The 144,179-nt window shown below is 39.5% G+C and overlaps 3 protein-coding genes and 1 pseudogene across 4 annotated transcripts in view; 2 read left to right on the top strand and 2 right to left on the bottom strand.

Annotated features, from left to right (window-relative positions):
* The window catches only part of KDM3A (lysine demethylase 3A), a 56,784-nt gene extending 16,700 nt beyond the window's left edge, over nucleotides 1-40,084 (top strand). Inside the window, exons 9-26 of one of the 2 annotated variants that reach the window (XM_021697758.1) lie at nucleotides 3,933-4,096; nucleotides 5,991-6,508; nucleotides 13,478-13,682; nucleotides 17,262-17,433; nucleotides 20,701-20,848; nucleotides 20,989-21,084; nucleotides 21,472-21,599; nucleotides 23,600-23,795; nucleotides 25,732-25,904; nucleotides 26,284-26,520; nucleotides 27,784-27,955; nucleotides 30,441-30,528; nucleotides 31,193-31,323; nucleotides 36,265-36,384; nucleotides 36,464-36,603; nucleotides 38,016-38,192; nucleotides 38,276-38,410; nucleotides 39,365-40,084. In XM_021697758.1, coding sequence (XP_021553433.1) covers nucleotides 3,933-4,096; nucleotides 5,991-6,508; nucleotides 13,478-13,682; nucleotides 17,262-17,433; nucleotides 20,701-20,848; nucleotides 20,989-21,084; nucleotides 21,472-21,599; nucleotides 23,600-23,795; nucleotides 25,732-25,904; nucleotides 26,284-26,520; nucleotides 27,784-27,955; nucleotides 30,441-30,528; nucleotides 31,193-31,323; nucleotides 36,265-36,384; nucleotides 36,464-36,603; nucleotides 38,016-38,192; nucleotides 38,276-38,410; nucleotides 39,365-39,445 — 3,081 coding nt within the window. In that variant the 3' untranslated portion in view covers nucleotides 39,446-40,084. Of the gene's footprint in view, nucleotides 1-3,932; nucleotides 4,097-5,990; nucleotides 6,509-13,477; nucleotides 13,683-17,261; nucleotides 17,477-20,695; nucleotides 20,849-20,988; nucleotides 21,085-21,471; nucleotides 21,600-23,599; nucleotides 23,796-25,731; nucleotides 25,905-26,283; nucleotides 26,521-27,783; nucleotides 27,956-30,440; nucleotides 30,529-31,192; nucleotides 31,324-36,264; nucleotides 36,385-36,463; nucleotides 36,604-38,015; nucleotides 38,193-38,275; nucleotides 38,411-39,364 lie in introns of both variants that reach the window. The other variant, XM_021697757.1, reaches the window with a different exon arrangement.
* LOC110587553 (nucleoside diphosphate kinase 6-like) lies at nucleotides 11,819-12,554 on the bottom strand. The gene is given in 3 exon segments (XM_044918980.1): nucleotides 11,819-12,376; nucleotides 12,378-12,420; nucleotides 12,499-12,554. Coding segments are annotated over 2 exon segments (561 nt in total). The 5' UTR covers nucleotides 12,414-12,420; nucleotides 12,499-12,554; the 3' UTR covers nucleotides 11,819-11,851.
* Nucleotides 40,085-72,224: 32,140 nt separating the features above from the next.
* Nucleotides 72,225-134,559, bottom strand: LOC110587566 (charged multivesicular body protein 3). Its single transcript, XM_021697779.1, has 6 exons — nucleotides 134,382-134,559; nucleotides 110,138-110,198; nucleotides 91,571-91,750; nucleotides 77,346-77,467; nucleotides 74,575-74,689; nucleotides 72,225-73,452 (listed from the first exon to the last, which is right to left on the bottom strand). The coding sequence occupies exons 1-6, from the start codon at nucleotides 134,424-134,426 to the stop codon at nucleotides 73,307-73,309; spliced, it is 669 nt and encodes a 222-aa protein (XP_021553454.1). The 5' UTR covers nucleotides 134,427-134,559; the 3' UTR covers nucleotides 72,225-73,306.
* On the top strand, nucleotides 111,187-111,843 carry LOC123326001 (annotated as a pseudogene).
* Nucleotides 134,560-144,179: the final 9,620 nt, after the last annotated feature.

Genomic DNA, 144,179 nt, shown 5'->3' with positions numbered 1-144,179 from the left:
TGTTGGACTGGCGTGGAGTTTACTTTTAGGGTGGTCTTTGGAAGACAGGTGTTTGGGACTAGGTAGTCAAGACTCTTGATTGCCTTGGTGAATACTTTTGCGTAGAATCAACCTGTTTGCCAGTAACGTCTGGTTCCTTGAAGGTCTTCTCTGCCTAGCAGACTATTCCTCAGAGTTAGGACATTGCTTGGTTAATTGAGAGAGTCTGCTGAGTAGTGTGAGCCAGCAGTGTCCTTTTTAGAATACCGTCATACACTCAATTATATTATCTCCGTCTGCTGGCAGGGAGGAACTATTGCCATGACTGGTATAGAAGACCTTCAGGGAAAACTCTTCAGGTAAGAAGAAGCCTTGACCCTTGTCAAGTCAGAGGCCAGGGCAGCGGTGTGCACGTGAAGATGGGTTTTGGAATTGGAGCCCTATCCCTGTTGAGCTAACCCTTAGAAATTTCTAGAGTGATATATTTTATTCCTAAAAGGAAAAGCATCCTGAGTTATGCTGTTTGTAACACATGGTGACCATACTGAGAAAATTTTTGTATTTCTCTGCTTTGAGTCCGTTAATCTATATGCCAGGCACTGTGGCAGAGCGCAGCCCTATAAAAAGTATGCTTCATTATTCTCATTTTACAGTTGAGGAAACTGAACTCAGAGAGCTTAAATAATGTGCTAGGAAGTGTCAGAGACCAAATTCCAACCAAGGTCTGCCCAGTGCTCTTAACCACTGTGCTGGTGTTACCACTCCTCTCCAAATCTTTTCCTTGGTGTGGTGAGTCACCATTGTAAAAACAGCAGATTCCTACTTCCTTCCCTCTGTCCTTCTGTCCGTCTTTCCAATGAATATTTATTGAGTATGAAATATATCCTAGACACATTAGTGAACATTACTGCCTGGCTCTTAAGGGTAACTCATAGGACTAACATAGCTATTTTGAAATAACTGAGTGCTAACAGCATTCATTCATTCATTCATGTATTCCACCAGTCTTATTTGAGCATCTGCTATGTGCCTTGCTTTATAAGGTTTAACAGTGGACACAAGAGTAGGGTCTGCCCAAAGGAGTGTGCAATTCATTGTGAGGAGACTGACAATAAGAAAGTAATTTATAAAATAGCATAAGTACAGTATCCTAGTGCGATGACAGTTATAAACATAGTAATATGATAAAGAGTAAGGGGGTGCCTTGTGGGGCACTGCTTTGGAAAGAGTAATCAGAGATTCTGAGGAGGTGACAATAGAGCAGATTTTTTTTTTTTTAAAGATTTATTTATTTGACAGAGACAGCTAGAGCAGGGACACAAGCAGGGGGAGCAGGAGAGGGAGAAGCAAGCTTCCCGCCAAGCAGGGAGCCCAATGCGAGGCTCAATCCCAGGACCCTGGGATCATGACCTGAGCCGAAGGCAGATGCTTAACTACTGAGCCACCCAGGCGCCCCAATAGAGCAGATTTGAAGAGTGAAGGGATAGAACTAGCCAGCCACATGAAAACTATCCAGAGAGGGAATAACAAGTACGAAGGTGCAGGCAAGAAAAAGTTTAGACCATCTGAAGACCTGAAAGGAAGCCGATGTAGTGGAAGCTCTGTGAACAAGTAGAATAACACGAGTGGAGAGGGTTGGCGACCAGACCACATAGAATTCTTGTAGGCAGTGAAGTGCCATGATCTGATTGATTGACATATATATGTATTTTTTTTTCTTTTAAGATTTTATTTATTTATTTGACAGAGAGCATAAGCAGGGGGAGTGGCAGGCAGAGGGAGAGGGAGAAGCAGGTTCTCTGCTGAGCAGGGAGCCTGATGTGTGGGACTCGATACCAGGACCCTAGGATCATGACCTGAGCTAAAGGCAGACGCTTAACCAACTGAGCCCCTTAGGTGCCCTGATTGATTTATGTTTTATAAAGATTGCTCTGTGGTAGAATAAAATTCTCAATAAAATTGAGTAGGAGGCAGAACATTTAGGCAAAAAATGGAAGTCAGGCCAGTTAGGAGACACCTGATAGTCTAGGGGGAAATTGGTCGTAGTGGTGGCATGGAAAGAAGGCTAGATTCCATAAATATTTTATTTTTTATTTAATTTTTTTTTTTTTTAATATTTGTCAGAAAGAGAGAGAGAGAGGGAGCATAAGCAGGGAGCCCGATGCGGGACTTGATCCCAGGACCCTGGGATCATGACCTGAGCTGAAGGCAGATGCTTAACTGACTGAGCCACCCAGGCGTTCCTCCATAAATATTTTAGAAATAGAGGCAGGACTTACTGGTTCATTGATTGGATATAGGAGATGAGATGAAGGGGTTTTTGACTACAGCACAGTGGCTTTCATGGAGAAAAAAAATTTATTCAATCAAAATTTCTTAAGTGGGTTACACTCAGGAAAGTAATTTAAGAAAAGGTAATATATGTATTAGTGCATCAATTCTATACAATTTGGAACAAGGAAGGATGATGCTTGGTGAAAGTGAGCCTCGAGTAAGCATTTTGAAATGACTTGGCAATTCAACTTTGGGAGGGTAGTGTTTTATAGGTGATTACCAGAATTCTAAAACAGAGTCAAAAAGGACTTTAGGACTAAACTTCTCTAATTACCTCAGCTTAAGGATTACGAAACTGAGTGCCAGAAAGTTGAAGTTGACCCATCCCAAGGATATTCTTAGAATAACCAAAGTCTCCCCCTCAAAAAAATTTTTCTGGGGAACACTAGGTTAATATTTAACCAAAATTGAGTTGACTAAAATAATATACAATCTGATAGTTTTGTATTTTAAAATAGTTTGAAAGTATGCCAAAACTTTGATAGTGATTAAGTAAATTCTTATTTTTCAGATAATTCTATTTAGCATACATTAGGCACTCTTTTCAAGGCTGCCAGAGTTAAATGTCTGAGAAAAAGATTCATGAATGGACTACATGTAAATACACTCAGAATTGTGAAATTTTAAAAACTTGCTAAGTGTTAAGGTCAGGTTCTACCTCAAATTTTAGAAACTAATTCCTAGAGGATGAAGAAACTTTGAAGATTCTTCAAGTGTAGATTTGGTAGTAAGATAAATGTAAAGGTCATTGTGTGTAAAGGTCACTGTGGAATGAAAGAGTTGCAACTGGGAAGGGCACGGGACTTGACCTATAAGTGTGTCAAAGAGGCTGGGGAAAAGGGGGAATGATTTCCCCTTGTTTAGCCGGACACTGCCCATGTGGAGTTGAGTTTAATCCCTTCCTTTTTTTACCCTGATGAGAAGTTTACTTTTGTGGAAAGTGTAAATTGGGAAGAAGTGGGGTCCATTATTTATATTTTTGTGAAGATAAAACTACCTGAAAAGAGAACGTGTCCCAGCTCCCATAGGCTTGTCATGACTTGATATTTTTTGTAGCTTGGGGTGGCCTTCGTGACTTGAAGAGCCATATAAGAGCAAGAACCGTGTTCTCAACCTTTTTTGCGTTGTAAAGGCTTCTCTTGGTACCCAGTAGGCACCACTGCCTACAGGAGTCTTACGTGGTCTGGTCTCCTGCCAGCCAATGCAGTGAGTGTGTGGTAGGCACTCAAGTAATGCTAAACTGAATGCGTGTGAAGCTGCTACCGTCTGAAGACCATCGTTGAAAACTCACTTTTGTGCATTGTATTATTAAAGTAATTGCCACATGGCTGCATTTTCCTGACATAATGATTCAGAGGTCTGTAAAAGATCAACTGGTGATCTTTTATAGGAAGACTCAAATTTTGTGAAAAGCTGGCGTGATTTATTTAACAGCCTGTGGATAGAAGTCCTTAATTTTGTGATTTATCACTCGTTTTACTGTCCTGTTCTTTTTATTTGGAGATGGTATTGTGCTTATTTAGTTCTAAACCAAGCAAATAAATTTGAATCTTGCTAGGGCTTCATAATCCCCAACTAGGAACTTTCCTTTTAATAGCTGTTGGTTTGGTGTCTTTTAGGCCTCTCCCAGTATGTGTCCTGTACAGTCTGTTCCCACAACAGTTTTTAAGGAGATACTGCTCGGCTGTACTGCAGCAACTCCACCTAGTAAGGACCCAAGGCAGCAGAGCACTCCCCAGGCTGCCAATTCTCCACCTAATCTTGGAGCAAAAATTCCTCAAGGGTAAGTAAAGCTGTTAAAGGTGTTCATTTGTAATAGGAGGAAAAATGATTTTAGCCATGGTTCATCGTGTGTGAGCTTATCTTTGCTCAAGTGGCAAGAATTAACCTGCATTTGGTGTTTCATAGAGAGAGCGTTAGTATAGCTATGTTTGATGTAATGACCAGCCATTCATCACATCTCAGGTTGTCCAGGGAGGTTTTTCATTAGAGTTTTCAAATTGGTCACTTGCCTTCAGAGGTAAAAAGGGTGATAGGCATACAGAACAATGTGGAAAACATTTAAAAAAATGAAGGAGATGTGAGAAAAGAGCAACTTTCTTGACTTGATAAAGTGAGAAGAGTCCATTGAAATACTATAGATAGTTGTAGAATAAATGTCTGCTTTAAGGAAAAGGGAGCACGTTGGTTGTATGTAGAAGACTGAGGTCAATGGGAGTGTGGAGAACCCAGAGACATGGTGATAGTGAGTGGTTCTTATCAGCCCAGATCTGAACTATAGGTGAGAAACGTGGCTGCGGAGAAAATAAGTCATGGAAATGAGGATGCAGTCGTAGGAGGAATAGGTTGCTAATTTGTAGGTGAAGAAAATGAGTAAGAAATGTGAAGTGTAACCAGAGATTTAAAGTGGCTACAAGGTTACAGAGACAAGACTTTTAAGGGAAGACTCTCTCTTAGAAGGGGTGGTGGCCTGTGCAGGCAGTTGATAAAAGCTTAAGATACAGGTCAGAGAGACAGTGGTATAGAAAGGTGGGCTTGGGGCACCTGGGTGGCTCAGTCGGTTAAGCATCTGCCTTTGGCTCAGGTCATGATCCTGGAATCCTGGGATCGAGCCCCACATTGGGCTCCCTGCTCAGTGGGGAGTCTGCTTCTCCTTCTGCCCTTCCCCCTGCTCATGCCCCCTCTCCCTCTCTCTCTTTCTCAAATAAATAAATAAAATCTTAAAAAAAAGGTGGGTTTGGAAGAGCGCTGCAGTAAGAGGGGAGAGTGGCTGAGCACATTGGTTCATTGGGAAGAAAGTGGGCTGTCCGAGATGAGCTTGGAAGGTGGCCACAGAGCAGTTAGACGAAAGGAGGAGCAATCTTCAGAGTAGAAGGAGGGAATAATAAGAAGTACAGTGTTACCCAAGTCTAATGTGAGTATTTAAATGAAGAAATTCTTGGGGTGCCCTAGCTGGATCAGTCGGTGGGGCATGTGATTCTTGATCTCAGGATTGTTAGTTCAAGCCCCAAGTTGGGCATAGAGCTTACTTAAAAAAAGTTGTTTTTTTCTTCTCAAGGATGAAATCCCTTATTAGAGACATGGGAAGAAAAGTTTAATAGGAAAAAAGAACTTTGTGTTTTGCTGGGGAAGCAACTTTAGGATGAATTTCAGAGAAACAAAAGTTCTTTAAGGATACCGCCTTTTAGGGTAGAGGATGGGAGATCATTCTATGAACAAGCAAGTAATCAATTGGCTCTTCAGTTGCTTTGGGTCCTGATCAGACAAGAATGGAATTACCCAGTGTCAGGGCTGGTTCCATGTTGTTCCATGTAGCCGGACCGGGTTTCGTGCTGCTGGTGGTTTTGGTTCCATATGATACCCAGTTTATTTTGAGGGAAAGCTAAGGTTCATTATGCTGTAATGTATAGAACTAACTTGAAGTAGTGAAGGATTTATAAGAACATACAGATAGGATTTAGGGTTATATTTTCCTGAGTGTTTAAGATGTTTTTGCAGAGCCATTGACTGATTATTTTTAACTCCAGCTCACAGAAACCTATCCTACGTTCTCTCATAACATAAGGATTTTTTTCTCTTTCATACTGGTTGCCTTAGGGTACCAAACAATTGTTTTTGAAAGGTAGAGGAGAGGTAGAAGAGACCTAGATGCTAGTTTTTCATATTCTTTGTTTCAGATGTTATAAACAGATTTTACCAGAAGAACTTTCTTCCTGTCTCAATACAAAGCCTGAAATACTGAGAACAAAACCAGACGTTGTCTGCAAAGTAGGATTGCTGTCTTCAAAGTTCTCTCAGATTGGAACGGGAGACTTAAAACCCCTTAGTGAACCAAAAGGTAGCTGTACCCAGCTGAAGACCAACACTGATAAGGAAAACAAATTGGAATCTGTTTCTCAATCATCGACTGGCCTTCCTAGGAAGTGCTTACCTACAAAGCCTTCTACAGCAGAACTGGAAATTGCCAGTACTCCTGAACTGCAGAAGCACCTAGAATATGCACCTTCTACATCTGATGTCCTTTCAAATAAGCCAGAAGAGAAAGTAGGTGTCAATAGTAATAGCCCTAATAGTTGTGTGGAAAAGAAGATAGAACCTTCAACTTTAGGATGCCAGTCACAGAATTTGAAGGAATCTTCAGTAAAAATAGATAATGAAAGCTGTTGTACAAGAAGCAACAATAAAATCCAGAATGGTGAGTGTTTGTACATGTCTTTATTGGTAGAAGGTAAGAGATGGTAGTGGGTACATACATATTTTCTTACCTTATGAGAAAATAATATGAAAATGGCTCTAGAAAAAGTTCATACGGGGCACCTGGGTGGCTCAGTTGGTTAAGCAGTCAACTCTTGATTTCGGCACAGGTCATGATCTTGGGGTCCTGGGATTGAGTCCCATGTTGGGCTCCTTGCTCAGTGGGGAGTCTGCTTGAGGATTCTTTCTCTCCCTTCCTCTCTTCCTCTCCCCCCCTCCCTCTCTTCCTCTCCCCTACCCCTCCCCTGGCTTGCGCACACTTGCGTGTGTGCACGCACTCTCATAAATAAATAAATCTTTAAAAAAAAAGGAAAAGAAAAATTCCATACAATTGGAAAAGTTCAAAGGAGAAAGTAACATCCCAAAACCTCCTCAGAAATGATTACCGTTAATATCTTGGTGTACCTAGTCCCACGTATATTAGAAGTACAGACAAACTATTACACAAATGGGTTTATACCAACAGTTTTATCCTGTGAATTAGTGTAGGTGTCTATCAACATTTTAAAGGCTGCAAGGATTCCATTATGTATGCATTTATCAGATGACTTAATTGGTTCCTATTAGATGGGTAATTAGGTAGTTCCCAGTTTCTGGTTGTAAGCAAATAATTTTGAAACAAAATGTAAAGTAATCTGATGATTATTTCATCTTCAGCTTATCACTGATTTTTGTGTGATGGGTGGGTCAGTCGGTTAAGCATCCAACTCTTGATTTTGGCCCAGGTCATGATCTCTCAGGGTTGTGAGATCGCTCTCCATTCAGGCTCTGCACTGGGCATTGGAGCCTGCCTGGGATTCTCCCTCTCCCTCTGCCCTTCCCCACTCCCATTCCCTCCCTCACTCTTAAAAAAAAAAAAAAAAAGAGATGGAAGAGATGATTGATACTTTATGCTCACGCAAGTAGTTCAGAGCTGCAATTTTCTTTTTCCTTTTTTTTTTTTTTTTTTAAAGACAGAGAATTATACCACCACCTCTAGATAAAAGGACTTTTGGTTAAAGATTTTAACGACAGACTGGAACACCAGGCAGAGTTTCTTTGCCTAAGGGGAAGTCCTACTGCATTCACAATTTAAAAACTGTGTACAAGCGTACCTCATTTTATTGTGTTTTGCTTTATTGCACTTTGCAGATAACTGCATTTTTTTTTTTTTAACAGATTGAAGGTTTGTGGTATCCCTGTGTCAAGCAAGTCTCTTGACACCATTTTCCCAACAATATTTGCTCACTTGTAGTCTCTTTGTGACATTTTGGTAATTCTTGTAATATTTCAAGCCCTTTCATTATCATTATATTATGGTGATTTGTGGTCAGTGACCTTTATGTTACTGTTGTAATTATTTTGGGGTGCCACAGACCGCACCCATCTAAAATGAGACTTAGTTGATAAATGTTGCATTGTTCTGACTGCTCCACCAACCAGCCATTTCCTCATCTCTCTCCCTCTCCTCCGGCCTGCGTATTCCCTGAGACACAAAAATACTGAAATTAGGCCAGGTAATAACCCCACAGTGGCTTCTAAGTGTTCACGTGAAAGGAAGAGTTGCACGTCTCTCACTTTGAATCAAAAGCTAGAAATGATTAGGCTTAGTGAGGAAGGCATGTTGAAAGCCAAGATAAACCTAGGCCTGTCACGCCAGACAGTTAGCCAAGCTGTGAATCCAAAATAAAAATTCTGGAAGGAAATTAAAGAGTACTACTCCAGTGAACACGTGAATGATAAGAAATTGGAACCACCTTACTGCTGATACGGAGACAGTTTTAGCAGTCTGGATGGCAGAGCAAACCAGCTCCAACATCCTTAAGCCAAAGCCTAGCCCAGAGCAGGGCCATTACTTTCTTCAATTCTATGAAGGCTGAGAGGTGTGAGGAAGCTGCAGAAAAGTTTGAAGCTATCAGAGGTTGGTTCATGAGGCTTAAGGAAGGAAGCACCTCCATAACATAAAAGTGCAAGGTGAAGCAGTGAGTGATGGAGAAGCTGCAGCAAGTTAGCCAAAGATCTAGCTCAGATTATTCATGAAGGTGGCTACACTACACGACAGATTGGAGGAAGATGCCAGCTCAGACTTTCATAGCTAGGGAGGAGAAATCAGCGCCTGGCTTCAAAGCTTCAAAGAACAGGCTGATTCTCTTATTAGGGGCTAATGCAGCTGGTGACTTTAAGGTGAAGCCGTGCTCATTTACCATTCTGAAAACCGTAAGGCCTTTAGGTTATGCTAAATCCACGCTGCCTGTGCTCCATAAATAGAACAACAAAGCCTGGATGATAGCACATTTGCTTACAACATGGTTTACTGACTATTTTAAGCCCACTGTTGAGGCCTACTGCTCAGGAAAAAAAAATGCCTTTCAAAGTATTACTGCTCACTGACAATGTACCTTTCCACCCAAGAACTCTGATGGAGATACACAAGATTAATGTTTTCATGTCAGCTAACAGCACCCATTCTGCAGCCCATGGATCAAGGAATAATTTTGACTTTCAAATCTTATACGTTTTCTAAGACTATAGCTACCATAGATAATGTTTTTTCAATGGATCCAGGCTGTTGCACACTTAATAGATTGCAGTGTAGTATAAATACAATGTTTACATGCATTGGGAAACCAAATACTCATTTGATTTGCTTTACTGTGATACTCGCTTTATTGAAGTGGTCTGGAACCACATACCTGCTGTGTCCCCAAGGTATGCCTGTACTCTAGAGAAAATGCTACATTGTATTTCATACTGCTTCTGTTAAGTTTGAGGATGCATTACACTGATGGTAGTTAACACAAGTTCTCCTGTTAGAATTAGTAGAACTAAATGGCTTCGGTATGTCAAAAGGTTCAGAGCTATTACAGTTTAAAAATACCTTTGATAATTGTCAGCTGTGTGGGAAAATTAGCATGGATTTTGATAGCTTTTAAAAAAAACTTAATACAAAACACTATGCACTTTGATAAGTAGGAAACGAAATGTATGCACAATTAGCTTTTACCTCAGGCCTCTGAAGCTAGAGAGAAAATGGATGGATTTGACTGTTGGTCTTTGGATGCAGAGTTAAAGGAGTAGGAAAACCTGTCTTTGCCTAGTAATAACTTCTAGCCCAGCTTCTACATTCTTGGGCTTAAGTTGTGATAGGGCTGTTAATTTGCATAAAATTAATTGCATAAGATTATACTGTTTCTCTTGAATTATATAACTCCCCAAAGAAAGTGAATATTCATAACCATATTTCTGTTCTATTTTTTTTTTTTCTTTTTGAGTCATCAGGCCTTACATTCAGATAGTTTTTGGAGGCAAATTAATGTTGTGTAAAGAAACAGTAAAAATTCTGTATCGATAAGCACATTATAGGTCTATAAATGAGTTACGGAGTCTCGCTTTGTCTCTTTATGTGTTGTACAACTGTACACCAGCTAAAGTGATTTTTAGAGAAATGAAAAACCTAATTAAATGTCCTGGTGCATGCTGTCTACTGGGACGTCTGGTTGAAGAGCGAGAGAGTGTGATCAGGATCTCTGCGCTGTGTCCACTGGTACTGCTTGTGGGTATGGAAAGACTCGACTGGAAGCTATTTTGTCCCCTGCATCCCTCTCCAGTTTGGGGCTAGAAAACAAAAGCAGGCTGAGTCGAAGAACAGCTGTCTTTTTTCTGTTAGGTAAATGTGTGACTCCTTAGAAGTTGGCATATCTTTTTTCTCTTGGCTCTCCTCCAAATTTGTGAGAATCATTGATTGGGTCAACTATTGCTCTCCTCGCTAAAGAGCTAGATTTAGGTAGTTCAGCTTGCTTATTTATAGGTATTTCCTCTTGTAAGTGAGGGCAGAACAGATAACCTTTGGACTCTTTGCCCATGGTCTGTGAAAACCTGGTCCAACCTGGAGGGTGATGTTTATTTCAGTATCTGAGTGATAAAATTACATCCTTGAACTATTGATCACTTTTATTTTCTGTTCTTGCTGTACCTTTTCTTTCACTATAACTGAATAAGAATGCTTAAGGGATCACGGCCTGACAGCCAGCATCCATTTAGCATTTTGCAGTGTGCTCTGGCTCTACTTTAAAAGAGAGGTAAGATGGGATGCCTGGGTGGCTCAGTCTAGGATTTGCCTTCAGCTCAGGTCATGAACCCAGGGTCCTGGGATCGAGTCCCGCATTGAGCTCCCTGCTCAGTGGGGAGCCTGCTTCTCCCTCTGCCTGCTGCCTCCCCTGCTTGTGCTCTCTCAATCTCTCTTTCTCTCTGACAAATAAATAAATCTTTAAAAAAATAAGAGAGGTAAGATTAGAATACCGCTCAGGTCATTATTAAAGATGCTTATTTTATTTAAAGCCTTCTTTGCTTTGAGATCTTTCACTTTTCCTCCACAACTACTAACCTCTCCCAACTGTCTCTCAACTGGTTCCCCAAAAGTTGTTTCTTGGGTTTTGTTTTTGTTTTTTGTTTGTTTGCCAAATAATCTACATCCTTGCTCCCTTGGACCCTGAGGGAAGGTCTTTTTTGTTGCTTTCTTTTTTTTAATTTATTATTTTTTATTTTATTTTATTTTATTTATTTATTCGACAGAAAGAGACACAGCGAGAGACGGAACACAAGCAGGGGGAGTGGGAGAGGGAGAAGCAGGCTTCCCGCGGAGGGGCTCGATCCCAGGACCCTGGGATCCTGACCTGAGCCGAAGGCAGATGCTTAACGACTGAGCCACCCAGGCGCCCCTTTTAATTTATTTTAGAGAAAGAGAGAGAGAGCAGGGGGAGGGGCAAAGCGAGAAAGAGAGAATCTAAGCAGACTCTGCACTGAGCATGGAGCTTGACGGCACGACCCAATCATGACCTGAGCCGAAATCAAGAGTCGATGCTTAACCGACTGAGCCACCCAGGCACCCCTGGGACAGGTTTAATTACTTCACTTAAGGAGAGAGAGAAAGCACCTAGAGTAGTGCTGCTAGCCTTGAGGATTTAGTAGAACACTGACTTTTATTGAGGAAGACAGGCCACATGGTGCGTATTAGAGAGTCACTGCATTTTTCAGGCAAGTCAATTAGGCAAATTCCTTGAAAAAGATGAATAGTTCTCAGAGAAAAGAGGAGCCATTATTCATCTGAATCACCCATGAACATTCTGGAAAAGAGGTAGATAGAGAACTAGATTCTAGAGCAGCTGGCAGTGAGGAGCTAGATCCTCAGGTGGGTGTGGTGCCCAGCAGAGATGGCGCCATGATCCCCAGGCATCCCTGGTCCCAGGAGGTCTCTTGAGAAAAGGCTGGGCAATGCCACCAGTCTTCACAGACCAACAGGCTTGCATCAGGCTGGTTCTGGGCCTCCTGGTCCGGCTGCACAGTGGATGCCTCCCTCTGGACTGTAGCGCACAGGGCCACAGCGCAACAGGGGCTCCTCTTCCTCATACCAGCGCTCTTCGCTGAAGTCAGGGAAGAAGGCTGCAATCTCTCTACTGGCTGAAACCACAGAGTCAGAGCCATGGGTTGTGTTGCAGGTATCAGTGAGGCCGAAACTTCCACGAATTGAATCTGGGGCCACATGACGTGCTCGAAACACTCTGGTGGGTCCCATCAGTGTCCTCCAGAGCTGGATGGCATCCTTGTGGGCGAGGATGTAGGCTCGGATTGGCCCGCTGGCCATGAACTCCACCAGCCGCTGATAGAAAAAACGCCCTTCATGCTCTTGGTAAAACTTCTGGCATTCTTCTTTTCTCCACAGAAGTTCTCTCATTCGTACAATAAGGAACTTGTTGCTCAGAATCTGCTGATGAACAGCCTCCAGAATCAGGGGGTGAGCAACAGCATCAGGCTTGATCAGGGCCAGAGTAAGCTTGCGGAGCCTGAGGGCTCCGCAAGATTGAGGTCATCTCACTCCCCTCTCCTTGCTGCCCCTCATTTCTCCGGGCCTGCAGCCGCGCGACTCCTGGCCCTCGTACCAGGACCTAAGCGTACCCCAGATTCAGGGCTGGTCGGGCCCCCGCCCGGCCGGAGTTCTGCTCTGGATTCACCTGGTCCTCCACCGTGGAGCTTTTTTGTTGCTTTCATATGAAATACTCCTCAAGGCTCCTGGCTATATAAATAAATAAATAAATAAATCTATTTATAAATAGATTCATTTCTGTGTTATTTGGGTTGATGCAATTGATGCAAAGATCACTCTTCCTGTCAAAACTCTACTTTTTCTCCCCTTTTTCTTTAGAAACTGTGTTAACATTTCCTTTGAAGTTCTCCTGCCCATTACACGTTAAGACTTAAAACATGCCTTTACTTAAAATCATAATCCTATCTTTAGTCACTCCCTTCATCCTGAATGGAACATATGTGTGAAGGAAATTGAAGAAGTATCAAGGGTCAAGTGACACTTCTTGGAAACATTTAGAAGATAGTTCTTATTTTATAGACCCAGGGGCCTGCGTGGGAAAACTATTTGGCTGTTACTATATTTAGAATGGTTAGCTTTTGCACAGTGCTCTAGAAAACACACTTGTGTGCTTTGAAACACAGTCTTTGAAAAGTGACAGAATTGACTTGCACACGGATCTCTGTTGAGGTGAATCTATCTCTGGGCATTGTTAATGTTGCAATGAGTTTAAGTATCTGATTTGGAAGTCTTCCTAAAATAGTTTTTTATCTAGGGTTGTGAATAGAAGTACATGCTACCTCGGAATTATGAGTCTAGTTGTTGAATTTGGGGTTTTAAGTTGCCTTGCCAAAAGGATATTACCAAATGAGAATTATTCTATAAAGCTAGTAAAGCTTTCCAATTATTCTGTTGGTTGTTTTATGTTAAGCCAGTTTTAGAAATTACAGTTGAATCAGTATTTAAGGAGTTCTCCCTTTAGGAAAGCTGGCCTTCGGAAAAGAATTCAGTCAAATGTTGGGGTGACTTAAAAATTTGAGGTATCATTTCTTTAATCTTCTGTTTTCCTAGCCCCCTCCCGGAAGTCGGTTTTGACAGACCCAGCCAAGCTCAGGAAGCTGCAGCAGAGCGGTGAGGCCTTTGTGCAGGATGACTCCTGTGTCAACATTGTCGCCCAGCTGCCCAAGTGCAGGGAGTGTCGCTTGGACAGCCTCCGCAAGGATAAGGAGCAGCAGAAAGACTCGCCTGTGTTTTGTCGCTTCTTTCACTTCAGGAGGTGAGGCATTCGGGGAAAAGCTCAAGTAATCTGGGCCCCATAGCATACTTTTCCCCCCTCCTTTTCTATCAACAGTAAATCTAGAACTTACAGAGGGTGAGGATTGCATCTTTAATCTCTGGCTTTGAATGTCTAGATCTTATCCCATGTTATTTCCTTCTCAATCTCCCTTTCAGTTTGTTTTTAAAGGAGAGAAGCCTAAACATACAACCTTCTCTTCTTAAAACTAATAAATATTATAAAAAATGCTGAAATTTCTAAAAAAACACAAAAAATGAAAAAAAAACCAACCACCCCTACAAATAAACACTTAACTTTTCAGTGCATTTTAGTGTTTGTATGGTCATAAAATATATTCAAGCATACCTATTTGGGTATATAGTATATACTGTGTGGAATCTTACTTTCTCAGTACATAGTAGGAACCCCTTGGTCATGGTAGCTTTTTTCTGCAAAAACTTTGATTACCTAGGTAGGAACCCATAATAGTATTTGAAAGTTCACTTAACCAATTTTCTTACTGGTGTTAAGATTATTTTGTGGGGGGCGCCTGGGTGGCTCAGTTGGTTAAGCGACTGCCTTCGGCTCAGGTCTTGATCCTGGAGTCCCTGGATCGAGTCCCGCATCGGGCTCCCTCCTCGGCAGGGAGTCTGCTTCTCCCTCTGCCCCTCCCCCCTCTCATGTGCTCTCTCTCATTCTCTCTCTCTGAAATAAATAAATAAAATCTTTAAAAAAAAAAAAAGATTATTTTGTGGGGTTTGTCACTAAAAATAATACACGATTATCCTATCCCCATCTCTCATTGTTGACTTTGGAAGGATTACTGGAAGTGGCATTACCAGGTCAGAAGCCTTGTGTGTTTTAAGGCGTTGATATATATGTTCTGCCAAATTGCCCTACAGGAAGCTTGCACCTGTGGCCAGGCCCTCAGGCAGCATTCCTGTTGAAGCATTCCTGTCTCTGTGTACTTTTGCCAGCAGAAAGAGGCATATGTTTTTTTAAAAAATCTTTCCTAATTTTATAGGCAAAAACTTTCATTTTTATACTGTATTTTGTTAAGTCAAATTTTCTCTAAATTCTTCTATCCTTAGTGAAGACAAAAGCTGTTTCTTCTTTTTTGTTGTCATCTACTTTTTGATAAATGAGCAGTGTTATTCTGGGTTTAGGTTAACTTTAAGTATGTTTCACTTTCTCAGAAATGTAGATACTTTCAGGCTCGACTAGTCCTAATCATAAACACAAGTGTTGACCTGAATTTCTTCCTATTCACCTCCACCCCTTTAGTTTTATCAAGATTAAAGAGTTGCTGAAGAACTGAATTAAATGCACAGGTATTTTAGGTCATTGATTATATCAGTTCTGGTAACTTCTAGATTTGGGCTTATTTTAATGAACTCTATAGAGTCTTTTAGATGGTAGCTTGCCCCATTCGTTCCTGAGTAAATTGCAAATGTACCATGATGAAGTATGTGTCTAGTATTTAGAACTGTAATAATTGGTAGCATGTTAGCGTAGCCTTATGTTAACATAGCTTGAATAACACGTGGCCCAGAGTAAGTTCTTAATAAAGGTTAGTTCCACTTCCTCTCCGGAGAATTTTTTACACAGGTAGATGTGTTAAGATGCATATGCCATGGGTTCTGACATACGTTTTGAAGAGAGCACAAAATGTTACGCTTTGTACAGATCTATGTATTCCTGTTACACACTTAGCCTCATTATGGTTCCTTTGCTCTGAAAGGTATAAGTGGACTGGAGGGGAGAGATTGTTTGATTTTGGTTTTAAGTGGCAGAGGCCTTTTGAGGAGGAGACAATTAGTTTTTTCTTTTGAATATTACTAGAGCTTTTTTTTAAACCCCTATTTTGTAACCATCTAGAAATCACTGATTTTATGACTTAGCTGTTTTCCCATTTTTGACTTCTTTGAAGAGGAAAGTGCCTTTGCTTAATGTTGCATAGTAGAAGCCAGTCTAGTGGAAATTAGAACAAATTCATTTCTTGGGTAAAAAGAATGTCATAATTTAGGGGCGCCTGGGTGGCTCAGTCGTTAAGCGTCTGCCTTCGGCTCAGGTCATGATCCCAGGGTCCTGGGATTGATCCCCGCATCAGGCTCCCTGCTCTGCGGGAAGCCTGCTTCTACCTCTCCTACTCCTCCTGCTTGTGTTCCCTCTCTTGCTGTGTCTCTCTCTGTCAAATAAATAAATAAAATCTTTAAAAAAAAAAAAAAAAGAATGTAATAATTTAAAGAATAGAGCCTTTTTTTTTCCCCCCTGATGTTTAAAGAGAAGATTAAGGCTGTCATTATTAGCCTCCTCCCCAAGTTTGTTTCTTAATTACACTCTCCTGCAGATAAAATAGGAGGGTTAGGGTCTCAGTACTAAAGCCCAGTTGCCAAAGCCTATTTGCCATCTCCCCCTTTGAAATAGCTTTCAAATTTGTTTTTTAGTATTAAAACTGTCTCTTAATTTGGGCTGTCGATTAAAAATTTTCATCTCTCCTTTGGACCGCTTGAAATTAATTCTCATCTGTTAAGCAACTCCCAGTGTCCTTCCAGTTCATTCTACACTCTTCTGGACAAATGGTTTTTCTAAAATACAACTTTAGGTGTATCTCATGGGCTCGAAGACTTGGTAGCTGGCCAGTGACCAATGGAGAAATCAAGATCCCTGCATTTTTCTTTCTTTTGTATGAAATACTGTTTCCTTGACATGCTTCTCTTAGCTAATGTCTACCTTTTCTGGTAAGGCCAATCTTAATCACTATCTCTACCATGAAGTCTTAATATTAGTCCTACTAAACTCATAGTCAGTACTTCCTCCTCGGGCTCCTATAAGATTTAATGATTGTTACGATATCCTACCTACTTCACTGTGTATTTTATGTCTACTTCTGTGTCTCCAACTAGATTGACATATGTCATTTCGAATGAATTTTGAAAAAATTCAAAACTAATATGTAGCTTAGGAAAAACAGGTGTCAAAGATATTGAAAGAGAATCTTGAGAAAGTATTCTGCCTTTTTGCTCCACTTCAGGTACTTAGGTCCGTCTTAACACTGCCTCTCATTCCAGAAGCTTACACAATAATTTGCAGCTAGGATTCATATAGGTGCTGACTTCCTCATGGATCTACGTGGTCATGGCTTCAGTGACTGTCTAGGGTTAGCCTTCCTTTGCTGAGCATTATTCTTGAAGGAGTGGTTGTATTCTAATCTGATCAGATTATCTATCACCTTCTGTTGTTTTCCGTTTTCTGTGGTGACTTGTGATTGTCCTTGCTGTTAAGTCCCAAGTCTGGAAGGTTCAACAGCTGCCTTTGGAGGCGGTATGATTAGATCTTGGTTGAAGTGCAAAACACCTCTCCCCTGCCTCCCTCCCCATGTCCTCCGAGGGAAAACTTGGAAATTTTTAAATCTTTTAAATCTTTCCCCTGACATTGCCAAGTAACAATTGGCTATAATTAGCCATTGAGATTATAGAAAACTGGGAAGGAATTCGTTGATCTTAAATAGTAACTACAAGATGTAAATCCAATTTCGTGTGTGTGTGTAACACAGTTTTTTTCCTCCACTTCCTCTAGGTTACAGTTCAACAAACATGGTGTATTGCGGGTAGAAGGCTTCTTAACACCAAACAAGTACGACAGTGAAGCAATTGGCTTATGGTTGCCTTTAACCAAAAATGTTGTGGGGACTGATTTGGACACTGCGAAGTATATCCTGGCCAACATTGGAGACCACTTCTGTCAAATGGTGATTTCTGAAAAGGAAGCTATGTCAACTATTGAGCCACACAGTAAGAGCATCTCTTAGGGGGTAGGATTTTTGAGTCCAACTTGATTTTGTTCCTAAATGACACCTAAGTTCTAATTGTATGGGTTTCATTTTCACCCAGAAGTTTGGATGACTTTGGTATAATGAAGTTGTATTTTCCCTTTTATAACTGCCTGTTGGTTTCATCAGAGTCGGTCACCTATCTCTGGGGTTTATTTTGGGGCAGGTATCAAAGGAGTGAAACTCCTTTTTTTAAAGAAAGGTGAAGGTGAGGTAATGGTAGAATTTGCACAGCCTTTATCAGCAGTGTGGACTCATCAAAAGGGGATGAGGCCTCAGGTTGGGTTATTTTTAAGACAAAGGTTCATAATCAGGAATGCATTTCAAAGAAAATAAGAACGGACAGGCTCTGTTCTATACCTACTAAATCAGAATCTGGGGGGCTGGGTCCCAGGCATGAGAATGGGCATAAGCTCAGGTGAAAAGGATTCTGTTAGAGTCAAGGTTTTAACAGGATACTTGGAGGTTCCAGCTGGGTGAATGCCGATGTCTTCTCCTCTTTAAGAGCACTCTAACAGTGATCTGGCAGCCCAGTAAACCACAGGGATCACTGTGAGTGACACATGAGAACCGTATGATATCTGGGAGAACAGCACACCTCTGTTTTTTATGCCTCTGTAGAAGTGAGGTATCCAGCCAGAAGCACCCAGGAGCAGCTGTTTTTAAAGTCTCACGCTTCCTTCCATCATTTTATCTTTCCCAAATGATTGAAACTTAAAAGTGAAGCCTTTCATTTCTTGTAGATATCTTTTCAGACTTTGCATAACCAAATATGTTTCGATACAAGCATCCGCACATACCAGTCTTGAGAAATTCGGTTGTAGGTACCAGAAACTAATTGAAGCTAGCTTCACAAAAATAATTTATTGGATAAGTATGGATACTGTTAAATTTCCAAGTCCATGGAATGGGAACTGAGGCATTCTGAGGAGCAGGAATTCAGAGCTAGAAAGAGAATGGGATCGTGAGCTCTGGGGTGCAGCCAAAGTCATGAGCCAGAGTACTCGGCCAAAGTAAATCACTGTAGAATCACTCCATTCTGTTGGAGTAGTAGAGACTCTTAAAAATCAAGGATCTTATTGAAGTTGTTTTTCTGTAATCTTCTATTTAGGATGAGTGGCACTGGTTTCTAATTTTAGTAGAGATAAAGAGTTTCCTAATTACATACATTTAAGTAAAAGTAGTGAGGTTAAAGAAAAATTCTTAAGTAACTGATCTAGAGGTTATTTAGGTAGGTATATAAATGACTGGAATGTGGAAACACTTCTTTGAAATATATTAGTAACTTTACTCCTGAATTAGCAGGACTTGTTAAAAGCAACTGATGTTTTTTTCTTTGCTCAAGACAAGTCATCTGAATAATGGTACAGAAAAAGGTACAGATGGGGCGCCTGGGTGGCTCAGTTGGTTAAGCGACCGCCTTCGGCTCAGGTCTTGATCCTGGAGTCCCTGGATTGAGTCCCGCATCGGGCTCCCTGCTCGGCAGGGAGTCTGCTTCTCCCTCTGCCCCTCCCCCCTCTCATGTGCTTGCTCTCTCTCATTCTCTCTCTCTCAAATAAATTAATTAATTTAAAAAAAAAATCTTAAAAAAAAAGAAAAAGGTACAGATAGCTGTCATTTAAGAGTATAATTAAGAAACTCTGTTCTTGAGGGTTTAAATAGGATTAACTTTTCCTTCTTGCCTTTTTGATTATCCTGTTCCTCTCTTTCCTCTGTGACAAGCTGGTCAGTTGAAGAGAGGAACTCACTGTGAATGGTATTGACAAATGCACCATAAGATGTTCCTAGAGGGCTTACCCTCTGATCCTAATATTAGGAAGCAGGTGTCAACCTTTATACATTCGTCCTGTCTTTTCAATGACAAATAATCATTAAATGGGTGGCTAAGAGATCTAAATACTCTCTAATAAAATAGTCTAATCCAAGTGACCAAGGAAAAGTTCATAAAACCTCATTTATAAAATGCCTAAAGCTCTGTGTATTGTACGCTGAGTTATTACATTATAATGAAATGGCAGAAGTTCATTTAGCAGTTGGATTAATTTGGTAAAAACTGAAGTTGATCATTTCTGTTTTGATCAGTTGGAAGAAGGAATGAATAAACCACAAATTGGATTAGGAAAAAGGTATTTTCCATAAAACAAGAATGTGACAGTATTGATCCAGTCTTGTTCGAGAGAGAGGAAAAGAGCTTTCTGGTTAACAAACATTGGGCTTTTCTGTGACCTAGGAAAATGTCTTCGCTTTGCACATACTCCTTGAAGCTTTCTGATACCTGATTTGGCATTCCTCCATACTGGGGGAAGGGGTATGATGTCTTACCCAGTCCTGGAAGGCCCCTCCCTCTAGTTATCAGGGCTTGGCCACTGCTACAGAAGATACCAGTTTGTAGAATCTTGGATTATGCCTCAACCTATTGGTTATTTGGTTAGTGTGAGTCAATCCTGGATGCCTGCATCACTACTGACACTAAAAAAAATCAAGTTTCTGACTCTGGTCCATGAAGAAACCAACTTTGTACTATTGTCAAGTTAATGTGCTGCTCCCTCCAGGTTCCCTAACCCCCTGGAGTTCTTCATAGGCTGTGTGTGAGTGGATTCAGGGCCTGTGTGAATAATCTGACAATCTATGTTGGCTTTGTGTATCTGAGTCATTTTTTTTCCTTTGGAGAAAGCATGGTCCATGCTGTCTTCAGATTCTGAAAAGGGCTCATGATCTGAAAGGTGAAAGAACCACTGCTGTGTAATACCTGTATCTGAACTGCAACGTCTGTAATTACTGCTGCTTTTTTCATTGATTTATTCTGCAGTACTTAGTATGTACCATCACTGTGCAGAGTGGGTGGGGACTAGGCTCAGCCCTTCAAGCAGGGATTCTGCTTGTACAGAGCTTCATTTCCTAGGGAGAGGTAAAACCACACCTGACTGCATACAGTGTGAAGAAGCCTGAGTCTGAAGTACAAATACAAGTTGATGAGAGTGCTGAAGGAATCCAGGAGAGCTTCATGGTGGAGGTGGAAAGGTTGGGAAGGGGGGGCATTTGAGATGGTCTTTGAAGGCTGAACAGAGTTGATGGGAACTCCAAGAAGAGGGAGGAATGACATCAGTTTCCCTCCCCTTTCATGTTTTATTTCAAAAACCCTCTCCTCCCCCAAGACTAAGTGATTTATTGATTTTTGTAGGACAGGTTGCTTGGAAGCGAGCTGTCAAAGGTGTTCGGGAAATGTGTGATGTGTGTGACACCACCATCTTCAACCTGCACTGGGTGTGTCCTAGGTGTGGGTTTGGAGTGTGTGTGGATTGCTACCGGATGAAGAGGAAGAATTGCCAACAAGGTGAGAAATGACTTGATTCTCCTCCAAGCCCCTCTTACACTCTTAAATTAAGCTTTTTATTGATTTGTGGTAAATGGATTTCTGAAATATTTGGGGCCAGAGTCCATGAGGAGCAGTTACTATAAATCATTTATTTGCAGGTGCTTCCTACAAGACTTTCTCTTGGCTAAGATGTGTGAAGAGTCAGATACATGAACCAGAGAACCTAATGCCTACGCAAATCATTCCTGGGAAAGGTATTTCGTGTGGTGCATTGATTTTCTTTCCCCCTTGTTTTGGTTAGCTTATAGGGTCTGGTCGTTTGGTTTTATTTTATATAGTATAATTACTTGATAACTTATTTTAGTATGTACCATAAATTGTTCAAAGATATATTAAGTCATGCCCCAAAAACTTTTTGATTAAGGTCTTGTGAATAGTTTTGTAGAAGGAAGGAAAATGATGCATTTGCGGGGGAAGGCATACTTAGGAAGAAAAGGAGAGAATCTAAGCACCATGTTGCTTAAAAAAAAAAAAAAAAAAGGAAAGTAATTCTGTTGGAAATACCAGTTTCTGCTTTGTAATGTTGAGGTTGAAAGTACCTAATACCCTTGTTGAGATGTTTGTCTCTGCCCTTTTTTTAGCCCTCTATGATGTTGGAGACATTGTTCATTCTGTGAGAGCAAAATGGGGAATAAAAGCAAATTGTCCCTGTTCAAACAGGCAATTCAAACTCTTTTCAAAGCCAGCCTCAAAGGAAGACATAAAGCAGGTATACTATTTATGCTAGATTCACCATCCTTGAGATTGTTGTCTGTCTTTTCAAACAACCCAAGGATTTCTGTAGTATATTTGAAAGGAACATGGGGACAGTGTTCAGTGGAAATAGACAACTTCTACATTTTATGTGACACTTCATGGACCCATTCTCACTTTTCACATTTTTGTGGACCTCATCTGTAGCCTCTTTTAGTAGGTTTTAATTTTTGTTCCTTGAAAAAGCAAAAAGTCTTCTATTTTAGTTTACTTAATGAGTTGCGGTTAAATTTTATGTGGGTTTTTAAAAAACTTCTCATGTTTTACAGAGTTAAGATAATCTTTTAAAATTATTGAGTATATATTATCTATATAAGATATATATTTGGGGGCGCCTGGGTGGCTCAGTCATTAAGCGTCTGCCTTTGGCTCAGGTCATGATCCCGGGGTCCTGGGATCGAGCCCCGCATCGGGCTCCCTGCTCGGCAGGAATCCCACTTCTCCCTCTCCCACTCCGCTGCCTGTGTTCCTGCTCTCTCTCTCTCTCTCTCTCTGTCAAATAAATAAATAAAATCTTTAAAAATATATTTATATTTGAAGGGTTAAAGGAAATAATATTGAAATGAACTTTAAATACCCCTCGCTCACCATAAAAAATGTTCATTTCCATGGTGCTCATGTGCCTCTTCCTGGTAGCTTCCCTTCACCTCCACCATCACGTCTGCCCTGCTCTCTCTCCCTTCTTCCCCTTCACCCCACTGTCTTCTCCCATGTTGTATTTGATAGCAGAATTCCACATTTTCATAAAGCTGTGGTGTGAAAGGCAGTAGAGGTAGAAGAGCTGTGCTTTTTAGACTCAGAACTGAATTTGAATTCTTCTGCCATTTTCTAGTTGCATGACATCAGCTGATTTACATATGCTTCTGCATCCTCATCAGTAACAGAGGAATTGGGGCACCTGGGTGGCTCAGTTGGTTAAGTGTCCGGCTCTTGATCTCAGCAGCTCAGGTCTTGATCTCAGGGTCATGGGTTCCAGCCCTACACTGGACTCTGCGCTAGGCATGGAGCCTCCTTTAAAAAAAAATAAGTAACAGAGGAATAATAAACAATACTGATAATTGAATATCACAGAAATCCATCACACATAAAAGAAAGGCTGGGACCACAGCAGAAATTTGACTGTTTTTCCTTCTTATGTTTGTATAAACTCATCAGCTAAGTCAAGGCAGTTAAGTAACACAAAAATAAGTGGGGTGCCCTGTCTAGTTTTTTAAATGTTTGAGTTCTTTTAAGAGCTGTTCATCTCATTTTTAAAGCCTACTATGCTATGCTAAAACAAAAGAACGTTGTTTTTCTCTGCATCTCATTTCCTTCTGAAATCATAGCTGTACCTTTCCTACCCTGCCTCACTTACTCACTCACTCACTCATTCATTCAGCAACCATGTTGTGAGTGCTTATTCAGGATACTGTGAATTCACAGGGGAGATAGGCACAAACTGGTCCTTTTAAAGCAACATGATAGGGGCGCCTGGGTGGCTCAGTCGTTAAGCGGCTGCCTTCGGCTCAGGTCATGATCCCAGGGTCCTGGGTTCAAGCCCCGCATCGGGCTCCCTGCTCCGCGGGAAGCCTGCTTCTCCCTCTCCCACTCCCCCTGCTTATGTTCCCTCTCTCACTCTGTCTCTCTCTGTCAAATAAATAAATAAAGCAACATGATAGGTGGAGTGATAGAAATATGTATGAGCAGGAAATGGTTGATTAAGGGTTAGGGAGGGATATCTTGCTGTATTTTGTTTTCACCAGTAATACTTAAAAGCTGAAAAAAAATTAAAATCTCTTCTACTTTAATAGTTTTGCTCCATTAGTATAAGATTACTGCAATTGTGATGTCCAGGGCTGTTAGGTGGTTTTGTTTGGGATATTTCTCTCTTACTGGTGAGCTGTTAGGGGAGAAGATAAGGAAAAGGAAATGTAATGTTTCAGCTTGTGGAAAATTCTCTTTTTAAATTCAACACAGACTTCTTTCGCTGGGGAAAAACCTACTCTTGGTGCCGTGTTCCAGCAGAATCCCTTGGTGTTGGAGCCAGTGCCTGTGGCTGGGGAAGCCGCTTCCAAGCCAGCCAGTAGCATGAAGCCTGCTTGTCCAGCCAGCACGTCTCCCTTAAACTGGCTGGCAGACCTGACCAGTGGGAATGTCAACAAGGAAAACAAGGGTGAGGGTTTCCTGCTTTCCTGTGGGTTCCTGAGAACTTGAGTCCATTCTCGGAGGGGATTGGCAGCCTCAGTTGCTGTGAGGACAGTGTGATTAGAAGTGTGTGGAATGGAAAGGAGTGGTTCCCTGTAGTCACCAGGGAGACCTGACCGAAATTCAAGTATTTTTAAAATGTAGCCCCAAGGGGTACTTGGGTGGCTCTGTTGGTTAAGCATCCAACTCTTAACTTCAGCTCACTTCTTGATCTCAGGGTTGTGAGTTCAAGCCCCGTCTTGGACTCCACACTGAGTGTGGAGCCTACGTTAAAAAAAAAAAGAAAAGAAAAATGCAGTCCCAAAAGGGAGAACTTCTGCTGACAGTAGGACTTTAGGCTGAGACTTGTTTGTTTTAATAAATGATTTCTACTTTTCTGTCCTTACCCTCTTGTTCCTGTTTTGTCTAATTGGAATGTTCTGGCTTCAGTTTTATTTTTCTCATTTGTGCTGTTGTCTTAGGATACTGATGACAGTATAAAGAATACAGGCTTTAGAGTCAGGTAGTTAAATTAGAATTTATGTGATTCTGCTTTTTTAGCTATGTTATAAGAAAGAAAAATTGGAGGTTAATTTCTTTCATGCAAAGATCCTAAACAAAGTTTCAGTACTCTAGATAAAGGAATTCTACAGTATGACCAAGCAGGGCTTCAGAAGAAAAGTCATGTGCCAAGACACAGAAAGTAGTAAAATTCAATACCTATTCACGATTTAAAAAAAAAATAACTTTTAAATTAGGAACAAAAGGGAACATCCTCAGTCTAATGAGTTTCTACAATAAAACTGACAGCAAACATCATAATGATTGATTTTTTTTTTTAATTGGTTGAGTATTTTTAACAGTGTGCCTCTATTCAGCAATAAGAGGATACCTGCCATCACTATTTTATTAAACATTGTACTGGAAGTCCTGGCTATTGCAGTAAGGCAAACAAAAAAAGATGTTAGGATTGGAAAGAAAGTGATAAAGCTGTTGATATTTTAGACAATCTCATTATACCTGTGAAAAATCTAAAATATCTGTATTTAGGGGCGCCTGGGTGGCTCAGTTGGTTAAGCGACTGCCTTCGGCTCAGGTCATGATCCTAGAGTCCTGGGATCGAGTCCCACATCGGGCTCCCTGCTCAGCAGGGAGTCTGCTTCTCCCTCTGACCCTCCCCACTCTCATGCTCTCTCTATCTCATTCTCTCTCTCAAATAAATAAATAAAATCTTTAAAAAAAAATAAAAATAAATAAAAAAATAAAATATCTGTATTTAATAAACAGATCAATCAAGTTTGCTAGTTACAATGTTAATTTATAAAAATTTTATATACCAGGAGCAAACAAATAGAAAATGGAAGTTTAAAAAATACCATTTGCACCATATGATTTCATGCATGTGGAATCTAAAAAAACAAATGAATAAAAAAATCAGACCTATGATTGCCAAAGGGGGGGTGTGGGATGGAGGGGTGGGTGAAGGGGAGTGGGAGATGCTTCCAGTTATGGAATGAAGGTGACATGGGAATAAAAGGCACAGCAATAGGGATTACAGTCCATGGTCTTGTAACAGTGTCCTATGGTGACAGATGGGAGCTACACTTGAGTGAGCACAGTATAACAGAGAAGTTGAATCACGATGTTGTATACCTGAAACTAAAGGAACATTGTCAGCTATACTGGGGGGAAAAAATTAAAACAAAAAAAACAATATCACCTTGAATGTTGGGTACTTACTGTTTTAATACCAGTGGAAAATCCTTGTCTAAATCAGTGATTTCATTAGGATTTATCCTTTTAAGTTTTTTGGTTCTGAAGTAAATGAAAACCAAGTTCCAAAGTAATTCTACTAATAGAAGACAAGTAAGGGATTTGCCTTTCAGAATGCTTTTCCATCCGGATGTTTTTGGTTTTGTTTCTAGAAAAACAACCGACGATGCCAATTCTAAAGAATGAAATCAAATGCCTTCCACCCCTCCCCCCTTTGAGCAAATCCAGCACAGTCCTCCACACCTTTAACAGCACAATTTTAACACCTGTAAGCAACAACAATTCTGGTTTCCTCCGAAATCTCTTGAATTCCTCTACAGGAAAGGTATACATTTGCCTTATTGTTTGTATTCTGTCTTGTAAAAATGAATAGAGTCAGAACAGGAAGAGACTAGAGAAATTGAAACTGACAGTAGAAAGAAGATATGAATCTTAGGCTTTCCACCTAGGTGCAGAAGGTTTCATTGGCAGGTGGGCTTCACAGGGTTATAGTACCGAGCTGGGCCATTTTTTCGTTAAACTTTTTCTGTACCTACTTCTGTGAGTTGTAATGTCAAGTGGGGGAAGGGAATTTACCTATTTGTCTTAGGGCCCTGACTTGGACTCTTCTGGATATTTGATCTTTATCCTAGCATTATAGGAATGGGTTTTTTTGATGGTAGGCAATGACCTATTTAAAGACTTGTGTTCTTTCTCAAATTCAGACAGAAAATGGACTGAAGAATACACCAAAAATCCTTGATGACATCTTTGCCTCTTTGGTGCAAAATAAAACTTCCTCTGATTTATCTAAGAGGCCTCAAGGACTGACTATTAAGCCCAGCATTCTGGGCTTTGACACTCCTCACTATTGGCTGTGTGATAATCGCTTGCTCTGCCTCCAGGATCCCAACAACAAGAGCAACTGGAATGTGTTTAGGGAGTGCTGGAAACAAGGGCAGGTAAGAGGGGCCTCTGCTCCCCCAATCCAGTTCAGAGCCCCTTTCTCAGTTCTTTTAGTAGGCTTCTGACAGTCCTGCCCCCCACCCCACCACCCTTCATTTGTAAGTGGTATATACCTTATTTGCTCTTTTTGTACTTTATCGTTTAGGGTGAATATATAATTAAGGCACTGTAGCTCTGAGTTATTTTTTACAGCAGACATTCCTGAGCTCTCTTCCATTGAGGTTTTGACTGCTTCTAAACCAGTCATCTTTGGGTTTTTGATGAATGCTTTCTGGGCTATGTGATTCTTGGGTGATAAACCTCAACAGGAGGAGTGCGAGCAAGACTAAGAGGCTGATGGGCCTTGGGGGATTAGACAGAATACAATCAAAATCACGTGTCCCTCTTCCCTGAATTAAAACGCTTATGCTGAAGGCAATTTTAGGTGTGCCAGAGCCATGTGGTGTCCTCTTGGAGCTGGTGTGTGGTCTCCCAGGGGCCTGCATTGTTCCAGCTTACATTTTGGTTGATGGTTTGGGAGATGCATGACTTTGTGGACCTGCTCCTCTGCTTTCTTGTTTTGGTTTTTGTATTCTGGATCTTTGGCTTCTCTTTGGAGCCAAATGGAGTCCTCACTAAAGGGGACACTATGTTCTTGGACAAGGCCAGGACTTGGGGAATTGCCAAATAGAGAAATGTATGTATTTAACCAAAAAAAAGTTCCTGCCTTTTTTTTCAGCCCTGTATAACTAATAAGATTTGCTCATGATGACAACGACAGGCTGAGTATGATCCACCAGCCAAGTTTTGTTTGGATTCCATGTTTAAAAAAATTGAACTTCTCAATATTTTAGTTAGGCTGTTGCACATAAAGATTGGAATGCTTGGCTTGGCAACCGCAGGTCCATGTTCCTGCCTGGCAGCAACAGGCTGGAGACCAATGGCAGCACCCCTTTTGGACAGGACACTCCTACCACCTTTGTCTCTCCTTTACATTCCCTGCCTGGTCCTGAGACTTGCTGTTGGTATTCTGTGAGTAATGGCCTCTGAGTCATAAGATGGGATCCTTGCTTCTGGAAGCTTACTAATGTAGTTTGAGAGCAAGGAGCACATGAAAACAAGAAGTGGTATGGCAGCTCAGAGCACTAAGCTGTCACCTCGGGATCTGCCACTGAGGACCAGCCACAGAGAAACAAACAAGCAGCAGTTTGAAAAGGGGCTGCCACTGGTTTGGGGACAGACCTGGAGGAGTTCAAACTAAAGTCTTCATTCTCTTTTAGCCAGTGATGGTGTCAGGAGTGCATCATAAATTGAACACTGACCTTTGGAAACCTGAATCCTTCAGGAAAGAGTTTGGAAATCAGGAAGTCGACCTAGTTAACTGTAGGACCAATGAAATCATCACAGGAGCCACAGTAGGAGACTTCTGGGATGGATTTGAAGATGTTCCAAGTATGTATTAAAGCCCTTTTAAGGGAGTTAGAATGTGGAAGGAGGGCACAGGAGTAGCAAGAGTCTGAAGCCCCTCAGTGGCAACAACAGCATTGTCCATGATCTTGGAGTTTAAAATTCGTGTCTTATCTCTTCTTCCCCTTTCTTTTTAAAAGTTACGCTTTCAAACCAAGGCAACATTCACTTTGTAGTTCCTTAGTGAGGTTTTGGTCATCTGTACCCCAGGTGGCTCCACGTCTGTCCCATGACAGAAATTCTGTGCTTTCACTTGTGCCCAGGGGGAGGGGAGCACAAAGCCGGGGCCTCTGACTCAAGGCTGGTGGTTTTATGTGTGTCTCACCCTCATACATCCTTTTTGCTTTTAAAAATTTTAACTACTGTTTAACAAGATAAGTAGACCTGAAGATGCCAGGGAATGTGAATGCATTTAACACGGGGTATCCTGGTCACTGCTTACTGCATCTGGGCTAGGGGCCATTGAGGCAGTAAGAAGGTTTGTGTGTCTAGTGCTGAGGCTTGGCCCTTTCTGTGTATTGGCCAGTCAGTAAATTGTTTCCAGGAACATCGAGTTCATGATGGGCCCTGGGGATTCACATCAGCACAGGCCCCCATCCCCACTGGAGGGTTTGGCCAGTTCATTCATCAGACTCTCCGTAATTCAGATTCACTCATTCATCACTCTCATTTTTTTAGACACACACCTTTTAATCTATTGCTTTCTTATTCCATTTTACCCACATTTATAGATTATAGCTCATACTTTCAACAAACTTTATAACAAAGTTGTAGCTGACTTTTTTTTTTTTGACAGAGAAAGAGACAGCTAGAGAGGGAACACAAGCAGGGGGAGTGGGAGAGGGAGAAGCAGGCTTCCCGCCGAGCAGGGAGCCCGATGCGGGGCTCGATCCCAGGACCCTGGAATCATGACCCGAGCCGAAGGCAGGTGCCTAACGACTGAGCCACCCAGGCGCCCCGTAGCTGACTTTTTAATACAAGGCATGATGGGGTTTTCCACAAGTAGATGCTGAGAATGGAGTTTCAGACAGAAGACAGTTACTTAGGGATCAGCATCTGTGAAACAGAGGAGAGAGCAGGAAAAGGAGTCAGCCACAGTGCAGACTCAACAAAGCCTCGGCCAGTCTTGCAGGGAGTTCTGAAACACATACTGCCCTTCGTTGTCTCAGGTTGGGCTAAAGTTAGAAATGTCAGGGCCTTTGTCCCCCTGCCTCCCTCAGTCCCTAGATACTGGTGCCCCGGGAAGGGACCTGACCTGGCAAGGCAGTGCTGTGCAGCTGACCCTAAACTCTGTGTCTGGGCAACAAGTCTTTTGAAGCTTTCCAGTGAGGCCTGAGTTCAAATCCTGTCTCTTAATATGTCCTTGTTGTATATAGGAGCTTGGTAACTTAATTTTCCTGGGACTCAAACTTCCTCATGCTGGCAGATGGTGAAAACAGCTCCAAGTCAACTATAGCTTGCCCGTTCTATACTGATGATTCTGTTGCACACACCCCCAACACACCACCCACACTAACATACTGCTGGTATTCTGAACATACCCTGTTACCCTGTATTTTTCTGTTTCCTCCTGGAGTGTGCACTTATTTAAACTAGGTTATGGGACAGTACTTGGTTGACTACAAAACATTATACAGATGTTAGTCCTCAAGAGTACCAGGTCTGAAGTCAAACCTGGGTTCCAGTCCCAATTCTGCCACTTAGTAGCTGGATGACCTTGGGTGTGTTTGTCACTTTCCTCGTCCCCAAATGGGACTATTAAATGGTGTCTAATTTCATTGAGATATTGGGTTTAGTTGTAAGGATTAAATGGTTAAGACACTTGGCAGAGACTGGAGCACAGCAAGAAATGAAGTAATAGTTGTCATTGCTGTTGATCATAATTACCAACATCTTTTTCGATTAGAGTTCCTTGGTTCTTGGTTCCTTGCCATTACCTGCAACGGGTAACAGTTCTGACTGAACTACGTGGTGCTATTGGCCCTACTTGTCCCTGGACAGAACGACAGGTGGTTTCAGTCTCTTTGAACAAAACAAGTCATTTTTATTTCATGGTAGCCTTAGAAAACCTGGGCTACTAAACATCTGTGACCTCTTACTGTTAAAGTTCATTGCTGTTTATTAGTTAAGGAGCTGCTCACTTCTTTCAGAACACTGTATAGAAGGAAGATACTGGATCTGAGACAGGCAACTGTCAAAACACCAACTATGTGTAATGGGCAAAGGGGGTGGCTGAAATCTCAAAGAATGAGCCACAATTTTAAGAAGCATCTAGAAAAGATTAGTTGGTAATTTTTATTTTGCTACCCCCGTGCTGCCTCCTGGGTACGAATGGATTTCTTGGCAATGTAAAAATAAAACAGTTGGCAGTTGGCAGGAGGGCAATATTAAAGAAAATAATATTTGTGTACTAGGTGGTCTGTTTCTGAGTTATGAATAGTAAAATTCAGTAATTCTGGTTACCTTTCAGACCGCTTGAAAAATGAAAAAGAACCAATGGTGTTGAAACTTAAGGACTGGCCACCAGGAGAGGATTTTAGAGATATGATGCCTTCTAGGTATGATTATTGGCAGGGGGGAGGGATGATTCTGTCCTTGACTTGGTAGGATAAATTCTTCTTGAGGTGGTGAGAAAAGTTTTCAAAAGGGAAAGATGAAATATGGAATAGTTTTACTGGTGCTGATACTATATTTTTAGACTACAGTCTTTGGATATGTGTGTTTTAAATGAGATAAAGAGGTTACTGACTTTGAGATTTGGCTGACTGATGGAATCTTCACACATTTCCACTGTAGTGCTTGGCCAGAGAGAGGCCACATGAGCTGTGCAGCCTCTGACTTGGAGGCAGTATTGGGATTGGACCTCTCAGGGTTCAGTGTAACGATATTGCATTAGATAGCAAGACAGCTGAATTGGTAGATCCATTTTCCTAATTTGAGCTTGAACCTTGGAAAGGATCCTTAGAACTAATGAATAGTAGTACATTCCTGAGTGTCACTTCTTATCAGGAAGTTACTGACGTATTTCAGATCATTTTGATAAAGATGCATGCTGTGGGAGAGAAAGAAGATATCTTTGTTCATAACTACTATAATTCTACTCTTAAATATTGTTCAAGGAAAGCTTTCTCCATTTTTACAAGCACAGATATTTTTATTTGTTCCTTTTGGTAAGAAGGAACAAAACAGATCACACAATGATGGTTGGTTCTCTTGTCCTAGGTTTGATGATCTGATGGCCAATATTCCACTGCCTGAGTACACACGGAGAGATGGCAAACTAAATTTGGCCTCCAGGCTGCCAAACTACTTTGTGAGGCCAGATCTTGGTCCCAAGATGTATAATGCTTACGGTGAGGAAGAAATGGCTAACTTGAAAAAATTTTAATGGGAATAGAGCATGTCAGAATGTTTGGAAAATTGCTTTTGGGGGAGTTGGAGATGGAAGACCTCTGTAGTCCTAACACTTCACACAGCAGTGGGCTTCAGTTTCGCATACTTCCTTTCATTCCTTTTCATGTGTAGGTGTATTTCCTTTTCATAGTTGCAGTTATAGGGCGCGTGTGATTTTTTATTTTTCTCTTTTCTACATCTTATGTTCTATCGTAAAATCTTTGTGTTGTTTAATAGTTTTTAGTGTGATAATTTTTTAGTGGTTGTATGGTACATCATTAAATTAATCTAATTTTGTTACTCATTATTTTTAAAAATTTTTATTATTTTTTTATTGTTGAAATTTCAGGTAGTTAACATATAGTGAGTGCTATGTGTTTCGGGAATAGAATCCAGTGATTCGTCACTTACATATAACACCCGGCACTCATCATAACAAGTGCCCTCCTTAATACCTACAACCCATCTATCCCATCCGCCACCCACCTCTCTCCAACACCGTTTGTTTTTTCCTCTGTAGTTAAAAGCCTCATGATTTGTTTCCCTCTTTTTCTTCCCCTGCCATATGTTCAAGCATTTGTTTCTTAAATTCCACATATGAGATCATGTGGTATTTGTCTTTGTCTGACTTTGTTTCACCTAGCAAAACACCCTCTAGCTCCATCCATGTCATTGCAAATGGCAGGATTTCATTTTTTTGATGGCTGAATAATATTCCATTGTATATATATACCACGTCTTTTTTTTTTTTTAAAGATTTTATTTATTTATTCGACAGAGAGAGACATAGCAAGAGAGGGAACACAAGCAGGGGGAGTGTGGGAGGGAGAAGCAGGCCCTTCATGGAGCAGGGAGCCCGATGCGGGGCTCGATCCCAGGACCCTGGGATCATGACCTGAGCCGAAGGCAGACGCTTAACGACTGAGCCACCCAGGCGCCCCACCACATCTTCTTTATCCATTCATCTGTTGATGGACATCTGGGCTCTTTCCATAGTTTGGCTATTGTGGACATTGCTGCTATAAAATTCGGATGTATGTGCCCCTCCGAATCACTATGTTTGTATCCTTTGGATACATATCCAGTAGTACAATTGATGGGTCACAAGGCAACTCTATTTTTCACTTTTTGAGATACCTCCATACTGTGTTCCAGAGTGGCTGCACCAGCCTGCATTCCCACTAACAGTGCAAGAGGGTTCCCCTTTCTCCGCATCCTCGCCAACACCTGTTGTTTCCTCTGTTGCCAACCTTAGTGATTCTGACAAGTGTGAGATCGTATCTCATCATGGTTTTGATTTGTTGTTACTCATTTTAAAGTCAGTCCGCTAGCTGGTTTTAACATCTGCCACACTTAAATACCCCTGTGTTGGGGGTAGTAGTTTGTTACTTAAGTTAGTATCAGAAGCACTCTCTGAATTGGATTTTCATTGTTTAGACATGACTCAGTAAACTACCCAACACGGAGGATTGCACAGGATAGAGAATGATTTCCTCGGAATGATTTCCAGAGTTGTCTTTTATCATTATTGCTGTGACCTTGACCAGTTTTCTGTTGGGTCTTTATTTAGATCTTGATTATAGTTGGCTGTTTTGAAGGAATTGTTTACTGATTGATTGTTGAATGAAGTTTCAGTTGTTTGGATCATTTACTGACTTTGCTTTAGTCTTTTATACTATTTGGACCCCATTTTTCCAGTCCTCTAGAATTACTTCTTTGATTTTATTCCGTCTCCCATAATTACTCTGACGCCCAGTCTCTCAGACCTGAGGGTGGCAGCCCTCCTGAAGAAAGGACAGAACCCTTTGGTATCTTTGCTGTGTTCTCCAGAGACTGTTGGGGGATGAGAGGAGCAAGGGCTTGCATCTCAGCCCCACAGTTTTTCTGTTATGGTGTCAGTCCGGGTATCCACCTGGAATGGGGTCAGGGAACATTTCGAGAAGGGAGTTTATACTGGGAAGCTCCCACAGCCTAGATGCCCGAGAGCATTCTGCCAGGGTAGGGTGAGAAATGGTCTGTGAGAGGGAGGACACAGCAGGCGAAGTCCCCCAGCCTATTCCCTTTACTTTTCAGGTCTCAGTTTAGAGAGCCCTGCACACGCTGTGGGGCTGCTGAGTTTCCTTCCCTCAAGCCCTTTGGAGCAGCTAGTTGGTTGGGGTCTCGGGATGTATGCTGCTCCCAGCGGAGATTTGCGATGAACCTATGTGAATGAAAGTATTTTTCCACTAAAGTAAATGGTGTAGTGTTGCATAGTGATTATCCATGCCTTGTAGGCTTCATGAAGCTCTATGGGGTAGAAGTGGTTACCTGAGAAGTTTCAGAATAAATTGCTTGGTTTAAATAGCTTGGTAGCATAGACACCAACAGATAGATGGCAGTGTTACTCTGTACAAGCTTTACCTCCGACAGAATTGTTCCCATCCGGAGTCAGCAGTTAGGGATTGAAAATAATGAAAATGTGTTCATTTTCAAACATCTTACACCTTATCATAAACAGTAAAGAGCAATCATTTTGAAAGGTTGGATGATTGATTGAGCTGGGACTCCTCAGGCAGAGTAGTGTGAAAAGGCTCTTTAGAGAGAGAGAGTCCGCATCTCTCCATCCCCCGTACCACCACCAGTTTTCCCCCTGGGGGCCAGGACTTCAGGACGGTGGCAGGGACAGTGACCTGCTCAGGATGTATGAGGGGCAGTCAGTAGCAGGTCTGGGACTAGGACGTTGGGTCTCCTGACTTCCAGGCTGGTTCTGCTGCTCTCCCTGCAACCCCAGTGCTGTCACCCAGTAGTCCCTGTTGTGTCAGCTCGTGTACTCTTCGTAACTGTCCGTGGTGTTATGTTCCAGGAATTTCTACATTCTGGGAATCCTTTCCCTGGGAGCTTTATGTTTTTATAATCTTGCTTCCATTTAGGCTCAGGCTCTCTTCATTCAGAGACCGTTTTATCAGCTTGCAGTGGCCCGTAGCTGCCTGTGGATGAGTGTGGGGCTGATAGCTGGGTAGGTGTCGCTTCCTTCCTTGTTTGGCACAACTCTTTTCCTCCGTTTGGCACTGGCCAAGGAGCAGGCAGCCTGACAGAGCTCTGAGACCTGTTCGCCCTTCCCTCCTCTTCTCCCATCACATGTCTTCCTTCCTCCCGCAGGGTTGCCTGCTGTCCTGCAGTTTGTACGTTTGTAACGCCGCTGTATGTATTTGTATTCCCACAGAATATTCTTTCAGTTTTAACCTGTGTTTGAGCTTTATATAAATAGAATCAGACTTTTGGATAATCATCCATGCTATCATTTATAACTGTCCATTTCATTCATTTTCTTTCTATTCTGTTAATTGCTTTTTCTTCTTACATTTTAACTTTTTTTACTTTGTATTACAGAAAGAGTTTCCAAATGCACTCAGAACTTGAAAGTCTAATACAGTGACTCCCCATGTACTTACCTCCCAGTTATAGCAGCTATCAATTTTTTGCCATGATTTCATTATTCCCTCCCGTTCTGTTTTTCCTTTACCATTTTAAAGCAAATCTTGGGGCGCCTGGGTGGCTCAGTTGGTTAAGCGGCTGTCTTCGGCTCAAGTCATGATCCCAGGGTTCTGGGATCAAGTCCCGCATCAGGCTCCTTGTTCAGCAGGGAGCCTGCTTCTCCCCTGCCTGCCGTTCCCCCTGCTTGTGCTTGCTGTCTCTCTCTCTCTGTGTCAAGTAAATAAGTAAAATAAAAACAACAACAACAAAAAATAAAGCAAATCTCCTTTGATAACTTCTTTAAAGCCTATCCTTTGATTTTGCCTAAATATTTAAATGTTCAGCCCTCTCCTAGGGCTGATAGTTCAGCTAAATGGAAAGAAAGGAAATCGCTACAGTACAGGGCTCTTAGGGCTACTGTCCCAGGGTGAAGTTATAGGGTGTCCTCTCCTGTGTCGAGCTGCTCCTCAAACTGCAAGGCTCTGGCAAGCCGGAGGGAAGTCCCTTGGCCTCCTCCAAACAAAACAGAGCTGTTTCAGGGGCTGGTGGGTTAGCAGACAGCCTCTGCCTGCCCCCTATGAGCCATGCTTCTCTCTGCTGCCCATTCAAGGGTCTTCACATCAGGGCGGGCCGTCCACGGTGAACACAGGGCTCGGTGAGCCTCAGCGTGACTGCCGAGAAGGCGAGTCTTTTTCTGGGGGTAAGAGATGAAAGTTTCAGACTATGAGCACCAACCAGGACTTCATGCTGTGGCTCACTACCCCCACTCCCCACTTTTCTTTCTTTCTTTCTTTCTTTTTTTTTTTTTTTACAGTTGAAGGAACCAAGGAATGCGTTGGGCAGTGTTCTGTCTTGTTCTAAGTGTATAGCCATTTGAGGTCCCAGCTTTATGTGTATCTGAGGGGGCTTTCTGTTAGACTCCCCATCTTGAGTGGGTCCTGGGCCTTTTGTTTTGCCCCAGAGTACTCTAGGCTGTGACAACCAAAGCTTGAGAACTGGTCGAGCACATGTCCTTTTGGCAAATTCCAGCTCTAGGAGCCATTTTACCATTCCCGAGTCCTGCTTTCTTGTTTTTTGGCTTAGGAGTATTTCTTCTTCTCTCGCCAGCACATTGTTTCATTAAAAAAATTTTTTTCAATAATTTCATCCTGGACTTTTAGTTGCTCTTCACAGGAGGGTCTTTCAGGGACCTACTTTGCCTATCATCATAAACAAGTCCTAGTGGTAGGACTTGGTTTTTTTATTTTTATAATTAAATATTTGATGAGATTATTTTCTTTCAGAGTTGAAAGGTTAACATAACTTAATATTAAATATTGTTCTCTTACTTCTACATGATTATATAAGAGGCAGCTTTTAAATCTCGTGACCAGGTATCTCACAGGGAGTGGGAGAGACAGTGGCAGCCTTCATCATCTCCGTAAATTTAAGGTGTTTTCTGTTGACAGGATTAATTACTCCAGAAGACAGGAAATACGGAACCACAAATCTTCACTTAGACGTATCTGATGCAGCTAATGTCATGGTGTATGTGGGAATTCCCAAAGGACAGTGTGACCAAGAAGAAGGTAGGGTGCTAAGTGTAGAAGTGAGGCTTACTCTCTGAGTTGGAGACTGGGGTCTGATATTTGCTTTCTCTTGCTCTAGAAGTCCTTAAAACCATCCAAGATGGAGATTCTGATGAACTCACAATAAAGCGATTTATTGAAGGAAAAGAGAAGCCAGGAGCCCTCTGGCACATATATGCTGCAAAGGACACAGAGAAAATACGAGAATTCCTTAAAAAGGTGTGCTTTCTATCCTATGGCTTGTGAAGAGAGGCGTGGAGAATAGCACTGTTAGAAATTACTCCATGTTGAGAACTGACTGGCTACTGGGCAATAATCATAACCTCAGAAGTTTAATCTTTGCATATCAGATTGACTAGGCTGAAGCTGTTCGCTGAGGAACAAAGATTTCAAAATGATCAGGCTCACACCTCCTCTGAAAAGAGGAGGCCTTGTGTTATGACTGTGTTTTACATTATAGTGCATTTGGAGATTTTTGTGCTCTCCCTTCAGGTCCGAACCATTCCTCTGATTGTTTAGCATCTATTTGTTTTTATTGCCTTAAAAATCTAAGTACCTCAGAAGTTCATGTGTAATTCCTTGGCTCTTGATACCTGTGTTCTGAGTGAGTTACTTAGGTCCCTGTGGGTTTTGTCCACCCTCATTTAGTAGTAGGTCAGGAAAGCCTCAGGCATTACTTGTGGCCCTTAGCTTGCAAAGGGCCATTGGAAAGGGATACGGGGGCTTTTTTTTTTTTTTTTTTGAAGATTTTATTTATTTATTTGACAGAGACACAGCAAGAGAGGGAACACAAGCAGGGGGAGGGAGAAGCAGGCTTCCCGCCGAGCAAGGTGCCTGATGCGGGGCTCGATCCCAGGACCCTGGGATCATGACCTGAGCCGGAGGCAGACACTGAACGACTGAGCCACCCAGGTGCCCCAGGATACAGGGGCTTTTAAGATTCCAAGTTTCCAGTGGTTGTCAGGTTGTTCAGCAAGGGCTGTGTGTGGAAGTTCTAGGCAGCTGGAAAGATGGGTGCATCCAGTATCTGTGGCTGATACTCTTCAGTTCATAAGGATTAGATGTGAACACCCCTAGCCTGTTTCCTGGTGCCAAGTAGGTCCTTAACCAGCATTGGTTTGAATCAAGCTGTTTCTGACTTAGGATCATTTGACTCTTCCAAAACCTGCTGGTCTCCATACTGCTGCCAAATACTGTGTCTAGAATAAACCGATTTAATTTATAGCTGTCTTTGGGACTGCTCTGTAACTCGGGTTGTTAAATGAATATAGATTTTTAATAACGGCAGTACAACAGTCTGTTTCTAAGGAACTCGAGCCTACTTAAACATTCAAAAGTCTAGACCAAAATATTGTCCAAACACAGTATCTAGAAAAATATGCAGACTGCCAGTCAGAGATTATTGGAAATGACAGAAGGAAAACCACATTTTCTTTCAGTTTTCTCTTGGTTCTTTCAGTTAATGTCTTTGAGTATCACCTGTCTCTTTCTGCCAGGGGGGTACCTGTTAAGGAAGGCCTGACATCTACTGACTGTCCACACTATTCGGGGGCCTGGGAGTGGGGTGGGGGAATGCCCTCATTGTGCCTCAATGTGTTGCTCAGTTTCATAATATTTCAAATGTGTTCTAGGTATCAGAAGAGCAAGGTCAAGAAAACCCAGCAGACCATGATCCCATTCATGATCAGAGCTGGTATTTAGACCGATCACTAAGAAAGCGTCTTCATCAAGAGTATGGAGTTCAAGGCTGGGCTATTGTACAGTTTCTTGGGGATGTGGTATTTATTCCAGCAGGAGCTCCACATCAGGCAAGAAACATTATTTTATTCTTTATTCTCTTTACACTGAGAACTTTTGCATATGTGTTACTGATATAACTTGTGTTTTCCAGGTTCATAACTTATATAGCTGTATTAAAGTGGCTGAAGATTTTGTTTCTCCAGAGCATGTTAAACACTGTTTCTGGCTTACTCAGGAATTCCGTTATCTGTCACAGACTCATACCAATCATGAAGATAAATTACAGGTAAAAATAGCACTGATTCTTGGCATTCTCTTTCTCTGGCTTCATGGCCCATTACTGACCTAAAGAGAGTCAGTGAACTTGGCCATGTCACAGTTGGTACAGTGAGTTGATAAACTGGCTTCATGTTTAGTTTCACTGTCTACTTAGGCCAAGGAGGAATGAACATAGAGGAAGTCTCACCTTGGTTTGTTATTGTTTATACTCCAAAGGATTATGCCCCAAGAGAAAGACTTTAGTACTGAAAATGAATAGATCTTTGAGGGGCCTGGGTGGTGCAGTCGGTCGAGTGTCCAACTCTTGGTTTCAGTTCAGGTCATGATCTCAGGGTCGTGAGATTGAGCCCAATCTACACTGAGTGCAGAGTTGGCTTGGGAATCCCTCTCTCCCTCCCCCTCTACCTATCCCGCTTATGCTTGAGTGCACATGGTTTCTCTCTCTCAAATCTTTAAAAAAGAAAGAAAGAAAGAGAATAAATAGATCTGACTTCTGATCCTGGCTCAACTGCCAGACATTGGTCTTGAACAAAGACTTTTAGTGCTGTGTTCTCATCCTTGAGTAGAGCAGCACAGAATGTCTGGGATCCAAAGAAGATCTCTGAGAGTGGGTTTAAAGATGCTTTCAGTAGTGAATTATGTAACATAGTTTCATGTTTGGAAAACTAGGGGAACATAAAAGTTTTGAAAAATTGTACCTTGGGGCTTGCCTCTCCCTGTACTCACCAGGCTCAGGTTTATGGGACAGCAAAACCTGTGGAAGGGGGAAAAGGAGGCATGGGTTTAAAATGTGTTAGACATACTAGCCTAAAGGAGTCTAGGTGCCTTTTAAGTACCGACATTTTGAATACCAAGTTTTAACTGAGAGAATGGTAGTAAAACTGGCAGGGGAAATGTTTGGTCTTAGTGACAGATTTTAGATATAGTGGTAAACTGACCATAATTTCTCCCGTTCTTTTAGGTGAAGAATGTTATCTACCATGCAGTGAAAGATGCAGTTGCTATGCTGAAAGCCAGTGAATCCAGTTTTGGCAAACCCTAGGGGTCCCAGAGACTCCTTAACCCCTGTACATTGGAAGTGAATTCCTGGCAGCTGATCAAACTCTTCAGGCAGGATTCCTGTGGACTTTGAGATTCATGTTACCTCAGCTTCTTTTTTAAACTGTACCCAACTGGTAAGGGTACTCTGTCTAATGTATATTTCTAGTGTTTACACACACTAAATGTGTATATGTAGGAACTATTTACAGAACATGCATCCTTAAACTGTGACTTTTCACCTAGTGCAGAACTTCTACCATATTCTGTAAAAACAAAACCTCTTATCTGCTCTGGAACAATACCTGCAGTTACTCCCCAGCTGTGGGGTTGGACAGCTTAGTCAGAATGGGTTTATAACTATTAGGAATCACTGCGCAGTTTATTTGGTTGTATTTTGTTTTGTGTGTGTCGGAGTACCCTCTCCCTCAGCCTGTAGGGCTCAGGTGAGCAACGGAGGAAGTGACAGCTAATGATGCAGTTCCTGCTGTGTTGCATTAAGACTGGCATTATATAGCAGAAATCAACTACTGTACAATTCTTGGGTTTAACCATCTTTATTTAGTTCAATGGAGTTTTAATTTAAATGAAGCTTTGCTAATTTTAAGTGTTAAGCATTTTGCATTAAAGTATTCATATAATATTTTGACTCCACTTATTGGCATTGTTATCCTCCGGTTGTAGGTTCAACAGACTTCTCAAATGTTACAAGTGTAAGAGGTTGCTGCAGGAGCTCATCTTAAAAGCAAAGAAATTAGATGCTGTAGTGATTTGTGGTTATTATAATGCTAACATGGAAATAAGTTTCTTCCCAGCCAAGTGGAAACCTTGTCACACCTCTACAAAGAAACATCACCAATTAGCTAAATTCAGAGTGGAAGTTAACAACAACAACAAAAAACAAATAGTGACTGGTTAAATGGTTCTTCTAAAAAGGTATTTCAGAGCGATCAAAATACATTGTTTTCTGGCCTTTCATAAAGTAAGTTTACAAAGGAAAAGGAAATTACTAGAAGTTTTAGAATAGTAGTATCTAAAATAGTCCTTTCTGATGGAAGAAATTCATCAAGAAGCCACCTTTCTGTATCTCCCTGATTCTCTTAGACAGCTATCGTTATACTAAATAAAAGGAATGAAGTTGAAATCAAGTAGTAGAGACAAGGCCTAGAGCCTGGGTTTTTTCCTATGTGCTCAGGTAGGAGGTCAAAGATCCCTGCCTAATGCCAGCCCCCTCTTCAAGCCAAAACCTGTAAAACATAAATTTCCTGGAAAAAATAAGTAGACATATCTGCTCATATCAGTGGGAAACATCTTCCCTGGGAATTTATCAGAAGCTCCTTTATACAGGTTTGGCTCTCAAATTGGCACTGCTACTTAGAAATCTCCCTCAGCTGAAATAGGAAAACTTGGATCCTCTGTAGAGGAAATCAGCTTCAAGCCAGGCCTCAAGGGAGTGACAGTTCCAAGACTGTTATTCACAGTCAAATAGATTGTAACAACAAATATGAAAACTGAAAGCCACCATGAACAAGAGTCAGCCAGGACCTTCAGATTGCCATATTAAACCTGCAGAGGTTTACAGACTGAAATGATCCTGTGTTATTTTATATTCTGAAATGTTTTCTCTGTTAAAAGAAATGAGAGTATAGGGAAAAAAAAAAAAAAGAAAAAAAAAAAGAAATGAGAGTATAGGAATATGAAGAATGTGATTTCCAGAAATGACAAGATACAGAAGAAATGAGACATGTTTAAAATTAGAAACTTAGCAGATGAGTTAAACAACAAAAAAAGCTCTTCTGTGAACTGCGAGATTGGTAAAAATACAGAATACAGCATTGAACAACAGGATTCTATAAAGAGGTGTTAACTGATAAGCAGAATGCCAAAAAATACAGATTTGGTAATCAGGGGCTGAAAAGAGGGATGGGGGGTGGGGGATGCTGTCCAGAGACAGAGTTTCCCGGTACTCGTGAAGTCATCAGATTGGAGAAGCCCATCTAAATCAAGCAAAGTAAACAAAAAATCCACATATAATAATAAATTAAAAGAAAGGCAGCCAGAGTGGGGAAAACATGATCCTCAAAGAAGTGACAGACTAACAGGTGACTTATCCACGTCAACAGTGCAGGTCAGAAGAAAGTAAACGCTTTTCTCACTGTGCTGAAGACCAGAGCCTGAAACAGCAACACAGACACAGCCAAATTCTTTCCCTGTTCTTTATGGAAACTTTCAGACAAAAACCAGAGTTTATTTTCAGGCCCTTACTGAAGGAAATTTTAAGGATATCCTTAGGAAAGAAAACCCACAGCATGCAAGAAAAAATGGAGGACAAGGGAAATTACAAACTCCTGGATACTTTTAAGCAATAATGGCATTAAACAATATTTTTAGAAGTCAGGATAATTTTTCTTAAAAAGTTAAACAGAATTATGATCCAGCAACTCCACACCTAGGTTTACTCAAAAGGATTGAAAGCAAGGATTCAGATACCTACATGCATGTTCATAGCAGCGTTATTCACAAGACCCAGCCCAAGAGTTCATCACAGATGAAGGGATAAACAAGATGTGGCATATACATACAATGGAGCATTTTTCGGTCTTAGAAACAAAGGAAATTCTGGCATGTGCTACAACATGGATGAATAAGACCCAAGAGGATAAATACATGATTCCACTTATATGAGAAATAATCATAATCTTAGACAAATTTCATAGAGACAAAGTAGAATGGTGTTGCCAGGGCTGGGAGGAAGGGGTAATGGGAATTCCTGTTTAATGGGTACAGAGTGTATCTGTCTGGGATGAAGTTCTGGAGATGGATGGTGGTGATGGTTGCACAACATTGTAAATGTACTTAATACCACTGAATTGTACACTTAAAAATGGTTAAAATGCTCAATTTTTTATTACGTATATTTTACCAAAATAAAAATCAACTCCCAAGTAGGGAAAACCTTTGGAGTTGAATGAGAAAATGACATTTTTGTTTTTTAAAAACTGATTAGAAAGTCAGGAAAGAAGGAACAAATGGGACTTTTCTGAATATTCCAAATACAAGATAAAGATGGTTCGACTGTAATAAAAGACTTGACTGTTTGCTGCTTATGAAAGATACGGTTTGACTGTAGGTTAAAAGTACAGAAAAAATTATACCATGTAAACACTAGTCATATGAAAGTAAGTAGGGCTATATTGATTCCAATTTTAAGATTTTAAGATGAAGAGTATTACCAAAGAGAAAGTGTTTTTTGTTTGGTTTTTAGAAAAAATTTTTTTCTTTTAGAAATTTTTTTAATTTGCTTATAGTTGACACAATGTTACATCAGTTTCAGGTGTACAACATGATGATCGGACAACTCTATACATTATATGTGCTCACCACAAGTGTAGCTGTATCTGTCACCATACAGTGCTATTAACAGTATCATTGACTACATTCCCTATGTTATCCCTTTTATTCCTGTGACTTAATCATTCTAAGCTTGGAAGCCTGTATCTCCCCCTCTCCTTCACCCATTTTGCCCATCCCCCACCTCCCTCTCCTCTGATGATCATCAGTTTATTCTCTGTATTTATAGGTCTGGTTCTTTTTGTTTTATTCATTTGTTTTTTAGATTCCACATATGCGTGAAGTCGTAAGGTATTTGTCTTGAGAGAAAAAGTTTCAGCAATCATAAAAGGGTCAACTCAGTGGGAAGATATTGGGTACACACCTAATAGCAGAGCTTCAAAATAAAATGAAGCAAAATTTGACAGAATTAAAGGGGAAAAGAGTTGGTGATTCTCCCTCTTTCTGTAGTTGCTAGAATCAGACATAAAACCAGTGTAAGTACAAAATAATTGAACCTATCAACCAAATCAACATTTATTAGAACACTAAAGCCAGTGCTATAAATAACACATTTCTTTCAAGTGCATGTTGATTCTTCACCCAGGAAGACCATACACTGTAAATAGATTTCAAAGGACTATGTAAATTGAAATTGTATAGAGTATGTTCTTAATGTGGTGATAATGGAATTTAACTAAAAATCAGTAAAAAGATTTACTTTTTTAATCAGCAAAATTCCCAAATGCTGAGAAAATAGGCAGCTTACTTCTAAGTAACCCATTGATCAAAGAAGAAATCAGAATAGAGATTAAATATTTGGAACTGAATAATAAAAATACAACACTTAAAAAATAGTGGGATTCAGTCACAGCAGTGCTTAGGGAGGAATGTATAGTTTTCAGTGTATATATTAGAAAAAGAAGGCTTAAATTACACATAAGTAATATAGAATATTTTGGAGATTTTTGCATCTCTGTTAATGGAAGGGTATTGGTCTAAATTTTGAAATGTCCTTGTAATGTCAGGTTATGATATCAAAGTTGTGATCATCTAAAACAAGTTGGGAAATGTTTTTATCTACTCCCCCCCCCAAAAAATATATGTAGTTGGCCCTTGAACAACAACAGCCTTTGAACTGCACATGCCCACTTACACATGGGTTTATTTCAATAATTATATTGGAAAATTTTTTGGAGATTTGCAACAATTTTAAAAACTCAGATAAACCCTGTAGACTAGAAATATAAAAAAAATTAAAAAGGTCTGTCATAAATGCATAAAATATATGTAGGTACTAGTCTATTTTTTCATTTATTACTATAAAATATACACAAATCTATTATGAAAAGTTAAAACTGAGGCACATAAACACAGACTGTACATGCTGCCATTCCCAGTCAAGAAAAGTAAACATAAAGATGCAATCTGAAACTAACTGCACAAAATTAGTTGTAGGTATTGTACTACTTTAATAATTTTGTAACTGCCTCTTGCTGTTGAGGTGAGCTCACCTAAAACACCACATGACACTGGTCTTCTCTGCATGAGCAGTTCATGTCTTCAGTAAACTGTATATTGTATTACAAAGTGCTCTCGGAGTTGTCACGTATTTTTGTGTTTAGCGCAATACCATAAACAGTAACACCAGGGGACCCATATGAAGTGCCACTAATGATGTTGGAGGTGCTCCCAAGAAGCAAAGTCATGACATTACAAGGAAAAGTTGAATTGCTTGCTATGTACTGTAGACTGAGATCTGCAGATGCCCACCATTTCAAGATAAACGACTCAAGCTTAGGGACTGTTGTTAAAAGAGAAAAGGAAAGGAAATTCATGAAGTCATGGTTGTGCTACACCAGCTTGTGCAAAACATTTTTTGTGAAATACCTTTTTAGCTTATTGAAAATAAGCATTTATGTGGGTGTAGGATTGCTGTAAGAAAGGCATACCTATAGACTAATACCATTTGACGACAAAAGGAAGCAAAAGGAAGGCAAAGGATTTAAAGCTGGAGACTTTAGTGCCAGCAAAGGATGGTTTTAGTTTTAGAAGGGTTTGGCCTTAAAAATTCTAGAGGGGAGGGGGGTGGGGGATGAGTTAGCCTAGTGATGGGTATTAAGGAGGGCACGTTCTGCATGGAGCACTGGGTGTTACACGCAAACAATGAATCATGGAACACTACATCAAAAACTAATGATGTATGGTGATTAACACAACATAATAAAATTTAAAAAATATATATCAAGATAAAAGCAGTTTCTACTGACCAAGAGGCAGTAGAGGATTCCCAGGAGTCATTGAGAAGATCATTGAGAGAGGATATCTGCCTGAGCAGGTTTTTAGTGTAGACCAATGGCACTATTCTGGGGGAAAAGTCACAAAGGACATTTATTAGGAAGAGAAGGACCAGGATTTAAGGCAGGAAGGGATAGATAGGCTAACTCTACTGTTACGTGGAAATGTGGTTGGATTTCTGATCAGGACTGCCCTTACCTTTAAAGCTCCTAACATCCAAGCATTGAAGGGAAAAGATAAATACCAACTGCCAGTCTTTTGGTTGTACAAGAAGGTCTGGACCAATGAGAACCCTTTTTCTGGATTGGTTAATTCATACTTTGCCCCTGAAGTCAGGAAGTACCTTGCCATCAAGGGACTGGGTTTTCAAGTTCTTTTGATACTGGGCAATGCCCCTGGCCTCTCAGAACTCTGCAAGTTTAACACTGAAGGCACTGAAGTGTCTACTTGCCCCCAAACCCAACGTCTCTAATTCAGCCTGTAGATCAGGGAGGTATAGACATTTATGGCTTATTACACATGGCACTCTATGAAAAGGATTGTCAATGCTATGGAAGAGAACCCTGATCGAACATCATAAAGTCTGGAAGGATTACACCATTGAAGATACCATCGTTGTTACCGAAAAAGCTGTGAAAGCCATCAAGCCTGAAATAATGACTTCTTGCTGGAGTAAACTGTTCAGATGTTGTACATGCCTTAATGGGATTTATGACAGCCAATCAAGGAAATTATAAAAGAGATTGTGAATATGGCAAACATGGTAGGGGTTGAAGGGTGTCAAGATAAGGGTGTTGGAGAAATTCAAGAGCTAATAGACCCTGCATCAGAGAAATTATTGAAGACTTGATAGGAATTAACAGTGCCAGACATTGAGGAAAAAGATGCAGACAAAGCAATGCCAGAAAACAAATTGACATCAGACAATTTGCCGGAAGGGTTCTGATTATTCAAGACTAATTTTGCCGCCTTCTGTGACATGGACCCTTTGATGATACAGGCACTGGAACTAAAGCAAATGGGGAAAGAAGGATTGGTACCAAAGAGAAACATACAGAGAAATGAAATAAGTTAGACATTGTGATGTATACCCATAAAGTCACTCTGAGTGTGCCTGCCTCCCCTGCCTCCCCTTCCCCCTCGTCCCCCTCTGCTCCCCCTGAGACAGCAACAGCACCTCCTCTTCCTCCTCCTCAGACAACTCAGCATGAAGATGAAGATGAAGACATTTATGATGATCCACTTCACTTCGTCAATAGTAAGTAATCATGCCACACAGTTAATAAGCTTATCTGTTGTGTCTGTGTCTGTATTCGAGAATATAATAACCTCATGGCAAGAATGGTATTAGGCGTTCTTGAATCATCATCATCAAATACGCATTGCGTAGAACGTCACGTGTAAGACTTGTATGGAAGTGGACAGCCTCTCCTTACATAGGCATAAGGTGAGTAATATTTAATATGAAATTAATGTGTTAGTTTTTTTACTGTTCTATAACTGCTTTCAAAGACTTACATTACTGTATAGTGTGCTTGTAATTTGAGAAACTGTGTATCAGCCCATCATCACAGGTAAATGGTTTTAATGTAACATTCCCAATACTATGAATATGACTATAATACTCTGTCATGAAAATTTTATAGTGATTCCTTCATTAGTGCGTAAGCTAGGGTATTGTGAGGCATTTGTATCAATTACACTAAGTGACCATAAAGCAATCATATTGCTGCTTCATTATCAATGCATGAATTGTTATACTTGTAAATATATATGAATTTTTCACAGCGTTTCATTTTTTATATCTAAAGTTAGTAATATGTATAACATTTACAGTGTTGTGTATCATATGAAAGAATATTGATGTAAGTACTGACAAATGATCCCATCTTGTAAACAGATGACAAGTTTACAGTATCCATAAATACTGTATGGTACTGTAAGTGTATTTTCTCTTAATGATCTTGACATTTTCTTTTCTCTTACTTTATTCTAAGAATGTAGTATAGAATACAAATAACATACAAATCTGTATTAATCAACTGTTTACATTATCATAAGGCTTCTAGTCAACAGTAAGCTATTAAGTTTTTGGAGAGTTGAAAGTTATATGCAGATTTTTGACTGCTTGGGAGGTCAGCACTCCTAACCTCTGTGTTATACAAGAGTCAACTGTACTAGTAATATTTCTTTCTTGAATATTTAGTAGAAGCACTTCATTAGTGAAAATATGGGGTAGGAAGACTTTTTAACTATGGATTCAATTTAACAGATCTAGGACTATTCAGGTTTCATATTTTATATTTTTAGTGTTTTATTTTAGCTACTGGCTTGTCATATATGGCTTTTATTGTGTTGAGGTATATTCTCCGTATACACACTTGGTTGAGAGTTTTTAATCATACATAGGTGTTGAATTTTATCACATGCTTTTTCTGCATCTATTGACATAATCATCTGATTTTTAAGCTTCATTTTGTTAATGTGGTGTATCATGTCAATTTGCAGAGGTTGAATCACCCTTGTACCCTTAGGATAAATCCCATTTGATCATGGTGTATGATCCTTTTAATGTACTGTTGAATTCGGTTTGCTAATATTTTTAAGATTTTATTTGTTTATTTGAGAGAGCTCAGGCACAAGCAGAGGGAATGGCAGAGGGAGAGGGAGAAGCAGGCCCCCACTGAGCAGGGAGCCTGACGCTGGGCTCGATCCCAGGACCCTGCGATCATGACCTGAGCTGAAGACAGACGTTTAACCAACTGAGCCACCCAGGTGCCCTGGTTTGCTAATACTTTATTGAGATTTTTGCAACTATGATCACCAGGAATATTGGCCTGTAATTTTCTGTGGTGTCTTGTCTGTTTTTGATATCAATGTAATGATGGCCTTGTAAAATAAGTTTGGAAGCCCTCCTCTTCTATTTTTTTGGAAGAGTTCGGAAAGGATAGTGTCTCCAAAGGATAATCCTTTGGAAAGGATTATTAATTCTTCTTTGAATATTTGGTAGAATTCACCAGGGAACCCATCTGGTCCTGGACTTGGTGGTGTTGGGTGGTTTTTGATTATTAATTCAATGTCCTTACTAGTATTCAGTCTGTTTTGATTTCGTGATGTCTATTTCTCCATGATTCAGTCTTGGTAGGTTGTATGTTTCTAGGAATTTATCCATTCTAGGTTGTAAAATTTGTTGGTGAATAGTTGTTCATGGTAGTCTCTTATGATCCTTTGCATTTCTGTGGTATCAGTTGTAACATTTTCTCTTTTATTTTGGATTTTTATTTATTTGAGTCTTCTCTTTTTACTTGGTGAGTTTAGCTAAAGAAAGGTTTATCAATTTTGTTTGTTTTTTGAAAGAACCAGCTCTTAGTTTCATTGATTTTGCTCTATTGTCTTTTTAGTCTTTATTTCATTGATTTCCACTCATCTTTATTATTTCCTTCCTTCTACTAACTTTGGGCTTTATTTGTTGTTCTTTTTCTAGTTCCTTAAGGTATAAAGGTAATGTTATGTTGTTTGAGATTTTTCTTGTTTCTTGATGTAGGCATTTATTGCCATGAAATTCCCTCTTAGAACTGCTTTTGCTGCATCCCATAAGTTCTGGTAGGATTTATTTCCATTTTCATTTGTCTCAGTTATTTTTTGATTTATCTTTTGATTTCTTCTTTGACACATTGTTCATAGCATGTTGTTTAATCTCCACATTTGTGAATTTTCTAGTTTTTTTCTTACAGTCGATTTCTAGTTTCATACGATTGTCACTGGAAAAGAAGCTTATGATTTCAATCATCTTAAATTTATTAAGCCTTGTGACCTGACATATCTATTCTGGACAAGTTCCATGTACACTGAGATGAATGTGTATTCTTTTGCTTTTGGGTGGAAAGTTTCTGGTATATATCTGTTAAGTCCATCTGGTCTAATGTGTTGTTGAACACTGATGTGTTCCTTATTGATTTTTTTTGTCTGGATGATATATCTTTTGGTGTAAGTTGGGTATTAAGGTCCCCTTCTACTATTGTATTGCTGCCTATTTCTCCCTTGAGATCTGTTAATATTTGCTTTATATATCTAGGTGCTCCTGTGTTGAGTGCATAAATATTTACGAATGTATATCCTCTTGTTGGATTGACCCCTTTATCAATATGTAATGCCCTTTTTGTCTCTTATTACAGTATTTTTATTGTGTAATATATAATTATTAATATAATATATATTATATCTATGTGTGTATTACATATAGATATATTTAAAGGGTAATATGACTATGTGCGGTTTATCCCATGGGTGCAAGACTAGTTTAATGTTTGAAAATCAGTGCATTAGCAGAAGAAAGCGGAAAAACTGTATTGTCAGTAGATCAGAAAAAGCTTTTGATAAAATTCAGCCTTTTTTGATAAAAATTCTCAGTAAACTAGATATGATAAAGGGCATTTATTAAAGACTACAGCTAAAATGATACATAATGATAAAATATTTTGCACTTTCTCCCAAGGGCAGGAATAAATCAGTTATATTCTCATTCTAACCGTATACACTCAGTATTGTACTAGAGATCCTAATCAGTTCAATGAGGGAAGAAAAATATTTGAAAGTAAGAAGTAAAATTGTCTTTATTCACAGATGGCATGACTGTGTACACAAAAAATCCAAAAGAAACTATAAACTACAATAAATTAATTTAGAAAGTCATGATAACAATATATAAAAATCAGTTGTATTTCCAAATATTAACAATAAACAAGTTTAAGATGAAATTTTTTTTTTTTTTAAAGATTTTATTTATTCATTTGAGACACAGAAAGAGAGAGAGCATGAGCAGTGGGAGAGGCAGAAGCAGGCTTCCCACTGAGCCAGGAGCCCAATGTGGGGCTTGATCCCAGGACCCCAGGATCATGACCTGAGCCAAAGGCAGATGCCCAACCATCTGAGCCACCCAGGCACCCCTAAGATGAAGTTTTTAAATGACATTTACAATAGCAGCAAAAGAAAAGTAAAATTCCTCAGAAGAAATATAATGAGACATGCCAGATTTTTACATTGAAGACTATAAGTATGACTAAAATTAGAGACTTACGTAGAAGGAAAAGTATACCATGCTCCTGGGTTAGAAGACTCAGTGTTGTTCAGATGTCAGTTTCTCCCAACATTGTTAGAAGACAACATTTTCTGGTTCTCTCATGTTTCTGCATACACTGTGAGTGAGGCACTGACTGCCTTTGGCACTATCTTCTCAAAGCTGTTTGACAGTAAACAGCCTTATGAGAGAGACTGCATCCCTCTGGAAGAAAACTGCCCATTATAAAAGATTTGGATACCCTAAGCTCAGTATCCCTCTCCTATTAAACAAAACAAAACAAAACAAAACAAAAACAAAAAAAACCCTCTGTATATGGAGGTATCATCTGGCCCTCTTGACATCACTGTGGGAATTGGGACTTGCACTGCCCCCCCGCCAAAAAAGTGAATATTGAGTCTCAAATCCTTTACTAGCATCCATGAAAATGTGACAGCCTTACTTGTTAGTGTGTACATAGGGTAAGATGCTTGTAGAATGCAGCTGAATAATTACACAGAAGGAAAATATGTCACTTTAAAAGCACTTACTAGAAAACAAAAAGGACAGTAAAAAAGAAGAGTCAAACATTTAACTCAATAAACTAGAAAAATAAGGTAATCTCACAGTACACAAAAGGAAGAGGTTAATACAAGCAGAAGTTAAGAAATAGAACGAACGACAAAATTGAAGGTGAATTTGAGAAAAATTAGTAAAATAGACAAACTTCTGTCAAGACTGATGAAAAAGTACAAGTGAACAATATTAAGAATGAAAATGAAAATATAACTACAAATATGGAGATTTAAAAAAATCTTAAGTGAATTATTGTTAATATTTTAATTTAAAACAAATGAAATAGTATTCTAAAAAAATTACCAAAATTGACTCTGAAAATCTGGATAAATAGTATTAAAATAACAGAATGGTTATTTAAAAATTTTGCACCATCTATATGCCCAAAAGGCAGCAGGCACAGAGAGTTTTACAAGTGAGTTTGTACCAAGCTTAAAAAACAATCCGTATTTTATGTAAAATAGCCTAGAGGATAGAAAATGGAGAACACTACTTAGTGGATTTTATAAGGCTAGTATACCTGATACCAAAATCTGACAAGAGTGGTAAAAGAAAAGGAAATTACAGGCCAATATTACTTATAAACATCCTGGAAAAAATCCTAGATAAATTATTGGCAAGTTCAAACGTAGCATGTATAAAAAATGGTGTGTCATTACCAAAAAAAAAAAAGATTAAGGAATAAAAGTCTAGTTTAACATCAGAATATTTAGATATTAATTTACCACATTTAACAGAAGAAGGCAAAAATCCATGTGATCATCTCAAATACACAAAAAAAAATTTAGTAAAATTCAACATAGATTTATATTTAATTGTACAATTGAGTGGCATTCACAGATCTCTGTAACCAGCACCATTTTCTATTTCCAAAATATTTCATCACCCCAAATAGAAACTCTGTACCCATTAAGCAATAACCCTTTTCTCCCTTACCTCCAGCCCTTGGTAGCCTCTAATCAATTTCTTTTTTTTTTTTTTTTTTAAAGATTTTTATTTATCTGACAGAGACACAGCGAGAGAGGGAACACAAGCAGGGGGGAGTTGGAGAGGGAGAAGCAGGCTTCCCACTGAGCAGGGAGGCTGATGCGGGGCTCGATCCCAGGACCCTGGGATCATGACCTGAGCCGAAGGCAGACGCTAAACGACTGAGCCACCCAGGCACACCAACCCTCTAATCAATTTCTATCTATGAATTTATATGTTTTAGATATTTCTTATAAATGGAACCATATAATATCTATGCTTTTGTGTGTAGCTTATTTTACTTCAGCATAATGCTTTCAAGATGCATCCATATTGTAACATGTTTCCAAACTTCATACTTTTATATAGTTGAATAATCCTTTGCATAACAGTTGTTTCCACCTTTTGGCTATTGTGAATAATGCTGCTGTGAACACTTTTGTACAAGTATCTGAGTCTGTGTTCTCAATCCTTTGGAGACTATAACCTGTGAGTGGAATTTCTGAATCAAATGGTAATTATATATTCACCTTATTGAGGTACCACCAAACTGTTTTCAACAGTGGCAGTACCATTTTATGTTCCCACCAGCAGTACATGATGGTTCTTTTTTTTTTTTTTTTTTATCACCAACATGTGCTATTTTCCATTTTCTCAAAGTGTAGCCATCTTCATAGGTGTAAAATGTCCTCTCATTGTTCGATTTGCTCCTCCCTAATGATGTTGAGTATATTTTTGTGTGCATATTGGCCACTTGAATATCTTCTTTGGAGAAATGTCTACTTAGGTCCGTTGCCCATTTTTTAACTGGGTTGTCTTTTTGTGGTTATGAGTTCTTTATGTATTCTGGATATTAAACCATTAACAATTAAGACATGCCATTTGCATATATTTTCTCCCATTCTGTGGGTTGTCTTTTCATTGTCTTGCTAGTGTCCTTTGATGCAAACAGAAGAATAGGTCTGACTTACCTATTTCTTACTTTTTTGGCTGTGCTTTTGCTGTTATATTTAGGAAAACATTGCCAAATTCAGGGTCATAAGATTTGCTCTTATGTTTTCTTCTAGGAATTTTATAGTTTAACTCTTAATTTAGGTTTGATCTATTTTGAGTAAAGTAAGGTTCAAAGTTCATTCTTTTGCATATAGATATTTCAGTTTTCTAGCACCATTTGTTGAAGAGATTGTTCTTTCCCCATTGAATGGTCTTGACACCCCATTCAGAAAACAGTTGACCATAGATGTGAGGGTTTACTACTAAGCTTCCAGTATATTCTTTTTTTTTTTGTTTTAATTTTTTTTTATTCTTATGTTAATCCCCATACATTACATCATTAGTTTTAGATGAAGTGTTCCATGATTCATTGTTTGTGCATAACACCCAGTGCTCCATGCAGAATGTGCCCTTCTCAATACCCACCACCAGGCTAACCCATCCTCCCACCCCCCTCCCCTCTAGAACCCTCAGTTTGTTTTTCAGAGTCCATCGTCTCTCATGGTTCATCTACCCCTCTGATTTCCCCCACATCATTCTTCCCCTCCCGCTACCTTCTTCTTCTTCTTCTTCTTTTTTTTCCTTAACATATATTGCATTATTTGTTTCAGAGGTACAGATCTGAGATTCAACAGTCTTGCACAATTCACAGCGCTTACCAGAGCACATACCCTCCCCAGTGTCTATCACCCAGTCACCCCATCCCTCCCACCCCACCCCCCACTCCAGCAACCCTCAGTTTGTTTCCTGCAATTAAGAATTCCTCATATCAGTGAGATCATATGATACATGTCTTTCTCTGTTTGACTTATTTCACTCAACATAATACCCTCCAGTTCCATCCACGTCGTTGCAAATGGCAAGATCTCATTCCTTTTGATGGCTGCATAATATTCCATTGTATATATATACCACATCTTCTTTATCCATTCATCTGTTGATGGACATCTTGCCTCTTTCCACAGTTTGGCTATTGTGGACATTGCTGCTATAAACATCGCGGTGCACGTACCCCTTCAGATCCCTACTTTTGTATCTTTGGGGTAAATACCCAGTAGTGCAATTGCTGGATCATATGGTAGTTCTATTTTCAACTTTTTGAGGAACCTCCATACTGTTTTCCAGAGTGGCTGCACCAGCTTGCATTCCCACCAACAGTGTAGGAGGGTTCCCCTTTCTCCGCATCCCCGCCAACATCTGTCGTTTCCTGACTTGTTAATTTTAGCCATTCTGACTGGTGTGAGGTGGTATCTCATTGAGGTTTTGATTTGGATTTCCCTGATGCCGAGCGATATTGAGCACTTTTTCATATGTCTGTTGGCCATTTGGATGTCTTCTTTGGAAAAATGTCTGTTCATGTCTTCTGCCCATTTCTTGATTGGATTCTTTGTTCTTTGGGTGTTGAGTTTGATGAGTTCTTTATAGATTTTGGATACTAGCCCTTTATCTGATATGTCATTTGCAAATATCTTCTCCCATTCTGTTGGTTGTCTTTTGGTTTTGTTGACTGTTTCCTTTGCTTTGCAAAAGCTTTTTATCTTGATGAAGTCCCAATAGTTCATTTTTGCCCTTGCTTCCCTTGCCTTTGGCGATGTTTCTAGGAAGAAGTTGCTTCGGCTGAGGTCGAAGAGGTTGCTGCCCGTGTTCTCCTTTAGGATTTTGATGGACTCCTGTCTCACATTGAGGTCTTTCAACCATTTGGAGTCTATTTTTGTGTGTGGTGTAAGGAAATGGTCCAGTTTCATTCTTCTGCATGTGGCTATCCAATTTTCCCAACACCATTTGTTGAAGAGACTGTCTTTATTCCATTGGACATCCTTTCCTGCTTTGTCAAAGATGAGTTGACCATAGAGTTGAGGGTCCATTTCTGGGCTCTCTATTCTGTTCCATTGATCTATGTGTCTGTTTTTGTGCCAGTACCATGCTGTCTTGATGATGACAGCTTTGTAATAGAGCTGGAAGTCCGGAATTGTGATGCCGCCGGCTTTGCTTTTCTTTTTCAACATTCCTCTGGCTATGCGGGGTCTTTTCTGGTTCCATACAAATTTTAGGATTATTTGTTCCATTTCTTTGAAAAAAGTGGATGGTATTTTGATGGGGATTGCATTGAATGTGTAGATTGCTCTAGGTAGCATTGACATCTTCACAATATTTGTTCTTCCAATCCATGAGCATGGAACGTTTTTCCATTTCTTTGTGTCTTCCTCAATTTCTTTCATGAGGATTTTATAGTTTTCTGAGTACAGATCCTTTGTCTCTTTGGTTAGATTTATTCCTAGGTATCTTATGGTTTTGGGTGCAATTGTAAATGGGATCGACTCCTTAATTTCTCTTTCTTCTGTCTTGTTGTTGGTGTATAGGAATGCCACTGACTTCTGTGCATTGATTTTATATCCTGCCACTTTACTGAATTCCTGTATGAGTTCTAGCAGTTTTGGGGTGGAGTCTTTTGGGTTTTCCACATAAAGTATCATATCATCTGCAAAGAGTGAGAGTTTGACTTCTTCTTTGCCAATTTGGATGCCTTTGATTTCTTTTTGTTGTCTGATTGCTGTGGCTAGGACTTCCAATACTATGTTGAATAGCAGTGGTGATAGTGGACATCCCTGCCGCGTTCCTGACCTTAGGGGGAAAGCTCTCAGTTTATCCCCATTGAGAATGATATTCGCTGTAGGTTTTTCATAGATGGCTTTTATGATATTGAGGTATGTACCCTCTATCCCTATACTCTGAAGAGTTTTGATCAAGAAAGGATGCTGTACTTTGTCAAAAGCTTTTTCTGCATCTATTGAGAGGATCATATGATTCTTGTTCTTTCTTTTGTTAATGTATTGTATCACATTGATTGATTTGCGGATGTTGAACCAACCTTGCAGCCCAGGGATAAATCCCACTTGGTCATGGTGAATAATCCTTTTAATGTACTGTTGGATCCTATTGGCTAGTATTTTGGTGAGAATTTTTGCATCCATGTTCATCAAAGATATTGGTCTGTAATTCTCCTTTTTGATGGGGTCTTTGTTTGGTTTTGGGATCAAGGTAATGCTGGCCTCATAAAATGAGTTTGGAAGTTTTCCTTCCATTTCTATTTTTTGGAACAGTTTCAGAAGAATAGGTATTAATTCTTCTTTAAATGTTTGGTAGAATTCCCCTGGGAAGCCATCTGGCCCTGGGCTTTTGTTTTTTGGGAGATTTTTGATGACTGTTTCAATTTCCTTAGTGGTTATAGGTCTGTTCAGGTTTTCTATTTCATCCTGGTTCAGTTTTGGTAGTTGATACATCTCTAGGAATGCATCCATTTCTTCCAGGTTATCTAATTTGCTGGCATAGAGTTGCTCATAATATGTTCTTATAATTGTTTGTATTTCTTTGGTGTTGGTTGTGATCTCTCCTCTTTCATTCATGATTTTGTTGATTTGGGTCATTTCTCTTCTCTTTTTGATAAGTCTGGCCAGGGGTTTATCAATCTTGTTAATTCTTTCAAAGAACCAGCTCCTAGTTTCGTTGATCTGTTCTACTGTTCTTTTAGTTTCTATTTCATTGATTTCTGCTCTGATCTTTATTATTTCTCTTCTCCTGCTGGGTTTAGGTTTTATTTGCTGTTCTTTCTCCAGCTCCTTTAGGTGTAGGGTTAGGTTGTGTACTTGAGACCTTTCTTGCTTCTTGAGAAAGGCTTGTATTGCTATATACTTTCCTCTTAGGACTGCCTTTGCTGCATCCCAAAGATTTTGAATAGTTGTGTTTTCATTTTCATTGGTTTCCATGTATTTTTTTAATTCTTCTTTAATTTCCTGGTTGACCCATTCATTCTTCAGTAGGATGCTTTTTAGCCTCCATGTATTTGAGTTCTTTCCGACTTTCCTCTTGTGATTGAGTTCTAGTTTCAAAGCACTGTGGTCTGAAAATAGGCAGGGAATGATTCCAATCTTTTGGTACCGGTTGAGACCTGATTTATGACCTAGGATTGATCTATTCTGGAGAATGTTCCATGGGCACTAGAGAAGAATGTGTATTCCGTTGCTTTGGGGTGGAATGTTCTGAATATGTCTGTAAAGTCCATTTGGTCCAGTGTGTCATTTAAAGTCTTTATTTCCTTGTTGATCTTTTGCTTAGACGATCTGTCCATTTCAGTGAGGGGGGTGTTAAAGTCCCCCACTATTATTGTATTGTTGTCGATGTGTTTCTTTGCTTTTGTTATTAATTGCCTTATATAATTGGCTGCTCCCATGTTAGGGGCATAGATATTTACAATTGTTAGATCTTCTTGTTGGATAGATCCTTTAAGTAGGATATAGTGTCCTTCCTCATCTCTTATTACAGTCTTTGGTTTAAAATCTAATTTGTCTGATATAAGGATTGCCACCCCAGCTTTCTTTTGGTGTCCATTAGCATGGTAAATGGTTTTCCACCCCCTCACTTTCAATCTGGGGGTGTCTTTGGTTCTAAAATGAGTCTCTTGCAGACAGCATATCGATGGGTCTTGTTTTTTAATCCAGTCTGATAGCCTGTGTCTTTTGATTGGGGCATTTAGCCCATTTACATTCAGGGTAACTATTGAAAGATAGGAATTTAGTGCCATTGTATTGCCTGTAAGGTGACTGTTACTGTATATTGTCTGTGTTCCTTTCTGGTCTATATTGCTTTTAGGCTCTCTCTTTGCTTAGAGGACCCCTTTCAAGATTTCCTGTAGGGCTGGTTTTGTGTTTGCAAATTCCTTTAGTTTTTGTTTGTCCTGGAAGCTTTTTATCTCTCCTTCAATTTTCAATGACAGCCTAGCTGGATAGAGTATTCTTGGCTGCATATTTTTCTCATTTAGTGCTCTGAATATATCCTGCCAGTCCTTTCTGGCCTGCCAGGTCTCTGTGGATAGGTCTGTTGCCAATCTAATGTTTCTACCCTTGTAGGTTACATATCTCTTCTCCCAAGCTGCTTTCAGGATTTTCTCTTTGTCTATGAGACTCGTAAGTTTTACTATTAGATGTCGGGGTGTTAACCTATTTTTATTGATTTTGAGAGGGGTTCTCTGTGCTCCCTGGATTTTCATGCCTGTTTCCTTTCCCAAATTAGGGAAGTTCTCTGCTATAATTTGCTCCATTATACCTTCTGCCCCTCTCTCTCTTTCTTCTTCTTCTGGGATCCCAATTATTCTAATGTTGTTTCGTCTTATGGTATCGCTTATCTCTCGAATTCTGCCCTCGTGATCCAGTAGTTGTTTATCTCTCTTTTTCTCAGCTTCTTTATTTTCCATCATTTCATCTTCTATATTACTGATTCTCTCTTCTGCCTCATTTATTCTAGCAGTTAGCGCCCCCATTTTTGATTGCACCTCATTAATAGCCTTTTTGATTTCTACTTGGTTGGATTTTAGTTCTTTTACTTCTCCAGAAAGGGTTTCTCTAATAACTTCCATATTTTTTTCAAGCCCAGCTAGTATCTTTAAAGTGATGATTCTGAACTCTAGATCTGACATGGTACTAATGTCCATATTGAGTAGGTCCCTGGCAGTCGGTACTACCTCTTGTTCTTTTTGTTGAGGTGATTTTTTCCGTCTTGTCATTTTGTGCAGAGGAGAATAGATTAATGAGAGAACAAAATGCTAGCAGAGTAACAACGTCCCCAGAAAATATACTCTAAACAAATCAGAAAAGACTTGAAGCAGTGGGAAAAGAAAGGGAAAGAGAGGAAAAAGAAAAAGAAAAAGAAAAAGAAAAAAAAGAAAAAGATAAAGATAAAAACAAACAAAACAACAACAACAACAACAACAACAACAAAACCAGAATGTGATCAAATATGACCAGGCTGGTATATAGATCAGTTCCACACACTAGATTTGGGGTGTATTTTGGTCTTTTAGAAGAAAGTGCCTCCCAAAATTTTAAAGAAAGAAAAACTTATATATGTACAAAAATAAGGGTTGATATGATGAAGGGATGGAATATGACTGTAAAGATGGAAATTATAAAAAATTTTATAAAAGGAATTGATAAGAAGTTGTTTGAAAAAAAGAAAGAAGAGGATTTAAAAAAAGAAAAAAAAAGGGAGAGGATGTGATCAGGCAGGGGAATAGAAAACACCATATACTAGAGATTTAGGGTATATTTTAATCTGTTAGAAGAAACTATCTCAAAATTTTAAAGAGAGAACAACTTATATATATAAGCCAAAAATACGGGTAACTACTATGAAGGGATAGAATATGACTCTAAAAATGAAAAATAAAAATTTTTTTTTTTTAAAAAAAGGGATTGATAAGATGTTGGTTGAAAAAGGGAAAAAGAAAAATTCAAAAAAAAAAAATTAACTTTGAAAGACTAAAGAATCATGGTAAAAAAGCCATGAATTCTATGTGCAGTAGTCCCCTAGCGCTGGAGTTCTGCCGTTCTCATTGATCGGTAAACTTGGCCTTGGCTGGCTGTTCTCGCTGATCTTCTGGGGAGGGGCCTGTTGCCGTGGTTTCCAAATGTCTCTGCCGGAGGCAGAATTGCCCCGCCCTTGCCCCCTCCCGGCTAAGTAATCTGCTCGGGTTTGCTCTCCCGGGCTTTTGTTCCCTGCGAGCTTTCCGTACAGCTTTGGAGGCGGAGAGTGAAAATGGCGGCCTCCCAATCTCTGCCCCGGAGGAGCCGAGAACTCGGGGCCCTGCTCCTCAGTGAGCCCCCAGAGAAAAGCCGTCAGTCACTCCCGTCTCCCCGGTCTCCGGCCGCACTCCGTGCTCACCCGGCCTGTGACCGCGCGTTTCTATCTCTGGCACCCGACCCCGGGTGGAGTCTCCAAACCCAGCAGATCCCTGCGGCGCACTCCCGCGTGGCTCCTCCCGGGGGAGGAAGGTGAGTCTCCCCGGATCTGCCGCTTGTTGGGTCCCTGCTGGAGGAGCAGGGGCCCGACTGTGCCGCGGATCACGGTTTATGGCAACCTCAAGCTGAGAGCCCGCGCCTGGGCTCCGCCTCTGCAGCCGGCTTCCCTGCTCCAATACCTGGGAGCTCTGCCACACTCAGGCACCCCCGGTCTTTCTGTGACCCCGAAGGTCCTGAGACCACACTGTCCCATGAGGGTTCCACCCCCCGCTTAGCCACCAGAGTGACGTCCCTCAGCGGAGCAGACTTTTAAAAGTTCCGATTTTGTGCTCTGAGGCTCTATCACTTGCCAGAAGCGGCCAACGGAGGCCCCTCCCCCGCCGTCTATCCTCCCGAATATCGCCTCGGATTCACTTCTCCGCACGTCCTACCTTCCAGAAAGTGGTCGCTTTTCTGATGAGAGAGTTGTTGCTCTTCTTTTCTTCGATCTCCTGTTGAGTTTGTAGGTGTTCAGAATGGTTTGATCCCTATCCAGCTGAATTCCTGAGAGGAGACGAAATCCAGGTCTCCTACTCCTCCGCCATCTTGCTCCGCCCCCCCGCTTCCAGTATATTCTATTAGACTATATATCCTTATGCCAGTGGTGCACTGTTTTGATTCTTGTAGCTGTGTAGTAAGTGTTAAAATCAAGAACCATAAATCCTCTAATTCTGTTGTTCTTTAAGATTTTTTTTTTTTTTTTAAATTCAGGGTCCCTTTAAATTCCACATGAATGTTGAGTTAGGTCTTTCCATCTCTAAAAAATAAAACCTGTCTGAGTTTTGAAAGCGATTACACTGAACTACATATATTGGTTTGAGTAGTATTATCTTAACAATGTTAAGCCTTGCAATCATCAACATGAGATGTCTTTCAATTTGTTGGTGTCTTCTTTTCCCTCCCAGCTTTTTTGAGACATAATTGATATATTGTGTAAGTTTAAGATGTGTGAGGTGTTGATCTGTTTACATATTCCTAAGTGATTACCTAGTGGTGTCTTTAACTTTTTTCAGCACTGTTTTCTAGTTTTCAGTGTACAAGTCTTATGCTTCCTTGGTTAATTTAATTCCTATGTATTTTATTCTATTTGATGTTATTAAAAGTGGAATTGTTTTAGTAATTTTCTTTTTGGATCATTCCTTGATAGTATATAGAAATGCAACTGATATTTCTTTCTACCAATTTTAGCATGATTTTGTATCCTGCAACTTTGCTGAATTTATCAGTTCTGACTGTGTGTGTGTGTAGAATACTTAGTTTTCTACATATAAGATCATATGAGCAAAGATAATTTTACATCTTCCTTTTCAATCTTAGTACCTTTACTTTCTTTTTCTTACCTATTTGCTCTTGTTAGAACTTCCAGTTCTGAGTTGAATAAAAGTACTTCAAAGCAGGCATTCCTTGTCTTGTGATCCTTTTTTGCTTCCCTGCTCATGCTCTTATATTCAGATAAATCCAAACAGCTCTCCCCTTACTCTTTTCCCTGTATTTTTGTGGCACACTTTCTTACCTATTTCAGACAGTTAGGAAGGCTGTTTCCCTGGAGGATTAACTCTGGACTCCATTTTGCACTTAACTTTGTAATCCCATAGTTTTTGTTTTTTTTCCTCCCAGACTTCCAGTTTCCTTTTTTTTTTTTAATTTTTAAAATTTATTTATTTATTTAATTTTTTTTTAAAAGATTTTATTTATTTATTTGACAGAGATAGCGAGAGCAGGAACACAAGCAGGGGGAGTGGGAGAGGGAGAAGCAGGCTTCCTGCTGAGCCGGGAGCCCGATGTGGGACTCGATCCCAGGACCCTGAGATCATGACCTGAGCCGAAGGCAGTCGCTTAACCAACTGAGCCACCCAGGCGCCCTTTAAATTTATTTTTTGACAGAGAGAGGGAACACAAGCAGGGGGAGTGGGAGAGGGAGAAGCAGACCTCCCACTGAGTGGGGAGCCCGATTGGGGCTCGATCCCAGTATCCTGGGATCATGACCTGAGCCGAAAGCAGACGCTTAATGACTGAGCCTCTCAGGTGCCCCTAGACTTGCAGTTTCCCATCTTATCATCTTGATTTTCAGTGTCTGGTTAAACAATTTTCTTTCTCTAGGACCTAAGGCTGGGAAATTATTTTACTTTTTTCTCTAAAGGGAAAACTAAGTTTGATCATTTAACAAGTGTGCTATGTGTGGAAGATGCAAGAGGAGTAACCTAGTTCAGATACTAAGATACTAGTTTATATACTAAGTGTGCTGAGTGAAATCAATAGCAAGGTTTTTTTAAAGTCCCTCATCACTTGTTTTATTAATTTTTGTTTTGTTCCTTTTACTTGTGATGTCAGATTCAAAAAAAAAAAATCCTCGCCAAAACCTATGCCAAGTGGCTTACCATCTATGTTCTCTTCTAAACATTTTATGGCTTCTGGTCTTGTGTTCTAATCTTTAATCCATTTTGAGTTAATTTTTGTGTATGGTGTAAGACAGTGGTCCAGTCTGATTCGTTTGCCTATGGCTGTCAAGGTTTCATGACACCATTTATTTTTTTTTATTTTTTTTAATTTTTTAATTATTTTTTTATTTTTTAAAAGATTTTATTTACTTATTTGACAGAGAGGGAACACAAGCAGGGGAGTGGGAGAGTGAGAAGCAGTCTTCCTGCGGAGCAGGGAGCCCGATGCAGGGCTCGATCCCAGGACCCTGAGATCACGACCTGAGCCGAAGGCAGCCGCTTAAGCGACTTGAGCCACCCAGGCGCCCCTCATGACACCATTCATTATATATTCATTTTTCATCCTTTTAATGACTTGGTTTTATTATTTTTTTCATATAAGCTCTATACCCAACATGGGGCTTGAACTCTCACAACCCCAAGATCAAGAGTCACATGCTCTACCAATTGAGCCAGCCGGGCACCCCAAATTAAAATTTCAGTCTGATAATAATATAGGTACCCCATAGTGTATCACATTTGAGTACTATTCATATGGATTATCTTTTTTCCATGTTTTGCCTTTTTTTAACATTTGTACTGTTCAACACAACACTGAGTTTTTTTCTTTTATTCCACTATAGTTAACATACAATGTTATATTCATTTCAGGTTTACAATATAGTGACCCAACAATTCCATCCATCACCCAGTGCTCATCGTAGGTGTACTTCTTAATTCCCATCACCTATTTTACCCATCCTGGTAACCATCAGTTCTCTATAGCTAAGAGTCTGTCTTGGTTTGTCTCTTTTTTTTCCCTTTGTTCATTTTGTTTCATAAATTCCATATATGAATGAAATCATATGGTATTTGTCTTCTCTCATTGACTTATTTTGCTTAGCATTATACCCTCTAACTCCATCCATGTCATTGCAAATGGCAAGATTTTATTCTTTATTATGGCTGAGTAATATTCCATTGTGTTTGTGTGTGTGTGTATATGGCACATCTTTATCCATTCATCTTATTGATGAACACTTGGACTGCTTCCGTTATTTGATATTGTAAATAACACTGCTATAATCACAGGGGTGCATGTATCTTTTTAAATTAGTGTTCTTGTATTTTTTGGATAAATACCCATTGGTGCAATTACTGGATCATAAGGTAGTCCTATTTTTAACTTTTTGAGGAACCTCCATTCTGTTTTACAGGGTGGCTGCACCAGTTTGCATTTCCAACAGTGCAAGACGGTTTTTCTCCACATCCTCACCAACACTTGTTTCTTGTGTTTTTGATTTTAGGCATTCTGACAGGTGTGAGTGATATCTCGTAGTTTTGATTTGCATTTCCCTGAATGATGAGCATCTTTTCATGTGTCTGTTGACCATCATCTGGATATCTTCTTTGGAGAAATGTCTGTTCATGTCATCTCATTTTTTAATTGGATTATTTGTTTTGTAGGTGTTGAGTTGTGTAAGCTCTTTAAAGACTTTGGATACTGGGGTGCCTGGATGGCTCAGTCGGTTCAGCGTCTGCCTTCAGCTCAGGTCGTGATCCCAGGGTCCTGGGATTGAGCCCCGCATCGGGCTCCCTGCTTGGCGGGGAGCATGCTTCTCCCTTTCCTTCTGCCTGCTGCTCCCCCTGCTTGTGCTCTCTAAGTGAATAAATAAAATCTTTAAAAATAAATACATAAATACATACATACATACATACATACTTTGGATGCTAACCCTTTATCTGATATGTCATTTGCAAATATCTTCTCCCATTCAGTAGGTTGCCTTTTACTTTTGTTGATTGTTTCCTTCATAAAGCAGAAGCTTTATGTGCAGAAGCTTTTTATTTTTATGTAATCCCAATAGTTTATTTTTTGCTTTTATTTCCCTTGCCTCAGGAGATATATCTAAAAAAATGTTGCTATGTCCAATGTCAGAGAAATTACTGTCTGTACCCTCTTCTAGGATTTTCATGGTTTCACATTACTTCTTTTTTTTTTTTTTTTTTTTAAAGATTTTATTTATTTATTTGAGACAGAGAGAATGAGAGAGAGAGAGCACATGAGAGGGGGGAGGGTCAGAGGGAGAAGCAGGCTCCCTGCGGAGCAGGGAGCCCGATGCGGGACTCGATCCCGGGACTCCAGGATCATGACCTGAGCCGAAGGCAGTCGCTTAACCAACTGAGCCACCCAGGCGCCCTCACATTACTTCTTTAAACCCATTTTGAGTTTATTTTTGTGTATGGTGAAAGAAAGTGGTCCAGTTTCATTGTTTTGCATGTAGCTGTCCAGTTTCCCCAACACCATTTGTTGGAGAGACTGTCTTTTTCCCGCTGGATATTCTTTCCTGCTTTGTCAAAGATTAATTGACCATATAATTGTGGGTTTATTTCTGGGTTTTCTATTCAGTTCCATTGATCTATGTGTGTGTTTTTGTGTCGGTACCATACTGTTTTGATTACTACAGCTTTGTAATATAACTTGAGGTCTGGAATTGTGATACCTCCAGTTTTGCTTTTCTTTTTCTTTTTTAAAGATTTTAATTTATTTGACACAGAGAGAGAGATAGCGAGAGCAGGAAAACAAGCAGGGGAGAGTGGGAGAGGGAGAAGCAGGCTTCCCGCGGAGCAGGGAGCCCGATGCGGGGCTCGATCCCAGCACCCTAGGACCATGACCTGAGCCGAAGGCAGATGCTTAACAACTGAGCCACCCAGGCACCCCTGCTTTTCTTTTCAAAATTGCTTTGGCTATTTGGGGTCTTTTGTTGTTCCATATAAATTTTAGGATTTTTTTCCTAGTTCTAGATCTGTGAAAAATGCTGTTGGTATTTTGATAGGGATTGCATTAAATCTGTAGATTGCTTCTGGTAGTATAGATATTTTAACAATATTTGTTCTTCCAATCCATGAGCATGGAATGTCTTTCCATTTCTTTGTGTTATTTAGTTTCTTTCATCAATGTTTTATAGTTTTCAGAGTACAGGTCTTTTACTTCTTTGGTTAGGTTTACTCCTAGGTATCTTACTATTTTTGGTGCAATTGTAAATGGGCTTGTTTTCTTAATTTCTCTTTTGGCTACTTCATTGTTAGTGTATAGAAATGCAACATATTTCTGTATGTTGATTGTATCCTGTGACCTTACTGAATTCATTTATCACTTCTATTTTTTTGTGTGGCATTTTTAGGGTTTTCAATACATTGTATGTCATCTGCAAATAGTGAAAGTTTTACTTCTTCCTTACCAATTTGGATGCCTTTTATTTGTCTAATTGCTGTGGCTAGGACTGCTAGCACTATGTTGAGTAAAAGTGGTGAGAGTGGACATCCTTGTCTTGTTCCAGACTTTAGGGTGAAAGCTCTGTTTTCCCCCATTTGAGTATGATGTTTGATGGGGCTTTTCATATATGGCCTTTATTATGTTGAGGTATGTTCCCTCTAAACCTGCTTTAGTTGAGGGTTTTTATCATGAATGGATGTTGTACTTTGACAAATGCATTTTCCTGCATTTATTGAGACGTTCATACGGTTTTTTATCCTCTTAATGCTGTGATGTATCACAGCATTTGCAAATATTGAACCACCTTTGCATCCTGGGAATAAATCCCACTTGATCGTGGTGAAATTTGTTTTAATGTACTGTTGTATTTGGTTTGCTCATATTGAGAATTTTTGCATCCATGTTCATCAGGGATATTGGCCTGTCGTTCTCCTTTTTTGTGGTGTCTTTATCTGTTTTTGGTATTGGGGTGATACTTGCCTGTGAATGAATTTGGAAGTTTTCCTTCTTCTATTTTCTGGAATAGTTTGAGTAGAATAGGTATTAATTCTTCTTTAAATGTTTGGTAGAATTCACCTGTGAAGCTGCTGGTCCTGGCCTTTTGTTTGTTGGGAGTTTTTTTGATTACTGATTCAATTTCATTGCTGGTAATCGGTCTGTTTAAATTTTCTTTCTTCCTGTTTCAGTTTTGGGAAGTTACAGGTTTGTAGGAATTTGTCCATTTCTTAAAGTTGTCTAATTTGTTGGCATATAGTTCTTCATATTGTTTGTATTTCTATAGTGGTGGTTATTTCTCCTCTTTCATTGGTGTTTTTGCTCATTTGAGTCCTCTCTTTTTCTCTCTATGAGTCTGGCTAGAGGTTTATCATTTGATTTTTTTCAAAGAACCAGCTCCTGGTTTTATTGATCTATTCTATTGTTTTTTTGTTTTGTTTTGTTTTTTGGTATTTTTGTTGTTGTTTGTTTCTGTATCATTTATGTCTCCTCTAATCTTTGTTATTCCCTTATTTCTGCTGGTTTTGGGTGGTGTTTGGTCTTTTTCTAGGTCCTTTAGGTGTCAGGTTAGGTTATTTGAGCTTTTTCCTGCTTTTTCAGGTAGGCCTATATTGCTATAAACTTCCCTCTTAGAACCACTTTTGCTGTATCCCAAAGATTTTGGACCATTGTTTCTTCATTTTTATTTACATGTACTTTTTGATTTCTTCTTTGATTTCTCGATTGACCCATTCATTGTTTAGTAGCATGTTATTTAACCTTCATGTATTTGTGGTCTTTCCAGATTCTTTTTTGTGGTAGATTTCGAATTTCATAGCATTGTGATCAGAAAAGATGCATGGTATGACTTCGATCTTTTTCAATTTGTTGAGGCTTGTTTCGTAGCCTAATAGGTGATCTGTTCTGGAGAATTTTCTGTGTGCACTTGAAAAGAACGTGTGTGTATTCTGCTTTTTTAAGGGTGGAATGTTCAGAATATATGTGTTAGATCCATCTGGTCCAATGTGTCATTCAAAGCCAGTTTCCTTTTTGTTTATGGATGATCTATTCATTGATGTAAGTGGGGTGTTAAAGTCCCCTACTATTATTGTATTACTATTGATTAGTTCCTTTGTTATTAACTGTTTTATGTATTTGGGTGCTCCCATGTTGGGTGCATATATTTATTTACAATTGTTACATCTTCTTGATGGATTGTCCCCTTTATTATTATATAGTGTCCTTCTTTGTCTGTTACAGGCTTTGTTCTGACATGTGTTTTGTCTGATAGAACACACTCTGAAATCAGTATAAAAGATCTCACTCCCGTTGTGCAAGCTATCACCTCTACATTGCCTCTTGTTGGGCTATTGTCTCTTTCACTGGGCTGGGACCCCCAGCTGTCATTCACTCTCCCAGCTTGCCCAGGGCTGAGTTGGCTGACTTTTAAAGTTCCAGGCTCCAAGTCACACTGGTTATACCAACTAATGGAATTCAGCCCCTCTGGTTTTCAAGGCCAGTCATTATGGGGATTCCCTTTCCCTGTGTGGGCTCCCTGGTGCTTTCTCCTGTGACTGCAGCTCTCTCCCTGCTGTGGGCAGCTCCCAACCACCATTTTCTGTCCTTCCTAACCTTTCTGATGGGGCTTCTTCTCTAGCTTTAGCTATGGAGTTTATTCTGCCAGTCTTCAAATCACACTCTGGTTTATTGACTTGGATGTGAGTGATAATATAGTTGTAATTGTGGGACAGTGTGGGCTTAGCGTCCTCCTACTCCAACATCTTCCCTGGTGGCACCCCCTCCATTTTTTTTTTTTAAGATTTTATTTATTTATTTGACAGAGACAGAGACAGCGAGAGCAGGAACACAAGCAGGGGAGTGGGAGAGAGAGAAACAGGCTTCCTGCTGGGCAGGGAGCCTGATGTGGGACTCGATCCCAGGACCCTGGGATCATGACCTGAGCTGAAGGCAGATGCTTAATGACTGAGCCACCCAGGCGCCCCAACCCCCTCCATTTTTTACTTTCAATCTTTTCTGTTTTTGTATCTAAAATGAGTCAGCATATAGATGTTTTTTATCTGTTCTCCCAAACTCTGCCTTTTAGTTGGAGAGTTTCATCCCTTTATATTTAATTACTCATAAAGGACTTACTTCTCCTGTTTAGCTGTTTTCTGTGTATGTAATTCAATTCCTTTTTTTTCATACTTATCTGAAACTTTGTACTGTGCCATTTTTATTCCCTTGTTCTGTATTAGGTATAGTCTTAGTAGTTACTTTTGTGATTACAATTAACATCTTATAACAATCTAGTTTGAATAATGCCAGTTACATTTCAATGGTATCCAAAAACTCCACTTCTATATCTCTGTCCCTCTATATTGTTATTGTCACAGCTTACATCTCTATCCATTGTGTGCTCATTAACATGGATTTATAATTATTTTATATGTATTTGCCTTTAACTCATACGAAAAAAGAAAAGTTATAAACCAAAAGTATAAAGCTGGCTTTTATTTTTCAATGAAGTTGCCTTTACTGGTGTTCTTTATTCATATGGCTTTAAGTTATTGTCTATTGTCTTCATTGCGGCCTGAAGGACTCCTGTTATCAGGGAATACCTTAATTTCTCCTTCATTCTGGAAGGATAATTTTGCTGGATATAGAATTCTTCATTTACACTTTTTTTTCTTTCAGAACCTTAAACAGGTCATCTCATTGCCTCTGACTTCCATGGTTTCTGTAATCTGAGGCTCCCCTAGCACATGAGGAATTGGTTCTCTTCTGCTGCTTTCATTATTCATTGTCTCTACTGTTAAACAACTTGACTATGTGTCTCAGTGTGGATCCCTTAATTTTACTGTTTGTAATTTGTTGAGATTCTTGGATGTGTAGATTGATATATTTCAGATATGGAAGGTTTTAACCATTCTTCCTTTAAATATTGTTTCTTTCTCTCTTCTCCTAGAACTCCCATAAAGCGTATATTGGTGAGCTTGATGGTCTCACAGGTCCTTTAGGCTGTTCGCTTTTCTTTCTCCTCCTCAAACTGGATTTCAACTGTTCTATCTTCAAGTTCACCAAGTGTTCTGCCTACTCAAATCTGTTGAATCCCTCTAGTGTATTTTTGCACTTTAGTTATTGTACTCTTCAGGTCCAGAATTTCTATGTGGTTTCCTTTTTATTTTTGAAGATTTTATTTATTTGACAGAGAGAGACACATCGAGAGAGGGAACACAAGCAGGGGGAGTGGGAGAGGGAGAAGCAGGCTTCCTGAGGAGCAGGGAGCCCAATGCGGGGCTAGGCAGACGCTTAACGACTGAGCCACCCAGGTGCCCCTGTGGTTTCCTTTTTAGTAACTTCTAATTAATATTCTTTTGTTCATTGTCTTACTGGTTTTCTTTACCTCTGGAGTATTTTTAAGGCAGTTGGTTTAAAGTTTTTGTCTAGGAAGTGCCGTGTCTGGGCTTCCTTGAGGATGGTTTCTAATTAATTTTTTCTTTCGAAGGGGCCATACTTTCCAATTTCCTTGTATGCTTTGTGATTTTTGCTGAAAACTGGTTGTCTGAATATTCTGGAATAATTCTGGAAATCAGACTCTCCCCCTTTCCCAGGGTTTGTACTTCTTAATTTAAGGCTTTGCTGTGTTCAGTCAGTATTTTGACAGAGATCTCTTTGAATGCCAGGACCTGAAAAAACAAACCAACAAAGACACCTGTCCCAGTCTTTATGGACTGGCCCTGTGCTGGGACACACTTAACACTTAGCCAGACTATTGACAATTCTGTCTCAGCCTTCAGTTCCTGTTTGCACCAAGCCTGCAGATCAGCCAGTGGTGAAAGTTTGGGGTCTTCTCAGATTTTTTCTGATATTTCCTGTGCTGGACATGCATGTGGCTTTCTACATGCTTTTGAATGTCCTAATATCCCAAAGAAATCCTCTCTCTGGCTTTTCCTCCCAGGTTTTAAGCAAGCTGTTGTATGTCTCAACTGTAATATGTTGCCCCAGGTGGTTTCACTTTTTAAAAATTGTTTCCTTAACATGTTTTCAAGCAGTGCTTGCTGCTTTTCCACCTGAGTAAGTTACAAGGTAGGCAAACCACCTGAGTAAGTTACAAGGTAGGCAAACCAGAGATGAGCACCTTGTGTTAGCCCTTCAGGATGGCCCATAGGTAAGGGAATTCAGATAATTTGTGACTAAGTCTACTCTGTTTCACTGGAACTAGGGACCAGAATCATACACTGAGAAAGTGAGCTCCTATCTATCTTATCTTCAAGACAGCTGCCAAGTTGGGAGAGGGATTTGGCAAGGGCAAGTAAAATGCCATAAGGCTTTCTTACTGTTTTTAAGTTCCTTTTTTCTAATACAGTGTTCACTTGGTTGAGGTAAACCCTTGCTTTCTAGTTCTGACAAAGTTGGTTGGTTCTGATAGTTTCTGGTACTTTTTAAAAATGTTTCTCTGGAGGTATGGGTGTACGGAGCTATCTACTCCACCATTTTGCTGATGTCACTCTATATTGTTTAAAACTATAATTAATTACATGTAGAAGAGAAATTCATTAGCTTAAAAGTATTTCCGTACTGTGGTTTAGATTTGCATTTCTGAAAAGGTTTCAGTGGCTAAGGAAATGCTGTTTGGTATCTCAAAAGAAAACTGTTTTGGTCGAATAAATTTGGGAAAAGCATATGAAAGGCTCTGAAAAGTTGTAAAGAAACCTGCTTTATGTTTATTTGAACCCAAAATTTCCCATTTATTTCATTTAAGAGCCTTTCCTATTGACAATTAGCATCTGATAAATATCTGTGTCACTACAGTAGGACAAGAAAAGTGGTCCTAGTTCTTCAGCTGGGAGTTGGGTGGCAGGAAGAGGTCCAGAGGCAGGCATGGTTAGTACTATTTAGGAATAAATATAAGTCATAACCCCTTCTCTCCAGAAGTTCTGAGACAGACACGGAAATATATGAGGCCTAAGGTCATGTGAGCTGTACAAGTGGTAAGTGCTCAGGAAGGCATGACAGACAACATGGGGAGAGTGGGGAGGGATGGGGAAAGGGAGGTCACAACCTGTCCAGAGGGAAATGGTGAGTGATCATCACAAGCTGGATGGTTATTTTTAGAGTAAGCTATATTTCTGAAGAAAAAAAAAAAACAAATGGATTGGTGGTGTGGGATGTTATTTTAGGTACTCTTGACACTGATTATTTTTTTTAGGGCACCAAGTAGATTCAGTCTGCAGTTGGGGTGGAAAGAGTGGTAGCTGGTGCTGCTAGTGCTGGACCTAAGTTGAGAGGCTGAGGATAGAGGAGAACTTTTACTGCAGGTATTTACACCATTATTTCCCTTCCTAGATTGTGGACCTTCCAGGGCCAGGACAGTATCTAACTCTCCTTGTTTCCAATGATGCCCAAAAGAACACTGAGGGAAAATGGACTACAGGACATGATAATAAGCCAACAATGCTCTTTCCTTAACCTGAAAGCAGGAATGGAGAAAACAGGACCTCGTCAAACAATGAAAACAAACCAACCCTACATTTAGATCATTTTATTTGAATGGCTGGAAGAGTGGTTGTAAATATTCTGTCCATCCATCCACCTGAATAAATTTTGATTATCCACATAAGACAAAAATGCTCAGGGATTATGAGCATCCCTTAATTCCATTATCATTCTGTGAATAAACTAGCCAGATAAATGCAGTCATGAAACTATATCCTGTCAATATGTCAGTTTGTCTCAAGTTGATTTATAGATTCAAAGCAATCCCAATCAAAATCACAGCAAGTTAGTTTGTGGATATTGACAGATGAATTTTAAAATTTATATGGATAGGCAAAAGACCCAAAATAGCCAACACAATACTGAAGAACAAAGTTGAAGGACTGATGCTCTCTGACTTCAAGACTTACTATAAAGGTACAGCAATTAAGACAGTGTGGTATTGGTGAAAAAAGAGGCAAACACATCAATGGAACAGAACTGACAGCTTGAAACAGGCTCACATAAATACAGTCAACTGATCTTTGAAAAAGGAGTAAGGACAATACAATGCAACAAAGACAGTCTTTTCAGCAAATCGTGCTGGAACATGCAAAAAATAATAATCCAGACACAGATCTTAAGCACTTTACAAGAATTAAATCAAAATGGATCAAAACCTAAATGTAAAACACAAAATTCCTAGGAGATAACACAGGAGAAAATCTAGGTGACCATGGGTATGACCATGACTTAAGCTCTAACGCCAAAGGCATGATCATGAAAGAAATCATTGGGAGGCTGGACTTCATTTAAATTGAAAACTGCTCTGTGAAAGATAATGTGAAGGAGAAGACAAGCCACAACTGGGAGAAAAATCTTCATAAAAGACACATCTGAGAAAGAACTATTACCAAAGTATGCAAAGAGCTCTTCAAACTCAACAATAAGAAAATGAACCATCCAATTAAAAATGGGCAAAAGACCTAAACAAACACCTCACCAAAACATACAGATGACAAAAAAGCACATGAAAAAATGTTCAGCATCATAAATCACTAGGGAATTGCAAATTAAAACAACGGTGAGATACTACTACATACCTGTTAGAATGGTCAAAATCCAAAACACTGATAACATCAACTACTCGCGAGGATGTGGAGGATTAGGAACTCTCAGTCATGGCTGGTGGGAAAGCAAAATGGCACAGCTACTTTGGAAGACAGTTTGGCAGTTTCTTACAAAAGCAGACATGGTCTTACCAGTGATCCAGCAACTGTGCTCCTTGGTATTTACCCAAATGAGTTGAACAACAACAACAGCAACAGCAGAGAAAAGCAATCCGAGGATGAGAGAATCCTAATCTCACAGCTGTCTGCTCTGGGTCCAACTTGCATTGGGAAGGAGGGCAAGGAAAACTACATACACACACCTGTTAGGACATAATACAGCCATCCAGACAACAGGACAAGGAGTCATAATTCTCAAGGATCCTTTTGCTTAAACAGATGACAGAAAGCAGAAGTGTGGCTCCCACACCACATCTGTGAGGCTGGGGAACAGCGTCCTCGGAGCAGAAGCCTCTTGTGCTGAGCTTCCACGTCCCGTACGACTGGCTGTAGCACCTCCTCTCCTTCCAAGGTCAACATATAACTTGAAACTGCAAAACACCTTGAAAATTCACTGCACATGACAAGCTACAATGAGACCAAGTGTTAAAGCAGAAATTTATTAAAATCCATTTTATATAATAGTGTTTTAGGGACAAAAAACGGTAGAGTCCTCAACATTCAGGCAGTCAACTCTATCCTCAGAAGTGCTTCGGGAGAAGACAGATTCCTTTGCCCTTTCCTCCAAAAGATACTTCTGTTTATATTCCTGAAAATGATGCATTGTGAGAAGACAGATTCCTTTGCCCTCCCCTCCAAAAGATACTTCTATTTATACCCCTGAAAATGATGCATTTATAACCCCACCTCTCAAGGACAATCCTGTTGAGATCCCAAAACCTCTGCAAAGAGTGAAAAGATAGGAGCAGAGAACCTTCTCAGAATGCAGTGCCTCATTTCGAGGTGTAGTGCAAGAGGTACATAAAATGGTGCTGCTTCAGAGGGGTGTACCCGCTCCTGGCAGGTGGGCTGGGAAAGAGCCCGAGGGCCCGGCGGGGCGGACCCTAGCTGCGGAGTGTGGCCAGACGGGACTGCATGGCCTCCAGGGCCTCTTCCTCCTCCTCCTCATCTTCTGATGCCGCCATCGCTCCTGGAGGTTCAGGCTCTGGAAGGGCGTCGGTCACTTTACTAGGTGCTTTGCCCAAGGCCCCTGAAAAGAAACAGCAAATAAATTAACCAAGTATCATTTTAAAGAAGTGGTCCCTCATCCTCTCTGCCTTTCGTGCCTGGAAGAGTCCAACAAGAAACAGAAAAGGGGCAATAAAACGAGCTGTTTGCATGAGCTTTTGCTCACTATGACAAATATGCAAACACCAGCTTGTGATGAGACCAAGGTTACAATAACTGAGGATTCTGGTTTTTAGAATTTTGGTTCTGACACTCTTAGTCTAAATTCCTAAACACTACTGAATATTTAATTTTCAAAATGTTAAGTGTTAAGATGAAGATGTTAAATGTCTCTCAGTAAAACTAAATTGTTGCTAAACCTTCACAAAATGTTTTCCTGAAGCAACTAGTCTTTCTCCCAATAGTTTTAAAACAAAGAAACAATTTTAAAACAAAGATAAAAGTTAAATGTCACCATTTTTTTTTATTAAGCCTAAGACCCAATATCCAGAAGTAAAAATAAAGTTTAAAACCTCATTGACTTTCAGAGATAACTACTATTTTTCGTTTATTCCCTTTCCAGACTTTTTCTATAGGCCTGGTTTTTACACAAGAGTATGGACTGCAGTAACAAGGCTTTTCCCACACATATTGTGGACATCTCTCCATGTCAATGAATGTACTTCCACATTACCACACCTATAAAGTATTCCATTAAAACAGATATAACACAATACAACCACTACTCTATTATTAGGCATTTAGCTTGTTTCAAACTTTTCAGTATGATAAATAATACTGCAGACATCCTTGAATTAAATCTTTCATCACATCCTTAATTACAGAATAAACTCCCGGAAATCAATCTGTTAGGTCCAGGGCTTTTGACAGCTATCGCCAAACTGCTTTCAAGAAAGTCTATCCCAATGTTAAGCTCCCAACGGCAGTGTTGTGAGAGCAGTGCTTCTCCTTGCCATTTTGAAAACTCTAGGAATTTTTAAAAAGATGTTATGGATATTGTGTTTATTTTTCAAGAACTAACTTTATAATCTAAAAAATGTAGAAGTAAGAGAGTCCAAAAGAAAAAGCTACTAGATAACTTAGTGACTGCAAGAAGAATGACCACAAAAGGAGGGGAGAAAGAGGAAGAATCTCAGGGCCATACCTGCTGTGATTTCAAACAGAATTTTGTCAATTTCCATTTCTGCTGCTTCTTCCATTTCTTCCTGATCATCCATGCTTTCAAAAGTGTCCTCTAACATTTCTTCTATGATGCCAGCCTATAGACAGAACAGATCACATCAAATCTGTTCCCCAGAGACTCCTCTGTGGGTCCAGTTCCACCCGAGCCCTAGTGTCTCCAAGTCCAGACCACCCTTCTGAGGGCTAATACCTAGACAGATGGCCACTAGAAACACTGATGCTGTCTCTCCTCTCTGAAGAAAGGCAAAGGCCACAGGGAAATTGTTCTCCATATTCAGTACCAGGGCTGGTGGGGGCCCTCTCTCAGCAGAGCCTCACATAGTAACCCAGACTGTAATGACAGCACTTGGGGAACAACCTACTGAAAATGAGTGTGCTCTGGGCTCTCTTAGGAAGCATGTACCCTGGGGCGCCTGGGTGGCTCGGTCAGATAGGCGTCTGCCTTCGGCTCAGGTCATGATCCCAGGGTCCTGAGACTGAGCCCCCGTCGGGCTCTCTGCTTAGCAGGGAGCCTGCTCCTCCCTCTCCCACTGCCCCTCCTGCTTGTGCTCTCTCTCTGACAAATAAATAAATTAAATCTTAAAAAAAAAAAAAAAATGGAGTGGAGTCTTCATGGACACTATGATTAACAAGTACTAAGAGCAGTTGGGGTTCTATGGACCCCTGAAAAGGCCTGAAGAGTACTTAGCGTGTCCAGGTTACACCTGCCGGTACAGGGCCAGTCCAAGGGGTTCTGGCAAGGATCAAACAATTCACCAAAGACTGATCCTCCATTCCTGAGAGAACTGATAAGAAGGTTTCTGGACCCAACAAGGTAACGCCCAGACTTCACTGGAAGCCCCGTGCCTGGCAGCCTGAAGCCAGCCACTCAGCCTCCTGTGTCCTCAGTATGGGGCACAAGAAAACCATTCTCGAACACTGCCCAACACAAGCTGGACGCACAGTCTTCCCAAGTAAAACCCTACTGACTGTTTTTTGTTTGGTTTTGAAGCAAAAGGTCCTAACAGCACCCTCCAGTGACAGAAAGAGGCCCCTGGTATCCCTGGGTAGAAGAGATGGGAAGGGACTGAGAGGCAGAAGGAAAGTATGGGTTTCAGGCTTCTGAGAAGCTGCCAGAAGAGAAAAATCCTAATTGCTTTGCCACTTGCAAGAGCTGAGCCCCTTGCTTTGTACCTTGACCCAGGGGTTCAAGGAGCAGAGGGGCACTTGTGGCAGCTCTGGCCTTGGCTTCCCCGCACTTAGCAGGGCACGGCGCTCACTGACCATGCTGATGGCATCAGATGTAAAGCAAGCCCTCTCTCCTGCCTGCCTTTCCTGTCTAAATGACATGAATCAGACTAATAACCATATTCTACCCACTCTCAGATCCTTTCCTCCCAACCTAAATTTACAAATAAACAAATTCAATTCACACAGGTGGAGCCTTCTGACCTGAACAAATGGATGTCATCTTACTGTTGGAGGCTACCGAAGAGGAGGTTCAGGACATGCTCTGTAACTGGCTAAAAGAGCCTACTGGAATCCTGACTGTAACAGTCTTCCACATCCTGGAGGTAGAAGTCATTCACTCATTTATTCACTTATTCAGTCAGCAACCATTCATCAAATGCCTGCTCTGTGCCACACACAGGCCAGGGTCTGGGAACAAATGGAATGACTAACATCATGTCCCTGCCCTCAAGGAGCTGGGCCCCTACCAGAGGCTTCAGTTTGTACTTGGCGATGTATCCTGGAATGAGTTCAGTAAATATTTATTATGTATTACACGCAAGCCTTCCTCCCAATCTATATTACTCTCAGCATTCAGAAACCATTGTGGAAAAGACCCCAGATTCTAAAAGGGTCTTCCCCTCAGATTCTGGTGGCTACATAAGTCAGAACGAGCAGGACTAAAGTCATTCTAAGAATTACCTTTTTATCCAGTTCTACATGGACAGTCATCACAACTTGGGAAAAAAGATCCACACACCACTTTTAAAGGACACACGCTCCTGACCCCATTTCCTCCCTACCACTGCCCAAGCACTTCTCGTTCCAAAGACCTGGGTTCTGGGCATTATGTTGTCGTTCCATCCATTTTCTCCCGTTCCTCTCTCCCACGCCCAAGAGCCCCGCGCAGAATTCAAGTTCATAAATGCAATTCCCCAGGAGGAAGAAAGGCAATTTCTATACATAAGCTAATATATAAGAATCTGAGGTGTACAATGTTGGCTCTCAGGTCACAAGTCCAAAGTGAGAAACACAGCTGTCTGAGGAACTTACTGTCACCACCTCTAACACAGCTCAGGCAACAAGGTCAGACGTGTGTGCTCCAACCCCAGATCTGTCACTTACTGCCAAGGTCACTTAGGTAGATTTCCTCCTGTGTAAAATGGGGTAAAAACCCAGCTCCCCCACAGGGTCACCGGGAGGACTCTCTAGGACAGCACGTGTCACACAGCACGGGCTGCAGGGGCTCAGTAACAGTGTCCTCCTAAGCCTTATCCCTGTCTGAAGGCCACCAGCAGAAGACCTTTCTAGGCCCTGATCCGGGGACACTGGCAATCTGACCCAGCCTCCGCTCTCGTCAGCTCAGATGGTTTCAACCAGTGTTAAGAGCTGCTCTTCTGTCTTCAAAATCATTTCTGTCTGGCAACAGTGGTCCGTTCATTCCTGCCCACCCCTGGCCCTAGCCGCCTACCATCTGCTGGGAGTGACCGCCAGGAATGGGATGCAGGGGTGGCCCCAGGTCACCTTCATCATTTCTTTGGATAGTTCCCTCATGGTGGCCTGGACTTCTGGGATCTTCACAAGACTCTGCATGGCCTTCATCACTTCTGTGCTCTTCTGCAGGGAACCAGCCACTCGCAAAACCGCTGAGAGGGAAAAGTAACAGGACTCTTTAACAGAATGTGACGCAGAATTGGTATAAAGAGTAACAGTCATAAGGTATTCTTATAAATAGGTGGACTCCCAAAGCTATTTATGAACTGGCAGACTACATTACTGTGCTAGTTGACCAAGAGACTGACTTTTCCAAATTGTATGTGACTTTGGCTACAATAGGTACACATTCTCTGAGCATGCACACAAACCGGCTGATCTAGAAAGCTGCCTGAAGGCATGCATCTGATCTTGAAGGAAGAAGTCAGCTAGGAATGACTGTAACACCCAAGACAAGTCACACATGGGAGGAACAGCTCTAGACCTTGCCAGGCCACAGTGGAAAATTCAATACTTTAGGATACCCAACATGGTGCTCCCCCATAGACCAGCTTATGGATGGCGACTGCTCTATGAGAGACCTGTCACTGGTCCTCAGGAAAATGAGAGAAATCAGGATAAGATACACAGTGAGCCTATGTGTTGCAGTATGGTGGTTACTGTTCCTTGTTAAGGAAACATTTTTGGTAGTCTGATCATATCCATACTATATATTCTATCTAAGAAATCACGATAATAGCAACTGATCATCCCTCTGCCCTGCCCCCCGGCCACACACACATCTTTAACATGTCAAAACAGAGATTTAGCACCCCTCCAAATCTGTTCTGGAATTTCATGAGACTTAAAGTTCTGAGCTGTTCAACAACAGCTTTCACATCTAAAGGAAGATGAGAGGCAAGGAAACAAGAGTGACCAGGAAATGACTGTCTAACATACACACAATTTTATGATTTTTCCAAAGGAGTCAGGAAGTTTGCTAGTTGCAGAGAATACTTCATTTCCCTTAACATTAGAATGGAAAACTAAAAGATCTATTTATTAAGATTACTGGGGCACCTGGGTGGCTCAGTCGTTGAGCGTCTGCCTTCGGCTCAGGTCATGATCCCGGGGTCCTGGGATCGAGCCCCGCATCGGGCTCCCTGCTCTGTGGGAAACCTGCTTCTCCCTCTCCCACTCCCCCTGCTTGTGTTCCCTCTCTCACTGTCTCTCTGTCAAAAAATAAAATCTTTAAAAAAAAAGATTAAGATTATTATAATTATAGCAGAAATACCAAGAATCTGTATGGTTGAAATAATTATATATGCCATTATAATGGTACAAAAAAGTTCTAAAATATTAAAGTTACTATTGATTATTGTAAAAAAGTAAGTGATGGGAAGAAGGGCAAAAGTAAAGCTAATTCCATACAGTTCTTTTTGAACTATAATGTTTGATGTCTACACAGGCCCATGTTTTATCCTAATTTGGATCCTGCGTCTATACCAGTGTGTGTGCCTGAATGTGACATGTGTTCAATAAACTTTTTTGAGCTGAGTTAGTAAAAACAAAAAGACGGGAGACAGAAAAAAATGGTGTGACAAGTGTTAAAATACTAAAACATTTGTACTCTGAAAGAGGTATAAATTTCTAATTGTTGAACAAGAAAGGGAAGAGTCAATATAGTGGGGAAAAGAAGAAGCAAAAATAAACTTAGAAATAAAACTAATTCCAAAAAATTTAATTTGATAACCAATCAAGATTGGGGTAAGTGGATTTTTAAAAGGCCAAAATATATGTATGTGCTACAATGGAAACTCAAAGAAGATACGTATACAGAGAAAAATAAAAGACTAGACTAAGATGTACTTTCTATGTTCCATAAGGAAAGAAGCGGGTGAGGCAGATAAAAATTATTTTATAATAAAAATAGTCACCCCTACAAGAGAATGAGAAGACAAGCCATAAGCTGGAAGAAAATATTTGCAAAAGACATATCTGAGAAAGGACTGTTATCCAAAGTATGCAAAGAACTCTTAAAACTCAACAATAAGAAAATGAACAACCCAATTAAAAATGGGCAAAAGACCTAAACAGATACCTCACCAAAAAGATATACAGATGGCAAAAAACAAAAACAAAAAAAGAGCAAACCAAAACACAACCACCAACCCACATGAAAAGATAATCAACATGTCATCAGGGAACTGCAAATTAAAAGAAAGAAATACCACTACACATGTATTAAAATTGTCAAAATCCAAAAACACTGACAACACTCAATGCTGGCGAGGATGTGGAACTATATAGGAGCTCTACTTCTTTGCTGGTGGGAATGCAAAATGGTAGTACAGCCACTCTGGAAGACAATTTGGCAATTTCTTACAAAACTAGACATATTCTTACTATATGATCCAACAATTGTACTACTTGGTATTTACCCAAATGAGCTAAAACACATGTCTACACAAAAACCTGCAGATTAGAAGCTTTCTTTGTAACTGCCAAAACTTAGAAGCAACCAAGATGTTGCTTGAAAGTGAACAATAATGGATAAAGTGTGGTACATACAGACAATGGAATATTCAGCACTAAAAAGAAATGAACTCGCAAGCCATTAAAAAATGAAGGAAACTTACATGCATATTACTAAATGAAAGAAGCCAATCTGAAAAGCTTACACACGGGGCGCCTGGGTGGCTCAGTTGTTAAGCGTCTGCCTTTGGCTCAGATCATGATCCCAGGGTCCTGGGATCGAGCCCCGCATGGGGCTCCCTGCTCGGTGGGAAGCCTGCTTCTCCCTCTCCCACTCCCCCTGCTTGTGTTCCCTCTCTCGCTGTGTCTCTCTCTGTCAAATAAATAAAATCAATCTTAAAAAATAAATAAAAGGCTTACACACTGTATGATTCCAACCATATGACATTCTGGAAAAGGCAAAACTAGGGAGACAGTAAAAGATCAGTGGTTGCCAGGGGCTGGAGGAGGAAGGGGTGAAGAGGCAGAACACAGAGGATTTTTAGCTATGTATATTTCACAATAACAAAAGAATCTCTGGGGCACCTGGGTGACTCAGTTAAGCAGGGGAGCATGGAGCCTGCTTAAGATTCTCTCTCTCCCCCTCTCCCCTCTGCCCCCCACCCCACTCACATGCGTTTACGCGCGCATGCTCTCTAAAGAAGAAAAACAACTCCAAAAGGTTAAAACAATACAGAAAACATTAATAAGCTAGCATTATAAAAACTAGCTGACATCTAAAATTAGAAAGATCAAAGTCACACAGAAGGGATCATGAAGTAAGCAGCATTTCCTGGTTGTAGCTCTTTCTGCTAGCCTCTCCCCAACCCACTGCGAGGCCTTCCACTGCTCTTCCAGTGTTCCAGGCTCCTCCCACTGTGGGGTCTCTGCACATGCTCCTCCCTCAATGTGCAGTGCAGGCCCCCGCTAATAGCTCTCTGGAGTGGGGACTTGATGGATAGATTTCTTTCTTTTTTTTTTTAATGGTATGCTACATGAATTTGTATGTCATCCTTATGCAAGGATCATCGAATCTTCTTCTCATTAAGGTTATCATTCTGGTAATATGTGCTTGCCCAAGAGAGGACAAGATTTCTTTTTTTATTTGAAATGGACTCATGATTTTACTCCCGGTGCCTAGCATTGTGCCTGACACAGCTGACACTCAAATATTTGTTGAAGAAAGCAATAAATGAACTCAGAAGACACAAGGAAAACTATAATATTCAAATATGACTTTAAAAAAATGTTAAACATATTCATGTCTTAACAGCAAACAACACTGAGGTGGTTAAAAAAGACTCAAGTGCTTCTTTTTATATATATATATATTTTTTTTTTTTCTTTTTAAGATTTTATTTATTTGACAGAGAGAGGCAGAGCGAGCGGGAGAGGGAGAAGCAGGCTTCCCGCAGAGTGGGGACCCCGATGTGGGGCTCGATCCCAGGACCTTGGGATCATGACCTGAGCCAAAGGCAGACGCTTAACAAATGAGCCACCCAGGCACCCCAAAAGACTAAAGTGTTTCTACATACAATGACATAGTTAAGTCAGAAATGTGTTTCCTTTTTTGTACTGACCATAAAAATTCCAGAACATTTTTTTATAGAAATAAAATCAATTTCATATAGCAAAAGGAAGAGGAGGGACTTCAACAAACAGAAAGTAGTTCTCCCCAAGTTTTCAATTACAGACATAGAATGGCTACATATTAGTGACAATAACAGACCAAATGATCTCAGAAAAGAAACTAAAACCCAGAAATAAACACAAAAATGAAAAAAAGCATTTAAAACTCAGAAATAAACATAAAAAACATTGAAGTATTTAAAGGATTAATCTTTTAGCATTTCACTGTGGAAATTTTTAACATATACAAAAGTGGAGAAGTGTCATTTCACCAAAGAGGAGATATGGCTGGCAAGTAAGCACATGAAAAAAATATTCCTACTCATCTACCACTAGGGAAATGCAAATTAAAACCACGATCAGCTCCACACACCCATCAGAACTGCCAAAATAAAAAATAGTGACACTACCAAATGTTGTGGAGGATGCAGAAAAACTGGATCACTCATACACTGGCATGTGGGAATTTAAAATGTACCGCCACTCTGGACAACAGTTCCTTATATACAACCATAAAACCCAGCAATTGTTCTATTGGGCTTCTAGCTTGGAGGAAAGATTTATGTTCTTGCAAAAACCTGTATACTTTTAGAGCAGCTTTACTCAAAATATCTGATAACTGGAAACAACCCAGAAGTCCTTCAACAGGTGAATGGTTAAACTGTGGTACAGCCATACCACGGAATACTACTCAGCAATAAAAAAGGAATGAACTACTGATACAGGCAAACCCTGAGTTAATTTCCAGAGAATTACACTAAGTGGAAAAAAAAAATCAATCCCAAGAGGTTACATACTGTCTGATTCCATTTATATAACATTCCTGAAATGATAAAATTATGAAATGGAGAACAGATTAGTGGTTGCCAGAGATGGGCTGGGAGGGAGATGCCAGACATTAGGTGGGTAGGTGTGGTTATAAAAGGACAACATGAGGGATCCTATCCTTGTAGAGATGGAAACTGAAAACATTCTGCAGCTTGACTATATCAATGCCAATATCCTGGTTGGGATATTGTACTATAATTGGGGAAAATTGGCAAAGGGTACACAGATCTCTGTATATTACTTCTCATAACTGCGTGCACGTGAATCTACAATTATCTCAAAATAAAAACCTTAATTAAAAACTCTCCTGGGGCACCTGGGTGGCTCAGTCATTAAGCGTCTACCTTCGGCTCAGGTCATGATCCCAGGGTCCTGGGATTGAGCCCCGCATCGGGCTCCCTGCTCAGTGGGGAGCCTGCTTCTCCCTCTCCCTCTGCCATTCCCCCTGCTTGTGCTCTCTGGCTCTCTCTCTGTCCAATAAATAAAATCTTAAAAAAAAAATAAAAACCCTTGGAAAACAATATAGGTAGGGGGCGCCTGGGTGGCTCAGTCGGTTAAGCATCTGCCTTCAGCTCAGGTCATGATCCCAAGGTCCTGGGCTCAAGCCCCTCGTTGGGCTCCCTGCTCAGTGGGGAGTCTACTTCTCCCTCTCCCTCTGCCCCTGTTCATGTTCTCTCCCTCTCTCACACGCTCTCTCTCTCAAATAAATAAAACATTAAAGAATATATAAAAATAAAGCAATAATATATTCCCATGCCTGCCTACTAAAAAAGATATACACAAAAAATACAAGTTCTGCTATGAATACTACTATAATAACCAAAGATGGAAACAAAAGTAGCTAAATACAGGCTTCACTTCATAATCAGCAATGCAAAAACTAATGTAGATATTCTGAAAAGAATTTGACGCCAATAATAAAAGCAACAAAAGCACAAAACTCTACGTATCATAGGTTCTTGTGGAAATTACAGTTAAATTTAAAAAACAGAAAAGGAAATTAAAATAAATATAAAAAAATGGCATCAACACCAAAATTCTGCAGCTCCTTGGTATCGAGGGCCCAGGGAAGCAAGACACTCACAAACTGGACTGACTGTGATTTTTAAAAGCCAATTCAAACATGGCAATCACAAACAGAACGAATACAATTTTGAGAAAATATGGAATCTTACAATATTTCACAATAACGACAAGTGAAAGCTCAGAGAAGTGACAAAGACATTCAAGCCTCAAAAATAAAGTATCTTTGAAGAGAGTAAGATACTTCTTCCTTATAATAGGGTTCAGAAAAAGAGTTAAAAGATAAATGATTTATAAGAAACATCCGATACATAGTAAGAAATAAAGAACAGAAAGATAAAAATTAAAAGGAAAAGGAGATAGTACACATTCTATAACACGGGAAACTCAACCAAAGGCCATGAAAGAGAATTACAGTCATTAAAAATGATTGGCACCATGCACCTTTGGGAAACTTTTAAAATTTAAAATCAAGTTTATTTATAATTTATATGCTACCACTCGAAAAAATAATTTGAAATGGTTTATTACAAAGACACTGCATTAGCAGGTATGATAAAATAAATAGAGAAGCAGGACTCCCGGGTGGCTCAGTCGGTTAAGCGCCTGCCTTCGGCTCAGGTCATGGTCCCAGGGTCCTGGGGTGGAGCCCCGCATCCATCGGGCTCCCTGCTCAGCGGGAAGCCTGCTTCTCCCTCTGCCTGCCGCTCCCCTGGCTTGTGCACTCTCTCACTATCCCTGTTGCTATCTCTGTCTGTCTCTCTCAAATAAATAAATCTTAAAACAAATAAGTAAATAGCAAAGCTAAAAAGGGTGAGTTGACTCCACAAATGTAGGCCTAAGTTTCTCAACAGTGGCACTGCTGAATGGTTTGGGCTGGACAAGTCTGCTGTAGGTGGCTGTTTTATGCATTCTGAGTGCTTAGCAGCATCCCTGGCTTCCACCCACCACATGCCAGTAGCATTTCCCGCATCCTCCAGTTGTGACAACCAAAAATGTCTCCAAACACTGCCAAATGTCCCCCGAAGGGCAAAACTGCCGTCTGTTGGGGATCAGTAACCTAGGCTGGCAGAGCTACTACAACTGAGAATAAATTTAGCTTTAGCATCTCAGCAGCTGGGCACAAAGGCTAACCGTGTTCTGAGCCTCGGTAAGGAGGCTGGTGGAAGCATACTGTCTCGCTGGGAAAGATCATTTTTTTCCAGCACTGGGTTCTAACAGAAATTGCATACCCCAAGCTTTACTGACTATACCAGTAACTGTACAGAAGTTATAGAAATAGTCTTCATATAGCTGTCTCTTTTCCATCAAAAAAACAAGCAAAGGAATACTGTGCAAATATAGCTCAGGAAAGGCATTTCTGTGGGAAGCAAAGCTAAGAGGGATGAAAATGTGGCTTTCTGATGATCCAGCTTGCTACAGACAGGACCTTGAAAATTCTAGAACTACTATGTCATGTCATTCACTTAATGTCAATTATATATTCTTGTACACTCACAGCTCCGTAAAAGAAGTATTCATATCAACAATAACTAAAATTAAAAAGGAAACAAACAGAAGCAATCAATTTGTTAGAGAGGTATGCTTTTACCCTTTTAAAAATTTCTATTACTGTATTTTGTTTGTGCAAAGGAAAAATATTTCATCTGAAAAAGACAAGTTGCTCTATAGATTTTGAATTTGTGCAAGTTTTGAAGGAAAACATTTAAAACCACTGAATAAACACATGGACAATACATAACACAGATACATATTTTAGAAGATTATTATTGTTCAGCAAATCTTACAGAAATTGAATTTTTATCTTGTATATGCTAGATCACATTTTAAACGCCAAATAAAGGGAAAAATCTGTTCCTATGTGTTTATTTATGGGCTTGGACTTGGAGACCTGGGTAAGAAGTATGTATGTATGCATATCTATTACTGTATCGCCCATTGTATATAATACGTGTAATTATATGTTTATGTAAGAACAGTATGTCATTATATATACATATCATTTATACATAAAATGACACACTATTAGAGTAAACAAAGCAAACTGCCCGCCACTCCAGATGGCGCTGTAACAGTAGTTATTGGTGGAGAGAGCTGAGGCCAAAACAAGGGAATTGGTGAACACTTACTTTTTATTTTATATATTTATGCAGTATTGTTTTTTTTACAGTAAGCCTGCATAACTTTTAAAAATTTTTGATTCAACATCAGTTTAAATTTCACAAACGTTATGTTTCACTTCAAAGATCTATACTTTGCAAACTCACTTTCAAGTGCTCCTATCAAAGCAAGGAAAACAAACAAAGAGGCCACAGAAGGAGATCGGAACAGGTCCCTAGGTAGAGAGGCTGCCCTAGCCTGACCCTCTCTTTTCATTGCCTTTCTTGCTCCTCTGGCCACTCTGCCCCAACTACCCACGGGCTCAGAGCTCCCTTTCAGTCCCTGCCTCCAGGACTCCACGATGGTTCAGCATCCAGGCCTGGCCCACCTTTATTTTTACTGTGACAAAATATGCATAACATAAAATTTACTGTTTTAACCATTTTTAAGTATCATATTCACACTGTTGTGCAATTGTCACCACCGTCTCTAGAACTCTTTTCATCTTCCCAAACTGAAATTCTATCTCCATTAAACGCTCAATGTCCCATCTCCCCTCCTTCCAACTCCGGGCAACCACCACTGTACTGTCTCTATGTATCTGACTATTCTAGGTACCCCACCCAAGTGACATCATATAGTTGTTACCTGTCCTTTTGTGACAGGCCTATTACACTTAGCATAACGCCTTCAGGGTTCATCCACATTGTAACAACGTGTCGGCATTTCCTTCCTTTTTAAGTTAAGGCTGAATAATATTCCATTGTGTGTACACACATTTTGTTTATCCATTCATCCTTCAATGGACACTTGGGTTAACCTTTACCTTTTGCCTACTGTCAGTAATGTGACAATGAACGTGGATGTACAAACATCTGTTTGAGTCCCTGCTTTCGATTCTTTTAGGTATACACCCAGAGACGGAATTTCTGGATCGCACGGAATTCTATTTCCTGCCCCACCTTTGAACCTCTCTCTTAATTTACTCCAATTAAAGCATACTCATCATCTGTCTTATTCTGCAAGAAGCTGCTGTCAGAAAGCGATCACTTGGAAAGCATCTAACCATGACAATGTATTAATAGCTGACAAGGTTTAACATATCACCCTTCCCAAGGATATCTGCATTTTAACTGAAGAAACATCTTAAGGAAAATGACTTCATCAAATGGTGGCTTTTCCAAGCAGCAGCAGGCTGGGGGTGGAAGGGGGGCGGACATCGAGGGCAAGACCCTAATCTCTCAGGAACTCTCAGTACAGTATTCCTAATTTCCTCTTTTCTATTCCAAAATGTAGACTTCTCCCTCCTGCCCTGTCCTTGATGCCACCTTCAGTTACCTTCTCCGCTGTATTTATTAATTTGCCAACAGGAACATCCTACTATAGACCCTCTCAACAACCCTCCCTGGGGGTTCCTCCTACCAGGCATTGTGCTTAGGTGCTAGGGAAGCAGGGCGATCCTGCTGGAGTCAATCTGGTCAGCCCCAAACAGAATCTCCGTTCTCTCTTCAAAGCCTCCTCCTTCGCCTGGGTTTCCAGTGTCTTTAAATGGCCCTGCATTCTTCAGGCTCAAGGGCTTAGAGCATTTCCAGCTTATTTATACCTTCACTACGTCCATTTAGTCTGCATCCAGACTGGGTCTTCCTAGCGTCCTCTCCTCCACTGCACCCCCTCGGACTGAGCTACTCAGGCCCTGCCTGCCGTGGGGGCTCAGGTCCCCCTGCCCACCATCCCGCTGTGCCAGGCCCTCGCGCACTGCAGTCTGGGCTCGCAGGCGGCCGCGGCGCTCCACTGCCTACAAAATGAATGACAGCTCCTCAGTTTAACTTATCAAACTGACTCCAAATTACCCTTGGAGCTTTACCTCCCACTGCCCCCCTTAATGTGCTCTTGTCAAACGGAATCAAGTGCTGTCTGCTGAACACAGCCTGAAAGATTTCACCTGTGCCTTTGTACATCCTAACCAATCAACTGAGAGGACTCCGATTCTCCCCAAAATACTTTTCCTCTGAACTCCCCTTGCATGTTATCTCGCCATCACTACCGCCTGTCTCAACCGGAACTTGTCTCTGAAAACCCTTGCTTTCCTAACAGCTGTAAAAACCGTCTTCTTCACCTTCCTGCTCAGCCTCTCTGGCCATCCCTCCCCCTTGCTCTCAGGCACCCCAACCGCCCAGAACTTCCTTCAGTGCTTTAAGTGCACAGTTCTTTTTGGCCTCAGGGCTTTCCGGCAGTCTGGCTGGCCCCGCCCCCATCCGCCACCACCCACGTCCTCCGGCAGGTACCATCAGTCCCTGAAAGGAGCCATCGCTGACTGCAGTTCCCTTGATCACATGAACAGTCCCCTGGTGCTTATTGCAAATTTGCAGGGCATCCACTCTTAAATTAAATTCATTATTTATTAGGTATTTTTATTTTTGTTAAATTTATCTGATTATTTGCTTTCCACCCCATACTCTAGAGGGCAATGACTGTGCCTGTAATGTTGATTATTTCATCCCCTGTGCCCAGCAATATATCCGGCACATAACAGGGGCTAAAAAAAAATGCATTTATTAAATGCATTATCATTTCGCTCTTTGTAGCTTCTATCTGCCTGAGAAGACTGGGGAAGGTCCTAACGCAGCCTACACTTAATCCAGCCTCCCCACCCTCTTCTCCCTCTCCCTTTCTTCCTTAAAAAAAGAGGAGACAGAGGGAAGAAAGGGGTGGAGAGAAGGAGCTCTGAGAAACAGTTTAAGGAACACTAGAACATTTCAGAAAGAAGACTGTCGATATGAGGAAAAAACTGTGTTCACGAAATAAGAACAGGATGATTTAAAAAAAAAAAAAGATCAGAGAGGGGCGCCTGGGTGGCTCAGTGGTTAAGAGTCTGCCTTCGGCTCAGGTCATGATCCCAGGGTCCTGGGATTGAGCCCCGCATGGGGCTCCCCACTCTGCGGGAAGGCTGCTTGTGTTCCCTCTCTCACTGTGTCTCTGTCAAATAAATAAATAAATTCTTAAAAAAAAAAAAAAGATCAGAAAACCCTTTTCTGTAAATAAAATTAAGACAGCCAAAATAAAGCATTCAAGAAAAGAAACGGAAAATAAAGTAGAGGAAATTTCTCAGAAAGGAAAACGCAGTGACAAAATCAATGACAGTGATATTCTGAACCCACATATAAAGCACTCACCACGTGCCAGGCAGTGAACAAGCCTCACACCTCCCCTATGAGGAAGGTGCTATTATGATTTTCAAAATGGAAAACAAGAAAGGTAAGAAAATTCAAGGATCAGTCTGGGAAATCTGACAACTAAAATCTTTTGCTTCCAGAAAGAAACAGAAAACAAAATGACAAGGAAGTGATCACATGAACACATCCAAGAACCAAGAGAGCAGGGAATAGAAGGGACAGAACCCCTGTCTTTTAGGAATCCATGTGGAATTATTCACAGATGAAAGCATGTGAGGTCTTGGGCTCCCAGGGGAAGATGCAGGCAGGAAGTGCGCGTACAGCTGAGGTCCGACCCGCCAAGATTTCTGTGCAGGTGCGGCAACTGTGCCATGCCCACTAAGAAGGGGAGATGCCACCCATACACGAGGTGACAAAAGTTGGGCTTGCACATGAAAATGTGGAAAGCAACATTTGGAGGAACAAGGTTAGGTGAGGTCACCTGGGGGACAGAGAACATGGAAAACAGCAGGGGATCTAGAACAGAGCTTTGGAGCACTTTGACATTTAAAGACCAAACAGCAGATATTTTACTTTTCCGTTGTGATAAAACCACAAACAATATATATTTGAAACCAATGATAAGATATATTATTATGGGTGGATAAAGGATAACAAGCTTCTGACTTCTCTACAGTACATACGAGAGCTTTTGTTACCTTTACTACTCAAAGAACATGCTACAGAAGAAGAGATTTTTCAGGCATATTGCTTGTGAGCTGTAACTGAAAAGGTTTTTAGGAATCAGTATACAGAAAGAAAAGGTGAACAGAAGACCCTGATCAAGTACACTAGTTCCCTGAGAAATGTTATCTGCTATTAACAAGGTAACATTTCTCAAAAATTACAAAGTCTGACAAAGGTTGGTGAAGAGGTATGGAAAAAAGAACTCTCATCTGCTGCTGGTGGGAATGTAAATTAGTAAAGCCTCTCTGGATAGCAATTTTGCAATTCTACCAAAATTTAAACACAGTTATTTTTAACCCAACAATTCCACTTCTGAGTATATAACTGTCCTAAAGAAACCTTAATGCACGGGGAAAGTGAAAAGACGTTCACGGCTGCACTGTAATAACAAAAAATGAAAAACAGCCTAAATGTCCATTAATGGGAGAAGGAAAAAAATGTGACACATCAGTCGGATGGAACACCATCCAGTAGTTTAAAAATATATCATTATCAGTATACTTCAAAAACACAATGATAAGTGGAAAAAAACAATGCAGAATTGTATATATAGTATAAAAACATTTCTACACATTTTAAGATTCATGACAGCGGTTACCCATGGGGAGGTTGAGAGAGAAGGGACTGGAACTGAGAAGGCATATTAAAGGAGCTTCAACTTTAGTAATACGGCTTCTTCTATAATATAAAACTGAAGCAAACATAATAAGATGTCAAATTTTATTGATTCTGGGTGACAGGTACCTAAGCATCTACTGTATTATCCGGTGTACTTTTATCTTTGCAACTGGGGAAACGAAAGAGGCTGTGCATACGGTGCTTTATTCATGGGAGAAGTGGGGGAGCAGAGTAAGCTAGATGTTTTCTAATGTTGATTCAGTAAAGGAAATACTGAAAAATTTTAAAGTAAGTTCACCGTGGTCAACTGAACGTGTATCTTACCCTTACAGCATGTTGCAGAAAGAATAAGAAGTAAATATAAAACCTTTCTTGCTGGCTATGAAAGGCAAGAGTATACTTAAGCTTTCAAACTGACAGGTTAAGATTAGATTATTTCTTCCCGGTACTCTATGGTACTCTGGCTTCTTCAAAGGCATGTATCTAGATTACATAGCCAGTATTTAAATTTAAAGAGTGTGTGTGTGTGTGTGTGTGTGTGTGTAATTACTTAGAGCTGAAGTAACAGATTTTAAAAGTTAAGATGATGTGGTATGGTTGGGTATTTTGGTTTTTTTTTTTGGTCCTTCCCAATCCATTATTAGTGTCTTCAGTATCTGGAGAAAGAAACTGATGATATATTCATTACTAGGCATTTTTAACAACTACATCTAAATGTTAACATTGAACACAAAGGAATACCTTCAGAGCCAAACACAACCAAATAATGGATTAGGTACTCATTTGGCACCAGCCTCTAAACTGAAATATTCAAGCCTCCTCGCTTTTCAGTGTGATATATCATCAGTGTCGTATCTGACAGAGAGCTGAAAACATTCCTTAGTGAAAAATTTCACTGTAATTCCTGAGTCAGTACTCAAGCCTAAATATCTGACAGTCACTTGCTGCCATTCTCAAGGAATGATACTTCTGAGTTAGGACTTCTTAATTTAAAATCAGAAACCAACTGGTTGTAAAATTTAACCTATGACTCAAGCTGCCACTGACCTGAAGACTGATTCATGTAAAAGATCACAGGAGTATTATACTGGACAATAAAAGAAAACTTAATTATGTTTATTTTAAATATTATAAAAATTTTTAGAAATTAAACTGATAATTCACATGTGTGCTGAATACCCATTACATAGTCTACAGATTCCTAAGATGTAAGGAAGCATTAGGTAGGCATCCAGAGATAAGGCAGAAAAGGAGGTGGTGTGAAAGCCAAAGACAAACGTGGACTATTTTAAAATTCTGCCTAGGGTGGTCTGTACCCAGGTGGGGTGAACACTCTTCCTCCTCCTCTAACGCACTTCTTAACTCCCATGATTCAACGCTCAGGTCACTTTACAACACTGTTCACACGAGGGAAAATATTCTAAGTAAAGGAGATTAATATGCATATTTTGCCATTATTATAACAACTCTGGCAAAAGAAAATGAATCCTAATATGATAGTGATAATTATATTTTGCATTTGTGTAACACCCCAACGAAGACAATATAAAGAACAAAAACCAGAGCTGAGACTGTTTCTCCTACTCGAGGAAACCAGCCAGTACTGATAACAAGAGCAAGAGCATCAGCATTAATGAGGAAGCTATAAGGTAACTGCTCTCTTACCCAGCTGGTTCTTCATCCCCATGAGCACAGAGTTCATGTGAGCTTTGGAAGCATAGAGCTTGCTCACAGCCTTCCTTGACCTGATCATCTCCTTGGCTAGAACCACACAGACGTCCTTCTGACCCTTCTTGGCAGCATCTTTCACTGACCGTTTCACTTTTTCTTCTTCTCTTTGGATATCTAAATTTAGATCATAACACAAAACACCAAAAATTAAAGGTAAACCAGGAAATGTATTGGCACTCAAATCTGTTCTTATGGTGACCTAACTGTGTCTATTAAAAGGAAAACAGGGGCAGCTGGCTGGCTCAGTCAGTGGAGCGTGCAACTTTGGATCTCAGGTTTGTGAGTTCGAGCCCCATGTTAGGTGTAGAGAGTTCTTAAAAATAAAATCTTTAAAAAAATTAAAAATACAAGGAAAACAGAGAGGAACATATAAACAAAATTAAAAAAATTAATGTAATAGGTTTTCATTTTTTCCAGAAACAACATTAAAGTAACTTAAAAGTAAATCCTACTATAGCAAAATTTCAAAACTGCTTTGGTAAGGGCATCTGTTGGTACTGGTACTAAGGAAGTTTAAAAATACTGTAAATGAATATATTCCAGAGCTTGCTCAAATAATCAATAGTGTTCCCACGATTATGGGAGTATAATCTCTACATTCATTAATGATTTATAAAATCCTGCAACTTAAGGAAAACCCAAACATATTAAAAGTATCAAAACATCATCAACTAGAAGTAAGATAGGTCTATATTATGTGTTTGATGAACAGTAGAGGGATTTTTATTGTGGTAAACACACATAACATAAATTTTCCATCTTAACCATTTTTAAGTGCACAGCTCAGTGGTATTAAGTACATTCATATTATTGTGAACCATCACCACCATCGCTCTCCAGAACTCTTTATAACCTTCCAAACTGAAACTCAGGCAATGTGCCCAGGGTGGCGGGGATCTGTCTCTTGCTCCAACAGTGTGCGGACAGAACAGCCTCCAACCACCTTTCTAGTTGCAATCTTTGGAATCGTCTCTCAGCCATCCTCCACCTAGGGGACCAGCCAACATCATTATTTCGATCTTAGCTCTTTACTGCCATCAACCGTGAGTGCCTAGATTGGTCAGAATTATTCCACTGAGGGTCTGTGATTCATAAGAATTATTCCGCTGTCAACCTCCTGGTCAACATTCACCTGCAGGCCTCCCATACCTACCTCTCTCCTCAGCTTCTATTTCAACCACTATGATGTGGCTCAGCAGGGAGGGGGCCACTTCCTCCACAAGTGGGCACCAAGCATCTCTTGAAAATGCAGAACCAGTGCCCTCTTCCAGGAGGTGCAGAAGCCACCCCAAGATGAGTGGGGCAAAGTCCTGGATACCACAGAAAACACCATGCCCCTGGAGAAAAACCTGAACCACGCCCTTTGGCATCTGCAAGCCCCAGCTTCTGCCCATGCAGACCTCCACTTCTGGGAGAACCACTTCCTAGATAAGGAGGTGACACTCGTCAAGAAGATGGCGACCACCTGACTCACCTCCGCAGGCTGGCCAGCCAGCAGGCTGGGTGAGGATCTCTCATGTAAGACTAAGAGCCTGCAGAGCCTAGCAGCCTCTGAGGGGCCCTTCTTGCCCCCTCTGGTGTCTGGGGTTCTGCCTGAGCCTCTCCCTACAGGCACCTGGAGCCCTTGCCCAACCCCTGGACCATGTGGAAACAACACTTTTCGTGGCAAAAACAAGACACCTGAAACTCACACCCATTAAACAATAACACACCATTCCCTCCTCTCACCAGCCCCTGGTACCCATCATTCTACTTTCTGCCTTTATGAATGACTACTCTAGGTACCTTATATAAATAGAATCATAGACTATTTGTCTTTTTGTGACTAGCTTATTTCACTTAGCAGAACATCCTTAAGGTTCATCCATATTGTTGCATGTATCAGAATTTCTTTTCTTTCTAAAACTGAATAATACTCCATTGCGTGTATATACCAAATACCAAATTTTGTTTATCCATTCATCCATCAACAGACATTTGGGTTGCTTTGAACTCTGAGCTATTGTGAATAATGATGCTATGAACATAAGTGTACAAATATCTCTTGGAAGCCCTTTCAAATCTTTTGTGTACATACCTATATTACCATAGACTGGGTGCCTTAAACAACATAAATTTATTTCTGACAGTTCTGGAGGCTGGAAGGTCTAAGATCAAGGTGCCAACAACCAGTCTGGTTCCTGCTGAGAGCCTGTTTCCTGGTATGCAGATGGATACCTTCTTGCTGTATCCTCACATGGCCAAGAGATACTAACATTCAGTCCATAGCATTCTGCCTCCACCCAAATTTATGTCCTTCTAAATGCAAAATGTATTCATTCCATCCCAACCACCTCAAAAGTGTTAACTCGTTCCAGCATCAACTTGAACTTCTAAAGTCCGAAGTCTCATCTAAATATCATCTAAACCTTACACCTGAAACTAATGTAACATTGTGTCAACTATACTAGAAAAATAATCAATCAATAAACATCTAAATCAGGTATGGGTGAGACTCAAGGTATGATTGATCCTGAGGCAAAATTCCTCTCCAGCTATGAACACATGACTGGCGTAAGATAGACATTTTCATTCCAAAAGGGAGAAAAAGGAAAGAAGGAAGAGGTGACAGTCCCAAGCAATTCCAAAACCTAGCAAGGCAAACGCCACAAGATCTTAAGATTTAAGAATAATCCTCTTTGACTCAATGCTCTGACTTCCAGACCCACTGAGGTGGCAATATCACCCCCATGTTTTGGTGGGGTACCACCATGCTGTGGCTTTCTGTGGAGGCCCCACCCAACCTGAGGGTCTACCAGGCAGGGGGTCACACCCCAGGGCCCTGCCAGCAGTCCTTCTCTATGGCTTTGACTGGAGGCAGTCTGGATTACTAGAACCAAGATGGCAGCCCTGATGATCTCTGAATCAGCTTTTGGAACATTCTTTCCTTTCCTTGAAAATAGTGCAGGTTTAAAGGCTAATGGTTTGTTTATCGTCCTGTCCTGTAGAATCTAAGTCTGACAGCCTTCCTTCATTCCGACCTGTATCCATTTCCTTCAGTTCAAATTGGCAGTGATCTTGCTGGGGTCACTGAAGAAGTCCACGGTTAACACATGTTCTAATCTCCTTACCAAACAGTTGGTCATCCATACCCTTGTTGTCTTCTTCCAAACATGCTTTCTCATTTTCTGCAATATGTACAGATTGAGGCTATGCCAAATCTTTAAGTTCTGGTTCCTTTTTGCTTAACAATAATAAATGAATTCAGTAACATTGCAGGATATAGTATGCAGAAATTGGCTGCATTTCTATACATTAATAACAAAATAACAGAAAGAGAAAGTAAGAAAACAATTCCATTTACACTTGCACCAGAAAAAATAAATACCTAGGAATAAACTTAACCAAGGAGGTGAAAGACCTGTATTCTGAAAACTATAAAACACTGATGAAATCAATGAAGATGACACAAACAAATGAAAAGATATCCCATGCTCATGGATTGGAAGAATTAATATTGTTAAAATGTCTATACTACTCAAAGCAATCTACAGATTCATTGCAATCCTTATCAAAGTACCAAAAGCATTTTTCACAGAACTAGAACAAATAGTACTAAAACTTCTATGCAACCACAAAAGACCCTGAATAGCCAAAGCAACTTTGAGAAAGAACAAAGCTGGAAGTATCACAATCCCAGATTTCAAGATCTATTACAAAGCTATAGTAATCAAAAGACTATGGTACTGGCCACACACAAAAAAGACATATAGATCAACAGAAGAGAATACAGAGCCCAGAAATAAACCCATACTTATATAGTCAATCTATGACAAAGGAGACAAGAATATACAATGCAGAAAAGACACGATTTTCAGTAAATGGTGCTGGAAAGTTGGACAGCTACTTGCAAAATATGAGACTACACCACTTATACCATACACAAAAATAAACTAAAAATGGATTAAAGACCTAAATGTTAAGACCTGAAACCATAAAACTCCTAGAAGAAAACACAGGCAGTAATGTCTTGGACATTGGCCTTAGCAAGATTTTTCTAGATAGGACTCCTCAGGCAAGGGAAACAAAAGCAAAAATAAATTATTAAGACTACACCAAAATGAAAGCTTCTGCAAAGTGAAGGAAACCATCAATAAAACAAAAAGGCAACCTACTGAATGGGAGAAGATATCTGCAAATAACATATCCAAATAGGGGTTAATATCCAAAATATATAAAGAACTTATATAACTCAATGCCAAAAAACCCCAAGCAAACACAAACAAAAAACCACCCAAACAATGATTAAAAAATGGGCAAAGGATCTGAATAGATATTTCTCCAAATACATACAGATGGCCAACAGATCCATGAAAAGATGCTCAACATTACTAATCATCAGGGGAATGTAAATTAAAACCACAATGGGGTATCACCTTACACCTGTCAGAATGGCTAGAATAAAAAAGACAAGAAATGACAATTGTTGGCAAAGATGTGGAGAAAAGGAAACTCTCATGTACTCTTGGTGGGACTGTAAATTGGTGAAAATGGAAAAAAATAGTATGGTCCCTCAAAAACTTAAAAATAGAAATACTATATGATCCAGTAATTCCACTACTGTTTACCCAAAGAATACAGAAAGACTAATTCGAGGAGACATACGCACCCCTATGTTTATTGCAGCATTCTTTATCATAGCCAAGATGTGGAAGCAGCCCAAGTATCCATTGATACATGAATGGATAAAGATGGGGTATAGACACACAATGGAATATTACTCAGCCATAAAAAGGAATGAAATCTTGTCATTTGTGACAACGTGGATGAACCTAAAGGTTATTATGTTAAGTGAATTAAGTCAGACAGAGAAAGACAAATACTGTATTATTTCACTTATATCTGGAATCTAAAAAGTAAAACAAATGAACAAACAAAAAGAAACAGATCCATAGAGAACAAACTTATGGTTGTCAGAGGGGTGGAGGGGAGGTTGGAGGGTGGGCAAAAATGGGTGAAGGGGAGTGGTAGATACAGGCTTCCAGTTATGGAATGAATAAATCACTGGGATAAAAGGTACAGTGTAGGGTATTTTAATAGTGTTGTATGGTAACAGATGGTAGTTACACTCAAGGTGAGCATAGCATAATGCATAGAGAAGCTGAATCACTAAGTTGTAAACCTGAAACTAATGTAACATCATGTGTCAACTATACTTCAATAAAAGAAAGAAAAACAATTAATTCAGTTCCTTTCTTTCTCCTTGCATTTTACTATAAACAGGAAGAACCAAGCCTCCCCTCCAATACTTTGCTTAGAAATCACTTGAGCTAAATATACAATTTCATTGCTTCCAAGTTCTAACTTCCACAAAACACTAGACCCCAAACACAGTTCAGCCAAATTCTTTGCCATTTTATAAACAAATGCCTTTTCTCCATTTCCAGTAACATATTCCCCATTTCCAGCTGAGTGGCCTTTAACATCCGTATCTTTACCAATATTATGTACACAGTTATTTAAGTGTTCTCTAACAAGATGGAGGCTTTCTCTCCAGCTTTTTTTTTTTTTTCCTAAGCCCTCCCCGGAATTGCCATTGAAGTTCCATTCCTGGCAAAGTAGGCTTTTCTTAGCTTGCAACTCAACACTCTTCTAGCCTCTACCCGTTCTGGACCCAGTTCCAAAGCTGCTTCCACATTTTTACATGTTTGGTACAGCAGCACCCCACTTCGTGGTATGAATATCTTATTAGGTCAGGCTGCTATAACAAATACCATAGATTTGGTGAATTAAACAACAGAACTCATTTCAAACCATTCTGGGGACTGGGAAGTCTGAGATGAATGTGCTGGCTAATTCAATTCCTGATGAGAGCCCTCTTTCTAGTTTGCAGATAGACACCTTCTTGCTGTATCCTCACATCATGGACAGAGATTATCTTTCTTGTGTCTCTTCTGAAAAGGGCACTAATCCCATCCATAAGGGCTCCGCCTTCATGATCTAATTATTCCCAAACCCCCACCACCTCCATATTATCACACTGGGGATTAGGACTTCAACATATGAATTTTGGGAGCAAAACAAACATTCAGTCCATAGTAATACTCAAAAGTGTAATTGTGGAATCACATGGCAATTCTACTTTTAACTTTTTGAGGAACAGCCATACTGTTTTCCACAGCTGCTGTCCTCATTTTACATTCCCACCAACAGTGATCACTGGTTCCAGTTTCTCTATATCCTTGCCAACACTTATTTTGTTTTGTTTTGATTAATAGCAGCCATCCTAATGGGTGTGAGGTGTTCTCTCATTGTGGTTTTGATGTGCATTTCCCTAATGATTAGTAATTCTGAACATCTTTTCATGTGCTTATTGACCACTTGTATATCTTCTTTGGAGAAATATTCTAAAAGGCTTGAAAGTCTATTTGAGCCCTTTGTCCATTTTTGAATAGGACTGTTTTTTCAGTTGAGTCCTAAGAATTTTATATATATATTCTGGATATTAATCCCTTATCAGATATATGATTTACAAATATTTTCTTCCATTTGGTGGGTTATCTTTTTATTCTATTTATTCTTTTTACTATGTTTTGCGATTCGTAAAGCTTTTTAATTTTCATGAAGTCCAATTTGTTCTATTTTTGTAACACCAAACAAAACCTGTGGCTTTGAGGTCATATCCAAGAAATCACTTCCAAATCCAATGTCATGATGATTTTGCCCTATGTTTTCTTCTAGGAGTTTTACAGTTTTAGCTTTTACATTTAGGTCTTTGATCCGTTTTGACTTAATTTTTATATATGGTGTTAGGTAAGAGTCCAACCTCATTCTTTTGCTTGTGGATATCCAGTTCTCTCAGCACCATCTGTTGAAAAGACTCTTTTCCCCATCTTGGCACCCTTGTCAAAAATCATTTGGCCATATATGTAAGGGTTTATTTCTAGGCTCTCTACTCTATTTCATTGGTCTTTATGACTGTCTTCATGCAGGTAGTACACTGGTTTTATTTCTATAGCTTTATAGTAAGTTTTGAAATAAGAGGGTGTGAATCCTTTTTTTTTTTTTCCCAAAACTGTTTTAGCTCTTCCTTGAGATTCTATACGAATTTTTAAATGGATTTTTCTATTTCTAAAAAAAAGTCATTGGGATTTTGATAGGGATTGCACTGAATATGCAGATCAGATTGGGTGCTATTGATATCTTAACAATATTAATTATTCCAATCCATAGACACAGAATGTATTTCCATTTATTTATACCTTTAATTTCTTTCAGTAATGTTTTTATAGTTTTCACTGTACAAGTCTTTCACCTCCTTGGCTAAGTAAATTCCTAAGGATTTCATTCCTTTTGTTGCTACTGTAAATAGGATTATCTTCATATTTCCTTTTCAGATTGTTCACTGTTAGTGTACAGAAATGCAACTGACTTTTGTGTGTTTTGTATCCTGCTAATTTGCTGAATTCATTTATTAGTTCTAACAGTTTTGTTAGAACTAATAGATTTGTTTGGAATCTTTAGGGTTTATACACATAAGATCGTATTATCTACAAAGAGGTAATTTTACTTCTTCCTTCCCAATTTGGATGCCTTTTATTTTTTACTTAATTGCTTTGGTTAGATCTTCCAGTACTCTGTTGGGGAGAAGTAGCCAAAGGCAGACATTCCTGCATTGTTCCTGACCATAGAGAAAAACCTTTCTATCTTTCACCACTGAGTGTAATGTTTGCTGTGGATTTTTCACATATGGCTTTTATTACATTGAGGCAACTTCCTTCTATTCCTAGTTTGTTGAATGTTACCATAAAAGGGTGTCAAATTCTGTCTGCATCAATTGAGATGATCATGTTTTTTTTCTTTATTTTGTTGATATACTATATTACATTGGTTGATTTACATATATTGAACTATCCTTGCATTCCAGGAATCCCACTTCGTCATGGAGTATAATCCTTTTGAATTGTCTGCATTTTTTTTTTAATTTATGCATCAGTATTCATAAGGGATATTGGTCTATGGTTCTCTATTCCATTTTTTTTTTAAGATTTTATTTGACAGAGAGAGACACAGTGAGAGAGGGGACACAAGCAGGGGGAGTGGGAGAGGGAGAAGCAGGCTTCCCACAGAGCAGGGAGTCCGACGTGGGGCTTGATCCCAAGACTCTGGGATCATGACCTGAGCCAAAGGCAGACACTTAATGATTGAGCCACCCAGGCATCCTGGTTCTTTATTCCTGTAGTGTATCAAGGTAATGATGGCTTTATAAAACAACTAAGGAAGTGTTTTTTCCTCAATTTTTTGGAAAAGTTTGAGAAGAACTGGGGTTAGTTCTTTATATATTTGGTAGAAATCACCAGTGAATACATAAGGTCAAGGACTTTTCTTTGTCAGGAAATTTTTTATTACTGATCCAATCAAGTCTGTTCAGATTTGCTCTTTATTTCAGTCTTGGTAGGTTTTGTGATTCTAGGAATTTGTCCATTTCAAAATGTGTTATCCAATTCATTGGTACACAACTGTTCATAGTACCCTTATATATATTTTTTAATTTCCGCAGAATCATAGTAACGCTCCCACTTTCACTTCAGATTTTAGGGACTTGAGTCCTCTCTCTCTCTGTCCTCCCACTTTTAGTCAATCCAGCCAAAGACTGGTTAATTTTCAAAGAAAATTAATTTTCAAAGAACTCACTTTTGGTTTCTTGTTCTCTACTGTTTTTCTATTCTCTATTTTATTTACCTCTGCTCTAATCCTTATTATTTCATTCTGCTAGTTTAGGTAAGTTTCTTGTTCTTCTAAATCTGTGAGATGTAAAGTTAGAGGTGGCTGATTTGACATCTTTCTTCTTTTTTAATGTTAGCATTTTTATAGCTATAACTTCCCTCTGAGCACTGCTTTTGCTACATACCACAAGTTGTTTCTGTTTTTGTTTTTTTAAGATTTTATTTATTTATTTGAGAGAGAGAGAATGAGAGGGCACATGAGAGGGGGGAGGGTCAGAGGGAGAAGCAGACTCCCTGCCAAGCAGGGAGCCCGATGCAGGACTTGATCCAGGGACTCCAGGATCATGACCTGAGCCGAAGGCAGTCACTTAACCAACTGAGCCACCCAGGCGCCCCATACCACAAGTTTTGATATATTGTGTTGTGGTTTTCACTCATCTCTAAATACTTTGTAGTTTTCCTTGTGAATTTTTTTTGACAAATCTGTTGTTTTAAGAATGTGTTATTTTCCCAATATTTGTGAATTTTCCAGTGCTCCTTCTACTGATTTCTAGTCAACCCTTGTAGTCAGAGAAGATACTTTATATATTTTTTAAATTGATCGAGACTTGCTTTTTGAGTCAACATATGGTCCATTCTGAAGAATGTCCCATGATCACTTGAGAAAAATGTGTATTCTGTTGTTGGGTATTCTATAGTGGTCTATTAGATCTAGTTGATTTATTGTGTTGTTCAAGTACTCTTAGTTCCTTATTTATCTTCTGTCTGGTTGTTATATTCACATTTTTAAAAAGACTTATTTATTTAGAGACTGTGCACATGAGCAGGGGGGAGGGGTAGAGGGAGAGGGAGAAAGAGAATCTCAAGCAGACTCCACACTGAGTGTGGAGACCCACTTGGGGCTTGATCTCACAACCCTGAATCATGACCTGAGCCAAAATCGAGGCTTAACCAACTGAGCCACTCAGGTGCCCCTGGCTTTATACTCACCTTTGAGAGTAGGTTATTAAAATCTCCAACTATTATTGTAGAATTATTTCCCCCTTTAATTTTGTCAGTTTTTGCTTCACATATTTTGACAATCTTTTTAGGTGCATAGATGTATATAATTAATTATTATATCCTCTTATTCTACTGAAACCATTAGTAATATAGCATGTCTTTTTGACTTGTGATCTTTTTGATTTAAAGTTTGTTTTATATTAGTATAGCAACTTCCACTCTCTTTTGGTTACCATTTCCACGGGACATCTTTTTCTGTCCTTTCACCCTCAACCAATTTCTACTTTTGGATCTAAAGTGAGTGACTTATAGATAGCATAGAGTAGGATCATTTTTAAAAATCAATTTTTCCAAGCTCTGTCTTTCAACTGAAGAGTTTGATCCATTTACATTTAATTACTGACAAAGAGGTGCATACTTCTGCCATTTTGCCAATTTTTCTGTAAGCCTTACAGCTTTTTTGTCTTTCATTTCCTTCATTAATATCTTCTTTTCTGTTTACTTTTCTTCATAGTGAAACTTTTCAAATCCTATTTCATTGGCTTTTTTGTATAATCTATAGCTATTTTCTTTGTGGTTACCATAGGGATTATAGTTAATACACTAAAGTTATAACACTAATTTGAATTTATATGAGCTTAACTTCAATAGCATATAAAAACTTTTTTTCTATATAGCTCTGTCCCTACCCCCATTCAGTTACTGATGTCACAAAAATACATCTTTCTGTAGTGTGAGTTCAAAAACATAGCCTAATGTATTTCTTCAAATGCCCAAGTCTCCTAAATCATGTAGAAAACAAAAAAAGGAGTTACAAACTGAAGTTACAAAAATACTAGCTTTTATAATTGCCCATGTATTTACCTTTAACAGAGATATTTATTTTTTCATATGGCTTCAAGTTACTATCATACTTGAATTTCAACCAGGACACCCTACAGGGGTGACACCCTGACTTCCTGCCAGGCTGGTCTAGTGGTAACAAACTCCCTCAGCTTTTGTTTATCTAGGAATGCCTTGATTTCTCCCTTGTTTTGCTGAATATAAGATTCTTGGTTGATAGTTCTTCTTTCAGCATTTGAATATATCAACCCACTGCCTTCTAGCCCTCAACACTTCTGGTGAGGAACCTGCTGAAAATCTTACTGAGGTTCCTTATATATGGTAAGTCCTTACTCACTGCTTTAAACATTATCTATCTAAAGTTTGACATTATAATGGGGCATTATAATGTGCACTGGCATGGGTCTCTTTTGAGTGTACACTATTTGGAGTATGTGGAACTTCTTGGATGATTATATTCATGTCTTTCATAAAATTTGAGTTGTTTACTCTGTTGAGTAAAATTGATCTCAAATGATCAAAATGATCTAAAAGTCACTAGTCTTTTAAATCATCTCCCTGCCCCTTTCTCTATTTTCCTTCTGGGACTCCCACAAAGTGTACGCTGGTCCACTTCACGATGTCCTACAGATCCATTAGGCTCAATTTACTTCAATTTTTTCCCCTTCTCTTCAGACTTGGTAATTCCAACTATACTATTTTCAAGTTCACAGACTCTTCTGCCCGCTCAAATCTGCTTCCAAGTAACTCTAATGAATTTTTCGTCTCATTTATTGTACTCTTCAGCAGCAGAATTTCTTTTTGGTTTCTTTTCATATTTTCTCTTTTTATTGATATTTCCACTTTATTCATGTTTCATTTTCTTGCCTTTGTCCACATTTTACTTTGGCTCTTTGTGCATCTTTAAAACAGTTGTTTACAAAGTATCTGTTGAGTAAAATAGTCATCTGGTCTTTCTCAGGGACATTTTCTGTTCATTTGTTTTCCTTTGGATGGGCCATATTTTCCTGTTTGTACATCTTGTGATTTTGTTGTTGTTGAAAATGAGACCTTTGAATCTTACAACTCTGAAGTCAGATTCTCCCACTTCACCAGGGTTTGCTATTTTTTTTGTTTTTATTGCTGCAGGGTATCTCTGTGTTGGGGATCAATCTACATTGTAAACTTAAAGTCTTCTCAGGTCTTTGCAGAGCAGTAGCTTGCCCTGGGTGTGCACAGTGATCTTTTCTATTCCACCATATATGTGGTTGCTTTTGAATGTCTTTTGATATTAGGAATGTAAGATGGTACAGTGTGCTATGGAAAGCACTATGGTGTTTCCTCAAAAATTAAATATAGAATTACCATTTGACCCAGCAATTCCACTAGAGTATATGGTACAAAAAAAAAAAAAAAAAAAAAGATGAGAGCAGGGATTCAAACAGATACTTGTACACTCATGTTAATAACAGGATTATTCACAATAACCCAAATGTAGAACAACCCAAATGTCCGTATAAAGATGAATAAACAATGAAGCATGCATACAATGAAATACTGTTCAATCTTAAAAAGGAAGTTAACTCTGATTCATGCTATATAACATGGATGAATGTTGAAAACATTATGGTAAGTAAAATAAGCCAGGCACAACGGGACAAATATTCTTGATTCCACTTATATGAGGTACTTAGAATAGTGAAATTATACACAGAGACAGAAAATAGAATAGTGGTTACCAGGGGACTTGGGTGTTGGTTGCAGGGGTGGGGTGGTGGGGGCAGACAGAGAGTCATTATTTAATGGGTACAGAGTTTCAGTATGGGATGAAGGAAAAGTTTGGAGATGGACAGTGGTAATGGTTGCACAGCAATGTGAATGTACTTAATGTCACTGTATACTTAAAACTGGTTAGTTCTAGGTTATGTATACTTTACTATAATAAGAAATAAATCAATGTGGGGCACCTGGTTGGCTTAGTCAGTTAAGTGTCTGCCTTCAGCTCAGGTCATGATCCCAGGGTCCTGGGATCGGGCTCCCTGCTTAGTGGTGAGCCTGCTTCTCCCTCTCCCCACTGCTTGTGCTCTCTCTCACTCACTCTCTTTCTCAAATAAATAAGTAATCTTAAAAAAAAAGAAGAAATCAATGAAACAGCAACTAGAGAAGTATGAGCCATTCATAAGTAAGTGTGTGTGTGTAACAGAAGTACAGACAGACCTATCTGAAGGGATGATTACCAAAATATTTATGGTATTATCTTTGAGTGGTAGAATTTCAGGGTGATTTTAACTTTCTTATTTATACTTTCCTGCATCGATATGTATATTATTACCTTTATACTCATGAGGGAGGGATGTAGAAATGAAGCTATTTTTATCTGAAGAGAGGGGCAATATAAATGATCAAAATTCATACTAATATTGCCCATCATGAGTGCTCTAAATGTGTTTCACATCTAACTGAAAGCTAAAAATGTGGAATATCTTGAGTCCTTCATGAGAAGATGAGAACTACCTGTAGTTATACTTTGGTTTATTGAAGTTACTATTTTCTCTTTAAACTTTTTATTTAAGTATAGCATACACACAGAAAAGTATACTGTAGAGCTAAATGAATTTTCACAAAGTAAACACACCCATGTAACCAGGAACCAGATCAAGAAACAAAGTATCACAAAGTATCTCTTTATGTCCACCTTAATTCACCATGCCCCAAAGGGTAACCAATATCCAGACTTAAAGATCATAGGTTAATTTTGCAGGTTCTAGTTTTTACACTGGTATTTCTTTAAAAAAATCTATTCACCTTGACTGCTAATATAAAACCAAATGAAAGACAATAAAAGTTTCTATGATAAATCTTCAAATGGAAGTAATATTTAAAGCAATCACATTACTTCAAAGTCAGACTTTGTCTAAAGCAACCCCCTCCCCCCCCTTTTTTTTTTTTGGTATCACCATCAGTGTAGTAAACCCTACTTTATGCCAGGTACTGGCATAAACACTTTACATACATTTGCAAATTTAAATGTCATAACAATTCTATGAGATTCAAAGAATTTTAATAGGGATAGATGGCTAATTGACAGCAAACACGGGGCTTAAATTTGGTAGTGTTGACTCCAAAACCCATGATCTTTTTCTGATACCATGTTAGAGTTAGTTAACTAATGAACTGCTACAAATGAAAAATAATAGGAAATATCATGAAAGAGATAGGGCTTAAAGATAATTTCATAAATAAGAATGTATAAAATGAGCAAATAATAAAGTAAAATAAAGTCAGCAAAGCACAAAACAGGAATAAACAAGGCTTGTGAGACACTACCTGCATTTACAAGGTTTCTAAAGATGACACTGCAATTGTTTGTTCTACTATACATTTTATTTCTACCTGTTCCAAGCCTCACATTATTTTTACTTAAAACAGTAAATAATGTTTAAAGGAAACTTTAAAAAGAAAAAAAATAATATATTTACTTACATACCTAATATTTCCAGCATGCTTCATGCCTCTGGGTAGATCCCAGTTTGTATTGGTTATAATTTTCTTTCAGCTTACAACTTCCTTTACCATTTCTTGTACTGCAGATTTCCTGGCAGCAAATTCTCTTGGCTTTTGTTTAAAAATCTTTATTTCAGGGCGCCTGGGTAGCTCAGTCATTAAGCATCTGCCTTCGGCTCAGGTCATGATCCCAGGGTCCTGGGATGGAGTCCCACATTGGGCTCCCTGCTCGGCAGGAAGCCTGCTTCTCCCTCTCCCACTCCCCCTGCTTGTGTTCCTGCTCTCGCTATCTCTCTGTCAAATAAATAAATAAAAATCTTAAAAAAAAAAAAAATCTTTATTTCACCTTCACCTTTGAATGCTATTTTCATTGGATATAGAATTCTAGGATAATGTTGAGTTCTTTTCTTTCATCATATTAAAGATGTTTTGGTTTACACTGCTTCTGAAAGAAATTTTTCATCATCCTTACCGTTTTCTGTATTTAATGTGTCTTTTTTTCTCAGACTGTTTTCTCTCTTCATTGTTAACTTTCAGTAATTTGAATATGATATGCCTTGGTATGCTTTTGTGTTATCCTCTTTGAAGCTCACTGAGTTCTTGGGTCCGTGGTTTTACAGTTTTCATCAGCTACTATTTCATGTGGTCTTTTCCAGACTCCTCTCCTTCAGAGAGACTCAAATGAATGAGATGACTTGATATTGTTCTGCAGGTCACTGATGCTGTATTCATATCCATTTTTTTCCCCTCTGTATTACAGTTTAGATAGTTTGTACTACTCAATTTCACTGACCTTATTTTTTATACTGTCTTATCTGCTTGTTAAACTCATTCAGTGTTCATTTTATTTCATTTTATTTGGTTTATTTCATTTTATTTCTCAATTCTTTAAGTTTCATGTTATTCTTTTCTACATCTTCTATATATCTCATTATGTTCACGTTTTCCTTTAACTTCTTCAACACATTGATAATAGCTGTTTAAATCCTGTCTGCTTATTCAATCATCTCTGTTTTTTCTGGGTCTAATTTATATTGCCTAATTCTTCTCCTGATTTTGGGTCAGACTTTCTTGCTTCTTTCTAGTCACTTTTCACTGGATGTTGGACACTCTGAATGTTCCATTTTTGAGTGTCTGAATTTTTGGGTCTTCCTTTTTTTTTACTTGCAGTGTATTTTATTTTTTAATTAAGTTCAATTTAGCCAACATATAGTACATCATTTGTTTTTGATGTAGTGTTCAATGATTCATCAGTTGCATATAACACCCAGTGCTCATCAGATCACATGCCCTCCTTAATACCATCACCCAGTTACCCCATCCCCCCACCACCCTCCCTTCTGCAACCCTCAATTTGTTTCCCAGAGTCTCTCATGGTTTGTCTCCCTCTCTGATTTCTTCCCATTCAGGTTTCCCTCCTTTCCCTCCCTCCTATTGTTCTCTGCCCTATTCCTTATATTCCACATATTAGTGAAACCATATGATAACTGTCTTTCCATGCTTGACTTATTTCACTTAGCATAATACCCTCCAGCTCCATCCATGTCAATGCAAATGGTAGGTATCCATCCTTTCTGATGGCTGAGTAATATTCCATTGTATATATGAACCACATCTTCTTTATCCATTCATCTGTTGAAGAACATCTCGGCTCCTTCCACAGTTTGGCTATTGTGGACACTGCTGTTATGAACATTGGGGTGCACATGCCCCTTCTTTTCACTGTGTCTGTATCTTTGGGGTAAATACCCAGTAGTGCAATTGCTGGGTCATAGGGTAGCTCTATTTTCAACTTTTTGAGGAACCTCCATACTGTTTTCCAGAGTGGCTGTACCAGCTTGCATTCCCAACAACAGTGTAAGAGGGCTCCCTTTTCTCCACATCCTTGCCAACATTTGTTGTTCCCTGTCTTATTAATTTTGGCCATTATAACTGGTTTAAGGTGGTATCTCATTGTGGTTTTGATTTGCACTTCCCTGATGGCAAGTGATGTGGAACATTTTTTCATGTGTCTGTTAGCTATTTGTATATCTTCTTTGAAGAAGTGTCTGTTCATGTCTTCTCCCCATTTCTTGACTGGAGTATTTGTTTTTTGGGTGTTGAGTTTGAGAAGTTCTTTATAGATCTTAGATATTAGTCCTTTATCTTATGTCATTTGCAACTACCTTCTCCCATTCCGTAGACTGTCTTTTAGTTTTGTTGACTGTTTCCTTTGCTGTGCAGATTTTTACCTTGATGAAGTCCCAAGAGTTCATTTTTGGTTTCCCTTGCCTTTAGAGACATGTCTTGCAAGAAGTTCCTGTGGCCAAGGTCAAAGAGGTTACTGCCTGTGTTTTCCTCTAGGATTGTGATGGATTCCTGTCTCACATTTAGGTCTTTATCCATTTTGAGTCTATCTTTGTGTATGGTGTGAGAGAATGGTCCAGTTTCATTCTTCTGCATGTGGCTGTCCAATTTTCCCAGCACCATTTATTGAAGAAACTGTCTTTTTTCCATTGGATATTCTTTCCTGCTTTGTCGAAGATTAGCTGACCATAGAGTTGAGGGTCCATTTCTGGGCTGCTCTGTTCCATTGATCTATGTGTCTGTTTTGTGCCAGTACCATGCTGTCTTGATGATCACAGCTTTGTAATAGAGCTTGAAGTCAGGCATTGTGATGCCTCCAGCTTTGGTTTTCTTTTTCAACATTCCCCTGGTGATTCAGGGTCTTTTCTTGGGTCTTCCTTTTTTAAAGAGGGTCAGCTTTATTTTGACAGGCAGTTAAGCTGTCTGCAGACCAGTGTTCAAGAACTATTTTTAAGCTTTGTTGGTGAGGGTTTAGGCAGCCTAGGCCTACCTTAGCCTTAATAGTAAAGGCATGATCTTTCTGGGTTCTCTAATGTCCAAAATGTTCAACAATGTCTCTTTCCTGTGTCTGATCAGAACTCTACCATCTCTCAATTCTTTGTTAGCTCTAAGAATTGTTCAGTTTATAGTGTCCTGGTATTTGTTCTGTCCCCAGTAATCATTCTTTGCCTAACCTCTTGAAATCTCATTCTAAGTTTGCACAGCTTAGTATTCAGCTAAGAGTCAATGGTACACTATGTAGACATTTAGAGCTCTTTCTCTGGGTACTGCCCTTCTCTCTGTTGTTATGCCCCACAAATTCCAGTGACTATAGCCTTCCTGAACCCTGATCTCTGTCTCAACACCATGCTCTGCTTAGAACCTCCTTCCATGTGCTATGATCCAGAAAGTTTCTCCAGGCTGAAAATCAGGACCATATTAAGACTCTGTTTCCCTCTTCCTGGTGATCAAAATCCTTCACTGTCAGTTGTCCAAGGTTTGAAAGCCAATGTTTCACAGATTTTGTCCAGTTTTTTATTTATGATGGGAGTGCAAGTACAAGTTCAAAAATATTATTCCATCATGGCTGGGAATAGAATTGCCCTCTCCAATTGCTTTCTTAAGGTAGTGATGCTGAAAAATCCTTATGGTATTGATTTTTCTCCAATCATTAAAGTGTTAAAAATCATAAAAGTTTTAAACATTACTATCTCTGTGCAAGTCACCTTAATTTTAAATTGTACTTCCTAATAATCAACTCTATTTAGAAATGTACTTTCTTCAATTTATAGCCATGCTAAGATAAACAGAGTCGTGAAAATGGAATTGCATTCCTATGTACACTTAGTTTAATCTGAATTTCATAAAACATTTCTTCTAAGTAGGAAGAGGTTTCTTTAGTTCTTTTTTTTTTTACAATGGCTTACAACACAACTGATTCTTTTACAGTTCTGATGGTCAGAAGTCTAAAATTAAGGTGTTGCAAGGGCTGTTTTTTAGAGTCTTCAGGAAGGAATCAATTTGTTGCCTTCTCTAGCTTCTAGAGGACAACTGCATTCCTTGGCTCATGGCCTCTTCCTCCATCTTCAAAGGACATTTCCCTAACATCTGGTTCCATGGTCACATCTCCTTTTCTCTCACTTTTTCTCAACATATTATTTCCTTCTTGTAAAGACCCTTGTGATTACACTGGGCCCACCCAGACAACCTAGCATAGTCTCCCCACCTGAAGATCCCTAATTTAATCACATCTGCAAAGTCTCTTTTGCCACATAAGGTAACATATTCACAGATTCTTGAGATTAGAATGGGGACATCTTTGGAAGGCCACTATTCTGCCTATCACAGTATGTGAGCACCTGCTTTGTTTCCAACACTAACCTGATCTCTAGGAAATCAGAGATAAAAAAACATGGCCCCTCCCCCTTGCAGAGCTGAATTGCAAGCCAGAGGAAAGATTTAGTTCTTATAAAATGTAAAGGTTTTTCTTAAAATGATTAAAAAGCAAAATAATTAGGACAACTATAAATAATTAATGTAAGAATAAACTATGTCTTACAATGGGTAGATGCAGTTTATTTTTATGAACTAATATAAAATTATCAAGAGGGTAAGGAATAGGAGACATAAAATTATAATTTACCTCTTATTTGCCTGTCAACAACTCTCATTTCCTTTCTTATCTTCAATGACCATTCATTGACCTGGGAAAAATTTTAGAAAATAATTATAAGAAAAGCCAACACTCCTAATGCACCAAATGTTAAAGTATTTTGTATTAATTCTACATTTATTCCAGATAAAAAATAAATAAATCCATTTTCAAACAAAAGCTTTAAGGCCAAATTCTTTTTTTTTTTTTCATCTTTTTATTCACAGTACAGCAGTCCCAATCTATTTTAAGATTCTTATCTGAAGGCAGGCCATAAGAAGTACTTTATACAAGACCTCAGAGAGAGTTCAGGACCCTGCAGGTACGTAAACATTTTTCCAGAGGTGCACGGGCATAGTAGAAAATTATGTTTAAAAGCCGAAAATCAGGGCGCTTGGGTGGCTCAGTTGTTAAGCGTCTGCCTCCGGCTCAGGTCATGATCCCAGGGTCCTGAGATCGAGCCCTGCATCAGGCTCCCTGTTCTGTGGGAAGCCTGCTTCTCCCTCTCCCACTCCCTCTGCTTGTGTTCCCTCTCTCCCTGTGTCTCTCTCTGTCAAATAAACAAATAAAATCTTTAAAAAAGTAAATAAATAAAAGTTGAAAATCTTGGGGCGCCTGGGTGGCTCAGATGGTTAAGCATCTGCCTTCGGCTTGGTCATGATCTCAGGGTTCTGGAATGAAGCCCTGCGTCAGGCTCCCTGCTCAGCGGAAAGCCTGCTTCTCCTTCTCCCTCTACTGCTCCCCCTGCTTGTACTCTCTCACTCTCTCTGTCGAATACATAAAATCTTTAAAAAAAAAAAAAAAAGTTGAAAATCTTTTGAAACCTATTTCAAAACCTATTCTGCCTGTGTCAAGAGTTCACCTTTTCCTTCCCCTTTTTATACAATAATGCTTTTTCATTTTACAAGGGACAGAAATTCTTCTGACCTATGTCTATTACCATGATATATTTCCCTCAGAGGCAAAAACCCCTAAAGCACTAAACATAGGGCCAAATGGAAATACCAGTGTAGGTGTTGAGAAAGCACTGAACTACTCTAATGACTATCAAATTCGTATGCAACTAAAGTGTTTTCTAATTCTTCAGTTTCAAAAGAAATTGAAGGAAAATCTGAGTTGTCAGCTGATAATCATTAAAACTAAATTTACATTAAATAACTATATGCTCTTTGCCATATGACACAGAATTACAAGGAACTGAGTGACAATGACAAAATAAAACTTCCATTACCTTCTATTTATTTATATTAATGTTTCTCAGCACTGGAGTCTAATAAAACATAAAACAGGGCTTTCTTCCAGTTGTAGCACCCTGTGATGAGGATCTCTTGTGTGTGCCCATAGCCATGCAGTCCACAGACTCTGCAGTTGGTGCAGGTCTTTGGAGGCAGGAAGATGGTCACAGCTGTGGCACACTGCAAATGGGCAACAGCCTCATGAGGTGAATGGGTGATCCCTGGAGATGATCCAACTATGCATGCTGCAATACAAGCTACTGAAACCTGTTCTGCTTCTGGGCAAGGAGTGATTAGCTGGCACGGACCCCTCAGTCTGTATGAAGGGTGGTGATCATAAGGCACAGATTCACACATTCAGTCTACCTCCAAGCCATGGTGGCCTGTTACCAGAAATAGGTGGTTAGGCTTCCAAGAAGATTAAAGACATCTTCATCTGGTATGACTAGACAATGCTGGTAGCTGACTCCCATCACTGCAAATCCCAAAAGTTTGCATGTGATCACTACCAGAAATCCAACCAATAAGCCCATCCTGAGGATCAGGATTCACCTTTATAAGAAACAATGATTGCGGGATTTAAAATTAAAAATAATAAAACAGGAACAGAATTGTTGCTGAACCTTGTAGAATTCATCCATGGGCACATGAACTAAATAGCATTAAAAAATCTATACAATTGGGACACCTGGGTAGCTCAGTAGGTTAAGCATCTGCCTTTGGCTCAGGTCACAATCCCAGGGTCCTAGGATCGAGTCCCACATTGGGCTCCATGCTCAGTGAGGAGTCTGCTTCTTCCTCTGCTTGACACTCACCCCGCTTCTGCATGTGCACGCACTCTCTCTCTCTGACAGATAAATAAAATCTTAAAAAAAAACTATATAATTAAGAGAAAGTATACTTCCAATAAATTTCACTTCTTAATGATTTCATTAAAATCCTTATTTAACAAAACCTATAAAAAACTTATTTTGCAACAGCTGTAATAACTCCAACCAGAAGAAATATTAAGGTACTTAAAATCATACGGATATATAATTTTAAAAATTTTAACATTAGATTTATATACTTTTTTAATGTAAAATTCACATAACATAAAAATAGCCATTTTGAAATATACAATTCAATGGCATTTAATGCCTTCACAATGTCGTGCAATCGTCAACTCTCTTTAGTCTCAAAATCTTACTAACATGTCAGAAGAACACACTATATACTCTTTAAATAATCTCTCCCGATTTCCCCTCCCCATTCCCTGGCAACCACTAATTTATCTCTTTTGATCTGCTTATTTTTACTATTTCATATAAAAGGGATCATACAATATGTGGTCTTTTGTGTTTATTTAGTATAGTGTTTTGGGGGTTCATCCATGTTGTAGCATACATCAATACGTCAGTCCTTTTCGTGGCTGAATAATATTTGTTGTATGTATACAACACAACTTGTTCGTTCATACATCCTTTGATGGACTTCTGGGTTGTTTCCATCTTTCAATTACTGTGAATAGTGCTGCTATAAACATTTGTATACAAGAATTTATTTGAATTCCTATTTTTAATTCTTTGGAATATGTATCTAGTAGGAGTAGAACTGCTGGGTCATGTGACGATTCTGTTTATCTTTTCAAGGAACTCCAGAACTATTTTACAAAGAAGTCTCACCATTTTACATTCCCTCCAGGAATGTTCAAGGGTTCTTATTTCTCCACATCTTTGCCAATACTTGTTATCCTCCAATTTTTTAATAATTGTTAATCTGTTGGACCAACTGAAGCAGTATTTCATTATGGTTTTGATTTGCATTTCCTTAAAGACCAATAAAGTTAAATATCTCTTCATGTGCTTTTTGGCCACTGGAAAATAATTTTTGGAGAAATGTCTATTCATGTCTATTTTTAATTGTCTTTTTGTTGCTGGCTGTATGAGTTCTTTATACATTCTGACAGTAGAACCTTATTAGATACATCATTTACAAATAAATCCTCTGATTCTATAAGTTATCTTTTCACTTTCTTGATCACTTTCTTGATGCACAAAAGTTTTAATTTTGATAATTTTCCATTTGCCTATTTTTTCTTTTGGTGCTTGTGCTTCTGGTGTCATAGTTAAGAATCCATTGCCAGATAGGAGGTCATGAAGATTTACCCTATGTTTTTATCTGAGAGTTTTATGGTTTAATAAGAGTTTTAATTTCTGTACATGGAATGATGTAGGGGTCCAGCTTCACTCCTCTACATGTGAATACCCACTTGTCCCAGCACTATTTGTTGAAAAGACTATCCTTCCACTATTAATTGATCTTAGCACCCTTGCAGAAAATCAACTGGCCACACATATATGGGTTTACTTCTGAACACAATTCTATTCCACTGGTCTATATATCCTTACACCAATACCACACTGTTAACATTACCATAGCTTCACAGTAACTTTTGAAATCAGGAACTGTGAGTCCTCCAAATTTGTTTTTCTTTTTCAGGATTGTTTTGGCTATTCAGGGCCAGTTGTATTCCATATGAATTTGAAGGTCAACTACTTCTTTTGGAATTTTGATAGGCATTGTACCGAATCTGCAGACTGCTTTGGGTGGTACTGCCATCATAACAGCATTAAGTTTCACAATCCATGAATTTGAAATTTCTTCCAGCAATATTTTGTAATTTTCAGTGTACAAGTGATTTGCTTCCTTGGTTAAATTCTTTCCTCAGTATTTTGTTCTTTTAGATACCTTTGTAAAGGATTTTCTTAATTTCCCTTTTAGATTTTTCATTGCAGGTATAAAAAACACAACTAATTATTTTATGCTTGTCTTAAAACCTGTCAATTTGCTGAATTCACTTAAAAGTATTTTGTACATGAGGATTCTTTGTGGAGTTTTCTATATATGGAATCATGCCATCTGCAAAGAGATAGTTTTACTTTTTCCTTTTCAATGTGGGTATCTTTTATTTCTTTTTCTTGCCCAAGTGCTCTGGCTAGAACTTCTAGTACAATGTTGAATAGCAGTGGCAAAAGCAGGTATCTTTGTCTTGTTCCTGATCTTAGAAAAAAAGCCTTAGTCTTTCACAATTTATTATAAAACTAGCTGTAGTTTTTCATAAATGCCCTTTATCATGTTAAGAAAGTTCCCTTCTATCCCTACTTTGCTGAGTGTTCTAATCACAAAAGGTATGTACATATTTTGTTCCAAGTATAATAGGATGATTATTAAATTATTTAAAGCATAAAAGTGCTACATTAGGAGAAAGCCATATGGTGAAAATAGAATGGAAGTAAATGGCATTTCTCCTTTCAAGAAGAAAGAGAATAATTAAAAATGTCTGACTATAAATAAGAATGTGTGCATGTATGTTTTAAATGAATACTGATGGGGATCAAATTGCTGTGATACTTTTAAAAGAGTGATGTAACCATTTTACAATATTTACATTATGTCAAAAATTACATCCTGTACAATTGTACTTAAAATTATGATAAAAAATATTAAATGTTGATTTATAACTGTTCAAAAGGGTACACGAGTAGTCAAAATTATTTCAGGAGATATATGAAAAAATTTGAAGACACTGTTATAATCTAACCAGAACTTTCAGAACCAGCAGGAAAGGAAATTCAAGACTCATACAATTCAAATATTTACTGAGCATTTGCTCAGTGTGCTAGTGATGCAGCAGGAAACAAAGACTCCACCTTATGAACTTACATTCTAATGAAACAAAGTAAGTAAATAAACAAGTAAATACTCTGTCACAAAATGAGTGCTAGGGAGAAAATGAAGCAAGGAAAATAGGATGAGGGCAGGTGGTGGGGGGCGGAGGTTTGCTATTTCATACAGGGTTGTGGAAGAAAGCTCAACTGCTAAGGTGACTTTTGAGCAGACTTCAAAAAGTCTGCAAGGTGGGGCACCTGGGTGGCTCAGTCGTTAAGCATATGCTTTCGGCTCAGGTCATGATCCCAGGGTCCTGGGATCAAGCCCCACATCGGGCTCCCTGCTTGGCGGGAAGCCTGCTTCTCCCTCTCCCACTCCCCCTGCTTGTGTTCCCTCTCTCGTTGTGTCTCTGTCAAATAAATAAATAAAATCTTCAAAAAACAAAATAGACAAAAAGTCTGCAAGGGAACCATGTGACTATCCACTACGGTGGGTGGTGGCAGGGAAGAGGGGACTGTAACATTTTAATCAGAGTGAAAACAAACACCACTAAGGGACCTAAACAAAAGAGTGTCCTTCCCTATATACAGACCAAAGGGGTGCACAAATGGGGTACAAAAATGAATTTGGTTAAATAATTTCTGTTTGAACTAGCAACATTGATGGGTAAAGCTATTTGATTCAGGTTTATAGAAAAAATACTGGGACGCCTGGGTGACTCAGTCAGTTAAGGATCTGACTCTTGATTTCAGCTCAGGTCATGATCTCAGGGTTGTAAGACTGAGCCCTGTGTCCAGCTCCACACTGAGCATGGAACCTGTTTAATATTCTCTCTCTCTCTCCCTCTCCCGCTCCCCCTCCCCCAACGTGCACTCTCTCTAAAAGAAAGCAAAAAAAGAAAAAATATTTATCATCTTTTATATCATACCAATGAGTCTTATAAGGCAACAAGTTACTCCTAATCCTGTTTATAATAAAGCTAAAAATAAATTTTAGATTTTTATTCTCATGGGTCAAAATACTGATTAGCTCCTATTATTTTTAATGCTTTCAACTGCTAATCCCTGAGGATAGCCAATCAGCTGGAAGCAATGCACCCATGACGAGTACAAACCTGTAGCAGTCACTAGAATTCCAGGAACCACATGTAAGATAAGTTTCACAATTCAAATTCAAACCTTAAAGTGAGGCAGAATGAAACAGTGCAGTGATTTTTAAACTTGTTTTTAGTGACAGAATCTTTCAAATAAATCTAACATGGAACTCCACAAATACAAGGAGTATTATGCCAACACACACGTAGAATCAGACTGAAAATTTTTACTATTATAAAGTAAATAAATGATAAGAGCTAATCTGTCTTGATGAAAGATAAAATTTTAAATGAGTTGTTACAGTGTTATACCCACCTTAGCATCCAATTTATTTCCATATTTTGTTTACATGTCCAGTATTGAGAAAATTGTAGTTCAAAAAGATAAGAAGCTATCTATTTATTATTACAGCTATTTAACAGTTTGTCTTTCAACTTAAGGTTATCCATTGCTTAAATAAACCCAGAAGCTCGAAATAAAAGTCATTAAAAACTGGTTGTTTCAGGGCACCTACGTGGCATAGTTGGTTAAACATCTGACTCTTGGTTTCTGCTCAGGTCGTGATCTTAGGGTCGTGAGATCAAGCCCCACAATGGATTCTAAGCTCAGCGCAAAGTCCGCCTGCGTTTCTCTCTCCTTTTCCCTCTGCCCTTCCCCCCAACATGTGTGCACACTCTTTCTCTCTAAAATAAATAAATCTTTTTTTAAAAAACCTGGTTGTTTCAGAGTTTCTCATCACAGTGCTTAACTGTTCATATTCCCTTTTTTTTTAAATTTTTAAAAGATTTTATTTATTTATTTGACACAGAGAGAGCACAGCAGGGGGAGCAGCAGGCAGAGGGAGAGGGAGAAGCAGGTGGCTCCCCACTGAGCAGAGAGTCCGACAACATGAGGCTCAATCCCAGAACCCTGGGATCATGACCCGAGCCGAAAGCAGACACTTAATCAACTGAGCCGCCCAGGCGCCCCAACTGCTCATATTTCTTAAGAGGTGAGTACGCAATCTAATACCTTAGATGGCAATGGTGAAATGATTTTTGTAAAAATGCATTGTTGCACTGTTCGTAGTAGCAAAAGACTACAAAATAACCTGACATATATCAATAGAACACTAAACAAATTAGAGAATTTCCATAAACTGACATTATACTCTAACTAAAAAGAAAAAAGCAATGCAATGAGGACTACCCATGGAATTAATTCCCAAAATATAAATGAAAATGGCAATGTAAAGGACATTTACAGTATGACATATATGTTAGAGAAAGAAGGATAGAGAGGAGAAAGAGAAGGAAGGAACAGAGAGGAAAGGAAAAGAAAGGTGGAAAAAGGGCAAGACAGAGATATTTATATGTTCATATGTTCTAGAATATCAATGGGAGAACCCATAAGAAATTTGGCTGCTTTCAAGGATGGAAACTGAATAATTCGTGAACAAGAGTGAAAGATTTAGTTTTTAGTATACATAAAGATACACTTTGCTGCCTTCTGAATTTTATTTGAAAATATAATCTATTTCAAGAAATATTTTTTAAAAATAAGACATAAGATAAAAAAGAATAAGGAAAAATATCGGCTTCTGGATTGGAAGAATACTGTTAAAATGACCATACTACCCAAAGTAATCTACAAATTCAATGCAATCCCTATCAAAATACCAACATCCATTTTTCACAGAACAAGAACTAATACTAAAATTTGTATGCAACCACAAAAGACCCTGAATAGCCAAAGCAAACTCAAAAAAGAAGAAAGCTCAAGGTATCATAATCCCATATTTAAAAATATACCACAAAGCTATAGTAACAAAACAATATGGCACTGGTGGAAAAATAGACACATAGATCAGTGGAACAGAAGTGAGAGGTCAAAAATAAACCCAAGCATATATGGTCAGTTAATCTTGACAAAGGAGGTAAGAATATACAATGCAGAAAAGACAATCTCTTCAATAAATGTTGCTGGGAAAACTGGACAGCTACATGCCAAAGAATGAAACTGGACTACTTCTTTACACCATACACAAAAATAAACCCAAAATGGATTAAAGACCTAAATGTGAGACCTGAAACCATGGAACTCCTAAAAGAAAATTTTAGGCAATAGTCTCTTGGACACCAACTACAGCAACATTTTTCTCAGGCAAGGGAAACAAAAGCAAAAATAAATAACTAGGATGATATTGAACTAGAAACCTTTTGCACAATGAAGAAAACCATCAGTAAGTTGGAAAGGCAACCAACTGAGTGGGAGAAAATATTTGCAAATGATATATCCAATAAGGGTTAATATTCAAAATATATAAGGAACTCCTATAACTCAACACCAGATACACAAATAATCTGATTAACAAATGGGCAGGAGACTTAAATAGAATTTTTCCAAAGAAGACATAGAGATGGCCAAAAAACCCATGAAAAGATGCTCAATATGACTAATCATTAGGGAAACGCAAATCGAAACCACAATGAGATATTATCTCACACTAGTCAGAATGGATTACATCAAAAAGACAAGAAACAAGTATTGGAGAGGATGTGGAGAAAAGGAAGTCCTCAAGCATTCTGGTGGGAATGTAAACTGGTGCAACTGCTATGGAAAACAGTATGGAGTTTCCTCAAAAAATTAAAAATAGATCTACCATACAATCCAGTAATTCTACTTCTGGGTATTTACACAAATGAAATGAAAACCCTAATTCAGAAAGATATATACAACCGTTTATTGCAGCATTCTTTACAATAGCGAAGATACAGAAGCAACCTAAGTGTCCATCTATAAATAAATGAATAAAGATTACATACACACACACACACAAACACACACAGAATATTACTCAGCTGTAAAGAGGAATGAAATCTTGTCATTCGTGACAACATGGATAGACCTAGAGAGTATTCTGCTAAATGAAATAAGCTGAAGAAAAACAAGTATCACATGATTTCACTTATATACGGGATCAAAAAAACAGAACAAATAACAAAAGAGAGAGAAACAGACTCATAAATATAGAGTACTGGTAGTTGCCAAAGGGAAGAGGAGTGGGTGGATGGGCAAAATGGGTGAAGGGGATTAAGAGGTACAAACTTCCAATTATAAAATAAATAAGTCATGGGAATGAAAAGTTCAACAGAGAATTCAGTCAATAATATTGTAAAACATTTATCATGGATATTCATAATGTTGTATATGATCACTGGATCTCTATGTTGTATACCTAAAACTAATTTAATATTGTATATCAACTATATTTCAATTAAAATTTTAAAATGTAAGACTTACGGATTTTTTTAAAAACCCAGTTTATAAATGCTTTAAATCATTTTTGTTTGGAAGAAATACTTTAAAATTCTATCTCATAATATTAGGAAGACTCACTGAATCTCTTTTTTAAAAAATTGTTTTAGGGGCGCCTGGGTGGCTCAGCTGGTTAAGTGACTGCCTTCGGCTCGGGTCATGATCCTGGAGTCCCGGGATCGAGCCCCGCATCAGGCTCCCTGCTCAGCAGGGAATCTGCTTCTCCCTCTGACCCTCCTCCCTCTCATGTTCTCTCTATCTCATTCTCTCTCTCAAATAAATAAATAAAATCTTAAAAAAAAAATTGTTTTAGATACCACACTCCCTTCTGTTATACAATCACCCAAAACTTCAAAACAGTTAAACCCAAATTTTGTTTCAGTTTCATAACTGACATTTAATCAGCTTCTTCTAAAATAAAAAGTTGAAAAAAGTAAAATGCATGACAAATGATAACTGAAGATTAAAGTCAATCTGTTTTCATTACAGGGAAAAATAACAGTTGATGGATTACCTACACTTATTTCCAAACCAGAGCAAAATAAAGTCACAAGTTTTTTGACTTAGTGAAAAATAGATTTTCATCTCTAAAAAAGACCTCAGTGTTGGGGCACCTGGGTGTCTCAGTCGTTAAGCGTCTGCCTTCGGCTCAGGTCATGATCCCAGGGAGCTGGGATCGAGCCCCACATCAGGCTCCCTGCTCAGCGGGAAGCCTGCTTCTCTCCCTCTCCCTCTGCCTCTGCTTGTGTTCCCTCTCTCGCTGTCTCTGTGTCAAATAAATAAATAAAATATATATAAAAAAAAAAGAAAAGACCTCAATGTCATAAGGACCAATATATAGGGTAGCAATAGGAAAACAATACCAAGAAAGAAAATTGCACAAATGACTGCAAAATGGAGAAAGATATAATATACACTTGTTGAACAAATAAAAAACTTAAAGACACTTAAGAAACAGGTCTAGGGTGCTTTTGGGTGACTCAGTCAGTTAAGTGTCCAACTCTTGATTTTGGATAAGCTCATGATCTCAGGGTCATGAGATTGAGCCCCACATCAGGCTCTACACTGAGCATGGAGCCTGCTTAAGATTCTCTTTCCCTCTCTCTCTGCCCTCTCCCCTTGCTAGTGCATGCTCTCTATAAATAAATAAATAAATAAATAAATAAATAAGTAAGTAAAATTTTTAGAAAATAAATAGGTCTAATTTAATGAGGGAAATTTTCAAAAAGAATTTGAGAATTCCATCTCTGCCTAGATAGAGAAAGCTGGGAAGACTCAATAAGACAAGCTGGAAGAACTAAAAAATAACTTCTCCTAAACCTGTCAAAAACCGGTCACAAAGCAACAAAGTAGAATGAAAGAAAAACAAAGACTCACTTCCAAGAAGAGAGGGAACAACGAACGTAAATTATCTGTGGCCCTACATGGGATGGCAGGCACCTTGGAAGCAATTAAGGAAAATTCAGTTAAAATTTTTAATAAATTGATGAAGTCCGAGTATGGACAGCACAGAACCTCAGAAGCCACGGGCACAATGGGAGTTCACATCCACTTTCAGTCTTAACTGAAAATGGTAGAAAAAATTTTAAACACATACAAAGAATGTCTTCATTGGCATATCAAACACAGCTGAGGAAAGAATCAACAAACCCGAAGTCAATAAAGGCTACCCAAACTAAAAAATAAAGAATAAAATAAAACAATGTATGCAAGAGCTATAAGTGATAACAAATGGTCTAACATATGTGTAATTGGTACTCCAGCAGGAGATGAGAGAGAAAACAGAAGTACTTATGGAGAGAATGGCTGAAAAATTTCCAAAAATAATGAAACATATCAAACCACAGATCCAAGAAGGTTAAGAGAATCCACAGCAAGGAAAATATAAAAAACAAACAGAATGTAACACAACACCACACACCTAAACACATTATATTTTAAATGCTGAAAATCAGGGGTGCCTGAGTGGCTCAGTCGGTTAAGTCTCCAGTTCTTGGTTTCAGGTCAGGTCGTGAGATCGAGCCCCATGTCAGGCTCCACACTCAGTGGGCAGTCTGCGTGAGATTCTCTCTCTCCCTCTGCCTCCTCCCCTCCCTTCCCCCCTCACACACGCTCTCTCCCACTCTCTAAAATAAATAAATCTTTTAAAAAATAAAATGTTGGGGCGCCTGGGTGGCTCAGTCGGTTAAGCGGCTGCCTTCGCTCAGGTCATGATCCCAGGGTCCTGGGATCAAGTCCCGTGTCCGGCTCCCCGCTCAGCGGGGAGCCTTCTTCTCCCTCTCCCTCTGCCTCTGCCTGCCACTCTGTCTACTTGTGCTTTCTCTCTATCTCTCTGTCAAATAAATAAATTAAATCTTAAAAAAAAAAAAATCTTTAAAAAATAAAATGTTGAAAATCAGACATAAAATTTTCAACCAGCTAGAGAGAAAAAATACACACTAATTACAAAGGAACAAAAATAAGAATTACATCAGACTTCTCAAAAGAAACTACGCAAATTATAAGACAATTGAGTGTCTTTAAAATACTGCAGAAAAAATTCTCTCAATCCCAAATTTTATACCAGTGAAAATATTATTCAAAAATGAAGACAGGGCGCCTGGGTGGCTCAGATGGTTAAGCGTCTGCCTTCGGCTCGGGTCATGATCCCAGGGTCCTGGGATCAAGTCCCACATCGGGCTCCCGGTTCAGCGGGGAGCCTGCTTCTCCCTCTGACCCTCTCCCCTCTCATGCTGTTTCTCTCTCGCTCGCTCTCTAAAAAATAAATAAAAAATCTTTAAAAAAAAAAAAAAAAAAAAAATGAAGACAAATTTCAGATTCAGCTCTGACATATACAGAGCTCAGAAGCCATCATTCCTGTCCTACGACCAAAAAAAAATTTTTTAAAAATCATCAATTTTCGGGCGCCTGGGTGGCTCAGTTGGTTGGGCGACTGCCTTCGGCTCGGGTCATGATCCTGGAGTCCTGGGATCGAGTCCCGCATCGGGCTCCCTGCTCGGCGGGGGGCCTGCTTCTCCCTCTGACCCTCCCCCCTCTCAGTGCTCTCTGTCTCTCTCATTCTCTCTGTCTCAAATAAATAAATAAAATCTTTAAAAAAAAAAAAAAAAAATCATCAATTTTCTTAGACTCATCAGAAAACCAAGGTTACAGGGCAAACTACTATCCTGAAATGTGGAGAGGTGAATACAGAGAATCACAGTTGAGATATGCTTACCTGGAACACTGGAAGGAATATTTAAGTGGTAATTTTGACTAGTTGCTACAGGAGGAGTATAGATCACCATGAGAATGAAACTCCTAGAGGACACCACAACTTCATGGGTTTTACCTCCAAGAATTCCAGAAGTTTTTCATGTTGAAAAGGAAAGAAAGATCCCCCCACCCTTGTGTTTCTGATAGAAGGATGGGGAAAGTAACCATTCTGAAATATGCACCGACTGGTCTCCATAACAAAGGCCTATGCTTCAGTGAAATAAACCCTACTATAGCCTTGTCCCACTTTGGGAAAGGGCATTTACCAGACTCTGCTCCTTTTTTAGTCTTCTTGTGTCACCAGAAGTGGCCAAGAAATTAAGAAATACTTGGGGATGTCACAGTCCAGGGACACACGCCACTAAAACACAGACTTAATAAGATTGTAGAATGCTTCCAGTCCCCCACATCTTCCTTCCCACCCCACCAATAGGGCTCCAGTATAACAATGAATTAGAGCTAAAAGAGATGTGAAGTGGGTTTTATCTATCTAAAAAGGAGTTTTTATGGGTATCCAAGATAACAAAGGAGATAAAAACAAGGACACTAGAATAACCTTAAGCCTATGGCACCTATAGCTACAGCAAACAGTAACAAAGCCAAACTCCTAGCCTGATTAACATAAAACCTCATACTGAAGACCAGTTTACCTCAGTTCCTATTAACCTATATATCATGTTCGGTCTTCAACATAAAATTTCAAAGCATTCTAAAAGGCAAGAAAAAGCACAGTCTGAAGAGACAAAGAAAGCATCAGAACCAGGATTAGATGTGACATAAAGTCTGACATTTTGTGGCTCTTGTGAAAAAAAGTAGATATTATCCAAGAAGAGATGGATAATGAAGGCAAGCACAGGGATGGAAACACTAAGAATCAAAAGGAAATGCTAGAAATTTAAGACAAAACATCATAACAGAAATGAAGAATACCTTTGATAGGTTCATCAGTAGACAGGACATAGCCAAGAAATGAATCAATAAATTTAAAGCCACTGAAATTTAAAAAAGAAAAAGATGAAAATGAAAAGAAAAGAATGTCTAAGAATATATAATTGGAATACCTGAAGTTATGAGATAAAAGAGGAAACGGAACAGAAAAAATACCTGAAATAATGACGGTTGAGAACCATCCAAAATTAATGACAGACACCAAACCAAAGATCCAGGAAGTGGAGAGAACACAAACTAGAATAACAGTCCAAAAAATGACAACTAGTGGTATCATATTTAAACTGTAGAACACCAAAGCAGAGAGAAAATCCTGGAGGAAGACAGAGCAAAAAAACACTTTACCTATAGGAGAACAAGGTTAAGAATTAAAAAGGACTTCTTGTTAGAGACTGTGCAAGCACAAAGAGGATGGCGATATATAAAGTGTTGAAAAAAAATCACCAACCTAGAATTCTGTGTCCAACAAAATGACCTTTCAAAAGAGAAGGAGAAATAAAGACTCTCAAACAAATAAAAATTGAAGGAATTCCTCACAGCAGATCTGGTTTACCAGAAATGTTTAAACACAGTTCTTCAGGGAGAAGAAAAATTATATAGTTAGAAACTTGCATCTACATAAAGAAAGAGTATCAGAAAAATAAATGAAGGCAAAATTTTTACTTTTCTTATTCTTAAGTGATTTAAAGATAACTGTTAAATAACAATAAACGTGTATTGGATGAAGACAGCATACAGGTAAGTGAAATGAATGAGAACAAGGTCATACTGGACAGGAGGGAGGATTGGGAGTACAATGTTAGAAGGTACCTGCATTTCATGTGAAACATGAAACAGTATAATGTTATTAGAAGTTAAGTTAGTTAATTGCTGGGGCGCCTGGGTGGCTCAGTTGGTTAAGCGACTGCCTTCGGCTCAGGTCATGATCCTGGAGTCCCTGGATCGAGTCCCGCATCAGGCTCCCTGCTCGGCAGGGAGCCTGCTTCTCCCTCTGACCCTCCCCTCTCTCATGTGCTCTCTCTCTCATTCTCTCTGTCTCAAATAAAAAAATAAAATCTTTAAAAAAAAAAAAAAAGAAGTTAAGTTAGTTAATTGCAAACATGTATTTCAAAATCTGAGATAATCACTAAAATCTTCTTAAAGATGTATAATTGATATGCAAAAATATGAGATAAAATGAACTATATAAAATGCTCAATTAAAACCACATAAGGCAAAAAAAATTTTTTTAAGATGGGAAAAAGTAACGAAGAAGTATAATAGACACCAGTTACAACACTGTAGATGACGATGCAGCTGTATCAATAGTAGTTTTAAATGTGAACGGTCTAAATAAACCAACTAGAAGTGTGTCAGAGTGGGGGAGAGGGGAATAAAAAGCAAGACCTAACTATATGTTGCCTACCAAAAACCCACTTAAATATAAAGACTAAGATTAAAGGTTCAGGCATACAGAAATATACCATGCAAACACTAAACAAAAGCAAGCTGTGGGTGCCTGGGTGGCTCAGTCGGTTAACTGTCTGCCTTCGACTCAGGTCATAATCTCAGGGTCCTGAGATTGAGCCCCATGTCAGGCTCCCTGTTCAGCAGGGAGTCTACTTCTCCCTCTCCCTCTGCCCCTCCCCCCTCATTCTGTCTCAAACAAATAAAATCTTAAAAAAAAAAAAAAAAGCAAGCTGTACTCCTACCTCCAATATATAAAAATTAAGATGAGTCAAAGACCGGGGCGCCTGGGTGGCTCAGTCGTTAAGCGTCTGCCTTTGGCTCGGGTCATGATCCCAGGGTCCTGGGATCGAGTCCCACATCGGGCTCCCTGCTCTGCGGGAAGCCTGCTTCTCCCTCTCCCACTCCCCCTGCTTGTGTTCCTGCTCTTGCTATGTCTCTCTCTGTCAAAAAAAATAAATAAAATCTTTAAAAAAAAAAAAAAAAGATGAGTCAAAGACCTAGCTATGGGAGCTAAATCTATAAAACTCTCAAAGTATCAAATTTAGCAATGGATAATTAGAAATGTCCCAAAAGCATGAACAAGAACAGAAAAAATACACAAACTGAACCTCATTAAAATGAAAAAACAACTGGGGCACCTGGGTGGCTGAGTTGGTTAAGCTTCCACTCTTGGTTTAGGCTCAGGTCATGATCTCAGGGTCCTGGGATCGAGCTGTGATAGGCTCTGCGCTCAGTGGGAAGTTTGCTTCTCTGCCTCTCTCTCTCCCTCTACCCCTCCCCATGCTCATGCTCTTTCTCTCAAATAAATAAATCTATTAAAAACAATTGTGTAAAGAATATTATCAAGAAAGTAAAAAGATAACCTATAAAATGGGAGAAAATATTTGCAAATCATGTATCTGATAAAAGCTTACTATAAGTATGTAATGAAGTCCGACAATTCAACAACAAAGTCAGCCCAATTAAAAATTGTACAAAGGACATAAATAGACATTTCTCCAAAAAAGATATACAAATGACCAACAAGCACATGAAAAGATATTCTACTTCATTGGTCACTAAAAAAATGCAAATCAAAACCATGAGATACCGCTTCACCCCCAGCAGATGGCTATCAAAAAAAAACCAAAAACCAAAAAACCACCCAAAAACAAAAACAAAAAACATTGTTGGCAAGGATGTAGAGACAAACAGACACATAGATCAATGGAACAGAATAGAGGCCTAGAATTTGACCCACACAAATATACTCAACTATATACATGAAAGTAAATACTTTTTTATAATTAACTGAAGCAAACTCATTTTTAAGCAGTCTAAATTCAAATCTTCCAGATAATGTTGATTAAGCTCAATTTTCATTTTATTAACATCTTAATATGATAAATTATACCTTCTATTTATACTTGAAGTATTTCGACGACTAGAAGCACTGAGGCATGAATTGGAGCAATTTAATAACTATGTTGAAGGTGGCAACTACGGACGCCTGGGTGGTGCAGTCAGTTAAGTGTATGCCTTCAGCTCAGGTCATGATCCCAGGGTCCTGGGATCCAGTCCCACACTGGGCTCCTTGCTCAGCAGGGAGCCTGCTTCTCCCTCTGCCTGCTGCTTCCCCTGCTTGTGCTCTCTGACAAAGAAGATCTTAAAAAAAAAAAAAAAAAGAAGGTGGCAACTAGCTGACAGAACAATTTCATATGACCAGCAGGAAATATTTCTTTCACCAAATGTCAGCAGTAGTCAGAAAAAATAGTTAAAGAACATGTTTTCTGAACGTGTTCTTCAAGTCTCAGCTTAAATGATACTTTGAGGAGGCCTTCCTTGACCTCTAGGATGGGTTAAACCCCTTGCAATATAATTACACACAATGCTCTACCTCCCCTCTTTTATAAACCATATTATACTTATAAATTACTTATAGACTGTCCACTCCAGAGGTCAAAGATCTTTTCTTATTCACTTAGCCTTTGCACAATGTCTGGCACAAAGCAGATGCTCAATAACATGTTGAATTCAACTGCGTGGAATATGCGTTGTGAAGGGGCATAAAATTTGAGCCATTAGTAACAATGAAAAATCTAAAGAAACTTTCTATATTTGTTTTTAAATGTCAAAGAGAGGGCGCCTGGGTGGCTCAGTTGGTTAAGCGACTGCCTTCGGCTCAGGTCATGATCCTGGAGTCTCTGGATCGAGTCCCGCATCGGGCTCCCTGCTCGGCAGGGAGTCTGCTTCTCCCTCTGACCCTCCCCCCTCTCATGTGCTCTCTCTCTCATTCTCTCTGTCAAACAAATAAATAATAAAATCTTTAAAAATAAATAAATAAATAAATAAATGTCAAAGAGAAAGTTTCATAAAATGTTGTCAAAAAGAAAAAAAAAATTAACTTCAAAAATCAAAAGAGATTTTGCAAAAGAAAAACATATCTAGGAGAAATGGGAACAACCAAAATTATCCAGCCGTGTCCCAGGTTCTCAACCTGACTGTACATAGAATTCACCTCTGTACACAGAAGTCTCCCCCTGCTTGTGCTTGCTCTCTCACGCATGCTCTCTCTCTGACAAATAATCTTTTAAAAAGACAAAAATCGAGGGGCGCCTGGGTGGCTCAGATGGTTAAGCGTCTGCCTTCGGCTCAGGTCATGATCCCAGCGTCCTGGGATCGAGCCCCGCATCGGGCTTCCTGCTCAGCGGGGAGCCTGCTTCTCCCTCTCCCTCTGCCTCTCTCCCTGCTCATGCTCTCTCTCTCTCTCTGTATCTCTGTGTCTCAAATGAATTAAAAAAAAAAAAAAGACAAAAATCGAGAGCATAAAGGAAAAGACTGATATTTTTAACTACACTGAAATTAAGAATTTCTATTCATCATAAGACACCATTTAAAGAAAGGGGAAAGGCCACAAATTTGGAGATCTTGAGATCTAAAGATATAAATGGTAACAAATAAAAAGCACTTATAAAGAGTTGGTATCCAGAATACATAAAGACATATTCAGAACAGAGATTTCCTAGGAGTCAATTTTTTTTCCCTGAATTCTGAATACTGTATATGAAAAATCCACAGGATAATTTGTCTCTGGATAATGTTATCTCCTTCCAGAGAAGACTCACATTTGCTCTTGGCAAACACCTAGCCTAAGGGCACTGTCGATTGGTTTTTAATTAAGCTTAATAAATGCAATCAGGGATCTGAAACTGGACTTCAATATTTGTGAAAGCCAGTTTACTCCCAGATCACTGCCACTGCTGAAGTGTATCCTTTCAGAGTCGAACCAAGAGCCTTGGAAATTTACCTGAATCCCTTACCATTGGTATGCCCTGAACTCTAATCTCTGAACTATCTAACCATAGGGTCTGTGAAGAACTCCACTCAAATTCTCAGTTTCTTAACCACTGCATTAGGAATTAGAGGATCTCTTTAGTGGGAAAGTGGTCCCAAATGACTGGGCTCATGTAACTGAACTTCCCTTTTCTCTGGGATTTTGATTTTGCAATTCTTTACTGCCTAGATAGTTTTAAGTGATTACATATAGTTATGCTTTTTATCTAGCTCTTCTAGTTATTTTTGGCAGAAGGGCTGGTTCAAAGCAACCTAGTCTCTAATCACCTCCTGATTTTTTTAAAGAATGATTTCTTAGTTCTGTCCAATTAAAAGGCCTAGAAGGAAGAACACTCCAGTAGCAATAAGCACCATGAGCACCTAAATTTTGGTTTCTAAATACCAATCCCACTAAAAGAAACCAGTGCTCCTTAGAGAAATGGCTGATTCCAGGTCCCACGCTGGGAGATTCTAATCACACTGCTATAGACAGAATGTATATGTCCCCCCAAAATTCCTATGTTAAAACCTAATCCCCAATGTATAGTATTTGGATGTGGGGCGTTAGGGAAGTGACTGGGTCATGACTACAGAGCCCTCATGAATGAGTTTAGTGACCTTACAAAAGAGACCCCAGAAAACTGGATTCCTCCTTCTACCATGTGAGGACACAGTGTAAAGCCAGCCATCTATAATTAGGAATCACGTCCTCACCAGACACTCAATCTGTAGGTACCTTGATCTTATACTTCTGAATCTCCAGAACTGTGAGAAATAAATTTCTATTGGGTGTAAGCTACCTAATCTATAGTATTTTGTTACAGCAGCCTGAGCAAACTACAACAGGCATATACATAGTGAAAACTAAGTTCCCCTCCCACTTTTGACTCTCAGCTACCTAGCATCTCTCCCTAAAGGCAATCTCTGTAAACAGGGATTTTGTGTATCCTTCAAGATTTAAAACATACGTAAAACTAGAAATTCAGCAAAAGGAACAAATAACTGAAATAAGGTCAAAATGTGCCTATTATGATCACAGTCAGATAGATATACAAAAGAGGGACAAGTAGGCTATACTTCAAATATGTAACTGTTCTCTCACTACCTCTACTTTTGTTCATCAAGCAAATATCTGATAGGCACCTTATTCTTACTAAGGGAGTTCAACACTATGCTGACTCAATGAATGATAAAGAAAAACATTATCCTTGCTCTCAAGAAGCTTACAATTTTGCTGAGTGGACAAAGTAGAAAAATATTCTCCCAGGATAACCTTTTCTCTAATGTTTTCCTTGATCTGCTGAATTCTGTCCCAAACTGAACTCTGTGGTTCCTTCCCCTCCACCATCAGTATCCCATCAAACCTGCTATTGTCCTGAATTCTCTCATTTTCAGTTCATGGTACCAAACTGAGGGGAATGATAGGTTTCTGTTTAACCTCACCTCCAGTCAACCCTAAGAATCAGCTTTACACTCTTATTCCACACCCAGATCAGCAAATTCTGACTATATCTCCTAAATATTTCAAAAATTCATCCTATCCTCTCTATTCCCATATTTCCACAATTAAGACCAGCATCATCTCTCACCTGGGCCACGAACTGGCCCCCATACCTAATTCTCTTCCCTTCAATTCTTGCTCCAAACCACTATTCTGAATGCTCTCATCCTTAGCGGGCATGACACACTGGGCTTTGCTAATCTACCCTCTATCTACCTCTGCAATTTTATATCTGACACTGCCATCACTTCCGCCTGCATCCCACGCAGATTTCACAGTATTTCATCCTCTAACCACGTTTGAGTTTTTTCTGGTCCCTCCAATCTATGCTCCACACTTCCACACCTTGCACATACAGTTTACTGTGCTTGGGATGCCCCCTCTTTCCTAATCCTATACCACATCATCCATCTGACTAATGCCCCTTGTGATAAGATCTAGATACCCTACCTGATCAGGTCTTCTTCCCCACTCTGAACAGTTAACCACTCCTTCCACTGTGACATCACAGATCTTGTATATACTTACATCACTGCCCTTATTTACTCTAATATGAGTATTTATTCACATGCCAGAGTCCCCCAGTAAACTTGGTATTCTTTGATGTTGTCATCCAGTGTCTTATTTTTTGAAAACCTGGTGTCCAACCCAATACACACTAAAATATCTCAGTAAATGTTTATTGTATGAACTAAGTAAATGAAACTTTCTCTTTTTCTCCATCTCCCTGTCTCATTTTCTTTTTTTCTTATAGCAACCCACAACCATGAGACATGACTTAGTTTGAGGATATAAGTTAGTTGTATGATTTAGGAATTCTGATGCCATGATTGTACTACCCTATCCAAAGGCTCAAGCAGCGAAGTCCCTATGTAAGGACAGCACAATTTTCCAGCAGTACCTCAATCCAACAGAAGAATCTCTTTCCAACACAATCCCATGTCCTCTTGATTCCCATCACAACACAGTCACAGGGTTCTAAGTAAATTACAAGGCTTCTTCATCCTTAGCAGGCCCAATCTACTCTTCACGTGGGCACTTTAAGGTAGAACAAGTTTCACCACTAAAACGTCTCCATCAATGCATCAGAGATGCCTGGGGGCAATAGCTTTAGTCTGTAAGGCCCCTTAAGTAGCTATAACGTTTCCCTGGAGTATCCTCTGAAACACTGTTCATCTTAGGACTACTTGGCTTCAGGAATTTTTTTTTTTTTTAAAGATTTTATTTATTTATTTGGCAGACAGAGACACAGCGAGAGAGGGAACACAAGCAGGGGGAGTGGGAGAGGGAGAAGCAGGCCTCCCGCCGAGCAGGGAGCCCGATGCGGGGCTCGATCCCAGGACCCTGGGATCATGACCTGAGCCGAAGGCAGACGCTTAACGACTGAGCCACCCAGGCGCCCCGCTTCAGGAATATTTGACTTTATTCGGACCATTATTCAATTTACCATTATTCATTCATACTCAACATTTATTTAGCACCTACTCTGTGCTGCATACTGTACCAAAGCTGTGGGAACACCACCCCTAATGTATTTTACTTGCCTGAACTGACTTGTGATGATGGCCTAAATGACAACCAGGATGGTGTGGCACAGCTGCGCCTGCTTTTGCACCTATGCTGGGACCATGACCCACATGCCCTCATCTTCCAGCCCCCAGTGGAAGGCATACTATGAATTTATCCTAACTCAACAGTTGCCCAGCTGAGACTCTGGCATTTTGTCAATTCTCTCCTCTCTTCTGTCTTGCCAACATTATCTTTTGTTTTAATTTCCTTTACTGAACTTCTTTTATAAAGTTAAACACTTAATTTTTCTCCTTCTCTCTCTTAAAAAAATGCCAAACTAAGACTAAAATACCTGACATTACATGTCTTATTCAGATATGTTTCCCAATACTTTATCTGTGTCAGCAGCTCCACAGAGAAAAAATGGTATTTCTCATTCCTGCTTTATTGGCACTTTCTGGAATTACAAACTCAATACTAAATAATTGTGGAAGGTGACAAAACACTTTCCTTGGTCATAAATCACAAGTTATAAAGGGAACTTGGTAGAAGCTGAATCCAAAGCAAACAGAAACACTGTCTGACAAATTAGAACGAGATATAATCAGAACTCAAAGGTTACCTTGAAGTACTATGAAAGGGAACTTAAAGAAAATCTTGAGCAGGGTATCTCCAGCACCAATTAAAATAAATAATACTAAAAATCCCACTAAACAGTCAAGAACCAATTCACAGGAAGGAGATGTGTGGAAAACATGACAGTAAAGGGCCAAATCATTTCTGATCACCCCAGCCTGGGGGTGATCACTCCAACCTCTGAGCTCCTCTAACTTTATATAGTACCCAATCCAGACTTGTTCTTGAAATGCTTATTTTACTTGCTAGATGATACATTCCTTGGTTGTTTATTTCATCACTATGATATCCCACTGGCAGGCATACATATACATATATATGTATTTTTTTTTTTTTTGACAGAGAGAGATACAGCAAGAGAGGGAACACAAGCAGGGGGAATGGGAGAGGGAGAAGCAGGCTTCCCTGCGGAGCAGGGAGCCCGACGTGGGGCTCGATCCCAGGACGCTGGGATCATGACCTGAGCTGAAGGCAGACGCTTAATGACTGAGCCACCCAGGCGCCCCAGGCATATATATTTTTTAAAGATGTATTTATTTATGAGAGAGAGAGTAGAGGGAGAGAGAAACCCAAGCACAGAAACCCAAGGCGACCGCACTGAGAGCAGAGTCCCGCATGAGGCTTGATTTCATGATCCACGAGATCATGACCTGAGCTGAAACCAAGAGCTGGATGGCAAACGGACTGTGCCAACCAGGCACCCCCTGGCAGGCATATTTTAAAAACCAATCTCATGCATTAACCCTAAAATTTTCTGGTGTTGATTCACTTTCCTAGGTAGGTTACCCTACTGGAAGAGTATTCTGACATCATGTTCTTAGCAATTATATTTATCATTTAAAACTACTCCAAGTGTTACGCAAGTAACACATATACAAGAGATCAGTTTAAATAGTAATAAGACTGTTTTCCCAGAACCTTATCTCATTTTATGAATGGCAAAGCTAAGGTCAAACACTGAAGGAAAATAATCTTTTCCTAACATCAAAAATACACTTCTACAGTAACAAGCATCTTTGAATACATAGCACACCACAAAATGTGCATCTATATAATGCTCTACAGCTTACAAAGTAATGTCACACGGTCTTACCTCATTTAAGCTCCACAATTTTTATTCTACCAGGGAGTAAAACTAAGTAAGTTGCCTACAGAAACTAATATTTATAGAGGATGTAGTGTTCTAGGACCTATGGTTAACAAATATAACCAACATTAACACACACATTATGTGTCAGCAACTTCATAATGTAGAACATTGGTTTTTAAAAACATGCCTGCAAAAGCTGAACAGGTGAGATCATTTATTAAATGAAGGATTTCAGGGTGGGTTTTTTATCATTATGGGTAAATTTGTACTGGGTGTTGTAAAGCAATGCTTCTCAAACTTTAATGTTCACACAAATCACTTAAGATCTTGTTAGAATTCAAATTATGATTAAAAAGGTCTTGGGTAGGGCCTCAGATTTCGAAGTAGCTACCAGGTGATGCCGGCGAGACTGGTCTGCACTTGGGTGGCCAGGTTGTAGAATATATAAAGAATTAACCCTAACTAGCATTACTAAAAAACTTAACAGTCTTTCATCTTCCATGACTCTGAAGTGAAACTACTATCATTCCTACCTGACAAGACTAAGGCACAGAGAAATGAACTTTCTTAGATCACAATGTTTGGTCTATGGGGAACCAGGATTCAAACTTAGGAAGACTGACTCTGCAGGGCACTCAAACGCTACACATTATCCCATTATCTCTGTTTACAGGTAGATCCAGATGATTCGAAGCCAGGTCCTGAGTTCTCCTCAGTACCATTCCCACGAGTCGGGTCCCTTCTATAATTGACGTGTCTGCAGTCAACATAATGTTGTAGGACAGGGAAAGAGGAAACAGACCCTCCCACTTACTACAGCGGGTTAGGTGGAAGGAGCGGCGGTGGCGGGGCTTCCAGGGCACCACTCTCGGGGTAGGGGCAGGTCCGCCAATTGTCCGGAGGCGGGCGTTAGGGGCGGGGCGTCGGCCAGGGAAAGGTTCCAGGCGGGACGTACCAACGCGCTCAGGGAAGAGGCTTTCCAGAGGCCCAGAGCGCCTTGCTACCTCGGCGCCCAGTGCCGGGGCTGAGAAACTTTATCTGGCCCTCGGCCCCCTTATGGAGTTCTGACGTAGCAGGGCTCTCTTTAGCCACAGCCACCTCCTTAGAGATTCTTCCTCTGGCCCCTCGGTCGAGTGGAAGACCCCGGAAATGGGGGCCGAAGGCACCTGGCCAGCCGGGAGGGACAGTGACCAGTCGCTTACGAACTCCACTACGCCCCACGCAAATCCCCCGACTCTTTTGCCATCACCGTAGCCCTTACCAGCTCTTTGGGCGGCTTCTCCTGGGTTTTCCCAAACAGCCCCATGGCGAATGAACTCGTCTTGCCCCTTCCGGCTTTCCGTTCCCTGCGCCCAGGCAGGTCACGGGCAGCCGCCTGGGCGGGGCAGGCGATAGGAAAGGAGCCCAGACTCCCAGAGAAGGGAGCGGCCGCAGTGAAGGTTGTGCGCATGCGTCTGGCGCATGCGCAAAATTGGGCGGGGCGGAGTTTCGTCAGAAAGATCGTTGCAATTGCGCACTTTCTGGGAGGGCATTTGTAGATCCTTTGGACGAGTTAGGGTTGTTTCAGTTAGGCGTGGAAGTGATTCCTTTGGAAGTTAGGAATTTACTAACTGCACGTGGTGATTACAGCTGCTCCTGATACTTCCACTAAACCTGTATGTTTTTGCACGGAAATCTTTATCTCCACCTAGACGAAGTCCATTTACAACCACTTTCCGAATAGCGTGTATCGCCTAGGCACGTCGCATGCAGCAAAGCCGAAATGACCCCTTCTTCCTCCCTCTAGACCCACTCCTCCCTTGTCTTGTCGCCACCATCACCTAATCATTCTAACCTGGGCATCATCTTCTCTCCCCCTCTTACCAAGTCCCAACAATGGTAACTTTTCAATGTGTTTGAACTCCAGCCCTCTTCTTTCTGCCCAAGTGTCACAGTGTTCATCGTCATTTCCAACGTGGATGATTCCTACCTGGCATTTGTATGTGTGTCGTCCTATACGCCACATGGACCATGGCCTTAATCAAATTCTCAACGGCATCTGTGATTAAAAAGGACTAGACGCATTTTAGCCTGGCAATCTGATTAAACCTACGCATTAAACCTGGAGCTGTCATTACCAAACGTCTTGGTGAAGAGACCACTCATTTAGTGCCACAACCCCATACTCCATCTCTTGTGGGAATGTAAAATGGTACAACCACTTTGAAAATGTTTTGGTAATTTCTTAAAATGCTAAACATACACCTAACTTATGCCATTCCACTGCTAGCTATTGGAGATTAAAGCATATGTCTTTACAAACACTTGTAAATGGATGTTCATAGCACCCTTATTTGTAATAGCCAAAAACTGGAACTAGTCCAAAGGCCCATCAAAAGATGAATGGATAAATCAATTGTATAGATCCTTGCAACAGAATACTACTCAGCAATAAAAATGAACAAACTATTGATACATGCAACAACATGGATGAATCTTAAAATAATTATGCTGAAAGAAGCCAGAAAAAAAGGAGTATGTACTGTATGATTACATATATATAGCATTCTAAAAAATGCAAACTAGTCTATAGTGACAGAAAGTAGCTGAGTGGTTGCTAGGGGACGGGTTAGTTTAGGAAGAGGCAGGAAGGAGAGACCACAGAGACACATGAGTAAGCTTTTGGGGATGATGGATATTCTCTTGATTGTGGTGATGGTTTCACAGATGTATACAATGTCAAAACAAATGGATACTTTAAATATGTGCACTATATGTCAATCATACTTCAATAAAGTTCTTTTAAAAATAGCAGTACAGGTTCATTGTAAAAATTAAAATCCCATTCTTAGTTCCTCAGGGGAAAAGATCTCAAAGGACCTTGTAATTAAATTATTATAATTATAAGAGCACCTGGGTGGCTCAGTGGGTTAAGTGTCTGCCTTCGGCTCAGGTCATGATCCCTGGGTCCTGGGATCAAGCCTGGCATTGGGCTCCCCACTCAGTGGGGAGTCTGCTTCTCTCTATGCCCTTCCCCTGCTCATGTCCTCTCGCTCACTCTCTCTCAAATAAATAAATAAAATCTTTCAAAAATTATTATAATTATACATAGTGTGAATCGTTTGAGATCTTTTCCTTTGGAGAATATGCTTTTATATATTTTTACTTAGTTGGGATCATATTATACATATTGTTTTGCAATCTCCTTTTTAAAAAAATTTTACATAGATTTTCATTGATGTTAATATTTATAGCTAAGGGATTCTGTGGCAGGAATGCACTAAATTTTTTTAGCCATTTCCCTATTGTGTGAGGTCAAATGGTTTCCAATTTTTCCTATTAAATAATAAATATAGACAGTTTTAATTTTAAAAATACTACCAATGTTCTTCATACAGATTGCACTAGTTTTGAACAACCAACAGTGTATGAGAGCATCCTATTCCCTAAGTCCTTGCTAGCAATGAATGTTATCAAAACTTTGCAATTTTACCAATCTGAGGGTATAAAATATTGTTCTTAATTTCCATTTCTAGGATTACTAGTCTAGATGAGCATCTTTTTGTATATTTATTGGCTATTTGAATTTCTTCTGTGAATTACTTCTTTTATCCTTTGCCCATTTTCCACTGAATTGTTTTCCTTCTTTCCTTTCTTCCTTTCTTTCATGTGAAGGAACTTTGAAAACGAGAAATCTGTGGAAATGTTTTTAAGGTTTTCTTCACCATATCCCTCCTCTTCTTTTTCTTTCTTTTTGGATGAACTATAAGGCAGCATATAGGAAGACACTGAACTTACAATTAGTCAACAATATTTCTCAAATGCCTACTATGGGTCAGGCATTCTATAGGGTCTAGGAAAACTATAGTGAACAAAAAAGAACCTCATACAATCTGGTGAGGACAGGTATTAAACAATGGTGATCCATAAAGTTAAGTGAATTACTACAAATGTGCAAAATTCTGACCATAAGAAGAACATGGTGATTAGTGAATCCTCCCTGAAGGTGATATATAAGTGAGCCTTGAAGGGTGAGCCAGCAGAGATATGAGGAGTATCCCATACAAAAGAAACAGCATGTGCCTAAGACCCTTCCCAGTTTCTGGGTGTGGGTTTTGGGCCACAGGCACTTCAATTCCTAAAGCTGCACTTGTTTTAAAGCTGGTTATCAAGGGCAGAGAGGCCAAAGAGAGTGTGAAGGAAGGTTGGATTGGGCATCCACTGGCATCTAACTGAAATACAGAGCCCATAGCTACTGACAGAGCCCTATAAACACATCAGTGCAGTTTTCCTCGGTGACTAAAAGGGCACTGTGCATCCTCCACACATTCTCCAGGCTTCGCCCCCAGAGCAACATATCCTCTATTTATGTCCTGATACGGGTTTGGCACTAGACAAAACTGTGGCTGCAGCTATAGTTTGTCCTTCATCCATGGACCTCAGGAAGCATGCACCAGATCCTCCCACTTGCTAAGACTCACATCTGAGGGGGTGGGAAGAACTAAGTGAGCAGGCATTCTAGCTCTTTGCTCCTGCCAAACACAGCAAGTGTTTAACAGGATCACACTCCCTTGCCATATGTTCACAAAGACGTTTATTCACACACAATTTCAAAGGTTTTATGTGTGTTCTCCTGATCCCTGAAAAATATTATAAATAGATGCATGTCCTTCACTTGAAAGGTATTACAACGCCCGATGCTTTAAATATTTCCCTGAATTTGAAGTGAAAAATAGAAAGGACTCTTTTTCCTCCATTCCCCAGTTTGTCCTTGCTCATTTCTGTAATATTTCCCATCTTAGGGAGCATTAGAGCTCACAACTGCTCCCCATTCACCAGGTAGACTGTTAAATGAAATGCTTTGGGAAAGAGAAAATCACAACCCAATTCCTAGCAGGAATTTTGGCCTAATAAAACCAAGATACACTTTGTTTTATACAAAAGATGAACTCTGAAAATGTTAGATATAAACTGACCTTTGGAAAATTGAATTCCCTCCCATGCCTTATATAATAATTTGGGGGTGGATTTATCTGCATTCCTGACTAACCTTCAGACCTCAGGGGCTTCTAGCCACCGCTTGTGACTTGAGAGAAGGCGGAGAAAGACCTTGAGTCATCTGCCCATTTCCAGTATTCCTCCACCAACCTCACCATTACCCTGTACTAGTTTCCGAGGGCTGCTGTAACTAAGTACAACAAAACAGGTGGTTTAAAACAACAGAAATTTATTCTCCCACTGTCCTGGAGAATCGTTTCAAAATAAACAGACTTCTATCCTCCATGAGCGGCCCCAAAGTAGGGACAGTTTCCACTTGGAAGGGGTAAGTAGATATCCGAGGCCTGACTCTAGCTTGAGGATGACCTTTCCCTGGGAAATCACAGTAATCACTACAGCCCTCACATATTGCCCTCTAAAGCACCATTTCCACCATTAAAACTCTGAGGGGAGATTCACATCACTTTTCTTATTTCTGCACAGCATAGCAGAGACAAAGCCTGGACTTTGACGAATCCAGCTGGAACATGTAAGCAATACTTTACTGAAGTTGCCAAAAATAGTATCAGAATATCAGAATTGGAAGAGTAGCATGTGACTCACACATTCAACATGATGTTAGGCTGAATATTCTGAAAAAGTCACTACAAACACATAGAGAGTCTTGATAAAATATAACCAGAACTATTTTTTGTGCATGGTTGATCTCAAAAAATGTAAGAGAATTTAGTAATATCTGCCAATAACAGAAACTTAGAACTTTGTTGGGTTTTTTTTTTAATTATATATAGCTTATAGATGGTAAAGTGCACAGGTCTTAAGTGTATGAGCTGATGAATTTTTACATATGTATATATCTGTAAAACCACTTGTAGATCAACATTTAAAACATTTCCAAAATCAGGGCACCTGGGTGGCTCAGTCGTTAAGCGACTGCCTGCGGTTCAGGTCATGATCCCAGGGTCCTGGGATCCAGCCCCGCATCGGGCTCCCTGCTCCGAGGGAAACCTGCTTCTCCCTCTCCCACTCCCCCTGCTGGTGTTCACTCTCTCGCTGTGTCTCTCTCTGTCAAATAAATAAAATCTTAAAAAAAAAAAATATTGCCAAAATCTTAGAAGGCTCTATGATGCCTATTTCCAGTCGATACCCACCAAACATAATCATTATTCTGACTTGTATCTCCATCTCTTCTTGAACGTCACACAAGTGAGATCACATAGTATGCTTGGTTTTAATGATTGGGCAGAAGAACAGGAGGCAAGGCTTTTAAAGGCCGGGAAAATGGTGAAGCAAAATTGAGACCCCCCGAATATAAGATCCTTGAAGACTTCACCCTCAGTGAAAGGACAGACTAGGCAGAGAAATCTATCTGTTAACAAAGAGGGCTAAGAAGAAAATGTTTGTTTCAGGCCACATATCTGGTGAAAAAATAAAATTAGAAGGCTTCCTGAAGAAACCATAATTATAAGGTTGCCTTCCTGTGGGTTTAAATTTATACTACTTCCTTTGTGTTGCAAATCCTAGGCCTAGATATTCAATTAAACTGTTCCTAATTTAAACTGTTGAGAACTTCATGGGGACCTGAGCGGGGTGGGGGAACCGAACTGTTAACTTGTAATTGTATACCCTGCTAAATTATCATTCCAAAAGGAGGGCAAAATAAAGACATCTTCAGGAGTAAAAATGACTAACAACAGACAAAAAAAAAAAATCCACAAACTGATAGATTAACACTAAACAAAAGTCTAAAGAATGTGTTTTACAAATAATAGTGACGATCTTAAAAGGAAGGCCTTAGATACACAAAGAAATGATAACAAATAATTTAGTGAATACTGTGGTCAATCTGAGAAGAATTAATTGAATAAATGACAATAATATTGAATTTGGGGAGATTAAAAGGGTAAAACTAAGACATTCCACAACAGTAACATGAAAAAATGGGTGGGAAGTCATTGGAATTAAAATGATCACAGGGGAATCACACATCTTCCTTTATTTCCCCACAACAGTGAGATACTGAAAACAAGATATACTTTAATATTCTTTGGGAAGGAGTAAAGATATTGAATAATTTTAGATATTAAGTAAATTTGTTAGAATTTTAAGGATAATCACTAAAAAGCAGTACTTCCAGAATGGTAGAGGAAAAAATGGAATTAAGAATATTAATCTAGGGGTGCCTGGGTGGCTCAGTCAGTTAAGCGGCCTTGGGCTCAGGTCATGATCCCAGGGTCCTGGAATAGAGCCCTGTGTTGGGCTCCCTGCTCAGCGGGGAGTCTGCTTCTTCCTCTGCCTGCCGCTCTCCCTGCTTGTGCTCTCTCTCTCTCTCTCAAATAAATAAAAAAAATCTTTAAAAAAGAATATTAATCTAAATAAGGTAGAGGGGTGCCTGGGTGGCTCAGTCGGTTAAGTGTCTGACTTCAGCTCACGTCATGATCTCGGGGTCCTGGTATTGAGCTCTGCATCAGGCTCCCTTCTCCCTCTCCCTCTGCCCTTCCCCCCACTCGTGCTTTCTCAGTCTCTCTCTCAGATAAATAATTAAAATTATTTTAAATAAATAAAGTAAAAAAAGAGACAGAAAAGTCAGGAAAAGTAGGAGACACAAAAGACAATGATAGAAATAAAGATATATCAGTATTCATAATGAAATGCACTAAACTCACCATTGAAAAGAGATTCCAGACTAGGTTTTTTTACATTTAGTTTTAAGCTACTTAAAAGGGACACAACTACAACATAAAATACAAAAAAAAAAAAAAAATTGGAAGAAAGACCTGCACAAACATATTTACCAGGCAATTATTAACCAAAACAAAACTGTTATAGCTATATTATTATCAGACAAAATAGATTTTATGGCAAAATAGCTTTTTATGTATAAAGAAGTTTATTTATAATGTGCAAATTTCAATCTACCAGGAAGCTAATCATATAGTCTAAAAAAAAAAAAAAGAAGAAGCAGCAAGAACTGACAATTTCTTTTTTTTTTTTTTTTAAGATTTTATTCATTTATTTGACAGAGAGAGAGCACAAGTGGTGGGGAGGGGTAGAGGGAGAAGCAGACTCTCCACTGAGCAAGGAGCCCAACACAGGGCTCAATCCCAGGACCCTGGGATCATGACCCAAGCCAAAGGCAGACACTCAACTGACTGAGCCACACAGTCACCCCAAGAACTGAAAATTTCAAAGAGAAATACATAAACCCACTATCATAGGGGGAAATCTGAAATTTTCTTTCACTAATTGATAGATCAAGAAGACAAACATTTGATGAAGATGGAGAAGACATGAAAACAAGACATGAAGACAAGACATGAAAACATTTAATCTAATTGTCATATTTTGTGCACAACAGACAGAATAAGTTATTACATATCAAAGGTTTACCAAAATTGACTATGTACTAAAATATAAGGCAAGTGAAGAAACCATTTTGATACACATCCCACTAAATGAGACCACATTTCAACTGGGTTAAAAATCAATGACAGAAAAGAAAACTTAAATTATTTTTGAAATGTGAAAACATATTTCCAAGTGATTCATAAGTCAAATAATAAATCTTAATGGAAATTGGGGAGCCTGAACTCCCACCACACCTGGTAGTCACAAGGCAACCCTCCCTCTCCCCACTGGAGTGGTGTTAGAGGAGACCTAATGGAGACTCAGGACTTTCATCACCACCCAGTGATACTGAGACCACCCCCCCCATAGTGTCAGTGGAGAACTGAAACTCTCATCCCTACCTAGCATTAAAGAGGAACTCCTCTCAGGGTTCCTGGTTGGCTCAGATGGAAGAGTATGCAACTCTTGGTCTCAGGCTCATGAGTTCAAGCCCCATGTGGGGTGTAGAGATTCCTTAAATAAATAAAAACTTAAAAAAAAAAGAACTTAAAAAAAGAGGAACTCCTCTCATGAGGAGTCTCACTGAATGAAGGTTAAGTAAGGAACTTGGACTCCTACGTTCACTTGTAAGTAATGAGGTGGTACCTCCACTTTTCCTACCAAAGAAGTGTCAGAAAAAAAAAACAAAACAGCAGAAACAGGTTTAAATAAGATGCAGAATCTCAGAACATAATATGAAATGTCCAGGTTTCAAATGAAAATCACTCATCTTACCAAGAACCAGGAAGTTCTCAAACTAAATGAAAAAATATAATCAATATATGCTTTACTACGTTGAACAGGGTCTCCCAAAAATCCATGTCCACTGGAACCTTTGAATGTCACCTTATTTGAAAATAGGGTCTTTGCCCATAAATTAAATTGAGTAGAGATCATATGGGATTAAGGTTGGTCCTAAATCCAATAAAACTGGTGTCCTTTAAGAAGAGGGAAATTTGGACAGAGACACATAATAGAGAAAACCATGTGGAGACAGAGGCAGAGATTGGAGTGTGTATCTGCAAGTCAAGAAACACCGAAGACTGAACTATCAAAAGCTAGAAGAGGCAAGGAAGGATTATTTCCTAGAGCCATCAGAGAAAGTATGGCTCTGCCAAAAACCTTGATTTCAGCCTTGATTTCACCTTAATTTCTAGCCTCAAGAACTGTGAGAGAATAAATGTCTGTTGTCTTAAGCCACCTAGTTTGTGGTCATTTGTTGTGGCAGCCCCAGTAAACTTAATATAGATGCTAAGAATGAGATAACAAAAATGTTAAAATTATCTAATAAAGATTTTTAATATCCATGATTTTTAATCTTTTTTTTTTTTTAAGATTTTATTTATTTGACAGAGAGACACAGTGAGAGAGGGAACACAAGCAGGGAAAGTAGGAGAGGGAGAAGCAGGCTTCCCTGTGGAGCAGGGAGCCCGATGCGGGGCTTGATCCCAGGACGCTGGGATCTTGACCTGAGCCGAAGGCAGACGCTTAACGACTGAGCCACCCAGGTGCCCCTAAATTCCATGATTTTTAAAATGCTTCAGTAAACGATTTGTAACATGATTGAAACAAATAAAAAAAATCTCAGGAAAAAGGAACATACAAAGAAGAACCAAAGGGAAATTTTAGAATTAAAAAACACAATAACCAAAATAAAAAGCTCACTGAATAGGCTCAACAATACAATGGAGAAGACAGAAGAAAGAATCAGTGAGATGGAAAATAGAACAATAAGACAGTACCCAATCTGAATGACAGAAAATAGACTGAAAAAGAATGAACAGAACCTCAGAGACCTGTGGAACTTTAACAAAAGATGTAGCATTTGTGTCATCAGATTCATGGAAGAAGATAAATACAGCAGGACGGAAAAAGTACTTAAAGAAATAATGGCCAGAGGCGCCTGGGTGGCTGTCGGTTAAGTGTCTGCCTTTGGCTCAGGTCATGATCCCAGGGTCATGGGATCAAGTCCCACATCGGGCACCATGCTTAGCGGGAAGCCTGTTTCTCCCTCCCCTTCCCGCTCATGCTCTCTCACTATCTTTGTCTCTCTCAAATAAATAAATAAAATATTAAAAAAAAAGAAAGAATGGCCAAAGAAAAGAGAAGAAATAATGATTGAAAACTTCTCTAAATTGGCAAGGGACATAAACCTGCACATTCAAGAGACTGAGCAAACCCCAAAAAAGATACAGCCAAAGAAATACACCCCAAGATGCATGGTTAATTCAACTTTTGAAAACCAAAAACATCTCAAAAGCAGCCAGAGAAAAATGACATCTTATCTATTGGGGAAAAACAACTCAAATGGCAATGGATCTCTTATCAGAACCATGGGAGACAGAAGGAAATAGCACAATATTTTTCAAGTACTAGAAGAAAAGAACTGTCAACCCAGAATCTTATATGCCAAGATAATATTCTTCAGAATGAAGGGGAAATAAAGACATTTTCAGTTGAAGGAAAACTAAGAGAATGTGTCTCCAGAAAACTACCTTAAGAGAATAGTTTCTTTTTTAAGATCTTATTTATTTGAGAGAGAGAGAGAGAGAAAGTGAGCACACGAGTGAGGAGTGGGGGCTAGAGAGGGAGGGAGAAGCAGGCTGGACGCGGGGCTGGACGCGGGGCTGGACGCAGGGCTCCATCTCAGGACCCTGAGATCATGACCTGAGCTGAAGGCAGACGCTTAACTGAC

This window comes from Neomonachus schauinslandi, chromosome 10, assembly GCF_002201575.2.
Source record: "Neomonachus schauinslandi chromosome 10, ASM220157v2, whole genome shotgun sequence".
Taxonomy (NCBI): Eukaryota; Metazoa; Chordata; class Mammalia; order Carnivora; family Phocidae; genus Neomonachus; species Neomonachus schauinslandi.
This window is presented reverse-complemented; position numbering and strand designations above follow the sequence as displayed.

Coding starts and splice junctions, on each gene's coding strand:
- LOC110587566 (XM_021697779.1), bottom strand. CDS start 134,426: ATGGGGCTGTTTGGGAAAACCCAGGAGAAGCCGCCCAAAGAGCTG. Junction 110,199..134,381: donor AGAAGCCGCCCAAAGAGCTG/GTAAGGGCTACG, acceptor AATTTTTCCCAG/GTCAATGAATGGTCATTGAA. Junction 91,751..110,137: donor TGTTGACAGGCAAATAAGAG/GTAAATTATAAT, acceptor ATCTAAATTTAG/ATATCCAAAGAGAAGAAGAA.